Source organism: Plectropomus leopardus, chromosome 2 (assembly GCF_008729295.1).
Source record: "Plectropomus leopardus isolate mb chromosome 2, YSFRI_Pleo_2.0, whole genome shotgun sequence".
NCBI lineage: Eukaryota > Metazoa > Chordata > Actinopteri > Perciformes > Serranidae > Plectropomus > Plectropomus leopardus.
The window spans coordinates 20,467,356-20,584,200 of record NC_056464.1 but is presented as its reverse complement, the minus strand read 5'-3'; the positions used below and the strand labels follow the sequence as shown (position 1 = coordinate 20,584,200).

The window sequence follows — 116,845 nt, the reverse complement described above, 5'->3', positions numbered from 1 at the left end:
AAATTCCTGTTAGGGGTCCAGGGGACTGGAGCCTACCCCACTGACTTTGACAAACGCTGGTAAATCTGCAAAATATAGGTGGGCGATTGTATACCCGCTGCCAGTGAATACAACACTAGAGCACACAAGTCTGCCTCTCTGTCAGCTTTTGTGTGTGTGTGGGGTGTGGGGGGGTGTTTTGTTGGTGTGTCCCTGCAATGTCAACATTATGGACAGGCAGAACAGGTAAATAATAGACAGCAGCAGGAACAGAGGCATTTGAAAACTTTTCAGTGGTTTCTTCTCTTTATATAACTCTTACTTATTCAGTCTCTCTTTCAGATTTGGTGCAGATGTACTGGGCTCAGAAAAAAAGTTTTGTAATGAATCCTGGCTTTGCATATCACAGCTGTATTTGCTTAGGATGTGAAATACATCAAAGAGCTCAGATACAAGCACACCAAAGTGTTTTCTAATGCAAATGTACCTATCTCTATGTCCTCACCTTACCTCCATCAACAATGGCAAATTGAATTGTGCAAGGTCGAGTGCTTCCCAGAGTTGAGTGGTTGCCAGCTGGCTTATCCTATCAGCCTGAGTTTCACTTGCTGGTATATCTTGGTCAATCAAACTATTATCTTTCACATTTGGGTTTGTGGGTTTCATGTGTGCCTTTGTCAAGTAGCTGCACCATGCAATACTCTTTCATCACATTTTTACTCATGGACCTCAACTGATGATGCACACTAAAAAGTCAGCATTGTTTGAAGTTTGTGTTGAAGTAGGCCTAGTTCCCTTACTTTCATCCACCCTCACCCTGTTGATATGGGTCTGGAGCCTTCTGCAGTGTGCATCATGCTCCTTTCAGTCAGACTTTTGTAGCCCACAGAAGGTGGCACACCAGATAATGTTCTTGAAGGTCTGCAGAGAGACTTTTGAGGGTCAGAGGATGAGCAGAGATTAAAAAGTCCATTGAGTGACAACTGTGTATGAATTACATTGAAACAAGGGTATTCATCATTCATTAATACAGATGTTGCATCTTATCAATGCAGTGTGTAATTAACTGATTCTTAAATTGCAGATTTGAGGTAGACTAAAACAGAGTAAATAGGCTATAATGATAACTGGGTGTGTCAGACAGGATTGTGTAACAGCTATTATTTTCATATATGTGCAAATGCTAAAACAAAATCTTGTTTACTTCCACAGCCACACCATGGTGTGAGAGTAATAGAGGTTTTTTTTTTTGCAACCTGAAGCGTAAAGGGGAGCATGCGTGGTGAATGAGGTTTCCTGTGAGCTTAATGTTGCATTCAGAACCACTGGGAACTGACTGCTTTGACTGTACCCCTGTCCCAGTCCCAAACCCAACCCCAAACCCAATCAGAACCCAATTTGGAACCCCAAATTTCCTTTCAGTGTACAGTGGACATTACCACTCCAACGGCATAAGCAGTCAATCACTCAGCTTTAGCTGCATTTAGAGACAAATCCTAGTGCAGGGGTTGAGGAGCCTTGTTAGGTGCATTATTATTGTGATCACAGATGCTGGTGCAGTATTTTAGAGTAGGTACAATACACGAAGGCCATGTAGCTTTCCTTCCTCATTTTTGTTAGTGCTATCAGTGTAGACTCTCTTTTCTTTTTCAGTGTGTCTCACCATGCTGCATTGTTTGTCTGTATAGTATAGCTTGTGATTTCAGCTTTGTGTAGCACTGTAGCCCAAAACAAATTTCCCTCAGGGGACAATAAAGTTTATCAAGATCTCAATCCCTTGATATACATTTCCTGTTGGTACAAGGCAGGAAGTACTGTACTGACTGCCAAAACAGCATAATATGCAAATGAGCACAGACTGTACACTTGAAATATTTCCTGTAATGACTGCAAGTGAAAAAAGTTATAACAAAGTTACATTTGTTCAACTGTTTTCATAACTGATCACATTATTCAACAGACAGTGCTAGGTGTGCTAGAGCAAAATATATACAGTATGTATGTATGTATTTATATATGTATAGATATATAGATATACACAGGCACGAATGCTTGCACACACACACATACAAAGCATAATACTTTTTAAATTTTGTATTTCTATATCTTATATTTTTTGGGAAGCTACTGTATACTTAAATACTTACCTATGTAGGCCTATTTACTTGTTATAACGTTAGAGAAGCCACATTAAACAAGAGCCACATTGCACACTACACACTGTCTTTATACATAAGGTATAGCCTAGTTTTTATTGCTTTATCGAATGAGGTGTAGATTGGTATTTATTATCTCTTGTCGTGTGTGATTGTGAATGTAGCTGGCGTATAAAGTAACTTCCCTTAGAATCAATAAAGTTTCTATCTATCTATCTATCTATCTATCTATCTATCTATCGTTTCTAAATGTACATCAGAATGTAATCAGACACTGCATTACGCTGTTGTGATTTATTGCAGTGTCTGTTGTTCCACTGTCAGTGAACGCAGCAGTCTACATGTCACGCCCCCTCAGTCTGTTGTAACCGCCCACAAAGTTACTCAGCCAGGTGACAGCTGAGCCCGCAGAGACCCAACACGGCTGCACACTACGCAACACAACTGACAACATAACGACTTCTGTCAGCGCTGAATCAAAGCGGAAGACGCACATTCAGTCGCTCCGCTGTTGTTTTGACTTTCTCTTGTTACATGTACGTGGTCTGACAGCCTCTCTTCCGGCTCGTTGTTGCAGAGTAGTTAGCTAGCACGCGAGGATATCATTAACGTTAGCCTCTCTGACGTTGGGACTCAACGGTCAACATGTCGGATCCGGTCGGGGAGGCGAAGCTGGAGCTGAAACAGGCGAGTAAGGAGGTGAAGGAGAGCGAAAACGTAGCGGAGAAGTACTCTGCCATGACCGTGAGCAAGAACAGCGAAATGAACATGGGGGAGCTGTCGTCCGCCTTCAGCGCTGTGCCCACCCACAAACCAGTTAAAAAGGTAAGACTGAGCAGCCAAGACACAAGCTGGGAAGTACATACACCGACTTTAGTCTGGCAAAATATCATCAAAGCTAGTGAACCTGATCTGTCTTTGGTCATGATTTGGGATGAAGGGGTCAGCTGGGTTCAGAGAAGTCATGCACTGAAGTTACCTCCCCTCAGACTGCTGAGGAGGGGAGACCGGGGTTGGTTTGCACACTTTTCTCAAGCATAATTTATATTAGATTATTATAAGCAGGGGAAAAGTGACAGGTTAAGGTCTCAGACATAAATATATATGTTTCATTGTATGCAAAGATTTTTTTTTTTGTCATTTAAAAAAAAAATTAATTTAACCTTTCAATTAGACATTCGACACAAAAACTCATGACTTATAAGACAACCAACAAAACAAGAACAGAAAGACAGTCTTCAACAACACAAACACTTGCACATGCATGCACCCATGTTTTTCCAGTTCCTTAAGACAACTGTTGCTGCACCAATGAAGCCATTTGCCATTTATTTATTTATTTTAATTTGTGATATGTAATCAAAATCATGTTGTGCATTTGGCTAACGTTATATATTTGTTGACACAATGTTAAAATGCAGTGTTGGGGGTTACAAAAATTGCAACATAGAATAATATATTATATTTTATTGGTAACAAGGTGTTTACCAACAAGATTTAATTACTTTACTTTTAATAACTTTATTTGTATAGCACCTTTAAAAATAGTTTACAAAATGCTTTGACAGACAAAACAAAGCAGAAATGTGATACACAGGCAGCGATACAACAACAGAAAGCCAAACAATTCAATTGAACACAAACGAGAGGAAACTAGGACAGCGTTAGGATCAAATTAAAACCAGAGCACAAATAATGCAAGATGCAGGATGCATAATGTCAACATAAAATAATACAAAGAAAAACCAAAAACGACAACAATAACAAAAAAACAATAAAACCAATCAAACCAGAAATAAAATGAAATAAAATAGATAAGACATGAATTAAAAGAACCTGGAAATTAATCGTTGATTGTTTCCATGACCGAAGTCAAAATTGCTTCTCAAAGACCTGGTCTTTTTCTCTTTTTTGCTCGTCCTTCACAGGGAAAATTTCACGTAAATTGCTCGACTTCCTTACCACATCCAGCTCAAGGAAGCAACTGAGTGATTTGCTCCATGTAGCACTTACAAAAGAAGAGTGTTAACTGACACTTTTAAGGAACAAGGAAGAGCTGCATCGTGAACTCTTGGACTTTAGAGTGAAAAATATTTGCACACCTCATTTAAATTGGTGAAAACAAGTGAATACCAGTTTTGGACAAACACACACTTTTGTCTTTTTACATTGTGCAAACACGTAACATATAACTCAACTGTGACCAGGAGACTGTCAAATGCAAAGTTTCAACACTTTGGATTTACCAGCCGGGCAGCCTTTTGGAATGAGGATGATTTGTTTCACATCCTCATTCTCTTTCTGCAATCATTAGCTTGCAATTTTGTGGTTTTAAAAATAGAACAGTTTGTGATTTTCTTTAGTTTGCTTGAAGGATGTAAAGCTGTTTAAATCTGGGTAGATGTGTGCTTTTTGGATACACAAGGGGTGAGTTATAAAGGGTATCTTCCAGTGCCGATAGATTGTTAATAGATTTAACATAATTCACATAATATTTGGTGTTATCCTTATAGAATCACAATATTTAACAACTATTTCCCCAAACTTAAATCCTAGACATGATGGAAAAACTAAAAGCAAGCATGTCCACGATGAACATGAGACAGCGACTGTAAATGCTATTTTATTTGTGGCAATGTTTATAAATCTGTCATGTGAGGTCAAAAGTAGCTGCGGCCCATTTTAGAAAAAGGGTAGAGGAGTGTTTGCTGTGCCCATGTTGCGTATGCCCTCGGTGATCCAGGGTCAAAGCCCAGTGGAAAACATTTAGTTTGAAATGGTCAGCTTATGTTTAGAGGGTGTTATGTTACAAGTGTTTAGTTAATGTTTATGCCATGTGGTTAATATTTAGGCTTTGATGGTTCAGTTAAGTTGCAATCTTACAAATTATTATGCATGGAAATGAGGTTTGAGATTAGTCAACTTTCTCTTTCAGCTAAGTGAAACATAAAACGCACACCAACTCAAACATCGGATACATGAAATAAAATACAGTTATATATAGCTTTTAGTAAAAATGTGTGAAACGAATACTTAAATCAGTTCATATAAAGTAATGCACATCAAGTGACAGCATAACATAAAATCTGGAGTACATCCAGCCGATGCATTCGACCCAATCATCACCTCACCACTGTCGCTTGGCAAAAGTCCTGGAGTCTATAAGAAGCACTTTATAATGCAGCAAGTACATTAAAGCTTTAACATGGCCCTTTCTTCAGTAATCACAGCTGAGAGAAGCAGTTAATATCAGTCAGGCTTTTTGGGGCTCTGTAACCCAAACCATCCAGTCCAAGAAATATGTGGTGTCTTGTCACCTTAATCTCAAGAGAACAGCTTCACATTGTTCCTTGTTGCCGCGTTGTTTCCACTGGAATGTGGAGGCTTTTCAGTACCAGGCCTAAACCTAGAAAGTAGCGACTGAGCGCATCAGGATGAAGAACTGACTCTAACTCAGTGAGGAGGAGAGTGAAGCTGGGGTCACTGAAGTCTGTAAGCTGATTTATTAACATTATTTTGCTCCGATCCTTTTTACCTCTCTGCTATTTTTGTTTTTGCTGAGACCAAAAAAAGTGATAACAGTCTCACCTAGCACGCTCAAGTAAAAAAACAAAACATCCCAGAAACTGCTGAGGTGTAGAGATCAGCACATTCACGTCCCCATGCCCTGACTTGAGATAATCTTACAGCCCCTCGAGATTTTTTTCTCACCGTCTCATATTGCTTGGATGCATGGAAACTCCCTGTCAACAAAAAAATCCTGGTCACGGCTGTGAGAAAAAAAACTGAGCTGACCCGGCTTAAAACTACATACACACAACAGAAACCTCCAGTTTCTTCCTCTCTTTCTCTCTCTCACACACACACACATGCACACACATACACTATGCTTGGGTGGTATTATTGAATTGTGTTGTATAAGATAAGATAAGATAGCTTTTATTGATCCACACACAGATGAAATTCATTTGTTACAGAGACTCAGTGCAACATTAAACAGAATTTAAAATATAAAACACAAAAAATATATAGAAAATGAGAATATAGGTTTAAAAATATGGCCTAAATTGGACAACTATTAACATATACAACATAAAGTATTGAAGTATTGCTGAAGGTGCTGATGGTATTGTCAATACCATCCAAAAATACAGACGCTCCTGTTTCTATTGAACTGATACAGAGATGCTGTATGCTGACACAAATGGCAACTGCAAGTGTGGGGATGATGTTACAGGAGTAGTAAAACAGAAAAATGACTCTGCACCTGTTTTTAATGTTTGCCACACATAACTTTATCTTGAGATTATTTTGTCCAGCTACAAACGCAGTGTATTTTACCGGATTTTCATTCAACTCTTCATCTCCGTTCAGACCACTGATATGATTGTATCCTCTGCAGCGTCAAGTTTTATTGGCTCCGCCAGCAAGATGAGCGCTACTTTCATATCCATTCATTATTTTATTTGCCATGAGTATTTAAACCCAGAAAGACTTGTCTATGTAAATATATAAACAGAAAAATGAAGTATAATCAAGTGTAACAAGCTGAGTCTAATTTGGGTTGGGTTAGGCTAGTCTAATAACTGTGGAAATTAAATAGTAGTTATGGTTTATATATGCATGCATGCCAATTTCTGTTATACCGCAACATTATAATAGATCATTATAATACATTTCAAAGGTAATAATAATTTCTAATACCTAATAAAATAAAATGAGTTTAAGCGGCCAGAGTGGAAATACATTACTGTTAATTAACTGACTTCCAAGCCTGAGAGCATTGTCTGTGATTTTATCTGTGTGGAAGTTTTTGGATCACATCAAGGCTATGGTGCATTGAGTGGATGTCCACAATCATTACACAAGCTCGAGTCACATGGGGCACCAGTCTTGATGGTGCAATAAGTGTTGGTCTGCAGCCAGACCAGATCTATTTCTGGCAATACAACAAAATGAGCTTACCGGGATTATCATGTTGGCAAAGTGTTGTTTTTAGCAGAGAACTTCATCTTTCTTAATTCCACTCCATCCACATCTGGTCAAGGCTATAAACAACACCCCAACAAGATAAAAATAAAAACAAAAACAGTCCAACTCCCATTTTTATTCAGATGAGGACTGGTTGTGCTGTGTTTTAAAGTCTACACATCACGCCTGCTGTTGAACCATAATGTAAGGTTTTTAAATAGCTCAAAGCTGGCTATATTTTTATCTGTTTAAAAAAGCTTCAGTTTTTTAACCATCTGTGAAAGTATTGAATGTACAGACTTTGACATGATGTTTTTAAAATTTAAATCAGCAAATCCAGTTTGTGGAGGACAAGCAGGAGTTCAGCAGGTTTCCCACCAAGGCAGGCCGACGCTCCCTGTCCCGCTCCATCTCCCAGTCATCCACAGACAGCTACAGCTCCGGTGAGAGGCACACACAGACAGATAAACGTGGTCAACGTGTCTGCAGTGTTATATTTTGCATGATTTTATAAATGTCTTGAGTAAAAAAAAACTTCTGTGTTATTATATATGTTAACTGAACTTTAGAGGGGTAAAGAGAAATGGTGAATATGGAGATCTAAATTCATTAAACCAGCTTTTCCCCAGGTGACTTTATTATTGTGAGTTATTTGACAACCTTGTTTACTTAACAGCTGCGTCCTATACGGACAGCTCTGACGATGAGACTTCACCACGGGACAAAACTCAGGTCAACTCCAAAGGCAGCAGCGACTTCTGTGTCAAGAGCATCAAACAGGCAGAATTCGGCAGACGTGAGATTGAGATCGCAGAACAAGGTACGACACAGCGGGGACAAAGTCACTTCACCTCTTTTTCTTTCTTGAATGTTGTCTAATTATTCTGTCATTATATGTGCTATTGAAACATTATTCAGATTTTTGAAAATATCTCATTTAAGTCTAATAAAATATAATGCTTTTTTATTGATTAGTAACCACTTTTTTGTAAGTATCCCATTAGATTTTCTGATTTGACTGATTTTATTTAATCTAATTAAAGAAATAGACCTGACTACAAAGTACACTACATTACCACACATTTAGACAAAGGAACAATTTAAGTAAGTGTTTCTAATAAAAAAATAAAAAAAGAATTGTATTTTCTTTTCGTTCTTTTATCCAGATACATTTTCTAAAATTGAGAGTGGGTATAGGATTTGAGTTTTGTGAGATTCTTTTGCATCATCTGCTCTCTTTCGCACTCATCCCTTTTTTTTTTTTTTTTTTTAAATGTTCTCGTTTTTCAGACATGTCGGCACTGATCTCACTCAGGAAGAGAGCGCAGAGTGAGAAACCATTGGCTGGTGCCAAAATTGTGGGCTGCACTCACATCACTGCCCAGACTGCAGTAAGATTTCTCTCTGACTTTGAGCTTCAAGCAGAGGCTGCCATGTGATGGTGCTTCCTAATCTAGATTGGGTTTTAGGTCAATTTCATTCACCGTTTCTGCACCACTTACTGTCTAGAAAATAGGACTTTTTAAGAATCCCCCTGCCAACTCTTATATGACACGAGTCTTGAATGAATAAAGTGCAGTGGAGTTGTCAGCTGGCTGTGTTTCATGGAAAAATCATCAGCCATCAACATCCAGCTGACCCCTCTGAGCCAAATAAAATGTGCAACGGGGCGATCAGAATGTGGCAACCATAATACAGACCTGGCTTATTGTAATATTATTAAGTGTATTGAATAATGCACTTAGAATAATTGATTTGCTGAGTGTTAGTGACAGGTGAATAGCTGAAAACCCTGTAACACCAAAACATCCACTGCTCACATCATAGATTATAATTTTACTGTTCTGAAAGCACCATTTTTATACCATCTGTCAATATTAATCCTAAATGCTTTTCAAACAGTGTGTAGACATGTAAACATATACATACTGTATATAGTAATCCTCTCCATGTGCTCCTCTATTCATTATTTATTTCTTTGTATATTTTATTTTTATTTTTTATTTTATATATATATATGTGTGTGTGTGTGTGTACACTTGAGCTTTTGGTGAAATTCTTGTGTGTATCAGTACTGATCATTTAATACCGCAGTAGTACTGATAAGCATGATGATTTTGGTCATGATATGAAATTTTCGTTACGTTTTATCTCTGGTATACACAGACTTGACCCATAAAGGTGGTTTTCGTGCGCTTCTTTCTGTGTTTTCAGGTACTGATCGAGACTCTGGTGGCTCTCGGAGCTCAGTGCCGCTGGACTGCATGTAACATTTACTCCACACAGAACGAAGTGGCGGCAGCTCTGTCAGAGAGCGGTAAGCAGTAGAGAAGGTGCAGTCAGAGCTGGTGAGGTTGGTACAGTCAATGGACACTGACCTTTGCCAACACTGAGGTGTGGAAATCCTACATGTTTCAATAGCACTTGATTAAAAACCATAAAATGTTTATAACAGATCATATGATTAGCACAACCTGCTTTCTCATGAGCAGAGGTGTTTTTTGCCACGTGAGCATCTCATGTCTTTTCGATCCAGGGATACTGTTTGGAAATGTTTAATAAACTCTTGAAAAATCATCCCTGCAGAGATAATGGGAACACATAAGATTTGCCATTTAGTGAATGAACAGCACTACTTCAGCCTTTTATCTGTGGTTGCTATGTGATGGTTTGAGTATGTACTAAATTTCCACAGTAGACCTTTCACGATCTGACAAGCTCAGGGGGTTACAACAGATTTAGGAGTGGCTCAGTGGAGATCATGCATTTTTGGGGCAGTTGAGTTTGTGTCTACTGCGTAGTAAGTTATTGCTGTGCAAAGTCTACTATACGCTGAGCTGTTTTACGTGGAAGAAGTTACATACGTTATAATAAACTACAGAGCACACAGAAAGTGTCTGCCACTGCAGAGCAGCTTTCCAAATGGCTCTCACACCCAATGATGATATTCACATTCGTCTGTTGGGAGCCGTACTTAATGAAATCACACAAATATGTAAAGAATATGTATGTGAAGAATTTTGAACCAGATTCGTTAGTTTTTCTAAATGCTTTACCAATGCAGTGACAGTTATTTTTTCCTCATTTACTGTCATATGTGCAGCTGGAGAAAGTGTTTGGTTTTTTTTTAATGGCAGTTTATAGGCATGTGTGGGTTTTGGGCCCCTGGACTCAGACATGCATTAGGCCCCAGCACCTTGTCTATACAAGAGCAGCACATGGATGTTATAGTTGTTTAGCATCTTTTTGTTGTTGTTTTGTGTCTCTTTATCATGGTTTTGTGTGTCTTTGTGGTTGCCCCCCATGTGTATTGCATCTATTTGTAGTTGTTTTGTGTCTCCTTTTGTCCATTTTGCAGCTCTTTGTTGCTTTAAGTCACTGTAGTGATTTTTTTTCCTCTTTTAAGGGTGTTTTCCTCCTCATTTTTAGTTGTCATGAGTAGCTTTGTATCTCTTCACTGCTGTTTTGCATCCCTTTGTAGTCATTTTGTGTCTCTTTCTGGTCTTTTGTATTTTTTGTAGTTGTTTAATGTTTCTTTGTGGCCATTTTGAGTCTTTTTCTGGTTGTCACGTCTCATCGAGTGACAATTTACACGTAAAGGCCTGACGGGGCCCCTGGTCCCCGTAGGCCTGTTCAGTAATCCATCCATGGTCATAGGTAAACACAGGATTTTCATTGTAAGATTCTTCAAGACATTGCCAGTCTGTTGTGTTTCAGGTGTAGCAGTGTTTGCCTGGAAAGGGGAGTCAGAGGATGATTTCTGGTGGTGTATCGACCGCTGTGTCAACACTGAGGGTTGGCAGCCAAACATGGTATGTGGAAACGTTTCTATTTCCACCTTAGAGTCGGGCAGTTTGTGAAGACTGTAATATGTGAGAAAGCAATGTATCTAACATCCATTATAAACATCAGAGGAGCAGCCATTTTTTCACATTATTTTACTAAATAACTATTTATACGGATAATATAATAATCTTTCTCTTATCTATTTAGATTCTTGATGATGGGGGAGACTTGACACACTGGATGTACAAGAAATACCCCAATGTATTCAAGAAGATCAGGGGCATTGTAGAGGAGAGTGTCACTGGGGTTCACAGGTGATTTACTGCTGAATAGATATATACTTCATATAAAATACTTGGTGACACACCCACAGCAGCATGCAGCAACATGATGTGAAAGTTTTCTGCTTTACTCTTGTCTCTCTCTAGGTTGTATCAGCTGTCTAAGGCTGGAAAACTGTGTGTACCGGCTATGAATGTAAATGACTCGGTGACAAAGCAGAAGTTTGACAACCTGTACTGCTGCAGAGAGTCGATCCTGGACGGGTGAGTGAGCCTGAGTCGGGGAATTTGGTTGTTGGAAGGCTGAATAAAAACAGTTGAACTGATGTGGAAACACTACACAGTTTGTTTATGGTAAAGCTTTACAGTGACTTCTAAAATTTAAAAGAAATACAACATCCAAAGAAGGTAAAAACAAGCTAGATTATAATACACCTATTCAAGTCGTTGTCGAGAAAATCTCATCATTTCACAGCAATAACTCCATTATGTCATTACAGCAAATTCTTTAAATATGCAAATAATTAAAATTGGTGACTCATAGTCGAGTTCAGCTGCACAAAGAAAAAGTCACATCACTTTTCTTTCACTCCTGAGTATGCCATCCGCTGCCACGTCCAACAGTAAGACCTTTGTTTACCGTAACACTGGAGGGATATAAAAGTCAGGAAACATTGCTGCCATCACAGAACACCTGCTCTATAAAGATCAGGTTCACATATTATCACCTCAGTCGCTTTTTAAAAAGCTGTTGTCCTTGTTATGCTCTTCTGCTGTGCAGCCCAAGAAGACAGCTATTTTATTTATTACACTCCTGTCAAATATCAATATTGCAGCATATAAATAGTCCTGTGCGCTTTAACAATGTCTGCATATCTCTTTATGGAGTCGCAGCTTTCTCACCACTTATGATTTATTGTTGTTCCCTCTGATTAATTATCTGCAAGCTTCACTGATGTCCTGTGTCAGTTGTTCCATTATGAGTTATGACACTAAATGTTGGCATCATCAGACCTTTAGATTTATTGCACCGGGAAATGATTTTTTATGGCTAACTGTTGATTGATAATTTTATTGCAAACCGTTCAAAACTAATACAAACAATACAAGAAATTAGGAAAGCAATAAATTGTATAATCACAAATCAAAAAAGAAAAATGGGTAAATAACTAATAATTAGAATAATAATAATTAACCCATTCCCAATAAACAAAAGAAAAGAAAAGCTTATGCCCTCCATTATTGACCATTTACAAAGTCCATGTGTTTCCTCCATTTTAGAGCACAATTCTTCACCTGGGTATTTAGACTAAAACACTAAATTGGTTGTGCACTATTAAATTATTGTCCAAATACTTTGATAATTGAAAAAAGGAATCGAGAAAATTTTTTAAGAAAAAAAAAAAGTCAAAATTCTCCAGTTCCAGCTTCTTAAATGTGAATACTCTTGGGCTTTGTGAAACACTGATCTACATTTTTCCACTATTTTCTACATTTTATACACCAAACAATTAATCAATTCATTGATAAAATAGTTGACAGATTATTCAACTCTGAAAGTAGTCATTAGTTGCAACCCTAAGTGAGACTGAGGGGCAGTTTCTCGTTGGCAGTTACAGTCCCCAGTTGAATGAGACATGATCACTGGGGGCAAATCAGTGGATTTCGACTCACTACCTAGAATTCCCAGCTCTTATGCTGAGCAGAGTATGAATCCAATCTACATCGGACATTAGGAGATTGTACAGCGGCAGAGGAGCACCCTAAATGTTCAACTGGGATATTAAAGGAAAATAATGATCTGTTTTGTAAAGAACTTTTCTTCAGACAGACTATCCAGAACTGTAGTAATGTACATTGCCACAGAACTTTTACTGTATACCAGTATAAAGTTGCCAGATTTTGGAGTTGCACAGTTACAGACTGGCAGTTTCTCACTTCCACATAAAAGTGCTAATTTTATGCCTCAAACTTTCCAGCTTGAAGAGAACCACAGATGTCATGTTTGGAGGCAAGCAGGTGGTCGTATGTGGGTACGGTGAGGTGAGAAACCTCCTTTAATATTAACATGCCACATCGATCTTCATCATATAGCTGTGAAAACATTCATGATGATACATAGCAATGCTAAAACCCGAGAGGGCCCAGGCCGTAGACTCATAACACACAGCTGTCACCACATTTTATTGGACAACATTAATAGTGACTGACTGAGTGTAGAAGATGATCAGGAATTAAAGTCTGTAGGACACTGAGATTAGTAGACTTTGTTTAATACCTATAGCTGTGATAGTTTTGTTCTGACATAGTTTGTGTTTAAATAATAATAAGTGAGTGTTGTTTCTTTATTAAGGTCACAGTAATAATTGACATGTGTAACTCTGTTGGTCACACAGTACTCCATCGTGTGTTTGCAGGTTGGAAAAGGTTGTTGTGCTGCTCTGAAAGCTCTGGGAGCCATTGTCTATGTTACAGAGATTGATCCCATCTGTGCCCTGCAGGCCTGGTGAGGAAAACATGAACCAGGATGATGATGTGTTAAATGTCAAACATATAAGACTAGGACAGTCTGCAGTATGGATTATATTGCATGGCGGGTTAACTTTGTTAATTATTAAACAAACACACAGAGATGACTAATGTTTAGCTTGACTAAAACACATGACAGTAACACAACAGCTGAAATGAGTTTCTCATCAAAAGATTATGAATGCTGAACCTCTTCTTGCTTTAACAGCATGGACGGATTCAGGGTGGTCAAGCTGAATGAGGTCATTCGCCATGTTGATATCATCATCACATGCACTGGTAATGCCTGCATTTTAAAGCCTGTCACTCTACACCTGTCAGACATAATAAACACCTTTATGTTCCTGGTTCTTTGCACTATTCCAAAGGGCTTTGAGCTAATTACATGTCTGGCAGACGATGTACGCTGATTAAAGGGTGTGTCTTTCTGAAGGGAACAAGAATGTGGTGACCAGAGACCAGCTGGACCGAATGAAAAATGGCTCAATTGTCTGCAACATGGGACACTCCAATACTGAGATTGATGTGGTAAATTGTGCTTGAAGAATCCAAAGTTAAAATCTGTCTTACAGACTGGGCCGATCTAACTAAAATGCAAGGAGTCTCCGTCCATATGTCTTCCTGTCGATTTTCTCGACAACTATTTATCCAATAGACTTCACACTTGTCGCGTGTACAACTTAGTGCCAAGAGAAGTGTAGTGTCAAGTGCAAGCTCTTGAGATCTAAGGGACATAGTATTGCGTTATGTGCAAACTGTGTCACAGCTCGCTCTCGAGAAGTGAAACTAGCAAACTCAAAACATTTCAAGAATCAGTGATGCAACTTTTTGAAGGAAGGCTTTTGTTCCCTGAAATGATATGAAAGTCTTGTCCAAAATAGCAAGCAAATGACTTAAGCGCTTACATCTCCAGCAATGCAAGGGGACGCAACTATGTCTTAGCTAGTATATTGATCAGGACGCAAGCAAGTGCAGTGTTGAGTGTGGAGTTAGATAAGATGAGATGATCCTTTAGTAGTCCCACAGTGGGACGTTTGCACTGTTATAGCAACTATGAGATGCAGGATAAGGAGAAAAAACAATATAATAGTAAAAAACCATTACAAATATAAAAATAAGAATAATAATAAGAAAACAAGGTGCAAAAATAGTAACAGAAAGTTACAAGGTGCCACCAACTCAACAGTCTAGAAATACACACATACACACACACACACACACACACACACACACACAGTATATATACACACACACACACACACACACACACACACATATATATATATATATATATAAACAAATATGTACAACAACTGCACATGGAGGATAAATGCACTTGTGAAATAATTGCCTTTTTGTTGTTTGGATGAGTGGCTTTAAAGAAAGCTGCAAGCAGCAATACCTGAGGTCAAGTGTTCGGCCTGTTTCAAACAAGCAAGTTTTAACGGGCACTGCGCTAGTATATATTTCGACAGTTTTTACAAACCTAAGTGTCCTAAGAGCAAGATCATTTAGAATATTTTGAGCTATCATAAAAAATGTGAGGGTGACTGATATTATCGTCTCTTCCAGGCAAGTCTTCGGACCCCTGAGCTGACCTGGGAGAGAGTGCGCTCTCAGGTGGATCACGTCATTTGGCCTGATGGGAAGAGGGTCATCCTCTTGGCTGAGGTAAGAGAATAGAGAAGTTTTATACTTTAACTTGTTATGTTGGTTGCACAATGTAATGATTTTAGAATAATGACACTAGCTATGTTTAGATTGGTTCCTTATATTCCTTAACCATGCAATTCTGCCACTGGGTACCATCTCCTGGGAAAATGGAGGCTCGAATTATGGTGCAAAAGACTTGTGTCGACCATTGCACAACTAAAACATGAAGAGGATTGCGCTTTTGTTTTCCCCGTTCACTATCAATAGATATCCCCAGTTGACAAGGAGTATCAGTGTAAGTTCTTTGCAGTTACTATCCCCAATAAAGGAAATGTGGACGGCGGAGCAACCGAAGTAACTATGGTAAACAAAATGCGTGGTGTCCTACATTGTTTATTGTTGCTTGGCTCTGAGGAAAATGGAAAGAAATCTGGTTGTCTATTGTCTCCAACAATAATACCACAGTAGTCCGTTTTTACTTTAATTAATTAGATGGCACTGATAAAAAACAGTCAATTTGTAAAAAAAAGTTTTAAGGACCATAACACCCACTACAGACTGATGAAGTCTCTTACACTGAGTGACGGATCACTCTAAAATTTCCGGCTTGTGAAGATCACAGCAAGAATATTCAATAATGCTGGAGCAGCGATGTTTAGCCATGATTGCTTTTTAAAATCCTTTGTCCCTGACAGCATGTTGTTTTCTTCCACAGGGACGTCTCCTTAACCTCAGCTGCTCCACTGTCCCTACCTTTGTCTTGTCCATCACAGCCACCACTCAGGTAATATGTTGATAAAGCCAGATAGTCTGCGTTAAGCTAAACAGCAGCTAAAGACACACAGTGGTTATAGCTGCCGTCCTCTGCAGACTGTAGTGTGTGTAGGTTTTTCAATAAGATAATATAGATTCCTGCATACAATACACTACAGCAACAACATGCTGTTCCTCTACACAGATCTATTATTATTGACTTGTAATCAATAAGCTCATGGTTTCCTGTTTTTGCTCTATATTCAATCCACCACAAACATTTTCAGCAGTATTATGAATTCATGTTTGCTTTCAGGCCCTGGCCCTCATAGAGTTGTACAACGCTCCTGAGGGACGATACAAGCAGGATGTTTACTTGCTTCCCAAGAAGATGGGTGAGGAGGATATATGGATACTTAACCTTGACCTGCAGTGTTTAAGTGTTCAAGGCTTACAAGCATCATTACTCACGGCTGCGCTGTAGCAGTGGACTGAATCAATCTATTCCTCAGTCTGCCTTGCATTTAAATTTTTCCGACTACGTGTTTTTCTTTCTCACTAAACCGTATCTGTGTATTTCAGACGAATATGTCGCCAGTCTGCATCTGACCACGTTCGATGCCCACCTGACAGAGCTTTCTGATGAGCAGGCAAAATATCTGGGCCTGAATAAGAACGGCCCTTTTAAACCCAACTACTACAGGTACAGTTTTTCTAAAAGTATAAAATAAATGTGGCAATTTGCTATTAACATTTTGCATTTGAGTATTTCATGAATATTTTTGTTGTTGGTATTCACAGGTATTAGTCTGCAAGGGAGTCACAACTCAGCACACCTAAATGTGAACGCTACCAAACATCACCCATCCCTCAGACAAAATCAGAATTTATGTATATTGTATTTTATACTCTTCACAGGATGCACAGCTTATATTTAGTTGTATTTTACTGACCACAGCAAGTTTTGCTTCACTTGCTGCTTCCTACAGAACTGCACATGGCACCCAGCTGGCTGTGAAAAGTCAGTGTAACCACAGCACTTATATCTGCTGTTTAGTGAGATTTTTATTCTCTAGTGCATCTGTTTCTATACCTGCTGGCTCCTGGGTTATTTTAGACTTCTGATAGATATTGAATAATGTATCAATATATTGTGCCAAATGGCTGTGACACTGAAGGGTTACAGTTGTTGTGAAATGCTGACGGTTTGTTGTGAAATCAGCTAAAATTGCATCTAGTGATACTTTTGATATAAACGTATTAAATTCCTCCAGTTATTGCTTAAAATTCCAAACCTATAAAACTAAAGCTCACTGAGCTTTTTACCATTTTTGCTCTTTGTTGTGTCTCTCTCATCACCCTCTCGTATGAAACTGCTGGCAGCCATTTACAGAAAAAAAAAGCTTTGACAAGCCTTACATAAAACCAAAAAAAAGCTCATGTAAACTCCCAGCTGTTGAAGAAAGCCAAGCTCCAAATGTTTTTTTCTCAGGAGTAGTTGAACAAAAATCAGCTTAAATTTTTCCGGTCACCCGAAGTTTGACTCCAGCTGGTTGTCGCCGTGTGTCTGCTAGATGTTTAAGTTGGCAATTATTTGCCGACAAATGAGCCATAACATCGTGATAATCATGGTTGTGTTTCCGTGAGTTTGTTTCTGCCCCCAATGATAAAAAAAATCACTTAATGCACCTTTAAAGCTTCCTTCTGCTTCCATGTGACAGTGTTCGCTTACTTCATACATTCCATCCACAACATACAGAAACAATGTTTTCTGCAGTATCGTCTACATTACTAACCTTCATCAAATCTGGACGAAAAAAAGGAACTTAAATACTTTCAGACTACATCAAATTTAAGAATAGACCTTGACATTTATTTTTGTGAAAAGATTTGTCCTTTTATGGGGTTTGGGTGTCTGCAAAGAATAGTATCTGCACCTCAGGGCATTCAAATATATCAAATTATTTGTAAATATCTTTTTATCAGATCAGTGCTGTCTGACCTCAGAGTCCTCGTCCAGTCTCACTGTCATTCTCATGAAATGATTATTTGGTGTAAAACAGGTTTAAAGATTTTGATACTCTATATCACCTGTCCAGAGTTAATTAACTACTGCAGCTATTCTGTGTAAAGCTGACACATGTCACAGACTACATGCGAAACAGTGTTACGTTCAGTATGGTTATGCTGTATATGCGACAGCCTCTGATCAGCCGATCTCATGATGGTATTTCTTGAAATGAAACACTGAGTTTAGTGTTAGTTGTCACGGGACTGTGTTCTTGTGTTGAACGACCTGTATGTAGGATTTAGGGTGATATATTGGCAGAAATTGAATAAAATATTCAGAACCATGTTTTCGCTGGTTTATCATCACCTGAGACTAAGAACTGAGCTAGAATGAGATGTTTATATCGACATATGGAGCAGGTCCTCTTCTACAGAGAAAGCTATGTTGTTTCTACAGCAGCCCAGAATAAACAAACCAAACACTGGCTCTAAATGGGGTCATATGTGTTTTTGTGGTTTTGCATTGGGTACCGTAGTTCTCCTGCATGCTTGGTGCACAGGAGAAATTTTACTTTGTTGCAATTTTCAACCTCACTGTTAGATGCCACTAAATCCTACACACTGGGCCTTTCATTAGAAGATTCCTTTTTTTCTGTTGAAATGCTCTGGGCTCGGATATGTGTGAGCTTTGCTGTTTTCCGAGACACGTGTTAGCTTTACCCTCTGTGGTATCTTGTGGTATTCAGCCATTATTACAGCTATTCTAATAACATCATATTTTGTTTCTTTTCTTGATTCTTTGTATCATTCAAAAAGGCTCCTTAAGCTCAGTTTTGTGAGGCTTGTTAAATGCAAAAAAAAGTTATTATGCCACTTCTACTTCTCTATATTCACTTTTAATATTATTTGAATTAGTGGCTACATTTGATGACTTAGTTGAGAGATTTACTTTTAATTCCTACTATATAGTGCGCATGTAGTAGTTAAAGCTCTTAATCACATTTTAACGTGCTGTAGATCACGCTGTCCTTAGGCCGATCCCGCTCCAAACAGTTGACAGTGTCACTGTCCTTGCTGAGGGTTTGGCACCTTGTAAAGATGTTGCTCCACTTGTATTTACTCAGTATCCTGTTGCGTCACCTTTCACAAAATGTAAAGTCCATCCGCAGTGTTACAGGTAAATGCTGTATTTAACTTTAACAGTAATTTGTTTAATGAGTTGTATAGTAGCCTACAGGATGCTACTATGAAGTGCTTTCATCTTTGCACTAGCAGCTTTAAAGGCATCAGAGCCAAGGACGTCCAGTTGAAACATCATTGTCAGCAAGATGAGCGCTGTAACCATGGTTACTGGTCAGTAGACAGTGCCTTGTGACTCACTTAGTAATTTATATTCACGTGTACGACTGTGTGTTTCTCCCAGGACAGTTAATGTGCGCAACATGGTTGTTACTCTGCAATATACAGTGATAGCTATGCAGCAAAACACACTCAGTTTACTTCTGTCAAAAGTATTTTACTCCTGCTGTTCAATCAGTGTTTCATATTACTCAAAAAAATATGCATTACTGTTAGATGACATGAGTGGGCAACATTTTAAATTCTGTTGTACTTTTTACATGGATTTTGATGTACAGTGTATGTTTCATCCCAGTGTCATTTCTTGTTATAATCAGACATTCAAATGACTTACCGTGGTCTTTTCATAATAGCACTTAAACAATGCCTTTTATAATGAATTCCTGTCATTTAACCCCCGTTTTGACTCGACCATGGAGACAAATGAATGTTATTACTGGTACAGACAGTTTTACTCTTGTCAAATTGAATAAGCATACCACTGTGATTTGACAGTTGCTGGTTTGAAGTTTTTGATGTGGAGACGAAGTTCTGTAAATGATTAGCTATAAAGTAGGCCTATATGTTCAACACTATCTGTAGTTGAGCTTGAAGAACATAATATTGGCACCCCGTGAAATTTCTGTGCACATTTCCCTTTAATAAACTGCTGTTTAAATTTGAAAATGGCTCAGTTGCATTATTTCACAGATACGATTAGGCTTTACCTGTCAAGTAATCAGACATACTTTATTGGTTTCTCAGGGTAAATTAGGATACCTTACACTTGCTCTTATACTCTATACATATTTATATTGTATATTGCACCTTATGTTCTATGGATATATTTGATATTTTTGTATTTTTCTAGCAATTAATGTTTTTTGTATTTTATTGAAGTGTTTTTATAGTTTATTATAATATATTCTTTATATTGTTTATTTTATATTCTGTTCTTACATGATATGCAACGGTTTATTTATCTTTTGAAACATGTTAGCTCTCTTCTAGCGTAACATGTATCTGTATTTACTGTGAATTTTCCAATTTAGGATTTTAAAAGTCTGTCTGTCTATCTATCTATCTAAGAATCCAAGAAATTACAGGAAAAAAAGAAAGAAGTGTGCATGGTGTGACATAATATTACGCATACACATATATGAATATAAAAATATATTAAATAAGAGATTTAGATAAAAGATAAATAGGAGCATCACAAACAAACTGGGAATTACTAACATACGTATAGTAAAAATGTATATAACCACAATAACTGAATAAAATAAAATAGGGGGCATGTATCACGTTTTCACCCCACAGTTTTTACTTAGATGAAATACGAGAATATCCAGTCCAACTCTCGCGCATCAAGTCTCATCTCGCGAGAGGACCCTGTGCCCAACAAATTATGGACGTCGGTGGGAACGGTGTCGGGCTTCCTGTAAACAATAAACAGAGAGCTATGATACCTAACAAAACCAGGGGCGAATTTACCCGCAATCCAAGGAAAGATTCAGAGGTATGTAAACAGAAGTTTGTTAATAATCGTTTGATCAATCACCAACGGACGAGGCCCTTTCTGCTGCTGTAACACTCAGCGTTAGCTAGCCCTGTCAGACTAGCTTATTATCTCTGCTCTGTTATTTTAACTAACGGCAGCAAGTGAGATCCTTCATAGTGTTTAAATAGTCTACTTTAAGTTTTCTAGTGTGTCCTTTCTTGTCCAAAGTTACCTGCCGGGATGTTGAACAGCAGTGTAGCTTAGCTGGGGCTAGCTAGCTGATGTTAGCTCGTCACAGGCCAGACTGGACTGTCAGGAGTCACAGCGGCGACCTGTTGAAAAGTCAATCTAACAACAAAATCTGTCACAAAATGTGGTCTTCTTTCAAGTGTGACGATAGCTATCGATCTTGTGTGTTAATGTGATTCATTACATAGTTATTTGTATGTAATGAAGCCCTCGTATACCTGTGACGAAGGCAAAGTGAGTCAGTGCTGTCGGGCGTTGGAGTGGGAGGTTTCTGCTGAAGTCATATGTAAGAAAATCACTTACAAAAATCATGCTTTTTAAACACATGGGATATTTAGGTATTTTGTTATCTTTCTTTGCACACAAACATAAGACATTAAAATTACAGCTGAAACCAGCGTAAATGTGATTCAGAGGATTTTCGCTATTTGTTATAAAACAATGCAAGATCAACAGTCTGTTCTTATGAATGACACTTTCCTCAAGTGTTGGAAGAAGTAACTCCTTTACTAATTCAAAGCAGAAATACTGCATTGTAAAATACACACTGTTTATTACAAGATTTATTATTTTATGCATTTGCATTAGGGATCGGCAGATGATCAACCTGGCCGATTATTGGGGCCGATATTTGGCATTTTGCAGATTCTCTGTATCAGCGTTTTACTTGTCGATAAAATTAATTAATTTAAAAGTGCAAAAAAAAGTGTCAGCATGGGAGGAACTTTAACTTTATAAAACCTCAGGAAGCTAGTTTTATTTATTTATTTTTATTTTAATTTTCACTTGACGTTATATAAAAAAATGTGGGGAACTTTATGTAAATGATGTTGAAAGTTTCAGTTTTGATGAAATATTTGCCAAAGGCATTTGAACAAAGTTTTATATTGGGTTTTTTTATATTAAAAATTACAAATTTTGATTAATTTTTATTGTAAATTATTATCAGTATTAACTACTAATAATCAGTCCTGGTATTAGCTCTGAGAAACCAATATTAATCGACCCCTAATGTGCATGGATGTGTATAGAAAATACATAAGACGCTGAAAAGCTTGAACATTGTAAAGTTTAGAGGCCAAAAATGGCTTATGGAGATACCTCCCCTGTTAAATAGCTGAAACCATAACGCTACTTGAAAAGGAAAAAGGAAAAATCAAAGACTAATAAGAGTTTCCAGACTAAGTCGTACAACAAAACTGATAGAAATGCACAAGTACCAAAAGTTTTGCATCAAAATGTTACAGAGGTAGAAGTACATACACTTTTATCAGCAAAACAAATATTAAAACTAAAAGCAGTCATTTGTCTGGTCTGTTTCTTCGCGATTTACTCTTATACATATTATTTAGAATCCTCATACCTTAAAGAGCCTATAAGCAGATTATTAATGCTGGAGCTGGTCTCAGTGAATTCGATTTTAACGTGTTTATACTGTCTGATATAGTAACTTGTAATATTGCATTATAATGATCATATATTTATGGTAAAATGGTTTATATATGTGGTAGCTATCTGCCAGATCATTGCAGTTTGTTTGTCAGTTTGATGACTCTAAAGTAATCATTTCGTTAATCAGAAAGGTGTAAAATGTGTCATGTGTTGTGTACAGGGGCTGTCTGAGTCTCCAGACCTCGAGTTTGAATATGCTGATACAGACAAGTGGGCTGCAGAACTGTCAGGTATGTGGTCATCACAGACACTGAGATTTTATGATGCTGTTCCCCTGAACGTAGCGTGTTCAGATTATTCATATATTCTTCTTCATGTATGTTTCAGAGCTGTACAGTTACACTGAAGGACCAGAGTTTGCTCTCAATAGGAAGTGCTTTGAGGTTGAATTCCGAACACATGGTATGTTCAACTTGTATATACTCATCCAAATCTTAATTAATTCATTGTAAACAATGTATTACATCTAATAGGAGGAAGGTTTATGTTTATTATTAAGGTTTATGTGCTTTAGTTTCAGAAAAGAAGTGGACGGAGCTCGATGCAGCTCAGCACAGAGCTCACGCCATGCGCCTGTTGGACGGTCTGGAGGTGATCGCTCGGGAGAAGAGGCTGAAGGTTGCAAGAGCTATTCTTTACATGGCTCAGGGTCAGTCCACATCACTTAAAATCAGTTTAGCATGAATTCATTTTGTAGAGAATGAAATTTTAGGAAAAAAGCAGGTGGAGGGTACACACATACAAAAACCATTAGAGGTGCTAGATAAAAAAAAAAAATCAGGCATCAGGAGATCCACGCATTGTATTGAAATGCGTGGATCTCCTGATGCCTGAGTCTGATTTTTTTTTTTTTTATCTAGCTGGCCTAAATTGCATAAGCCTGATTCTTGCCAGAGAATCAATCTTGGCTCGACAGGAATTTATTTAGGAAGCTTTTTTTTAGTTATTTTATGCATATTTCTCAGTGGTGCATTTTTGTGTCTCTAGGAACCTTTGCAGAGTGCAGCTCTGAGGCCGAGGTGCAGTACTGGATGAGATACAACATCTTTCTGCTGCTGGATGTGGGGACCTTCTCTGCTCTGGTGGAGTTGCTCAACATGGAGATTGAGTATGTTCTTCATCAGTTTTCTAGCCCAACAGAAGCCGGCCTAAATTGCATAAGCTTGATTTTTGCTTCAGGGTGTTAGTCTGAAAGACGTATAGTTAGTTTCAAAAGTGATGCAGCTTGCAGATTAAAAAAATCAAGTGTTTTCAGACCACAGTGAGTAAATCCAAGATGTGTGGGTTGGCTCTGTAAGGCTACAAGTTAATGCATTTTCTTTTGTAAAATTATCTGTCTGGAGAAGTCTATAAAACATTAATATTGTCTATTTCAGTAACAGCGCGGCCTGCAGTAGTGCCGTTAGGAAACCAGCTATCTCTCTCGCTGACAGCACAGATCTCAGAGTGCTGCTGAACATAATGTACCTGATGGTGGAAACGATACAACAGGACGACCCGGCTGACAAGCCTGAGTGGAAAATCATCAGGGAAACATTCAGAGCAGAACTTGGTAAATTTCATCAGCGTCCAAATGCTGCAGTAGTGTCACAGATATATACAAAACTTGAAATGTAAATATTTCCGCTCCTCCTCTTTTATTCAGGATCTCCTCTATTCAACAACGAGCCCATTTCCGTCATGCTCTTCGGGATGGTGACCAAGTTCTGCAGTGGTCATGCCCCTCACTTCCCAATGAAGAAAGTGTTGTTGCTGTTGTGGAAGAGCATCCTGGTGAGACACGTTCAAAGTTCCCACGTGATCTCACGACACAAAAGTTAAGTCTGAAGTTAAAAGACAAATTAAAACTCTCTCTTCTCTTTCAGTTCACACTTGGAGGGTTTGAGCAGCTCCAGAGCATAAAGGTTCATAAGCGTGAGGAGCTGGGTCTCCCGCCTCTCCCAGAGGACAGCATTCGAGTCATTCGCAGTATGAGGGCCGCTTCGCCTCCCGCGTCTGCATCCGACCTCATCGAGCAGCAGCAAAAACGGGCGCGTCGCGAACACAAGGTAGACATCACTGCTGCTTCCTGCTCTCAAATCGAACATATTCTAGCAGAAGGTGAAACATGTACCCCTGCCTTTCATTGAATACAGTTTATTATTGTCATTTTTATTATTATTAAAGGGGCAGTTCAACCCAAAATCAAATACGTCATTTCCGTCTTAGCTGTATTGCTGTTTATCAGTCTAGATTGTTTTGGTGTGAGTTGCAGATTGTTGGAGATATTGTCCGTAGAGATGTCTGACTTCTCTGCAATGTAATAGAACTAGATGACACTTGGCTTGTGGTGCTCAAAGCGCCAAAAAATACATTAGAAAAACTCAACAGCAATGTCTTTTTTTCAGAAATCATGACCCCGTTACTCAAGATAATCCACAGAGGTTGTCGTGAGCAGTTTCATGTAGGAACTGTTTTCTTCAGCTGTCAGATTTTTACAATCATATAATTGCTAAATTTACTACCTGAAGGAATTGTGATTACATTAAGACATTATTTTAAGTAATATAATAATTTGTACATCATGTACATCTTTTACATCTTACCTGATGTTGCTAATTATGTTTTTTAGGGGTTTAACTTGTCTTGTTGTTTTATTTAGACAATAATCCTTCATGCTTCCAGCTCAAGCCTATTTGTGCCATTAAATCCAGTGTTTGTGCATATTGAGCATCTCACTTTTTCACATTCAGTGGCTCCCCTTTATTTCCGTTTGACTCACTTCCTTTTTTGCATGTTAATTTTGCCTTTTCACACTTTTTACTTGTTGCTCCCTCTGCTTCATTCATATTGTGTCTGCGTCTTCACTGTTTCGTTGTTTCTCACCCAGGCGCTGATCAAACAGGACAACCTCGACGCGTTCAACGAAAAGGATCCTTACAAAGCCGATGACTCTCGCGAGGATGAGGACGACAATGATGACAATGACAACTCCATAGAGCCAGAGACATTCCCTCTAGAGAGGGATGAGGTGATGCCTCCACCTATTCCTCACCCTCCATCAGAGAGGGTGTCCTTCCCCAAAGGACTGCCGTGGGCTCCTAAAGTCAGGTACTGCTCAGTCCAACCGGATAATTATTCTGAATATGTGTTGACTTTTGACATTTTGGTTGTAAAATTGTGCATATGTTATCTACCTGCAATGAAATATCAGGAAAGCAGATTCATTGATTCCTTTAACATGAAGATTATCAGATGTTTTGTTTTGACTTGACTGTTTTCGGTCCAACAGGGAAAAGGACATTGAAAATTTCCTGGAGTCAAGTAGAAGTAAATTTATTGGTTACACACTCGGGAGGTAAGTTTTCTTCCTTGTTGGCTTCCAACAGAAAGTGAATGTAGACTGCAGTTTTGTCCCCTAACTGTGTGCTGAGGTTATCCTTGTGTGTGTCTTGCAGCGATACAGATACAGTGGTTGGTTTGCCCCGGCCGATTCATGAGAGCATAAAGACGTTAAAGCTGGTATAGTACTGCCAATTTTTACCAATATGATAAAAAAAATCTCAATAGCAACTACATTTTCACGTCAAATTTTCATCTTTTTCAATTTTTATTTTTATTTTGATACAGCACAAGTACGTCTCCATTGCTGAGATACAGATTGCAAAAGAGGAAGAGTTTCAGAAAACACCTCTGTCTGGGGTAAGTGCAAACAAAAAACACTCACATGAATTATTCTCATGCAGTAAACTGTTGACCTGAACAGAAATATTATTATATTTGAAGATGATGCCTTCCCTGTAGAGACATCTTAATTTGTTCACTCCTCTAGGTACACAGGATCAGTCTGCTCAAGTAATAAAAGAATACAAAAAGGTTAATTTTAATGGAACCATGCACAATTTAAAACATAAATGTTATCATTTGATGCACAGTTCCACATTATATCTTAGAGCTAATTCGCATCTGCAGTCCCTCGGCAATGAAAGCACAACTTTTAAGACCCCGTGTCTGACCAAACTGTCTCTCTTTTTACAATTTTTTTGTCAAGGACAAATGCATAAAACATTGCGTCATATTTAAAATGCAAAGTAGATGCGATAGCCAAGGCTAATATACAAGGTGTCATAGTGACATTTTCTTGTGTTTTATGTCTCTTTCTTTTCTCTCATCTTGTCTTCAGGGGGAAGAGGAGGTGGAGATGTCCGCCACTGAGCTGCTCTATCAGGGAATCCTGCCCAGTTTGCCTCAGTACATGGTCAGTGCTGTTTGGTAATCATCCTGCGTAGAAAAGACACTGAGACACAACTCAAATACTAAATGTTATAGCATTTAGGCAATGAGACAATACACACAGCATCATTACTTTATCTGTGTTAATGATCACTGGTTTTGTTTAGCACAAATATCAACCCTCACTCTTCATGTAGTGTAGCCGAGGTTAGGTTTAACAGTGATGAAAGATAAACAACTATAAACATCCTTGTAATGACAAAATAACATTCAGAAATACAACTCTACATGATTCGGAGACATTATTTCAGCCTTAAAGGTCAAGTTTATTCCTTAATATCTATGTATACAGTATATTCATCATAAATTAAACAGATTAATAAATCCCCTGTCAGGCAGGCAGTATAATATTTGGGGAAACACTGTTGTAGCTGACTTCATGGTGTGTGTCTGTCTGAATGTCAGATCGCTCTGCTGAAGATCCTGCTCGCAGCAGCTCCGACCTCTAAAGCCAAAACGGACTCCATCAACATCCTGGCAGATGTGCTGCCGGAGGAGATGCCGTAAGTGACGCAGTGCCTCTAAAAGGGTTTTAACAGCTTTGCCAGTTCCTTTTGCAGGAAAACATCATGTTCTGAACCAGAAAAAACTAACTTTAGTAGCAAGTTTACAATTAGATTTATGTCTGAAGTGGGAGAGAATTACTGGTGTCTGCTTTACTTTTGAATGAACACAGATAATGTGAATGGAGTTCAAATAGAGTTTTATACAAAGAGGTCTGTTTTGTTGTAACTGAAAATGTTTTATCTTTCACTTAAGAAACTGCAAAAAGAGTGGCTCTATCAGCATATTTTGTCGGTACAGACATGTAACAACATTTGAGAAAAACTGATATATTTAAAATTAAATTTGAATATAATACAAATTAAACGTTGTCTGCTCTGTCTAAACCACATCAAGATTTGTAGATTTCACTCTGGGGTTCATAGGTCAATTTAAATCAGTGCTTAATATGTTTGTGACTTTGCAGGACCACAGTGCTGCAGAGCATGAAACTTGGTGTCGATGTCAATCGACACAAAGAGATCATCGTGAAGGCCATCTCTGCCATCCTGCTGCTGCTTCTAAAACACTTCAAACTGAACCACATCTACCAGGTACAGACGTCACACACTCGATACGTCACAAGTCAGACTTAGGTTTAACTGTATTACACATTTTCCTCAATATCCGAAAAGAATTAAGCAGCTTCTGATCAGGAAACAGTTAAATATTCTTATCATTTTCTCACAGTTTGAGTACATGGCTCAACACTTGGTGTTTGCCAACTGCATCCCCCTCATCCTGAAGTTCTTCAACCAGAACATCATGTCTTACATCACAGCTAAAAACAGGTACTTTCAGAGCCTCTTTAAACAACAAAAATCACAACTTGCTTTTGCAGTAAGTGTCAGTGAAGTGTGCTTAATTTGTCTTCATTTCACTGCTCTCAATTTTCTTCCCTGATAGCATTTCAGTGCTTGACTTTCCTTATTGTGTGGTGCATGAGCTCCCGGAGCTAACCGCAGAGAGTTTGGTGAGTTGTTTTATAGTTGTTGCCATCTGATTCAGCAGAGTGCTGCTTTGACAGCTGAAGTCATTTTTTTAATGTGGGTATTTTCTCTCACAGGAAGCAGGAGACAACAATCAGTTTTGCTGGAGAAATCTGTTCTCTTGTATCAACCTGCTGAGGATCCTCAACAAACTGACTAAGTGGAAACACTCCAGAACAATGGTGAGAGACATTCTCATCCAATAGCTTTCATCGAGATGCATTATAGCGCGTTTCTACAGATCAACGCTGATCTTCTCTCTGTCAGATGCTGGTGGTGTTTAAGTCCGCTCCCATCCTGAAGAGGGCGCTGAAGGTCAAGCAAGCCATGATGCAGCTTTACGTCCTCAAGCTGCTCAAAGTGCAGACCAAATACCTGGGACGCCAGTGGAGGAAGAGCAACATGAAGACCATGTCTGCCATCTACCAGAAAGTCCGACATCGGCTCAACGATGACTGGGCCTACGGGAACGGTGAGTGGAAACACGGATATATACAGTATATATATAAATTTAATGGTCAAAGAAACTTCAGCGTGGAGAAGGAAGAAGAATGAAATAAAAGGTGCTCATTTAGTTTTAGTCAGTTCTTAGGGCTATTGCGCAAAACCTAGATAGCAGATTAAGCCAGGATTTTCCAGGTATCCAGGCTGAATTCAGCCTTGACTCAGCTGCATGAAAGCAGAGGCACGTAAGTTACCATGGAGATTTATTCTGTGCAGCTCGCCTGCTCCTGACCAGGCTAACAGCCAGGCTTGTTTCATCCCGGTGCCTGATTTGTTCAGTCAGCTGTCACTCTGATCAGAAATAAATATGTTCATAATTATCCCGTTATTTTCTTGGCTTCTTTATTCTTATTCATTTGTATTAGCCTGCATTAAAATAGACTTCCACGCTGTAATTCATTAAAGTAGGCCCGCTGTTATCATTTTCAGTGTAAAGTTTGTTTGTTTTTTTTTTAGATTATTTTTCGGGGCGTTTTCCCTTTATTTATAGGACAGCTGAAGTGAGAGAGGAAAGGTGGGAGAGAGGGGGTGACACGCAGCAAACGGCCACAGGCCGGACGTGATCCTGGGCCGCTGTAGAAGCCTCAGGCATATGGGACGCACACTCTACCTGGTGAGGTAGAGGTCGCTGCATTTTCAGTGTAAATTTAAAGGTAATGTGCACACTGAGGAAGATTTAAACCACTTAGAAAATGTGCAACGGATTAAGCCAGGAGGCACAGATGAGACTAGGTCAAGCCTCGCTTTTTCCTTATCCTGGATTTCTAGATTCTACTGTTGTGCAATAGCCCCCTGGTTTTTAATCTCAGTTTGTTTGCTTGTTTTTTTAAAAAAATATTTTGTCAACCTCATCCTGTTTGTTCAGTGAAAGTGTGGTTGTCTGGCCATTTTAGTGTTGTTTTAGTCAATGAAAACTGATAACATTTTCAATCTTTTTTCAGTCATCAGATTATATTAAACATTTAATATGTCAATCTAGATGAGCCAAAACCAATAATTTTACCATTTTAGTCAAATTTTATCTTATAATTATCAGAGGAAAAATATAGGTTGAATGTTAAAGAATGAGGCTTTGGTGAATCTGCTTTAGTGGTCTGATGGTATCAACTTAAGAAACATCACAGACAGTCCTGTTGGTGTTCACTAACTTCAGCGAGTTGTCCGGTCTTCCTGACTGTGCTCACTGTGTGCTGCCAATGTTGTACGGATGTTGCATGCGCAGCACAGGAAACCAAACCGCTGCACTGAAAGAAAACATTGAAAGAAAAAAAAGTTTATTTTGTCTCCCCTATTTCATCAACAAAAATAAAAGTTTAGTCGGATGTTTGTTTCTTAAACTACAGTTTAGTCTTGTCTTTATTCGTCAACTCTTGCATGTTGTTATAGTCACAGTTAACAACTTCTTGTCATTGCCTCATTTTAGTCATGGGAAAAAAAGTTACATATTAACATATTTAGTAATAGTCTTCAGTATTGAAATTGACACCAGATAAGATAAAACAAGCTGTTTGAATTTTTCAGTTTGTGGTTAGGAAATTAGATGGCATATTTCACAATTTTTGAACATTTTATTGATCAAAGAATTTCTAGGAAAAACATTAGTTGAAGCACAAATCAAGTTCAGACCTGTCGGGACTCCCACTGAATTGTATTTCCACTCAGAGCAGACCAAAGTGCACTAAATCTGAAATGTTTCGTTCTCCATGAGCAGATCTGGACGCTCGTCCCTGGGACTTCCAGGCCGAGGAGTGTGCTCTGCGAGCCAACATCGAGCGCTTCAACAGTCGCCGCTATGACAAGACCCACAGCAACCCGGACTTCCTGCCTGTGGACAACTGTCTGCAAAGTGTCCTGGGACAGCGGGTGGACCTTCCCGAGGACTTCCAAATGAACTATGACCTCTGGCTGGAGCGGGAGGTCTTCTCCAAACCTATTTCCTGGGAGGAGCTGCTACAGTGAGAATCAACGACCGTCAACATCCTCATGTTTTTATAAAAAAAAACAAAAAAAAAACAGTTTGAATCAGGAGTTCAGACAAACCACCAACAGTGCTCTCAGCATTGTGTTTCATGTTCTGTACAGACTGACGGTGACAGATGGATTTCCAGGTGTAGACTTTCAATCAACACGTTTTACAGTTTCCTTTATGTGATGAACTGGTGAGACTTTTCCCGACACTAATGCCACCCACAGTTTTTAATGTCGATTAATTCAGAGCTGAATCTTGCTCCACATGTGGACTCAAACCCAACCCCTTCAGCTGAATCCAAATGTTCGCCCTCACAGACTTCAGTCATACACACTCTGACGTGTTCGCTCTCATCACGTAAAGTCTGCGAGGGCAGAGACAGCAGAGAGTCTGTTTCACTCATTGCCATGGAAACGTTTGAGTGACAACTACATTCATGTAAACAGTGATCACTGCTGTCATATTCTATCTGCTCATCTTTCCCAGCAGATGACAAGACATAAATCCCATATTTAGGCTTTTATGGTGACTGAACAAAACGATATTCACATTTTTCTACACATATAGGCTACACATATTTTTCATGGTGTGGTTACATTTTATTTCCGACCGAAATAATTCAAGTAACGTTTTAATATAGCAAAAGTGAGTCTGCAAGTGCGGTGAAGTCTGAAGATTTGGATTCAGCGCTCCTTACAGATATTAGCTCTGTGTGCCTCCGACTTGCCACAGGTCTGAGTTTGACCTTGAAGCACTACATGAAAGATCCTCATTTTAAAGAGATTTATTTGGGTTAAATTTTATTGTAACTGCTAAGACTCAAACAGAGGTGTGTGCCATGTTGAGACAGACGTAACATTCCTGCGTCTTGAGTTTATCTTTACAGCGATGAAAGAAAGGGGATTGGGGCTTTTTAGCCATAATTTCTGTAGGTACAAATAAAAAAGCATTACTTTTTAATAGCTATCATCCGAAGGGGACAAACCTCTGTTCACATGACCTACCCTTTTGTTGTTCAGCCGCATTTGCAAATGATTCAAAGTGTGTTTGCATTATTCTGATTTTCTCACCTGAGTGCTGCCTACACACCTTTACTCTGGGACCACGGAGGCGACCTTCACTGACCACCAGGCTGAATGGACATGATAATACAGCCTTGATTTTTACCTTAATTTGTTAATTTGCTGTGTTGACATGGTTGCTGATGTTTTTTATTTGCGTGAGAGAAATGAGAAACATTTAAGTTTCTGGTTTGAGACGGGTGGTTTCTGAGCTTCATTTATCAGACAGCTGTTGTGACTGAACAGTTATTGAACCATTTTCCTCTGTCTTTTTCTACTTCTCAACTTTGTTTTTTTTTGTTTTGTTATAAAGGTTAAGGAAATGAGATACCTGTAAATTGTGAAAGTTATTTATCATGCGTTTGTCTTTGTTTTACATGGACTTAAATACTGTAATAAAATGATACTGTTATTCGTGCGGCATTTATTTTTTACGAAGGGTCCCCGTGATCACGGAAAACCTGGAAAAGTTGTGGAACTTCACAATCACATTTTCCAGGCCTGGAATTAGTGAAAATCATTAAGAGTTTTGAAAAAGTCACTGATCAGACCTTAAAGATATTCCATTGCTGATTGCAGAAAGGTGACTCAGCCTCAGGTGACCGAGGGACCAGTGAAATACCAGCAGAATATGCAGTAATGGACCTTTTTCATAGCAGACACTTTGACTTGTCCTGGTAGGAAAAACACAGGTGACACTGATAACATTAACCATGGCTCAGTTCCATTTAGTGCACCAGTGAGCCAGCATACATAATACCAGGACCTCCTATAAAAGCAGTGCAGCTACTTTAATGTTATCAGGTACACCTGTGCTTCCCTACTATGACATGTCAAAATGTGTGCCGTGAAAAGGGTCTATTACACAACACGAAACAATAAGAGAGGAGTCAATTTCAGTTTATTATTCTGCACAGACTGCACAGCTAAAGAAACGTAAGTAAAACAGAACTGTTGGCATTTGGTGTAAATGTGTGTCTTCTCCCTCCCTGCTCCTTTTCTTTCTCTCAGGTATGCCTGATTAGAGCAGATGATTAGTGATTGGAGCTATACTACCTGTATACCTAAAGCTCCAGTGTGTGGGATTCAGGCAAATATGTTTGCAGAAATGGATACTGCAGAGGAAGAGACCTCTGCAGAAAGCGTGGCTCCTGGTTAAAGACTCCTGAGTGTCTGGATCAGAGGACAAAGGTGGGCACAAATTGAAGGGTGCTGGACTAATGGCCCATTTCTGATGAGAAAATTAATGGCCTCGAGGCTGGGCTCAGTCCCGCTGTCAGGGGTGGTCAAATGGGAGAGATGACCCCAGCTCTACTGTTCCACAATACCACCAACAATGCCACCGTGTCATTATTCCATAAGAGATACACTGCTCTACTGAGAGCATGGATATATTACTAAACGGGCCAACCAGGCCCAGGGGCTTGAAGTATCAGTGGCCCCCTGGCCTTCACCTGCAAATTGTCATTTAAATTAACATGTACTGACCAACAACGGAGTCAAAATGACCCCAGAGAGACACAAAAAGACCACAAAAATATGCAAAGGCACTGCAAGGTGTTACAAACCTGAATTAGGAATCTGCAACAAATGAGTCTCCACACTGATTAAAGGTTAAAGGTGCCAAAAGGTGTTTATTAACTAAATACAATAACTCAGAACAAAATGTGGAAATGTTAGCTATCTGTGTAAAGCATGTGTGAAGTGTGTGTGTGGTGGAAATTAAGCTACGTAGCACGAACAAATTCATCTATTGTGAAGGCCACGTGGGAGGCATCCTGGCATTTCAGCGGGGAAGATGAGGGAAAGAGAGAGAGACATCCAGGAAGTGAGCCAAGGAGACACAAAATCATCACAAAAGAGAGACACAGTTGTATCTGTTTAAAAAATGTACAAACAGAAAATGACCCCCTACCAGCTAACTGCTGAGAAATATCATCTCTCAAATTACACTCCTACAGCAGTCTTTCTTTGTTCCCTCCCTCTGAAATCTTTTCAAATATTTTAGCCGCACCCATCTCCACTCTGACATCAGCAAACCACACCAACAATACAACTTCAGAGGGAAGTGAAACGAAACTTGTAACAAACGCCTTTCTTCTCTCAGACATGGCAGAGCCTCAGGCCCCTGTGAGGAAGAACCACCTCTGCTGTCGGATCTGCAGCCATGTCCTCAGGAATCCTGCAACTGTCCCCTGTGGACACAACTTCTGCATGCAGTGCATCCAGAGCTGCTGGGACCAAGACCAGAGGAAGAACCGTCTCTGCGGCTGTCCTGAGTGTGGTTCTAAGTTTCCCTCCAGGCCTGAGGTGATCAGGAACACAACTCTGGCTGACTTGGTGAGGGACATAGAGAGGTGTGATGATGACAGCACAGGGAGGAGGAGACACTCAGGACCGTCCAAAAGACCCTGGAGCTGTACAGAAACAGGACCATCATCAGAAAGCTCTTTGTGTGGGAGGCACAACAGCCTGCTGGATATCTACTGCTGCACTGACGAGCAGATCGTCTGTGCAGTGTGTGCTTCAGCTGAGCACAGGGGACACACCATAGGGTCTGTGAAGGAGGAGAGGAGGAGGAAACAGGTATGTTAAACAATTACAAAGAATAGTGCAGTTTATGAATTTTTCATTAAAGTTTTTATCAACTGCAACAACTGGCTTGGTATTGTTTTCACCCTTTGAGTCTCTTGTGTGTTTTATTGCAAAATGTGGTCATGGTGGGAGCTATCACTGAAGTGGTTTTTGATTATTTTGCAACTGCAACAACTGTACAGAACACAGTCAAGAAACTTAACAGGGGTGTGATTGAGATCCCACTGCAGGCCAAGTATGTAAATAGGTGTGGTTCAAATAAGGGGACCTGAAGGAGGGAAGGGCCCATTTCCCCACCTCTTTACACCCCTGGTCTACATTTATTACACCCCTGGTCTACATTTATTTTGTGGCATCTAGTAAAATGTGACTGGCCCTATCTTATGCCAGTGTTTGGTTTGTCAGTTCAAGGCTAGAAACAACATTGGACAACAGCGGATCTGCTCCATGTGTGGTTATAAACAGCTAATTCTAAGGCAACAAAAACACAGAGATTTTTTTTAGTTTTAGGTGATTCTAAACTAATTGAAACATAGTTGTGACATTATTTTCCATTACTGCCAGAATATCTCCCTATATCCTGCATAGGTGTTTGTCTCAATGTAAGACAGTCTCTAGTTTAGTGAGGCCCTATTATGCTAATTTTCAGGTTTTACTACTATAAGTTTACATACTTAAATGTTCAAAAAACACATAGTGTGTCTCGTATTGCCCTCTGCTGCAGCATCTCTGTCTTAGACAGTCTGTCTGAGTTTATGTCCCTCCTCCTGAGAAGCCTAGTCTGCTCTGATTGGTCAGCTGGCTCTCCCTGTGCACATTCTGTTACATTGTGATGTCAAAAGTTACGTAAGTAAACACTAAAACTCAAACGAGCTGTTTCAGGCAGCTGAGGAGCAGTGCCCTTTGAGGGAGAGAGAGTTCCCTTATGCTTGGACTTTGGGCTTTATTACTTAGGAGACATTTTACAAGCACAAAAATGCTACAAAAAAAAAAAAAAAAAACAATAAAGAAAAGGGGTAAAAAACAAAAAGCATAATAGGTCCCCTTTAAGGTAGTAACCCAGCCAAACTTAGCAGGCTGTAGACCTTTTAAATATGGGAGTATATGAGTGCCAAGGACAGCTTTTAATCAGTTGTATCTATGAAAAAGCTGGAGAGCTTGTGTGAATTTCCCCGAGAGGCCATGTCCCAGGTAATTTACCAGATCTCTTGCTGCGTAATTAATCGAAACATTATCAAGATCACAGTGTGGCCAAGTGCAATACCAAAATTATAGTAATTTGCTTTTTTTTGAGGTGTGGTAGATCTAAAACTAGTTTCATAAAGTGTAACACATAATGTGTTCTTCTATCCAAAACCCACTGAAGGAGGAGCTGAAGAACATACAAACAAAATCCAAGCAGTTTCTCCAGAAACAAGAAAAGACATGGAAGAAGATGAGGAAGACACTTGAACAGATTCAGGTGAGGAAATGACATCATACTGTATGTCCTCTGTGTCCAAATGTACAACTGAAGACATTTAACAGATGATCCCATGCACTTGTGTATAAAACAGGAGGAGGCCAAAGAAACACAGGACTACTGTGAAAGCATCTTGGTGAGCGTCATCGACTCCCTCCAGAGACATTATATGTCAGTGAGGGAGCTGATCAGAGGTCAGGGGGAGGCGACAGCAGCTCAGCTTGAGAACTCCCTTCAGACTTTGCAGGAGAAGATGGAGGAAACGAGGAAGAGAGATGCTGAGCTGGATCACCTGGCTCAGTCTGACAGTGATGTCCACTTCTTACAGGTACTGTGATCACATCGCTAGGAACTGGTTTTGGATGATATGATCTCTTCAATATCTGTCTCTTCACAGGAATGGCCCTCTCTGCGGCGCCTCTGTGAAAAAGACCATCTCCAACATTTCTGTGAGGTTTCGGAGGATCCACTCCTCCCCTTTGAGTTTACAAAGAAAGCTGTCGAACAGCTCGGGAGGCGACTGGAGGAATTTTGTGACAAACAATTTGCTTCAATATGTGAAACTGGTACGTATCTGTGTTGACATGTGGAAATCTTTTAACATCAATCATACTTGTCTTACAAAAATATTTTGGGGCATTTTGGCTTTTATTCACTATTTATTATATACAATACAGCTGATGAAGAAGAGCAGGAATCAGGAGAAGAGACAGAGGAAGACGACGTGCAACAAGAATATGAAGCCAGTACCTCACAGTCCCATGGTTTGCCCTTAAAATTATAACACTACCATGATTATTATTTCACATTCAGAGGAGGGTTTTCCACCTCTCCTGTGGATGTTAACAATTTTACCATTATATGATACACTGCCCTTGGTAAAGTGATTGAAAGTAGAGTTAAAACTTCAACTAGCCAAAATGAATTGCAAGCTTGCAGGTGAGCTCCCCTTAATTGGCGGATTAGCTTCAGGTGTGGAGCTCCTCTTTCAAAGACACCCAAACCACAATATTGTAACTTGAATAAAATAGCATCTCTTACACAACACTCCACTCCAAAAATATTAGGAAATTATACTTATTTCAAAGGTTTTATGCATTTTTTTTGTGAAAATAATAATCATGTCAACTTCAGCTACAGTATACAGAATGAATGATAGTTTACCAATGACTTTAACAATATGTGTGCAGAGTTCCTCCACTTCTAACCTCTGGAAAATTATATTTGTTAGTTATCATACAATATTTTGTTTTTTTTTCTTTGCGTTTATTAAGCAGTGCTCCACACATGGTGCCAAATAGTGATGTACAGGAGTTTAGTTTGACCAGCAGAAATTTAAATGTGTCCTAGCAGTTAAAGCAGAGGTGTAACATTTACACAGAAACTTTAATGGTAGGCTGTTAGTAACATCTATGCATATCCTGCTACGACAAAACGTTTTCACTCAGTGACACTCATCTCATCATCTCATAGGTTTCTCTGGAGCTGACAACACAGTCACTGAACAGGATGTGGAGCCTAAAACCAGAGCGGAGTTCCTGCGGTGTGAGTTTACTAGACTAACAACCTACTTACTTGTAGCCCCATACATAAAGCAGCGTCTCATTTCAGAGACTTGTTAGGTGCTCCACCAAGAGTGACTCTAAACTTTTAAAAGTTTTTGAGGCTCAAGGGGGTAAAATCATTTCTGTTTTTCCCCATTCTTAATTAACGACCCCTCAGGTTTATTTTTTGCACCTTGACATCACTGCATCAGTATCAGCAATAAGAATCATGTCATAATCTTATAATATCATATAATGTGTTGCAACTGCTGCACAACAATTTCCCTCAGGATAAATACAATTCTGTGTTATAAATAAATTGGTCACAACTGTCAGGACTCATGCTTTTCATTCTTAAAAGGTTCTGAATGTAATTTTCAGAAAATCCTTATAGGTGACACTGCTGGACGTTGAGTGAAATGCAGCCAGCATCCTTTTTTTTTTCTTGTGCTTGCAATGTATAGCTGCCATGTAGCACCTGGGCATCGGCAAAACAGTGACGTGACATACATAAGACTGAACATGGTCCTATTTAGAATAACGGTCTGTAACGTTCCTATATTTTATTTTTAATCATTGGCTCCATGATAACTAGGTTGCCGTTTGCAAATTACTTTATCAGCTAATGTTACGAAGCAACCAATGGCAGATCCATGCAGCATAGTTGTAGAGCTAGCTAGCCTTAGCTTAGTTTAAGGTTGTCTGGACGACCCCATGAGGTCTACAGGAGGCTATGAAATGTGGTATTAACCTCTGTGGTTTGTAAAGAGGAGAATGGGGCACTACCAGTCTGGGTAATTAATGTAACTAATGACGCTTTAACACTGAAAATGGGTATGAAAGTGGGCATGCTGGTACAGAGATTGATGATGAGGAGTATATTAAGAAGGGAGAAGACAATTGACAGCTGTGGACAGCTGAGTCAATTTGACCATGCATGAAACTGGTGCAGGGGGACGCTAAACCCATTAATTATGAAGGGCCCTCTTCACTGGCAGCAGAAGGTCACAGATAATCTAGATGAACTAGCCCAAACCCAATGACTGACAATGAGCTACGGTGGATTATGGACTGTAAAGGGCAGGAAGAGGAGTGTCACTTGCCAAGTGGCCCTGAACTGCAGAAATATGTCCCTGTTTGGAATCAGGGTCTACATTAGTGAGAACCCTTTCTGCCCATTCTGATGCTGCAGCTCGAATACAGGTGAGCGTGTGGTCCACCTCAACTGGCTTAAGCCTTTTACTTCTCCTTTAGCAGTGAGAAGTGAACCAATGTCCAGAAGGGCTTACCAACACGACTTTCAGCACACCAGACCTTCCAGACGACGGTGTTCAGAAGGTCAATTTGGTGCGTGCTGGGTTCATCTTCACCGCTTAGCCAATCTGGGGTCGATAGCAGGAGAGAGGTTGCCACCGTGGGGCCATGTGGCCCAGGCCCGCGTGTCCTCAGGAGCTGAAACTGAAAGAAGAGCAAAGAGGAATCCTCTACACTGCTCTGAGTCTCTTGCATTGTTGAGCCCTTCTCCTGAAGATGCACCTGCCGCTTGCGTCAGTCAAAAGGAGAGGCCGGTGTCAAGTGATCAGTGTAACCCCAGGGGATACTCCACGAGACATCGGAGGCTACCTGTTTGGTCTCAAGATTACCATGTGTCATTGCAGTGACTCGAGGACAAGTAATAAGTAATGCACTAATGCTTATTTATTTTAATTTAAGTAGGCAGAACTTGCAGTGGAGTTTTTCAACAGTGTTATATTAATAAGTCTAATGCATTAATATATCTGAGTACTTCTTCCACATCTATAAACTCAACTTGATCATTTTATCTTAACTTTTTTTTCTTCATTATCTCAGATGCATGTAGCCTGAGCCTGGACCCCACCACAGCTCATGTAGACCTGGCTATTTCTGCAGGAGAGACAGAGGTGAGGCTGAGCCCTCTCAGGTGTAAGAGTCCTGTTGTTCGTCACCCGCAGAGGTTCATCCACCGACAACAGGTGCTGTGCCGGGAGGGGCTGCAGGCCGATCGCTGCTACTATGAGGTAGAGGTGGAAGGAGACAAGGCTGAGATCGCCCTCGCCTACAAAGGAATAGACAGAAAATCTCGCACTTCGGTGTCAGCATTTGGGGGCAATGCAAATTCCTGGAGTCTTGATCGTTCTACAAAATACTCTGTTAGCCACAAAGGTGATAGCGTGCAGCTCACAGCACAACCCAGTCATCACAGGCTCGGTGTTTATCTGAAGTTCAGAGAGGGAACGCTGTCATTCTACGAGGTGTCAGACAGAATGACGTTTCTTTACAAGGTTGAAGCTGAATTCACAGAGCCGCTGTATCCGGGCTTCTGGCTCGGAGAGAAATGTCGAATCAGGATCTGTGATCTGAGACAAGACAGAACGACCGGAGAGGCTCAGGTCAGTGACTGTATCCCCGCATCTGTAGTCTTTTGATTGTTTTCTGAAATATATTTGTCTTCTGCATGAGGGGTTACAATGTAGATGGATGCATTACAATGTAGATGCCCTGTCAGCCACACATTGACAGATTGTATGAAATGGGACAAAATGAAATATTTGTGAACACTGGAATGAACAGAAATATGTTGGAAAGCCGAAAGTGGAACAAATCAAAAAATCTCATTGTGCTTAAAAAAAAAATTAAAAATAACTTCAAGGACCTCTGCAGGTGCCTGGACCACATTTTGGGAACCACTTTCCTAAGATACCTGAAGAACCATTTTGTTCTTGATAAATCAAACTCAGCTGAACAGATTAAATTATGTGTGTAACACAACATTGTCTTACACGTTGTACATGTTTTTAAATGTGTTTTTTACTTATTATTTTCATGCCTGCTGTTTCTATATTACTGTAATATTCAGCTATATTTAATCCTTAGTAAAAGAATTACACACAGAAGCCACCTGTGCAGGTTTTTTATTCTGAAAACAATCTGCAGAAGATAACATGAGCAACTCATTATCTGTCTTCATCCAGTTCTGTATAATTTTCAGTAAGAAGCCAAAGAATTTAGGTACTTATATAGAAAATGCTTTTAAACAGAAGTCTACAGCATGGACAATCAATGTACTGCGGGTGCCAGATGGCCCGCTGGCCTTTATCTAATTCCCAATGGTAAAAAAGCTTCATTTTAGAATTTTTTTTGTACTTTGAATGTAAATAAGGTGCAAAATTGTATAAAATGCATAAAAATACAGCTTTTTTTATTTGAGAAGAAAAGAAAAAGTGTAAGCCAGGAAGCACTGACTGAAGTTGGTTTATATGTATTAGTTGCTAATGTCAGCATCATAGACTGTTAAAATAATGGACTAAGAGGCACCATGACACCACCCTTTGGCTTGTGAACTCCTGTTTTGAACCCTTGAGTTTGGCATTTCAGCCGCAACCATCTTGTTTTTTTTGGAGCCAGAAGTGACCATATTTGGATGAGAGGGTGGGAGAGGTTTAAGCCTTGATTAAAATCGATTATATTAAGATTCAACCCCCGAAAAGTTGTCATGATGGTGGAAATTAACTGTTTTTTTTTATATCAGGCTGTTTATTTCTGCTGTAAAGTGGGACATTTTAACATGGATGTCTATGGGACTGACTCAATTCTGGAGCCAGCCTCAAGTGGCTGTTTGATTTGCTGCTGTTTTAAGCACTTCATTTTAATCCCCAGAGGTTGCCTCTTGGTCTGCATAATGACAAGTCTTGCATGCTGATGTTTAGCAGGTAAAATCCTCTCTGTTTTATCTAATTAATTAAGGAAGATTCCTGATGACATAATCACATTTGTATAAAAACCTAACTTTTTCTACATGACAGAATTTTTACTCAGTTTTGAACCATGAAAAAAAAATGCAGGAATTCGACAGCAGCTTGTCCACTCTTTATTATTAATATTTTTGTGATGTTCACAATTTATTTTTTACAATAATTTTCAATATCATACAATCATATTATGACTGAGGAAAGAGACAAAGAAACTGTAAAGGGACATTTATAAACGTGTCTCCTGTACAGACAGTGCTTGAAACGTGCGCTCAGTAAGGCCCTGCACCCACAGGTAATAAGAAGGAATCTACACACTTATATATAGTTCACACACTCACACGCACACACATATATTATATATTTACATACGCACACACACTCCAGCACTTGTAAGGAAGAGTCATTAAATCCCTCCGGCTGTAAGGGGCAGTTTCTAATCATTGCTATTAGCTGACACCAATGTGTCAAATTATTCTGCAGTTAAATAACTTGATATTGCTTTTATGCTATGAGGACAACAAAACAAATGCTAACTTTTTTTGAAGTCCTAGTGAAAAAAGTGCATTTATCACATTCATTATCACCTTGCTGCTTTTAACAGCCTACATTTTAAGACATTGATATACTTCACACGGATAAAATCTATCTTCAGAATAGTTTGAATACACAAGATTATTTACAGACATGAACAACAGAGATCTTTACAAGACACACTCTCAGCGGGAAGTGCCTCGCTCACTGACTAAAACGAGACAAGAGATAAAACAAGACTTAGAGCCACACTAGCAATACAGTTATGCTTACAGGAAATAAGCTATTTCATGGATGAAAATAAGCAGACATTTTGCCACTCGAGGGGCAAAAATGCACAGTTTTGAATTTGGAGGCTGTGTGATTGCATACAAAGTACGCCAGTCACAATCACAAGAACGAAAATGTTGAATTTATAACTTCTGTAAACACGTATTTAAATGGCTTTTTGACACATCTACAACCAACAGCCCACAGGCTGACGTCACTTTTTTTTCCCAGCATGCTGATTGATGCGATTGGCTGGAAGGAGATCATGTGAGAAGTGGTGCGTAAACACAGACGAAAGAGCGAGGAAATAAGTTAAAATGAGACGTGTAAACTAAACTGCTTATTGTAAGTGTCACAATGGCAATTTTGGAATTACTGATTGTACGTTGTACAGAGATCAAAATTGTCGTACATATACGACAATTATCGTACATCTTGCAACACTGATGCAGAATTTTAGTGGGAAGCTTGTATTCATCTTAACATGTACAATTGCAACTTTAGGATGTGATAGCACGGTTTATATAACATTTAAAATGTTAGGCTGTTAGTATGCTGATAATGTTTTTATGTCAAAAGGTAGCGTGACAATATGCTAATATCTAGCATATAATTTCGAGCATATTAGTGTGTTTTCATACAAATTACACAACATTAGCATGTCAGCACATTCATCTCAGGTATATCTGATGTAGACTGGAACTATTTTTAGAGATATTCCTTAATGAACTGAAGTGTTGTAGGAGAGTTTGACCTGCTAGACAGCAGTAAACAGAGGTGGTGCTAGTGTGGCTGAAAACAAACAGAACAGTAAAGCTAAAGTGCAGACAGGTGAGTGGACTTCATCTAACACCAGGTGCAGCCAGAGAAACACACAGCTCTCGTGAACACAACAGAAAACCAGCTGCTTCCTACATGAGACAACACTTCACCTCCCAGCAGCATTTTCACATCCCACAACAAGAATTAGCCACACAAACTACAAAATAGATACATTTTAAATATACAATTTAAATAAGCATCACACAAGATGAAAATATACAGTATATATATGTATATATACTGGTCACTTTTAAAAGATAACTCTTTGTTGTTCATCACACCAACACTGCAAATATACAGAAATATAAATATTGTCCATTTAATCCTTAACACCATGGCTTTGAATATTGTGATAAAAAAATAAATAATAGTATCCTCTAACACTGGTCTAACACCAGTTTATCCAGGAAACAAAGATCTTCATCGCAAAGGAACCGTGGTGTCTGTTTCAGCAACACCCTAAATGAGGTCTATTATTCAACAAATATACAGAAATAGTGTGCATTGAGCATATGTGTATGTTTTTTGTGCATTTATGTACAGTATGTCCAAGGCTTACAGAAGTTCATGAGTCAGTTGAGGAGTTTAATATTCCATTATTTGGATTTTTGTTCTTGACTTCCTCAATCTTTTGGTCCATAGCTTATTTTTCCATTTCATATTCATTATGTTTTTGGTCCATAGTGAACATCATTTGTGCTCCAATCTATGTATTGCTTACTCACTGTGTGCTACATATTCAAATGATTTAAATGCAGTCTACAGCAATTATTTTAAAAATCTTCAAAACAATATTTCCACACTTAGGGTTAGCATTTACTTGTGCACAATAATTGTTTAATCTTTTGTGCTTTTGTAGCATCGTGGAAGAAAGTCAAAACTGCATTAGGCAGGGAATTTCTCTCAAATTTACGAGAACAAGCTGTGCTTTCCGTCACTGAAGTATATTGGTGCCTTGTGTGTCAGTCTCAGCTCTTTTTAGTTCACTTTTAGCACAATTTAGTAGGCTATAACTTTTCTATTATACTGTAACATAAATATGTAGATTTCAAGTGTCTACTTTTTACTCTTTGGTGGAGAAACTGTTATAACGTGTTTCACAGATGATGAGACTGAAAACAGAAATATTATCCTATATCATATCCCTATACTGCATACAACTATTCACGCAGAATGAACAATACAGCTACAGACAAAACACAACAGGAACTGGGGATGAAACATAAATGGTTGTCTTTAGAGCAGCAGCAAGCATAGTTTACAACACACAGAGCCCTGTGAGAACAGATCTACACACTGACAAGTGTTTTCTAGCTCAAAAATCCGAACGGAGGTGTTAGTGTCGACGAATCACTGCATAAGAATCAATTAAAAAACAACATAGACTGTATGGCTTTGACACCACTACGGAGAACACCTTAAAATAATACTTCATCTCTCACATGATCATTTGATAATCAGCTGCTCACCGTGTGTTACGCTGAATTTGTGAGGAAAATGTTGCTTCTCTTGCACGCCTTTTTATTAAACAAAGAATCAAAAACATTTTTGATAAACTTAAGTTATAGGCATCTGCAGTTAACAACAGAACAACTATATTAAAAGATCTGTTTACAAACTCAGTAAATCCAAGTCTCATGTATTCAGTCACATGTGTGGTGGTATGGATCTTGTCTGTTTTTTTAGGGTTATTTTATGGATTTTTTGGGCTGTTTTCTGCTGCTGTGTGTGTGCTTTCAGAGGCTGGGCATGGCTTCCTGGTGCTGGAGTCCTGCATGCACTCCTGCCTCCTATTACGCTAATCAACTGCAGCACAAAAGCCCTGGACTCACTCTTCCATGCTGCCAGATTGTTTCTGCATCTCAGGGTGGCACTATCGCCTCCTCTCCAGTGAAGTTTTCTGTGAACAAACTGCCTGAATGATTCTTCAGTGGTTTTCTGGGTTCATGACAGGTTTTTTTTTTTCTGTTACTGGTGCCTCCTTCCTCTGACCTCCTTCACCTCAGCCTCTCACCACCTTTGCCTCCAGCTTTTACCCCATTGTCTACGGGTCTTGCTCTTGGGTCCATTGTAAAACCACAGTAAATTGTTACAACATGCTCAGTGTGTTCTAAACATGCACTGTTGAAACATTACAATTTAAAACTGAACTGAAAATAAAAGTGAACTATTCTCTCTTTAATACCAGATTCCATTCAGAAAAAACAATTTTACCCCGCTGAACTAGCAGCCTGCCATTGCTTTGATAAGTTAGTTTGTTCATGTTATTGTCTGAATTTGGTATTTTAAGGTGTTAGTTCGGATTCACCAAAGTCTCATTACACAGATGACTGATTGAGGCAGTGGTAGACCATCTGCTCCCTTGTTAAACAAGTTAAAATGACTGTTTTTGTCCATAGTTTGGCTTCAAAGAGAGCACAGATAAGTGTCACTTTTTTGTTCAGTTCCCCGTCAGAAAGGGCTGTTTGTTTGGGAGATGTTGATTAATCAACTGGATATAAGAGACTTACATTATTCTGTATGAGCTGAGTGACAGTGTGTAAATGGATGTTTTGCTGCTGTTAAATGCAGACCTCTATGACTTAATCTATCAAGAATTTTCTTCATTTATGGATTCTTTGTTCAACATCGAGGCATGCAAGAAAAATGTTTTCTTCCCAAATTCAAGATTACACGTGGGGAGAAACTGATATACAAATGATCATTTGGGGAGACAGTGGTATCTCCTTAAAATAATTAATCTCACATTCATCTTGGCTCTCTGTGCCAGTGCACTGCATGAAAACCAGTACAACCAGCACACTCACCTGCTCCACTCTACATTCTTTCAGATCCCCTGCACTGTGCAGACGGGGATGTGCATTAATGTGGGTGTGTGTGGGGGTCTGTGTCTGCCGAGGATCCTTATACTAAGGCAAAGAAAAACAGATCACAGAACTTCGTCTGAAGCGCATAAACCCTGTGATGTTATATACAGAATAGATACAGATGTACAGTGTGTCACTGTCAACCTCACCCTGATTTCAGCGTTTCATCTACTGTCAAAAGTGAATTTTGTCTTTTTTTTCTGCTGCTGCAGGGGGTTCCTTGGTGTTATTTCGGGAAGCGTGTGTTCAGATCATACAGTCTATGGTTCAGATAAATTGGGTGGCTACATACAGTTTGGTGGCGGCGGGGATTCTTGGCGCTGCAGTGACCCCTGGTGGAGACTCAAGACTGGAAGGTAAACGGTGCTACAGGACTGGGTGTCTAAGGGGTGTTTGGACAGCAGTCAAGAGTCAGAATCTGGTGTGGCGGGTGTGGTCGGCGTAGTTGGTGTGGTGGGGCTGATGGCAGCATTCTGGTAACTCGTACCGTAGCAGATGTTCGGAGACAGGGAGTTGGGGTCTAAGGTTTTCCCTCCTGGAGTCAGATAGGGCCTGTGTGCCGCTGCTGCTGATGGCGCCTCGCCGGGCTTGGCACCAAGAATGAACCTGGACTCATCCTGCTCCTCCAGGTTGGATATGTCCTTCATCATGGTTTTACGGTAGGAGACGGACAGCTTGTTGGAGCCATCTGACATCAGGTTGAAGCGACGGGCGATGTAGACAACAGGAAGAGGAAGCATGGCCAAGATAATGAGGGAGAAGCACATGGCCAGTGCCCAGGGCGGGTAGCTCTGGAAGCGTTCTTGAGCCTGCAGACACACAGAGGGTTTAGTGATTACGTGCTATCCAAAGATTTCTGTTCTCTAAATGGAAAGGAGCAGAAGGACTAAAATCTGCCTTTAAAAGTCCAGTGTGTAGGATTTATGGTTATCTATTACCAGAAATATAATATTCATGACAATGTTTTTATTGGTTTATAATCACCTTAAAATAATAATCATTGCTTTTTTGGTACCTTAGAATGAGCTGCAGACGGACTGGATTTTTACATGAGACCTTTAAGTACAAAGATGAGCAGGTTGTTAAGCTTTAATGGAGAATGCCAGTGTGGGTTTTTTTTGTTAGCTTTGCTAGCTGCATGGCTCAAGAAGATAGAAGTCCTCCACCAGAAACATTTTATCATCAAACATTTAATTTTCTTCATTCTGGTAAATTTTTATGCACTAATTTGTGCCTTTTCTGTATTAGTTTATGGTCTAAATGTCTTATATTTTGTCAAAATAAAAGACCTATGCTACTTTCTGTTACAGTCTGCTGTGTCTTGATTTCTTTAGACTTTTGGGAAGACTGGTCTAAGTGTAAAAGACTCATTTAATTCACCGTTATTAGCAAGTCTGTCTTTGTTTTTACTTGTTCGGCTTATTCTTAAGATGATTATGTTTTCTTGGTTTTTGGGTTTCAGTTACTGTGTTTTCTCTCCTCTGTTTCTGTGCTGCCTCTCCCTCATTTTTCCTATCTACACACCTGTCCTGCATCAGCCTCGTTAGTTCCCTGCTCCTTTTCTCTCAGCCAATCAGCTCCCTGCCTGTTCCTCCGCCTCATCACCTTTTTCCCCTCACCTGAGCCTCTTTGCCCTTTTTCTCTACCTGCACTTCATCCCCTTGTCAGTCTAGTTTGTATTTAAGTCCTCGTTTTGTGTTCAGTCTCTGTTGGATCCTTGATTTGTTTGTGTGATTTTCAGTTGCTGTTTCCTTGAAATAAGTGATCGTTTGAGTTTGCAAATGCACATGAAATCAAACCAATTTGTCCAGGTTTCAATAGGTTAATGAGAATAAGAACAGCAACCTCAACCAAAATATATCTATCTATATATATACACACACACACACACACACACACACACACACACACACACACACACACACACACACACACACACACAGACTGACCAGATCTTGGACCCAGGCGTTGTACCCGGGTGGGCTGATGGCCATCTCTATGATGGTGGCTGAGATGAGCACAATGAGACACAGAGGGGAGACGTACTTCCACAGGTAGAAATAGATTATACACGGTCGGAAACCCAACATGTCCTCCAGATCCTGCATGAACCTGACAGAGAAAGAGCAACAAAAACATTACACTAATGATTATGCTCCTGTAGGCTATATAATTTAACACTTTGTTAACACGCCTCTGTTCCAGTTTTTGTTCCTATATTTCAAATTAAAACGTGATAAATTGCAGACACATACACAAGAACCTATAGCCGGTTGTACCTTTTTGTGCCATAAATCCAGGTGACGGACACATTCTCCAGGATGACCACCACCGTGAGAGGCAGTCCAGCAGAGTAGTCATCAAACATGGTGACAAAGTAATTCCCTGAGCGTTGAACGAACAACAGGCCACAGAGGAAAGCCACAATGCAGCAACACACTGAAACAAACCCAGAGAAGAAGAAAAATCATTAGTGCTCCTTCAGAGGAAATCAATGAATTTGGTCTAATAGATGAGAAAATGGAAAATAAAATGGTTTTACTGGCAGAAAGCTGTTTTGTTTGCTCCGTTTTCTCGAGTGTTTTGCATTCAGCAATGACACAAAGCCTAACACAGCCGAATCCCAAATCTTTTTTTAATGCAGGGCTTTCAAACAGCGTCTCGTCAGTGGGGGAGGTTCACCTGTGAAAAGCTCCTTCTGGACCTTGTAGGTGTCAAGGACAGGTGTGGTGATTCCAGTCATGGTGCCGATCATGCTGCCCAGACCGAGGTTGATGAGCATGAAGAAGAACATGACCGACCAGAACGGAGACGCCGGGAAATGAGTCATGGCTTCCGTGAAGGCGATGAAGGCCAGGCCGGTGCCCTGGACAGACTGCAGAGAGACGACCAGAGGACTGAAACCCAGTAACAGACTGACAGGTGTAAAGAGAAAGTCAAATACAGAGTATGCTAAAAATTCTTGCCTTGTTGAGCTCGTCCTCTAGGACACAAGGCTCCAGACCCAGCTGGGTGAAGCTGTCCTCCTTCACCGTCTTGATGACTCCGTACATCTCAGTGTAGTCTGATGAGGTCAGATGGGAGAAGTTTACATGCGGTGGGATGAGATCGTGGCTCAGGACATTAGAGTTGAGGTATCCCAGGATCTTCTCTGCATTCCTACAGAAATTAAAAAATCAGCATCAACTTTATTGGTCAAGCATGTTGACATATACGAGTCCAGTTCTCTGTAGCTCTCAACACTGTGCAGAGAACACATCTACAGGACAATACAGATACAGACATACAGCTAAATATAATACGTACATATCACGGTATAATGTCTAAATTACACTGTAATATAAGTATATGATACATACCTACAGAGAGATTATTTCCATAATCTCTTTTCTGTTTATAAAGAGATTTCCTGTATGTTGTGAAAACTCTATATTTTCACTATTATTCTATAATTTTCTTGTTAATCTACAATAGAAGACAAAAAACTAACAACACATTCTCACTTCCCACTTGATATATGTCAGTGGCCCTATACACATCAAACTATGACGCTCCAGGTACTGTGGTGGAAATTCTCTGCTGCTTTTGCTGGTGAAGAATGAAATAGAGACTTCTGTCGGCCGACAAGGTTTTATTTTCTTTGCAAAGAAAAGGTCAATCAACATGTGAGCGGTCAGGATGAAGAAAGACCCCGAGCATGGGGAAAACTGGACATTTTATGCTTGTGGAGAAACACACCCCTCGGCCTCTTATCAAAGGTGTGAGTTAAACTCATCACAGATCAAAATACAAACGAATTTGAATCTTGATGAGGAGACAGAAGGGAAGGATGTCTCACGTGGTTGAAATGCAAAGGAACTGAATTAACGATTACAATCAAAGAGTCTGACATTTTGGTGAGGCGGTGGGAGGTTGTGTGTCTCACAAAGAAGTCAAAATTACAATTACAGTACCCCTCCAGCATCAGTTTTGGACACTCAGGGTCAGTGTGTCAATTCACGTTTGTACATACACTGTGTATTTTCAAAATAAATTTACATTTTCACAGCCAAAAAAACCCCAACATTTTCACAGAAAATGTACAGTTTCTGCTCGTTAAATGCTTGCAGTCTCTTTTCAAAATGAATTTAAAATGTAGGTAAAACATTTTTTAAAAATCCTTTTTAAGTTAACTCCCTTAGGTTTAGTCAACAAAAGCACATGGTTAGGTTTAAGAAAAATCTGATCTGAAGAGACATTGGAGGTGCACAAACGCTGAGTGTTTTTTCAAAAAGAGCAACTCATTGCTGATGCAGGGAGCAGATTAAAACATTTTAACTAGGAAAAGCTGGAGTAATCTGATGGTCGCTTATTTGCCACTATAGGGTGTCTCGGTTTCTGATACTGAGGGCTACTGACCAAGCATTGGTAGTTGATAAATTGGGAGTGAGGCCACAGTAAAATTAACCAATCAGGCGATCAAGTTTTTTTGTGCTCTCTGGACTAAATTTTTTGGCTTAAAGGTTTTAACGTATAGTATGAAAGGTACTTCAGGATAAATGGCTTTTGCAGGTGTGAACTTACTCTACGACACACTTTTCATTCATGATGTTGGCCTTGAAGCCCAGCACGGCAAACACCACCAGCGTTGCCAGAATGGAAGTGACGAAATTGATGAAAGAGACGAGCACGGCATCAAAATGACAGTTGTTGTCGATCTTATTGTAACTGGAGAAAGCTATGACTCCTCCAAACCCCAGACCCAGGGCGAAGAACACCTGGGTGGCTGCCTCCCGCCACACCTGGGGCTCCAACATCTTCTCCAACTGTGAGAGACGGAGACAGAAAGTCAGTTTAATGAGCATTTTTTAGGAAGGGTGATTTAAAATGTTGCATGGAAGAGAGTCTGACCTTGGGGGTGAACATGTGAGCGATGCCATCCACTGACCCCTTCAACATCAAGCCTTTGGCCAGGAAACAGATCAGCACCACATAGGGGAAAAGAGAGCTGAAGTACATCACCTGCGGAAGAATAAATCATATAAAATACATTCAAGAAAGACAAAACCAGTTTTCTCTCATCCTGTCACCAATTCCTGTCTCATCCTCTCAACTACCTTCCCAGAGGAGGCGATCCCTTTGATGACGGCGAGGCAGACGATGATCCAGGCCACCAGCAGTGACAGGGTCATTTTAACGTTGAGGCCGCCGCTCTCTGCGATGGTGCTGGTGGTGTTCAGAGTCTGACGGTACCAGAAGTAGGTTGTGGCCGAGCTTTTGTCGCACTCTGGCTCCACAACTGTGTGTTTTGCAGACAGAAGGAGATGGAGCTTTAGTCTGGGTGATAATGAAGGAAGAGAAATGGGTGTGAAGATGCAACAGGGATGTTTGGATGTTGTGGAGAGGGCAGGAAGAGAAATATAATGAGTGTTTGGTCGGGGTCAATATCAAGATTCTCCGCTGGTTTACACCTCTCAGACGTAAAGCAAGCTAACAAGGTCATCCGTGTGCTTAGTATGCAAAGCATGAACCTCCAATTCACATCACCTGAGATTTTCTACACTGCACATACACAGAGTTTGTCCTCTTGTTCCCTTGGGAAATAAATATATTTACTGTGTGTGAATTACAGTCAGTGGTGTTGTGACTCTCCACTTGATACTTGATATTGCAGGAGGGTGCAGACTCTATGTGGATGCACGTACACACAAACACATACAGGTGCAGAGAAAGCTCTTTGTAGATGTCTGACAATCTAAATCTGTTGAAATCAAGATGAAAAATGATTCACTATCTGTTTCCATAATGATGCTTTGTCTGTCACATAGCGGATACAAATGTACGAGATGCACACATACAGAGAAATGTTTCACACTCTGCTGCTGTCCTTTAGCGTCAGCGTCCTTCAGTCTGAATCTCTGCTCCCCGTCTCTCGGCCAGCAGCCTTGCTGAGTCACACATGCTGAGTGTTTCTTGGCTGCCCCCCGAGGTTATGTTATTATCGCCTCTAATCAAATGAACTCCAGAGGTTTTAAATCTGGATTACGTCCGTGAAGTCATGACAGAAAGTTGTGAAAAAGTTAACACGATTTGTCTGCTTGCTGTAGGTTTGTCGATAGGCCGACGATTTACAAGGCAAAATTAATCCTGGAGCTTGTAGCACTGTGGCCCATTGAGGAATTATAGCGAGAACTGTGTAGAGGCTATTACAAAGATTGAGCATAATAATGACACAAATGGATATTGTTTTGAACATAACATAATTCTGAAAATGTACGCACTCTTGATATTAGACGACAAAGAATTAATCTACTCTTTTGTAATTTGTGTCAACAGGTCGATTTAAAACAAACAAACAAACCTTTCACAGCAGACATTTTGACTTGTTACAGTCTGGAAAGCACAGGTGAAATTGACGTCATTAACGATGGCTCGATTCCATTAAGTGTCCCAGTAAACTATTCCAGTGATCCAGCATGCACAATACAGAGTCTCCTCTAAATAGAGCACAGCTTCCATGAAATGGGTCTGTGAGCATGTGTTAGCATGCAAACATGATAAGCTAAGATGGTAAACATTATAAACATCACCTGCTTTGCATCAGCATGTTAGCATGGTCACTGTAAGCATGTTAGTAGGAATGAGCGAGTACACCATTATCCATCCAGCCAACTAGCAGTATTCGTAAATATAATAATTATTCTGGGTAAATATCATATTCATAAGTGCAAACGGAAACTAACCAACAGCCAGCCGTCCATAAGATGTTTTAAGAATGAAGTCAAAAACCAATTTATCTTCCATAAAGATACTTTTTAAAAAGATAATCACTTCTTGAATGAGTTGTATAATGTCATGTCTAAGCCTCTTGCACTTTAAGTAGTAATTGTCCTTGCTGTCCTATGTTTATATGCTTCTGGCTTGTACTGTTTCATATGCAAGCTGCTGTTCCTAAGTGGATTGTATATTGAATTAAAAAAAAAAATCTGTATTCATACTCACAATGGACAAAGTTTCAATAACAAATGGGCCCTAAATAAAGAAATTGGACCTAAAGCCTGAAATTTATATTTATTACTAATAAAAGACTATTTTCACAACAGCTTTAGGATCAAGCTTTGGGTCATTTTTGATCACAAGTGTAAAAGAACTATTTCGCTACACTAATTTCATCATGGGTGCAGATGCTGACAAATTTTACTTGGATAATGTTTGTGTAAATGACCCTTAAAAAGGTAAAGAATTTATGTAAATAAGGTAAATAAAAAAAAAAGAGAGAAAGAAATCCAAAACAAAACTAAAGTTGAACTTTAGTTTCACTTCCTGTCACCTCTCAATGTGAATGTCCCATTTCCTTTTTAATCTTTCAGGACCTTTATTTTGAAGCGGAAACAGGTTGTTGCGGCACAAACGTCAGAAGGAAAGTGGAGGGAAACGCGGAAATGTCTGTACTAAAGTGTAAACCGTGTAAACCTGTTTCTTACTGAAATAAGCGCCAGGCTGGAGTGGGAACAAGGTATGGTATGGTTTAATACATTTGCTTTGTTTTGGTGTATGTGTTTATAACTGACATCGCGGTAAATTGGTGAAAATTAAAGTGTTTCGGTGTCGCAGCGTTCATGCTAAAAATAGCTGCTGACGTAGCTCGCTGACGTTAACGTCACTGACGCTAATGTAGATCCATGAGGCTAATGTGATTAGCTTGTGTGTGATTATATGCTTTATGGTTATGTTTCACTCAGGTAAGAGCTGATTTTATTAATTAGTGTGTGTGCTTTCAGCTCTCATGGTTTCTAAGTTGTGTTGTGTTTTGGAGACAGCTGTAAACAGGGCTTGAAATTAACTCTTTTGTTCACCTGCCACGGTGGCTAGTGGTTTTCCAAAGTTACAAGCCACTCAGCATTTTCATTAGCCACAATTTTGTTGTTGGGAAATTATGTTTTATATGATGAAAGTTGACTATGGAGAGCTGAAATTGACTTGAACTACATTTAAAACCCTTTTAGATGTATATGACTACTGTACACACCCAAATCAAGACGACATAAAATGTATAACACTACAAGTTGTTATCAAATATTTAGCTAAACATAAAAGAGTAGCTTCTCATTGTATATAGTAAAAGTGGTGCAGGTGTGTAGAAAATTAATTAAAAAGATAAAAACTAAACTGAAAAAAACTAGCAAGAGAAACACTGTCTGTTTAAATATCTATTAATAACAACAGTAAATACTGTTGAAACAGAGTAGGAAAAAAATCTACAATTAAAAATGTATATTATTAAATGCCAAAGTAACTATTTAGAGTGCTTCTGTTACCCGCTGCTGGTGAAATCTACGTGCATTTGGCGGGTCGGGCTCGTGTTAATGTCAAGCCCTGGTTGTAAGTAAAAACTGATACAACGAAAGAAAATAAAGACCTTTTGAAACCGTCAGGTCACTCAACCATTGTCTGGCCTGGGGTTCGCTACAGCTTGTGCTTATAAAAAGTACATTATTCGTACGTGTTTCCTGTGAGGCGTCTCCCTACATGTTAGCTTGCTGACTTTAGCTCAAAGCATGTTGTGTCTAAGAAGCTACAGCCTCAAAGCTAGCAAGGCTGTTTTAAAGCATGTATTTGTGAAATGCAGACCACCTTACAATAAATGTTCTCTGTTTGAAACGTGCCACACATTTTTATCTTTAATATGTAATTTCACTCACTGGCAAGTGTCCCATTTCGTCTGATTGGACATTCGCTCCATGGAAGAGGGTACTGGAAGGACTGGAAGAAATAGAAGATGCTCCAGCCGATGATCACATTATAATAGAGACCCACGAAGCCACACACCTGAATAGATAGATAGATAGATAGATAGATAGATAGATAGATAGACAGACCATTGTTTATGGAAGTATGTGTAAAAATTTCTCTTTTGAAAATCACTAAAGTAAAGGTGAGATTCACTGTCTAGTTGCACTTTTTCCAATATTGTAGATGAGTAAATGTACACAATATAATATTTGTCAAATTTTGTATATCTACTTTAAAACTGGTATATTGCAGCAACCCTAGTTTATTGATATTTTGAAGGACGCCTTCTGCTGCGTGGCGTAGACAGACAGCATACATTTCAGTAACAGAAATGACTGTAAGGTGTCACATTTCCTCTACTAAATTGTATAATCAGATCTGAACAGCATGAGAAAAGGATGCAAATGAAGCCGTATGTCCCATGTTGCTGTCAGTCTTCTGAGCAGTCTTGCCAGCCAGGACATTCACAAGCTAAATAAGGTTGAGGAAAGCATGAATAATTAAAGTGCTCTCTTTTCAACACTGATCTTCTACGAGATATTTATAGCTGCTTCTGTGCCCGCTGTGCAACTCCGAAGAAAGGCTACCTCTCCCTCTCAAACTCGTCAGTACCTCCCATAAACCTAAGAGCCTGAGGCAGTCTGAAGGCTGTTGTGGTGACTCCAGATGTTTTTGAAACTTTACCCTGCTCATTGCCATATCAGTTTCATGGTTGTTACATATGATTAACACACATAAGACACACACACAACCATACTCCATTTATATTAGTTGTAGTATATTTATATTAGTTGTATTTGTTTTTTAAAGCATGGGCTTGTTTCTTATCCTTTTACTGATGCACATTCAGCAGATGTGCTTCTCTTTTAACTCCAGGCTTTGACAGCTGTTCCCCCCTTGCAACCTCCCTGATTCTTACCAGTGGACCCACAATTTCTCATACTTGTGCTTTACTGGTCTGACATAAAGTCTTTGACAGCCACAGTGGAGTTAAGAGAGCTTTATTAAGTATGTTTAAGTTTTACAGCTATAGAGATGGTAAATAATTTTGAAAATAAAACTCCTTTTCCCCTCACCATCAGACTGGACATGCCGATCCCACCCAGACTGGGACAGACGTAGTTCCAGACCCCGATGCTCCCACGTCGGATCTTCTGACCCACAGCCAGCTCCATGAAGAAGAGCGGGATGCCGATGATGAGGAGGAGGATAAAGTAGGGAACCAGGTAGGCACCTGAAAAACAGGCAGGCTTGTTGAGCTTAAGTTGCACATTGTATAGTAGTCGAGCATCCTGGGTTCGCCTAACTGGATAAATACTAAAACAATAAAGGGGATGGAAGACAATGTGACAGCTCAAACAGCAACTGGTGCTCTTTTATTTTTCCTTGACCAAGAACTCCCAAACAAAATAATGGAAGTACCACATTTCTCGTCCCTGCGGCAAATCAACAGGGACCCACAATATAGAACCGTCTGTTACATTAGGAAGCATCGCAGAATGTGGCGCTGTTGTATTACACAATATTCAAGAATTTAATATTCTGTTTTCTTCATTTACGAGAAGACAGATAAGTATTACATTTTCAATATAATGCTACCAAATACAACAGCAACATCACAAACAGCCAGTGTTTTTTGTTTTTTTTAATCACAGGTAAAACTGCTAAAGATAGGCTATAAACTGCTTTCCCACTGAACTGTGTACATGGCTTTTAAATATGGTGCCCCTTCTTCTTGGAATAACTTACTGAAAGACCTGAAATTGTCTGAGCTGATTGCTATGGGGGAATTTATTTTAATTTTAAGAGATCAGGAAAATGGCACTCTTGGTCAGTGTTATTGCTCGTCAAATTATCAATGAAATCGTCTTAGAAAACTGCACACGTGTATGCATTGAACTTGTCTCGGGGTGCATTTTAACTGGAGGTTGTGGTTGGTCTTTGTGGTGTGTTACAGTTCTACTTGTCTATTGTACTTGTTTATTGTTGTAACAATGTTTTATGCACGCTCACCCTGGTGTTGTGTTCCCATCAATGACTATCAGAGCTGCAGGCTATAAATACACTTGATGACTGCAGAGTTATTAGACCCGGGCATGCCCAATGTACATTTTCCCATAGCAATATAAAGCCACATGTTTGCTGGTGTAAGAAGGTTTTTTTGTGCAGTGGGAATGAGGCTTTACAGTGTTTTTTTTTACCCAAGAAGGACAAATAGGCCTAGAATTTGTAAGCTTCCCCTAAACCTTCCCCTAAACCCTAAACATGCTAATATTACTACTATGGACGTTAAATAATGTTATAAATATAAACAAGGTTTCCTGTCATGTTCAGCAACATTTGTACAATAATTCATCAATTTTGCATCAGTTTATCGTGCAAAAATGTGATCCAGTGGGATATATTTAACCTTCCCCTCCTCCCCCACCCAGCTCCTCTCAAACATAAGGTCTGCGACTCCACTGACTAATATTCTTTGAATTTCATTTTAATTTTGATGGAAGTCTAAATTTGTCTCTCTGCGGCATAATCCAGAGAGGCAGAATCAGGATGCAACTGTGTTTTATGTGAAGGGTGACTCATCATCTGGGACTTATAGCAGCGAAACACTATTAATACATCAAAAGTAGGAATTACATTCAGTGGCACACACACTTGATAGTGGGTGGAGTAATGAGGCAGTGAGAGGAGGCGAAAGGCTAAATCAAGAAATAGAGAGAATTGTGAGGGTAAATGTAGTGAGAAGTTTTGCGCCTTTGCCAGGATTTTGTAAATCCACTCCATTACACGTTATATAAACTGCAGCCCGTGATAGAAGTGATATATATTCCAGTCATAACTATAAAGATGTGACAACGGAGGGAGAAATTATAGAGGATGTCATGAAAGACGTGACGTGGAAAGAAATAACATCAGTGACAGAGAGCCCACTCAGCGATTACTCCCAAACAACACAGACCTTTAATGTGTCTGTAATTGGCTGCCAGACAGACAATTACAGAGTGAAAAATGGCCCTCAGGTCACTCAACCTTACTGGTCTTTACTGTGAGTAAATCCTCCCTAACAGCAATAAATCCTGCATATATGCAGTAAATCAGACACGGGCAGTAAAGCAGCAAACACAACAACATTAAAGATTTGGAGCAGTGTGAGCAGCATGTCTGTCAGTGCATGATGACGAGGTGATTTTCCACCTATAGTGAACTCAGGTTTACACCGTGCACGCCTCTGATTACATGCACCAAAATAAAAGCTCATCACTATACAGTGACATTTTTAATCGAGCACTCTTCTGTTCATCAGAGCATCAGTGGAGCCCGGCCTGAACTACCGGCAGTAGTAATCAATAGTGCAGCTATATTTAGACTTGGCTGTTTTCTGCACAATACAGCTGCTCTCTTTGCACTTCTACACTGAATGGAAGCTGCATGTTGTTTGCGATGGTCGAAGGTTACTGAGCTACTGAAGCTCAGTTAGACAGGAAGTCAAGAAGCTGAAGCTGATTTCATGTGTCCTGTAGGACTGGTCAGTATGATAAAGACGTTAATATGAACATTTTTCTTATATCTATATGAAAAAATAAGCATGGATACAAAATTTGCATGTAACATATTTCAACAAGGCCTCATGAAACTAATTTAGTCTGTTTTGATTAGTTTGTTTTGTAAAACTGATTTGGATTTTGGAAACAATGTCACCATCACAATATGATTTCACTCATAAAAAAAGTAATGAATTATTGCTCAGCTTTTGTGCCAAAGGCTACAAATGACTTTAATGGTGGAAAGATTGATATCCAACAGGATGTCTATTGTTATTTTTACTCTGATATGTTCTGCTTACTGCAGACTGGATTGTGGATAAACTGAATAAGACTTAAAGTAGACACTCATGCTCACAATGATGATGCTAAAATATCAATGTTTTGCAGATATATAGTCAAACATATTCACTATTCAAAGCCCCCTTTGCACTGCCTGTTCAAGGCACGAATGTTGCGCCATTCTTCTGCCTCGCCGTTCTCGATAAACAGAAAGATTGCAGGATGGACAGAGTTGCAGAGATCCAGAGTTAGTGTGCTAACATTTGCACATGGGACCAAAACACGACAAACAGACGGGGGCTGACGGGAATGGCATACGTTTTGCAGGTGTTTGGTTGTAAATCAACGTGCTGATGATGGCACTAGACAGAAAACTCAAAGGACCAAAGTAGACTCCAAATAGACCAACCCCGCAACATAAAAAATGAAAAGAAAGAGCAGAGTAACGCCAGATTACACTTATTTGTTGCTTAATCGTTTTTTTACCGATTACTGATTGACTTTTTTAGTGATTGACCTCATGATTGTCTCTCCTCCTATGATCACAGAGAGCTGTCAAAATATGTTTTCTATATGGATGTGATTTTAAATGTGTAAATATCGCATTCATTACTCGTTTCAATTCATGAAAAACATACCAAAAGTTACTAGGTTTCAAACTTTTATGTGATCATATCATCTTTTAAATGTTAAGATGCCTTTAGTGCTGCATTAGTGTAGCGCCTCTCCAGTCCTCTGACCACTCAAAACAGAACCAATAGCATCGACAAGGCGGTATCCAAGGCTACCATATAAGGTGCCGCCTGCTCACATAAACATTCACATGCGCTCACACACCTTGTACTTTGCGAGCAGTTTGAGGTTCAATGTGTTGCCGAAGGATATCTTCGACGTGAACTGAAGGAACCAGGAATTGAACTGCCGATTTTTAGGATTAGTAGATGACTCACTCTACCTCCTGAACCATAGCCGGCCTGGTATTAAGTACTGGTATGCTGGCACGTTAGCTGGTGCGCTTACTGCGATATAGCCAAAGCCAAGGACAGTGACAGATTGGCATTTTACTATTTGCTCCGCTAAGAAGGTGACTGGCTGCAATCTGCCATCCTGGACAAAAACTCTCAGCACAAGAACAGTGACTTTCCGACTGCAGCTGGCCTCATCAGCAAGGCCCAGGACCCCCACAGACACTGCAAGGGCCACTTGATCCCATTTTTATACTTTTAAAAATGTTTGTTTTGGTACATAGGTTCTGATATTATTTGGGTCATTACAACAGTTTCTGTATGTTTTGAATATTGTATAGTAGTGAACTGAGCTAAGGCTATGTTTATATTCAAATTATTTATTATATAACTTCTGTTAGAATACAGGTAAAAGTTATTTACGACCGGTATGGTATAGAGAGGGTGATGACATTGTACGTTAAGATGACTAAAGAGCTGCGTAGGTGTGGATCGACATCATTTTTTGACCGTTTTTTGCTGTGTGATAATTGATGATACATGAGATTAGGAATAGGACATCAAGTAGGTAGTGGACCAGACAAGATGTGACTTTGCTTGCTGTATTTTTTTGTATTCTAAAAATATACCTCGTTCACATTTTCCCTGCTTCACGTAAGTACTTGTATTTCACAAAAAGGAGCTAGAACACGAGTGAAAACCGAGACACCGTGTAGACTAAGTGACATTGGAACTTTGGTATACTGAAACGGTCACAATAGACACTACACATTACGTTATTGTCTCCACACCTCTCTGTATGTGTTACATTAATGCACACCTCTGAGAGTATATCTCTATCCATTCTGTTTATAACTCCTACTGTGAACAGTTTTGCACATAGCTACTCAAACTAGCACTTCTCAAAACTGCAGGGATCTTTCACTTATCTGCTGATTCTAAAAGTCTCTGAAAAGTTATTGCGTTTGCTTATTGGTGCCTTGTGCGTCACTGCAGCTCACACTGATGCAAGTAACTCACCTCCTCCATTCTTCTGGCACAGGTAAGGGAAGCGCCACACATTCCCCAGGCCCACAGAGAAGCCCACCTGGGCCAGGATGTACTGCAGTTTGCTGTTCCAGGCAGGGCGTCCATCATTTTCGGGCACCTCTAACTGTGGGATTTTCTTCCCGGTGGCCCCTCCGACGTTCAGCGAGCTGCTCTTGTAGTCCAGCGGCTCCTCGTGTGCGAGCAGGTCAGCCACTGACTCTGTGACGTGCTCATGGCTCTGCTCGCGCTGCGTAACCTTGCTGTTCTTAGGCATCAGGGAGGCTGAGGGTCGGGAAGGGGGCGGGGGTGGAGAGCGAAAGAGAGAGCGAGACGGGGGTCTGGTGGGGACAGAGAGAGGTGATGCAGGCAGAGAGTGGAGAAGAGATGGATGGATGTAGCTGTGAGGGAGATGCTGAGGAGTGATGGGTGGTTTTCAGGTCTGGGCCTCAGTCCTGCATCAGAGAAACAGAAAGGTCAAATCGAAAATTGTTTTTCAAGGACGTCATCAAAAATAAAAATGTAATAATGTTCTATTATTGGACAAAAATCCTGCAAATAGTCTCCATTTTAAATAAAATACTGTCAGGTTTGTGCCCTTGTCAAGGCTCATTTAATGTACAGTAATTCTAAGCTTCCTCTTCCTGGCTGTGATCCTTAAATAACACTTCACACAGCCGCTGACACAATTATTCCCCCATTTAGTGCGTGGTTAGGCTCGTAATAAGACACATGGATTGTAACATCAGAGTGATGAAGGATGTCAACATAAAGAGACCATTGGTCACACCTGTGTGTGATAACTTAACCCAAATCTTTCAACAACAACAACAAAAAAATCAGCAGGGACTTGAAGAGACAGTTTTAAAATATAACACCACAGCTCTTTGCATCTCATGCAATGTTTTTGCTTCAGAAAAAATTCCCAATCCTGCAAATTGTTCTATTTAATTTCCCTGTTCCGCAAAGCTTAACTTTAGTGAAGCTTTTTTTCTCCCTCAGTAAATCCTCTAATCCCCTGAAGCCTCACTGCAACATCCAGCCTCACCCCTCTTCCAGGGAGTGGTTGGTTCGACCCAAACGTAATGGAGGAAGTGAACATGATGCCTTGGATGAAGTGCCGTCATGTGTTCTCCTGATCCACATCACGAGCTCCTGTGCAGGCTCATTACTTATTGAGTAAGTCAGTTCTCTATCATAAAAATCTTGAATCAAAACTGTTGAGCTTGTAGGTTTCACACACAGAGGGAAAGACTATATGTTTGATTGTCTGTGTCGTAAGGACAGATCAAATCACCAAGTCCTGTTAAAGCAGAGGGAACATGTGTGGCTAAAGGGAACAGTAGGCGCTAAATGAAGAGGCTGCACCTCATGGGTGATGCAACAGCAGTGATGCACACCAGCCTTCAGCGTCACAACACTCGCTGCTTACATCAGCCTCAAGCAAACTCAAACGTCCTGCATGAGTCTCCAAAAAAAGAGCATAAACTCCACACAAATACTCCAGAAAGTCCTTAATTTGTGCTCATAATGTCCATTCGCTCTCCTTGTTTATATATTTTTCATCCCACAACAGATTTCCTCCTCTGTGCATGTCAAGATGAGCCTATGATGCAATAATCCACAGCCATTCACAAGTCTGTATAATCCTGTGTGCATTAACTATAAAGCCCCCGGCGCTGCCTTTCTGTCTTGTCATTCAATCCCATCCTACAGTATACAAGACACGTAATATCAATCAGGGGCTGCATCATCCAGCCAACGCTGAGAAATGAAAATATCCGACAACTAATCCCGCTGGAAAAAAACCCACCAACACACAGTTTAGATGACCCCAGCCGATGCTAAGAGTCTTGCTCTGTGGAATAATTTCATACGGCATGTTTTCCGTGGCAGGAAAAAACCCTTTGGGTGGGCAACAGTGTTATCCCTCTCCCGGGTCAGTCAGGGTTTCGTCCATGAGAAGAAGATACATTTTCAGTACTGAGTTCAAAAATAAAGAAATGTATTACGGTTATATAACCTTCATAAGTATCTGCCTCATCTTTGTATATCGATACTTTTGCGTGCTTCATAATAAAAAGGGAAGGCGTGCACATATGCAGGGTATTTCTTCACTACCACACACTGCATCTCTTCTACTACGTGGCTTTGATTCACGCTTTTTCTGTAGAAATCTCACCAGAAGGTGCAATATAGAGTCAGTTTCTCTGCAACAATGATATCGTTACATTTAAGGGTCCTAAGTGTAGGATTTAGTGTTATCAAGCTGTGAGGTTGCAACACTGGAACTGTGCCAAGTGTGTAGGAAATGTGAAAATATGAATGGCTCTATCTAGGGCCGGAGTTTGATTCGTCTGTTGTTGGCTACTGTAGAAACAACATGGTCTTATTTTAAGGTGATAAGCACGAATGAATACAGTTCTAATATATATAACTGTATATATAATATACTATTTCTGTAAATCCTACATACTGGACCTTTAATATTGGCTGTAACGTGTGGTGTGTGTGTACGCAGCTGTCTTCTGTTGTGACTCCACGTGATTCTTGGACTCAAAATGGATGTAGAGAGACTAGAGCTAAAACAATTATTTTCATTGTTGATCAAAATGCAATATTTTCTCGATATATGTATAAATTGTTAGAAAAAAAAGTAAAAAATATCTGCCACAAATTCCTGAAGCCACAGTCCAAACCCCAAACATATCCTGTCACATATAACAAAGAAAAGCAGCAATGAAATAGGGATGTGTTTGGTATTTCTGCACGAAAAATCACTGAAATTACGATTGAATCATCAAAATGAATATACTGTCAATCAAATAATCAACAACTTGATTAATCTCCTCAGCTTTAACTAGGACAACACTATTCAGAAATCATTACAGTGGTTTAAAAGCAACATACCTGAATTCCTATAAAGTCAGGCTGGTTGATGTGGACAAAATTAAATATCACAATATTTATAACCAAATACCTAAATACTATTGATATTGCAACAGTACTGTAGGTTTTACTATTTTTGCTTTCACAGAATATTTACACAGTGAGATTGTTGAAAAATAATTATCAGTAATGTGGATATAATGACTAAGTGGCTAAAGGCAAAAAATATAACAGCTTGAACTGTCTGATGAGATCAGAAAATTATAATGCAGCCCTTAAAACCAGCATTTATGATAGTATGATATCCAAAATCTAAGACCATGTCTAGCTTCATATCATGATATCGATACAATAGGAATATATTGTCCAGCTCTACCATGAAAAACACTAAGGACCTTTTAAATCATGTAATGATCGCTGTGCAATCTTGTATTTGCTTTGAAATTCCTGTTAAGAAATCCTACAAACTGGTAACTTTCCATCAACAAGCCCTGACCACTCTTGACTGTGAACACGTGCTCTCACGCATCACTGTTTTCACTGTCAGATAAGTTATATTTAAATGGCCAGTGATGAAGTTTGCTGCCACTTACAGTGACACAGTGTAACATGAAGCAGACAGGATGTAAAACGGCAGACCTGCAGGGATCAGCATCAGTAATCACTTCTAACACTTGTTCAGTGATTGATTACTGATCCTGTGATTACCAGCAGCCTCTTTTACAAGTCTGGACCACAGTTCCTGTTAATCAGCTGTTTCACACTGGAAATTACAAAGCAGGATGGAGCTCATTCCTGCTTTACTGGTGACAGCCCATTAAATCCAAGTACTTTAAGAAGTAACTAACCAGGATCTGTGTAAATTTAAAGCGGCATCCGAATTTTTGTTAATAAATATAATAAAAACCAACAGCTGTAAAGCACAGCTGAACAGAGCAGCCAGCTGCAGGTCGTGTAAACCTCGGTGAATGCCCTCACTAATCAACACCAGAGCACAGATCAGTCATTGTGTACACCAGGTGAGACATCTGGTGCTGATGCTGATCGCTCAGTGTTTTCCCCTCTGATTTCACTGCTCATCACGAGTCATGCGGCGACTTTTAAACACGCGCAATCAAGGTCAAAGACGATTACTCGCTGACCTCTGTGGAAACTGGAGCACATTTAAATCACCATGCAAATTGTAAACGAACTTCACGCGAATCGAAACAAGCTGACAACACAAGACAAAGCGACTGAAACTCTTTTGCAGCTGCCCGTGAACTTTCTGCAGAAATAAACATCTTTTTTTTTAATCCAGAAGAAGAAAAAAGATGCACAGCGGAGGAAAAAAAAAATCTCACCTTGTGTCGTAACTGGTCAGTATCCAGGGTTTATAATGAACGCAGAAGATGTGTAGAGAGGCATGAATACATCCGCCGGACAGCGCTTGTGTGTCGGTATGTGACTGACTGAGCGCTCGCGGGACTGCTGGAGGACGGAGTATCACATGCTGCTCTGCCTGCAATTAACATGCAGGGTGGAGAGTGCGGGGCGCACCGTGACGCACAAAGTGCTGCTCATTATCAACAGTGGCAAATTATCAGCCGACACTCAGTTGTCGTTTAAGCCCGTCACAGCGTCTGTGCACGCGGGAAGGTGATGCTGAGAGAGAAAAAGAGGGATTTGTCAAGGTTATCCACTCCTACCTGAGGAAGTGATGGTCTGACGCAGCTTTCGTCATTTCAATTGATAAAAAAAATTAAGCCACTCAACACTGGCAGGAAACGGAAAAACACACACATCGTACTAAAGGTAACAAAAATAGTGTTAGGTTTGGTTAGCATCCCAAAATACAGCTGTAGCCAGAAACATTGATGCAGGTAATTGAGATACACGAGCAAACCTCTTTCACTGCTCAATGAATGAGCATTAATAAATGAATAAAAACTCATAATAAATATATGAGTAATAAATGAATAATACGGTGAAATGAAGAAAAGAAGTACTTTTGCACATAAATGAGAGCAAATGTGTTATTACCATCAGTAATGTAGGACTTATAAAGGTAAATCTTATACTTAATGCTTAACTTACACTCATGATGACTGAATAAATTAATGAATGCGGGATGTGTCCTTAATGCTTACCATTAGGTAATTTTGGCTTAATGTGATTAGTATACACAGATTATGAGTTAATGGCTGTTAATTCACAGTTACTTCATGCATTAATTGATAGTTAAAGGTCAGTTAAAAGTTGATTTCAGTTGTATTTGCCAAGCCTCTCTGAAAGCAGAACAACTTATTCACATCGAAATTTTAAGCATTAGTTGAGCATTACTTCAGTAATGCTTTGTATCCTTACAAAATAACAATAATTATTACAGTAGAAGTGACAATAGTGTAAAAAAAACCTCAAGGACAAGGAAAATATATGTTGTTAAAGTGCAGGGGGTGCCTAGTGTCTCACCTGGTGAAGTGGGCGCCCCATGTGCAGAGGCTATGTTCTGTACAGTGACAGCTTGACTCCAACCTGCAACACTTTGCTGCATGTCATTCCCTCTCTCTTCCTCTGGCATGCTTACTAACCTGTCCTATCTAATAAAGGCAAAGAAAGCCAAAAAAAGGTGAAAATGCAGGAGTGTTGATAGCAAAATTAGCCTACTTAAAGGGACAGTTCACCGTAAAATGAAAATACATATTTTTCTTCTTACCTGTAGTGCTATTTATCAGTCTAGATTGTTTTGATGTGAGTTGTCGAGTGTTGGAGATATCAGCCATAGACATGTCGGCTCTCTCTTCAATATAATGGAGCTAGTCAGCTTGTGGTGCTCAAAGTGCCAAAAAAGTTCATTTGGAAAACTCAACCGCAATGTCTCTTTACAGAAATCATGACCTGGGTTACTCAGGATAATCTTCAGACCTTGTTGAGAGCAGTTTTATGTAGGACCTATTTTCTCTCTACTAAACTACATCCAGTAACGGCATTCATCCGCTCATGGATGAGAGGCTTGTGCTCCTGACAGTGCAAGATGTAAACATCAGTGGTGTCCTCTACTGAGCTGTAATGTGAACTAGCTCAGTGTTGCTAGATGAGTTAGGTGTACGCTTCCCTCTGTGCGGTTATATGGCTGGGGAGTGTAGTTCAGTGGAAACAAAAATAGTTTTTACATCTAATTGCTCACAAGAAGGTCTGTGGATTATCTTGAGTAACTGAGTCATGAATTTTGGAAAGAGACATTGCTGTTGAGTTTTTCAAATGTACGTCTTTGGTTCTTTGAGTGATGGAGATATCAGCGTCTCTACGGCCGATTTCTCCAACACTCTGGACTCATACCAAAACAATCTATATTAATAGCACTACAGATAAGAGGAAAGATATGTGGTTTTGATTTTGGGGTGAACTGTCCCTCTAGTGTCAAAATGATGCTTCCTGTTAGTTTAGTTATTATGTTATTGGATTGTTAGAACTGAAGCATTAACATGTATGCAGGACTTTAATGTTCTACATGTAATGTGCCAAAATGGGGCTCATTTAAGCAGCTTTATTTCCATAATTCAATATATATGATTGCACCATGTTCCATAAATTGATCATGCAGTATGTGTTGCTTGTAGTCTTATCTTAAAAGTAGCAGGACATGCCAAATAAATGTAGCAGAGAAAATGCAAAGTAAAGTACAAGTACTTCAAACTTGGGCTGAGGTGCAGGACTTGCAAACAAATGCATAGTTAGCCTTCTTTTTTCTCATCACTGTCTATTAGGACAAGAATTACATTAATATCAGTATTTACTTTTACTGAAATCCTGATAGACATGCAATTCTCTTCACCACACTCTAATAATCTCTGACAAACAGCTTTATCTCCTTGTTCCACCTCTGGACTTACACTGGGTGGTCATCTATCTATTAAACATTGACCGTGCGACACGACTGCAGCAGACACAGTCGCCCAGGGGACCATAAATCATGCACCATCCGCCAGAATTTTCTCTAATACCAACGAGACTGGGCAGGAAGATGTTATCAGGGACCGTTTTTCATCCCAACCCCTATGGATTTATTTTGTCCTCCGTTCCCACATGTCAGCCTCCTTGGTCGTCTTAATCAGATGTGTTTTTCTTCACTTTCTTCTTGATGTTTCTCTTTATCTGCATTACTATCAAAAACATGTATCATAATGGAGTTTGGTCTTGATGATGATAGAGAAGATAAGGCAGTAAACATGTGGCTTTAAACTTCTTAAATCCTTAAAATCCTGTTTTAAAAGCATGAGTACAGTTTGACCTGTCTCTAAATAAGACATGACCTCTACAGTTCATTTGAATCCCATCTCTCTACTGCCAAAACCAGAGTGGAGCATCTAAGATGAGCTCAGGTTCTGATCTGTTTTCTGTATTTCTACGGCTGGACCTCGCTTGGTGACAATTTTGACGCACCTTCTTTGAGCTGGCTGCTGGGAGCAGTTGCCACAGCAACCTCAAGATCATATGACAGACTTTGCCTCATCTCTGCACTCCCCTTTCTGCAATCCTCCTCCCAGTAATTGATTTAGTTGGAGAACAACAAAATGCATTTCACACAAGTGACCCAAACTTAACCCTTTAAAACCTGAGCAAATTGACTTGACAGCTTTAGAATTACGGGGATAAGGCAATGACAGGAGAAATGACCCCCAAAATTGCAAGAAATTAGTGATAAGAACAAAAAAAAAAAATACTAAAAAAAAGAACAAAAAGAAAAGGAAAGTTTAAAAAATGTTAATAAATTGTCTAAAAATTCTGTAACCTAATTTCAAAATATAAATATGATCATTATAAATATTATTTTTCCCTAGCATTTTAAAAATAATTTTCTAAATCTACTAATTTATTGCAATTCCTTGAACATTTCTTATCAAGTTGCTCATTGCCTTTTCTCCCATGTTTTTGGAAGACGTTGCAACAATTTTCTCAGGATTCAAAGGTTTAAATACTTGTAAAAGGCATCTGAAAGCAGCACAAGAAAAATGATATTGCTCCAGGTTTTAAAAGGTTAAACTATGGAGACCAAAGTTTCTGTGGGGTTCTGTAGATGACAGATGGAGATGAATATATATTATATACAATCCAAATATTTGTAGTTTTAACAGTATGATATGACACCCTCCCACTGCGTTTCCGGTCTTTCCTCAGCTCTACTTTCTTCTTGTTTTAGAAAGTTTTAGAGGTGTACATCGGATTAAAGATGATCATCTGCAATGTTTTCTCACCCCACTTTTTCTTCTACACATTTTTGGCACCTGCTCTCATTGGATAATAGTTTGATAAATCAGATAAGTGCATAATTCACGCTCTCTTCCACAAGCACACATGCTGAGTTGCTTCTGATCAGGGCGGTGCAACCTCAACTGCTGCAGGGCATCTGCTAAGTGGACAGCATTGTGTCACTCAGTGATACTCACATGATTTTTCAGGGTGTTTATTAAGTCCGCATCAGCAGCCTTGCAGGCCTGTGGGACTTTCAGCACAGCAGCACTGCTGCCCTCTCTGGTTAGCAAATGACCGAACAGTCCCATCTGGGTTTGAGGAGCTGCAGCTTTGTTCTGCCTTCACTTACCCCGTGTCCTCTTATTCATACCCGCATTTCCTGTGCATACGTATGAAAGCTTTTTTTCAACTTTACTCCCACAGTAAAGTGTGTGTGTAGTTTGTGAGGGACTGTATCTATATTCCAGGGTCCTATGTTGCTGCATGTCCTCTTAATGTTAATGTGAGTGGATAATGAGACAAAGGGTCCCTGGGCACTGACATGCAAAAGGCCCCACCACAGTCTTACACAGGAGCAAGGCACACAAACTTGTGTTGGTTTTGCCTCCTTTTTTTCATTGTTTTGCATATTTTTGTGTCTTCTATGGTGGATTTGCCCATTTTTGCTGTTATTTTGTTTCTCTTTGCAGTTCATTTGCAACTCTCTGTGGTCTTTTTGTATTTCTTTGTGGTCATTTTAAGTCTCTTCCTGGTCAGAGCATGGCGTTAGCTGAAATGTAAGAGAATCACCAAAGATTTTATAGTTTGGGGGGGTATGATAAAAATATAGCTATCCAACAGTTGAGATATTTCACTCATAACAAGCCAGGGGATCATCAGAGTCAGAGGGCCAGGTCTACCTTGAAAAAATAGATTCTTAATCTCAATAGGACCATCCTGGTTAAATAAAGGTTAAATAAAAAAAAATAAAAAAATAGAAAAAAAGAGCAGTTTATCTTCTGGGAATCATGAATGTCTGTGCAAAATTTAATGGCAATCCATCCAGTACTTATTGAGATATTTAAGCTGGGATCAAAGTGGTGGCACAGACTGACATTTAATGAACACTGCATCTAAATCAAAACTAAACACCAGAAAAAGCTTTATTTCCTGTCAGAATTGAATCTACAGTCTTTAACATTCATTTTTTGGCAAGATTTCCAGGCTGGAAGTTACTGAAGTCATCTGTTTCTCTTAGATTTTATTCTAATAATTTTATAGAGATCAGCTCACATTTTTATCATCAGCATCCTTTTCTCTGCTTCCTGTCACAGTCCCTCTGCACACTGTCCTTCCTCCTCTTACAAAGCAGGATGTCTTTACTTCAAACATCCTCTATGATTTTTGTTGTATCTCATGGTCCTTAGTTTCTGACGTCAGCACCCTGTCACGGCACATTTTCACTCCTCTCTGCTGTTCACCTTCAGCCGCCTCCAACTTCACATTGTCTCCCCACCGCTTTGCAGCACCCGCCTTCTTTTGTGCTCCCCCACGCCCAGTTTCACTCACGTGCGCTCATGCATTCTGCATCTGCACCACCACATCCGTCCAGTACTTTTCCTTCACTCCAGTCTCATTTATATTCCTCCCTCCCCATCTCTCTCCTCGGCTCCCCTCCCTCCTGTTTCTTCTCTTGTGTTTTGTGCTGTCTGGGTCACGCTCAGCTCCTAAAAAAAGATTCATGCTGCACTGGGCTCTGTGGTGTCGCTTATCTAGTCCATTATTCTCAGATGAAGCACTTTAACAAACATAATTACATCTGCACTGTAATCACTGCAGAAAGTGAGTGAATGTGAACATTTTTGATGGGTGTGAATGGAGGAGTCAAAGCGATTGATGTCCACCTGCATGACATTGCTCTCTGTGATCAATGGATTGATAGTTCATTGAGGCGTTTTCTCTCACAATATTGCTTCATCGGTATCATGCAAAACCTGAGTGATAATGTGTGAAACAAACACATTAGCTTAAGGAAAGCCAAAAAAAGAACTTTTCATATTTTTTTTTGCTTTCTCTAAGATAAAAAATGAACAAAATGCCATTTAACCCTTTGAAAACTGAGCAAGACCTTGGGAAAATGCAGTGAGCAAACAATACGTGGCCCAAAAAGTAGCAAAAATTTGAAAAAAGTTTCAAAAAATACTTGAAATAGGAAAAAAAAGAAAAAGTAAAAAAAAAAACACATAAGAAAAGAACCCCAAATATTTGCAGAAATTAAAAAAAAAAATTCCCCTAAAATATATTATAATATATAAATATATACTTATAGTGACTATAACTAAGACTTTTTTCCCAAGTTTTCTACAACTAGTTTAAAGGTATTAACTTATTAATTTCATGCAATTTGTGCACAATTTCTTTCCATTGACTGCATTTTCCCCATCTTTTAAGAGAAATCCAACCAATTTGCTCAGGTGTCAAAGGTTTAAATAGCTTGTGAGAGACGACTAAAATGCAGGAAAAAAAACTGATGTCGATCCAGGTTTTAAAGGGATAATTAATGCATAACTTGGTTTTACACTCAACATGTTTGTTTTTTTGGCTTAATCTGTGGATGCATCCTTGCACAGTTGCAGCATCTCCTGCTTTCCCAGAGTGCATCAGTGCATAGGGACATGCTGGTGTTTTGCAGGTGTTCAGACAGTGGAGAAAGTGGGTCATGCCAGGCTCTGAGAGACACACTGCAGTGCTCCGCCACATGGCAACACTCCAAAATGATGTGTTTATCTACACAGGTCTTTCACAATCTTGTCATTAATTGAAGATACAGTGAGAAACAAACAGATAAATACATTAAAAAACCAGATGAGCGCCGTGATACAGGGCAGTGATTAGACACAGAGGGTGGCTCTTGTGTTTCACACACATGATGGGAAATCCATGAAGGATTGTGTGCTTCAGGGGTTCCCAAACAATGGGTCTAAAAGTGGGTCAGCATGTCAAACTTTATAGAATAGTACACTTTATTCTGAAATACAGTACATTTCTGACAAAGCTATTACTTTGAAGTGCCATTTGTGTTTATTCTCGCAATGTGCTTAACTTGTTTGTGTCCTAAGCCAATGTGTTGTTTATATTTTCTTAAATGAAATTGAATATGTGGTAATTTATCTTATGTGTGGACCTTGAACTAATGACTAAGGAGAAATCTAGAGCCTGTGGATGAACCAGTTGGGAACCACTGGCGCACCACTTTTTGGTGAGACAGGTAAGGGACTGGTTGTCTTTTGGTTGTCAGAAATGCGCACACAGATCTGTTACTAAGCATCTGTCTCGCAGGAAAGCCAGGGGTGCAGTGGGTCAGACCATGCTGTTCACCTTAATGCGACGTGCAAAAATAGAAACTCATTAAAAGCTGTTTTTCCCTCACTAATCCTTTGCAGATTTCCCCTTTGACGGCTCATTAACAAAAACCCTTGCATTCCATTCTGTTTTTGACGGTTATTATCTGATGAAACGACTATCTGTTGCAGAATACTCCAGGTTTCATATTTCAGTGAATTCATAGCAGCAGAGCTGGTGGATTTGAGATTAACCCTTCTTTAAATATGTCACTGTTTCTGTGTGCTTCCTGTCTGGGTGAATAAGCGGAGCCACTATATTAAGTTTGACACTATTTTATATGTAAGCACAATTTTGAAACAGCTGACCTCGATCGTGGGAAGAGATTTAAAGCTGGGACAAATTCCCTCCTCATACTTTATAGACACACTTAAACCCATTTTAATACTGGGTGGCAGATTGCCTTACTGGGCCTGCGCGGGGACATGTGACAGTCCATAGCGGAACTTCCAGATGGTCTCTCAAAGAGGGGCCAGTCCAGCTCACGGGGTTGAGGGCAAAGCTTCTGTCCCCATTTTTTTGGTCAACATAATCCTTTTAAAACACACGAGCAGCAGAGCACACTGCATTTTTTTTAGGAAGTATTGTTGGTGCAACAACATTGATGCAACAAATAATAGGGTCAGACTCAGTGAGACAAAAGAGGGATTAGATTAAAAGTTACTAAGATTTTAAATAAATATAAGACCAGAAGGGTGATTATGTCCCTTCTGTTGAAAACAATCAAGATGTGATTATACGTTTTGCAGTGTGCTCTTTGTTTGAAATTAAAATATATATACTAATGTGATAGCCTGGGCAGAGAAAATAACATTTTATTGGGAGGAAGTTTTTAGGTTTTAAGGATCACAGCAAGCCCAGATCAAGCAGTGGTAAGTTTAATACATTTGAATGCACAGCTATGTGTACATTTGCATGTATGTCCCAAAAACTTCTCAATTGTCAGCTTTTCTGTCCATAAAGCAACACAGTCTAATAATTGGTTGACCACCTCTCCCCCTGCTGTCATGCAGGCTGTAATCCTATGCGTGGGAGCGCCCTACATACATGCCTTAGCATTTTATTTCTGTGTATTATCAATAATAATAAAAGTGCCCACACATCCAAAAATACCCCCCTGACTTCACAGATTGGTGCAATGGATGATAGCTCGGGCTGCAACACAATTACGGATGGTGTGGTGTAATTACTGTAAAAAAAAAAAAAAGGGCAAAAGGGTTAATGGAAATGGAAGCAAACTCGCTGCGCTCTAAACTAATTTAACTCAAAATGATGTGATGGTCATCATGTGGCCAAATGTGCAGGCTGTAGGAGGTTTAGTATGATGTTGAACCAATGCTGTGAGGTACAGAGATAAGGACTTTGTACTGATATTATTTTTTCATATATACAGTATATATATATATATATATATATATATATATATATATATATATATATATATATATATTATTATATTTTTTTTAAAATGATATGGGAGGATAGCTGCTATGGTAAGTAAAGCTTTTAGGATTTTTGTACAGGTACAATATGCTCTGTATGATGAATATATTTGATGTGTGTCTTTTCTTTTGCTCTGTATTTCTTTTTTTGATTATAAACAGAATTTCAGTGTTTCTATGTAAAATATGAATTAATTAATGAATATACAGACAATAAAATTTGAAATGTAAAGGTGTAAATGATTCTGTTAAGAGAATGGGTTTAATTTATTATTATTATTAATGTTATTATTATTTACAATTTTCAAACAAATAAGCTTTTTTGAAAAAAATCAAATAAAAGAAGTTAAATCGTGTTCAAGTCTTTTGTGAACAGCAATTAATCACAAAGGATGTTTTATAAATTCAGTAGTGGTTTATTCAGGTTTTCTTCAGATTAGTGATGCGGCAATACTTAATACAAGTCTTTCCAAGCAGACAGACAGGACATAAAGACACTCTGGCTGAGGTTAGGCAAACAGTTTCACTACACTTGCCAGCCAGTGAGAAGACTTCCAGTCAATAAGCAAGATAAGAAAGTTTCTCTTTATTTGTCGGTCTATACAGTCAGTGCTTTTCCTTCCTGTGTGGTTGTTAGGAGGAGCTTCTCTGCCCCCTACAGGTGGTAAAACATGTTAGTTCAGTATCCAGCAGGATGACAAGAGTGCAGCTCAACACACACATAAATGGAACCTGGAGTTTGAATTTGTTTTGTCATGGTAAATAATTAAGTCCGGCCTAAAAAAGTCAGTGGCGATAATGCAGACAATACATTACCTTGCACCAACTACCCCAGTAATCGATTTCTTTTGCATCATTGCAGTACCTTAACACAGGTATAGAATTATATCACTAACAATTTTAACACCTGAAAAAGTTTTGAAAGAACTGTGAAAGCCTGCAGTACACAGTCTGTTTTATTTGCAGTAGTTATCCACCCTATAGTAACTTAAACTGTGTCACTGGCATATATGATACAGGGAGGAGAATAAGTACTGCAAATAAAGTACCCATATAGACTGTATACTGAGAAAGAGTACAGGCCCGCTGTTCACTTTATTGCTGTAGATAAAAGATCTAAAGAGTTCTTCAGCCCTTTTGTTTCATGCATCTTATTTTATCTGGTGCAGACACACTATATATAAATTCATCTTACTAATGCACAGCACAGCTGGTCCCTGACAAGGCCCTGGCCTGCTACAGCTCAAACACAAATGCAAACAGCTTGTTACATATTTTGCTCTACATAGTCAAGACATGACTAAAAAAGGTACTGAGTAACTTGGCAAGAGAACCGCTAGAAATTAGGAAAAGGTGACAAGAAATTGAAATGAAAATTAGTACAAATAAATTAATAGATAAAAAATACAATGAGGAGAGACACAAGGAGAAATAAAATATAAAATTATTAGAAACTAATTATTTAATTAGATATTTAAAGTAAATTACATTTTCATTTTTAGAATTTTTTTCCCCAAGCCATTTCCTTTTTTTTGTGTTTTTATTTCTATTTATTTACCATTGTTATTTTCTTTTGTGTGCTAATCTTCAGGTAATCTCTGTGTAACTCTTATCAAGTCCTTGCTAATTTGGGTTAATTTCTTGTGACGTTGTTCATTGCATTATATGTTTTTGAAAGAGATTAAGCCAGTATGGTCAGGTTCTTAAGGGATTAATAGTGTGAGAGCTGTACATATTTATGCAGGATGTGCAAAAATCATGTTTCGGGGATGTGCAAAAGTTCAAGAAAATATGTGCAATGTGCATTGATAGCCTTATAGTCCAAGATGTGCATAAACGTAACCTGAAATGAAGTGTTGTTTTCCTGCTATGTATTACTCAATACACTTTCAGTGTCCTTACTCCAAGGTCACTGTGCAGCCTGTACAAATACTGTACTTGAACTATTTATGCTATTCCCACCCTTTTATGTTGTGCTTTCATGTAAGCAAAATCAACTGCATTTGTATGCATTCATTCAAGACGAAGATTAGACTAATCTCAAACCCAAACTTCCGTTTTTTTCGTCTTCTCCTGTTGCTCTAGTTTGTTACAACCATTATCTTTCTGACATTTTCAAATCAAGTCCTGCCTGCAGGGTTGTACTCTGACCCTCCAGCAGAGCCGCACCCTTGTTTATAATAGGCGAGCAGACTTCCTGCTCACGTGATTGTCAGCCCGCTCAGCCAATCAGCTTCTTCTACTGGCGCGTAGGCGGGATTTCCTGAACAGTTGTGCAAAGTAGTCCAACATGGCGGCAGAATCGCTCGCTCGGGAGTGAAGTGGAAACCGCGGAGAAGTTCAGATAGTTACGGTGCTTTTCAGTGGCAGAGAGTGAATTTAAATCGATTAGTGTTTGTAGACTTCATATCGGTCTTGGGAGATGAAGGGGAAAGAGCGGTCGCCGGTAAAGAAACGCTCCCGGGCGCCGGATGATAGCAGGGACCGAGGAGGAAGCAAGAAGACCGGAGCGCTGTCGGCGGTTGGCAGCAACAACGGCAACGGCTCTGCTCATGGCGGCGCCTCATCCAGGAGAAGTTTAAACAGCGAGAAAAGGGACATGAGGGATTTAGACGGACACAATGCATCCAGTCGGGGTGGTAGCGGTTACGACTACGCAGTGGTTTCAGGGAACAAGCCGTACGGCGGCGCTGACATGGACGCGGAAACATCCAGGTCTGGTTCCCGCAGCGACCCGCGGCCTCCGTCAACCCCCGAAAACGAGTACAAGACTCTCAAAATAAGCGGACTGGGCAACCAGCTGAACGACGGGGAGATCGAGGACGGCCTGTTTCACGAGTTTAAGAGGTTTGGGGACGTGAGTGTGAAAATGAGTCGAGAAAACGACGAAAGGGTGGCGTATGTGAACTTCAGGAGGCCTGATGACGCCCGGTCGGCCAAACACGCCCGCGGCAAGCTAGTGCTGTACGACCGGCCCCTGAAAATAGAGACGGTGTACACGAACAGACTCAGGAGCCGCTCCCCTGTTTCAAAAGACAATTTCTCCCCAGGACACAGGCACCTCCACTCTCAGAGACCTTTATCTCCCACCGGCATGGGGTACAGAGACTACCGGTTACAGCAGCTGGCTCTGGGCCGTCTTCCCGCTCCTCACCCACCACCTCACATAAGAGACCTGGAAAGAGACAGAGATTTTTCAGTGTATGATGCCAGGACTAGACCCCCGTTCATCCCTGAATGTGCTGTTTTCCGTGAGGAGGACACGATGACCCCTGAGGATGACCAGAGGGCAAACAGGACTTTGTTTCTGGGAAATCTGGACGTCAGTGTGACAGAGAGTGACCTGAGGAGGGCGTTTGACAGGTTTGGAGCCATAACAGAGGTGGACATAAAGCGGGCAGTGAGAGGTCAGAGCAACACCTATGGGTTCATCAAGTTTGAGAATCTTGACATGGCTCACCGTGCCAAAGTAGCCATGTCAGGGAAAGTGGTGGGCCATAACCCAATTAAAATTGGCTATGGGAAACCCACACCCACGACCAGGCTGTGGGTGGGGGGCCTTGGACCCTGGGTTCCACTAGCTGCACTGGCTAAGGAGTTTGATCGCTTTGGTACCATCAGGACTATAGACTACAGGAAAGGGGAGGTGTGGGCGTACATCCAGTATGAAAGCTTGGATGCTGCTCAGGCTGCATGCACTCACATGAGAGGCTTCCCTCTCGGCGGCCCTGACAGGAGACTCAGAGTGGACTTTGCAGACACAGAGCACCGCTACCAGCACCAGCAGTATGTGCAGCTCCCCCTCCCGCTGCCACACTACGACTTTGTCCCTGAGCCGTTTGCCCACCGCCTTACAGACTCTGTGAGAGTGAGGGAGAGGTCCCCTCCAGTTCCTGCTCGCTTCAGAGAAAGAGACCTGTACCCCAGTGCTGAATGGTCTGGTGTCCACGACAGGGTGCGAGGAGCAGGCTTTGAGCCCATAGATCGCCTGGAGAGACGTCCCCATGATAGCTGGTCATTAGAGCGTGAGCGTGAGTTACAAGGCCGAGATCTAAGCCGCAAAAGGAGACATTTGGATGATGGCGGCCGGCCGGATCATTCACCCGAAAGCAGTGACTTTGGTCTGCATCGTCATGGCAGCTCATTAGAGCGCAGCCCTGGAGGGAGCAGCCGAGATGGAGGACGCTACAGTGACTCTGAACGCCTGCCTCGCTCTGGCAGAGCCTCCCCTGTCAGAGAGCGCCAGAACACTGGCTTTGGAGACAAGAGAAGAAGAACTCTTAGCCCGGCTGCTCCGGGCTTCAGCTCTGAAAAGGACCGCAAACAGAGAACTAGTGACTCATCGAAGAGCCCAGCTAAGAAGGAGGATCGCTTTGAGCCTCCTTGCTCCTCTTCCTCCAAGTCTGGCCAGCAGTCTAAGCCAGCAGCTGGGGGACAGAAGCTGAGTCAGGTGTGGCAGGGCGTCCTCTTGTTGAAGAACAGCAGCTTTCCCACATCACTGCACATGCTGGAGGGGGACGTGGAGGTGGCTAACAGTCTGCTGCTGCAGGGCGCCGTGGGGAGTCAAGCGTCCCAGCTGAAGATCAGCCAGCGCCTGCGTCTGGACCAGCCCAAGCTGGAGGAAGTCTCTCGTCGCATCAAGGCCGCCGGCTCCAGCGGATACTCCATCCTCCTGGCTGTGCCCGGGAAATCTGAAAACGGAGGGACCCAGGACGCCAGCAGCTCCGCTGAGAGACCACTGAAGAACCTGGTGTCCTACCTGAAGCAGAAGGAGGCAGCCGGCATCATCAGCCTCCCGGTGGGGGGCAGCCGTGACAAGGAGCACGGAGGAGTCCTTCACGCTTTCCCCCCATGTGAGTTTTCACAGCAGTTTGTGGATGCCTCAGCCAAAGCCTTTGCCAAATCAGAGGACGACTACATGGTGATGGTCATTATCAAAGGAGCGTCATGAAAAAAAAAGAAAAATCTAAATGTCTCTTTTTACACTCGTGAATTGTTAAACTGTGAGATGTAAAAACAAGGAGAAGTAAAGATAACAAAAGAGAATATCAGAAACAAGTTGGGGGTCTGATTTTTAAGTTCCCTAACCTGCATGGTAGCTTGTTTCTCCTCCTGTTGAAGGTTTATAGAAATGAAAGTCACAATGAATTGAAAACATTTTGATAAACTGATGCATTTGATGATTAACACAGGTGACACACAGCTTCCTGCTATTTAGTTATCAGATAAATGTGCATTACTTGAAGGGTACTCTGCTTAAAGTAATTCGAAGCAAGCTACAGTTCTGTGAATCGATATGTTGCCTTATCTCATTAAAAAAAAAAAAAATCCTTTATATCATTTCATACAATGCCTGCCTACATCAAAAAAGAATTTACGAATCCTAAACAGTATTTTGCTTTCATTTTATCTATACTCAGCATAGATTTGACCGGCCAGTGTCTACGTGTTTGTAGTGCTATAATGTTTGTACAGCCAGCCTGTGAAAGAATTAAATCAGTCTCATGTACATATGATTTAGGAAATATATCTATTTGCTCTAAAGCTTTATCCAGTGCTCATTAATAGGCATATTCCAGATGTGCGTCTGTATTAGTTTTTGCTCACCGAGTAAACATTTTGATGCAATGCTTCATTATAACGACTTTTCTATTTTTGTCAGTTTTGGCCAGTCCTAAAGACAGTTGTGTAAAAATACAGAAGGGCATTAAGGGATAAAGTACAAAAGATTATGTTCATTTCAACGCTCTTTTTTGAGCCACATCTGGAGGTGTATGTGACATTACAAGGTTAAATTAATGCAGTTTTTCCTATCTGTCTTGCGATTTTCACTAAGCACTGGTATGTGTTTGTAGGGGTGGTAACAAGCAGCAATCACATGTGCTTCATAATACAGTTCAATACAGTAACTGTGCAAAGAATCCTGCCTTTATAAAGCTTATTATGTTTATTTTTGTTGAAACTATGTGAAAGAGGAGATTTTATGTTCTTTGCTTATTTCTGTATTGAACTGCATTATGCAATAAGGTAATATTTAGGGCTCAAATGTGATTATTTTCATCTTCTGTGAAAAAAAAAAAAAATATTGTAAAACATCCATATCCCTAAGGTGCTGCTTTCATGTATTTGAATACTTTTATGGTCCTACCAACAGTCCACAGCCCAAAGGTACTCAGTTTACTATGATGTGAGATAAGAAAAATCTTCACGTTTGAAAAGCTGGAACCATAGTATGTTTGGCTATTTTGCTTTAAAATTGACATCGGTCGGTCAACAATCATCAAAATTGTTGCAGATCAATTATCTGTTGGTCTGTTGAGTCATAATTTCAGCTCTAAATATTACCATGAAGTGTCTCAACAAAACTGAATGTTACAAGCTGTGCAGAGCCAGTGGACGTCGTAGGTCTGTTGATTTGAGTGTCATTATATTGTACACGGCTGCTTTTGTGTCCACCCCTTTTATATTGTCCTTTTATTGACATTGTATTTAATTTGGCTGAACAATAATTGGTTGATTCAGTTCTTCACTTTTCTTCGTAAACAACTACCCCAGCAAAGCATATACTGTTAAAAGAAAGATGTAACCTATGAATTAAGAGCTCTATGTACACCGTGCACATCCCTAATGACTGATCAGGAGTCTAGAAGTAGAAAATATTGCTTTGAGAGGACTTCTGAATGAAAGAGAGGAGAGAAGGCCCATCTCCAGTGGCCTTACATGCCTTCCTCTGAAAAGACTGTTAATGATTTTCTATGCTTTGATTTGTGTTTCAAATGGAAAAAAAGAAAATGATTTGTGCTGTATACTCAGGATATCTGGAGAGAGAAATGGAGAACGTCAGTGCTCATGGGCCTAAGAAGTATACCTAACTGTCACAGTGCAGACATGCACTTGATAGATTTTGTCTCAATAAATTTACTCTTTCGTGGGAAACACGAGTGCCTCGGAAGACAACTTTTGTGACCTTTTCTGTTCTTGGAGTTGTCTATCAAACTCTAAAGGCTTTATCACTTTGACAGCAGGAGCCTCCGCAGCAGAAAGGAGAGGAAGTGTGAGAATCGATGAGAGGTCAGCCTCTCGGTTCTGTGTTTACATTCTGTTGATCGTCATTTGTGAGTGGCCTCTTTGTGAAGAGCTTCATACAAGTTGAAATTTGGCCATACTAGAATACTTTAGTCACTGTATCTCTTCAGATATGTGGCTTATTCCGCAGTCGCATCAGATGGTCCTCAGACCGTCACCAAGTTTTGCCAAAATCACCGGGGTCTTCTCCACCTCTCAGCGGAAGCACAGCAGCGTTCAAAGGCCCCCGCTCTTCCCTCTCATCCGGCACCAGCAGCAGTATTGTTTCAGCATGTGCAGCAGCTCGAGACGGAGCAGAGTTCATGTGTGTAGTTGCTTATTGTTCTTTCACTGGAGCACTGAAGAAGATCTCTGTGCTGTAGGGCCAGACTTCCAACGTGTCTCATCCATGTCGGAGAGGAGGTTGAGACAGTGACACAGCATCTGCTTTATTTGCCTTAAAATGGAGAGGAAGCTCAACAGAGGAGGGAAGATTGACAAAGTCCTGTGCAGGGAATCATAATATTTAGCTGATGTGTTGATCTGATTTACACACTTTTTAAACTGCATATGAAAGTGAAGAGGTCCCTGCGATCAGTGAGTCGGGACGTGAATCATGAAGACGCAGCTGTTCCTGCTCATCGCTGCTTCATCTCCGAACTAAAGGAACCCAGGAAGCTTCGAGTGTCCACATGGTGCCCTGGCTGGATTCAAGGTTTCGTGGAGCCGTGAAAGGTTTGAGTCTCCTCCTGGCTGTTCCTGCTCCTGCTCCACAGGTAAAGTATCAAGATGGCCTCAACTACTGACTGGGGTATGTATTAAAATGTGTTAGACTGTTAAAAACACACAAGGCTCTATTTAAAAGCTGGTTGGAGGGTGAAAGGATAACAAAAAATACTAAAAATGTAATGACTCTGAGGTCAATACCAAATTGATGCCCACAATGCCACGTGAAGCAAATATCCCGTCAGAGTCTTTCAGTCTGTGCTGGTGTCTTTACTTGGACCTATTTAACTTTTTGCATAAAGGGCTTTGTTTGTTATATTTTGCCAAGGCTTTTGAAACGTATTTTTCTCAAATTACATGTAATTTTGCAGTGTTGGTCACAAATGCACCAACTGCTTCAGCTGCACAAGTGAGTCATAGTGGTGGTAGAAATATTCAGATCCTTCACTTAAGTAATCACAGCAATATGTTTTATTAGTCAGTAGAAGTAATTAGATGTGTAACCTGATAATGCAAGATAATCAACAACTGTGTAAAATGAGTTAACTTCCACCACTGGTCATACCTGAAATTCACTAAGTTGTAACATTAGGAAACTTACAGACACAAGAAGCCAAAAATTAGTCTTTGCTTGACTTACTGACAATTTAACTTCTACAAAACAATCTAATGTTAAGTATAAACAAAAGACTTTATATGCCAAACAAGCCAAAACTGCATCAGTAAACAAGGAAACTATCATCTATATATTAAAAATATTTAATGATACTATATATGTTAAGATGTATGTTAAAATATACATGTTCTTGCCAGTAAACAGGAAGAAAAAGATGTTAAAGGAATATTTAATAAAACATTCTTCAAGTTTTTATTTTATCCAACCTATATAGGTTACTTTAAATAAGCTATATCAACGTATGAAAAAGAATGATCAAGAAATACCTCCCATCAGTTATCAGTAGGCGCACACAATGAGAACAAGCTGAGTTATTACTGGTTATGATGGGTGTTCAAACCTTCTCTGGGAAAATGATATTCATCATACAGTGTGCTGATAGCATTGGTACATCAGATATATAAACTTACTGCTATAAGTTTAGTTTTTTGTTAATGCAAATATTGAATGACATAAATAATAAGGATGAGTTTACTGTATGTAAGGGTTTCACAGTAAATGTGCATTACCTCTGTCTGAAGCAAAAAACTAGAAACTGGAGAACTAATACTTGAGTCAGGGTGAGATAAAAGGCAAATCCGGCAGCTATAGACAACCTGTGCTGTATTTGCTGTGTATTATTAGCGTGAGTTGTGTAGTCAAAATTAGTTTTATGGAATTTGAGCAAAAGAAAAAAAAGATTGTCTTTCACAAAATCCTCTAGAAATATACTGTGTGCAGTGGTGGAATGTAATGTGCACTTACTCAAGTACTCTATTTTAGTGCATATTTATTTATAATTTATGTATTAGTATTTAAAGTAATGAAAAATTAGCCCACTGTTTACCAGCTGCAACATTAGAAAGATGTACAATTCATTCATCAACAATTGTAATCCAATTACTGTTATTACTATCATTCTGAAACAGACAAATCTGCAAAATGGAAAATATTACGCTTATTACTCCACTACATTTATGTAATACATTGGATATCTTCCAAAAACAGATTAATAATACAAAAAATATGTCAAAAAAGAAATGATGATATTATTATGTATGAAGAGGCCCTGCGATAGTCAGTCTGGCGACCTGTCCAGGGTGTACCCCGCCTACACCCGCAACCCTTGCGAGGACAAGCGGTTACGGAAAATGAATGAATGAATATGTATAAAGATGAGACTATTGATCGCTCAGTAAAATTAATTTGCTATCCACCAGTGAAAAAAGAATAAAAAACGAGCCCCACTTTTACCAGCTGCAGCATTAGAGTGATGTAAAAGTTCACGCATCAATAATTATCATGCAACAATATTATATAGACTATTCTGAAGTTGGCCTCTCTGCATAATTAGTACTTTTACATTTGGTACTTTGATTACATTTTCATGGTACTACTTTTGTATTATAACTTTTGTAAAAAAAATTAATGCATGAGTTTTGCTTGTGAGTTTTTCTAAGCAGTAGATTACTACTTTTACTGGAGTTTAAGATCTGAAAACTTCTTCCACCAGTGACTGTGTGTCATTTACAGCCGTGCATTTTCCCTAAATGTGACAAAGAATACAGTTTGCTGTCACTTATTTTCTCCTTCACTGTTTTTGCTCTTTAAGTGTTTTTAATAACTCTTTGGACTAAACAGTGCCTGAACTTTTTTTTGAACCTGAGCTGATGATAATTAAAACGTTAAATGTGAGTGTTTCAGGATCTCACCTCAGAATGGAGGCAAGAAAGGATGAACTCTTCTGTCTGTCCTCTTTGAAAAGACTCATATTAACCTGCACTGTGACTGAATGAGCTTCATAAAGCTTCAGTAAACTGAAAAGTTTGTGCACATTGAAGGAATTCATCAGACAAGAGAAACTTATCGCCTGGTGAGTACAATTTAAATTTGCTTAAAAATTGGCACCTCTTGGTATTTAACACGAATGATGTAAATGGTACTTAATTTGTGCTTAAATAAAAACTGCTACACCTGATACACATTCTGATGTTACGTTTCTTTTTTTCATGATATCTACCCTGTTCAGTAAAAGTGTGTGTGAGATTATTTGGAGATTTTGAAATGACAGGAAGTATTTGCACGGTCTCCGTCCTCTAGAGGGCAGAGTTGGACGGCCAATATTAATCTATAGAGCACATGAGCAGAAGACGTGCCTAGAGAGGGAAATGATACAGTATCAGTGTTTGTTATTTATTTTCTATTTTATTTGTAATGCGATAAGCTTATCTAGATGATTTATGGTTGACAGGTGAGAAATGACTGTGAGATGTTCAACTTCTTTAACACTAATGTCAATAGCATTTGGTCTGCAGGCATTTACTCTTAATCTTTTAAAAGCCATTAAAATAGCAAGATTTATTTTTCCAGCTGTGCTTTAAGAATGCATACTAAAAGTGAATTTTTGTTCATGTCAGCAACAGACAGCAGGACCTTCAAAGTCACTGTATTCAATAATACTAAATTTCTTTCTGTAAGTACACGCTGTAGATTAGAAAAGTCAACAGAAATGCTGCCTGGGAAAGGTCAAACCTTACTGTGCCTCCATTTTTCCAAACTCATACTTGTGACTGCGATGGGAGAAGGTGCTGAAGTTTAGGCAGATTTCTTTGAGCTGACCGTATCAAATGAAAGGAACAATTTCGCCCCCTAATTGTCTGTAAATTTAATGTTTTCAATGGCAACTTCAAAGCCTGACACAGTGAGAGCGTATTTTGTTCAATATGATATATCTGTAGAGTATTGGAAAACCGTGCTCACAAGAAATCTTTCTCCCACCACCTAAAACAGAAGTTCCCCCTTTAAAATAATTTCATCTCTCTTAAGTCACAAAAACCAACACAAAGGCGACTAAATCGAACAGTTTAACCTGTAAAAAGTGTAATCAGTGAGTGTAATAAATATTGGTGAAAATCAGGTATATTAATGCACAACAGATATTTTCATGTATAAATCTTTACTGTATGCCAATGCATCTAAACATTGTATAGACAATAATGGCATGTATTCTGAACAAAAACGCAACACACTTACTGCCAAATTAATGGAAACAACATATTACTGCTGTGAAGGCAAAAGTTCTGGTGGACATTTGTGTCGTGTGATCAAACTGCACATTTTACGGTGACTGTTTACTGTGGCCACCCCAAGGCTCCCCTGTGTAGAAATCATGTTATTAAATGAGCATCTTGATATGTCACACCTGTTGGTGGATGTGTTATCTTGGAAAATGTGCTCACGAACACAGATTTTAACAAATTTGTGTCCAGCATTTTACAGAAATATATCCACTGAGTGCACAAATTGGCTTAAATCTTTAAAAGCTGTGAAAAATGGAAACAAAAACACACAGTGTTGCGTTTAGATGTGCGTTCAGGATATATAGCCTATTTATTGGGATCATTTATCGCCTTATGTTTTGAAATCTTTTTGTGTTTTTTAAAATGTTATTGCAGTTTGTGGTTTAAGAAATTATTTTATATTATTCAGTTCATTTGGATAAACTATTCACAGAAACAGCCAAAAGAAAAGGTGAAACTCATTATTTAGCAATTAATTTTCAGCGCACTGTAAACACATCACAGTTTTATCTCAGCTGGGTGGTGTGTTGACTTTTAATGCTGATTTTTGGTCCAAGTTTACCTTGAATAAAGTGCTGAGTACATTGTGTTGTTGATTGACATTAGATTGAAGGACAACATTGGGAAAAACGTAGTCTGTTCTAATTGTTTTCTTAATCTGAATTCACTTGTATGGCGCTCTGTAAAGTGGTTTCTTATCAGTTAAGCCGTTGTACTGTAAGTGTTGATGTGAAAAGGAGGAGTTGAGATTTGTTTCGACCTCTATATAAAAACACCAGCTGTCCTTATGTGAGATCATTATGAGGTCACTTTAGAAAAAATGAAGTCTGCTTTTGTACTGCTGGCCTTTTTGGCTGTCTCACAGGGACTTGTCAGGTAAGATAAACATCAACATTAACTTGTGATAAAATGAAAATATGCTATTTAACATGTTTTTGAGTGTAGTTGCTGAGGGTGTTTTTCCCAGTGTCAACATCTGTAACCTTTCCAAGAGTTAGAGTGAGAATAGAGTCAAGATGCTATTTCAAAAACATATGAAAATGTGTTTAAAATAATAACATCTTGGTAAAATCTTGGTAGAATTGAAGACAACCTGGAAATTATAATAAAATTACACATTGAGCACATTGAGCTTTGTGTGCTATCATCTCGATCAGAAATTTGTCTTCAGTTTAAATCTGATTATGAAAAGACACAAACATTCATAGGATGCATTAAACACATTTCCATAAAAACACAATAAACAAAAATACACAACAGAAGCTATATTAAAAAAGATTACCTGGTACTCGACGATGATGACTGAATCAAGGTTGAAAAACAGATATAAAGTGCAAAGAGAGCAAGCTGTCATCAAAAAGTGGCATTTCTTATGGATTAAGATATTTTATGGCAACAGGGACAAAGGATTTTGGGCGAGAAAGAGAACATCAGAAAAATTCACCTTTTAGCAGCATTTACATTGTGGTATTTAAATTATTTTGGACACAGAACAAACAGCAGCGTCAAGCGTTTAATCGATTTTTTTTTTTCATCACGTGACGCTGAGTTGATCCATAGATGCTGAATTAGTGACTGAATTAGCAGCTACGTACATGCTGCCCTCAGTATGTGTGAGTTAAATTGTAAAGTGCTTTGGATGAGAGCATCATTTAAATCCAGCCATTCTTGACCTTTTCAAAACACTTCAGCTTATTTTCCTGTTCTGCTTCTCTCAATCACTCCCCGACTGAATGTCCTTTTTAGGTTAAGTTATGAGGTCCGACATATTTTTTAAAAAATGTTTGTGAGTCTGTGTGCAGATAATTGTGAAACTGCGTGTTCAGGGTTCCCCTGATGAGAGGGAAGTCAGCCAGGCAGCAGCTGGAGGAGAGTGGCCTGTTTGAGGAGTACAGGAGGAAGTTTCCATACAACCCTGCAGCAAAGTTTCTCCCCAAAAATGAGCAGACTGTGGTGCCCTTGACCTTCGACCCATATGTGAGTAGCATGTAATCACTCTCCACTCTGTTCTGTTCGGTCATGAACTACATTAACTAACTGAATAATTTTTTTTTTGGGCAAAGACGACATACTTTGGATTGATCAGCATCGGGACTCCGCCTCAGGTCTTTAGGGTCCTCTTTGACACCGGCTCCTCAGACCTGTGGGTTCCCTCTGTGAAGTGCACCAGCTCTGCTTGTGGTGAGTGTAGTGATGAAAATTCATGATCAGCATTAACATAATGATGATCCTGTGTTTTGTAACAGGTCACCAATTATGTCTTAGTCATTTTTAAGCCAAAAATGCCAAACATTTGCAGGTTCTCTTCTCTCAGATTTGAGGATTTGGATTTGTCAAATATGACAGTAAGCTGAACATCCTCTGGTTTTGTCTGCTCAGATAAAAGCAATTATGTCACCCTGTGCTCATTTGCATTTTGTCTATTTTTGGGACTATTTTTGGGACCATTTTTTAGACGATTGTCAATGATGAAAACAAATGCTTGTTGCGGCCCTTGTGTAGTGAGAATGTGCATATTCTTAAGTCTATGTAACAGATGTTGACTTTGTGTATGAAAAAAGAAGTAATGTAATGTGCTTTCTGTCACCTGTTTGTCTCTGTGTCACTAGTCAACCACGTGAGGTTCAGAAGTTCACAGTCCTCCACTTTTCAGGCCGGCACAAAGCCTTTCTACATCTCGTACAACAGTGGATATGCAGCAGGGAGTACTGGATATGACATCATCCATGTGAGGAAAACATTCACGTTACATTTATCACCAACTGCTGATCAGAAGTGAAAAGTGAATTTTAGTTACTACTTTACTTACATTTCTAAGAGGAATATTGTACTTTTTACACAACCAAATATCTTTATTTGACTGCTATTTTAAAGATTAAGATTTTAAATGAAAAACTGTATGATCCACCTATATAGTACAGCTTAAGGTTAAGGATTAAATCCTTTTTGGCTTGTTATCCTTCACCAAAAAACAGTGTATACTTTGGGCTCCCTGTTGTGTTTCAGATGTCCGTGAGTTTCTTTGAGTTGCTCTAAAGTTCTTGCATGGTTTCATTAAAGGTCTGGTGTAAAGGATTTAGTGACATCTAGCAGTGAGGTTGCAGATTGCTAAGCGAGTAGGACGTTTCCCAAACCTCTCGTTGAGTAGCACTTGTCCTTCATGTTTTAGATCTCTCCCTGCTGCAACACAGCTGAATTTAATGATCAGCTTGCCATTAAGCAGCTTCAGGTGTTCATGACGAGTTGATCATTTGAATCAGCTGGAGCAGGGCGAATACGCAAATACACAAGAATTACAACATAATTGTGAATATCATGTTCTAGTTCTGCCCATATATCCCCCTAAATCCTACACATTGGCCATCCAGTTTATTTTGTTGATTATACTTTGGTACTTTTTTACAATGTGTGCTACCAAAAAGCCATAAAAAATTATGTCAAATTTTCTCAGATAAGCAACCTGTTTGTGGAGCACCAGATCTTTGGCCTCACAGAGAACGAGGCAGATTTCCTGGCCTTTGTGCCCTGGGATGGGATTCTTGGTCTGGCCTTCCCTGGCTTGTCAGTCGAGGGAGGCACAACTATTATTAACAACATGTGGAACCAGGGCAAAATCCCCCAGAACATGTTCTCCATGTACCTGAGCAGGTAAGGTCTTATTTGATTTAAAAACAGAGAAATATGCTGTGAATCTACCAACTTTCTCATGATGAGTGTTTTATGAATCATGCTGTGTTTATTTTATTAAAAAAAACATGTCTGTGCCTCCAGGTCTGGAGAGGGCAGTATGTTAATTCTGGGAGGAACAGATTCGTCATATTACACTGGAAGCATTAAGTGGATCCCTGTGTATAAGGCCACTAACTTTTGGAACATCCAAATACAAAGGTACGGTTTCCTCTTCAATTTGTGTTTTAAATAATGTAACCACTTCATAACTGACCATTTATTCTTCCTTTATGTTGCAGCATCACTGTGAATGGAAACACTGTTGCGTGCTCTGGCAGTTGTGAAGCAGTAGTGGACTCTGGTACGTCTTACATCATTGGCCCCGGCAAAGATATTAACAACATGAACGGCTGGTTGGGAGCCTTCTCGGATCAGTCCGGTGAGGTGAGTGTTTTGGATGTTTTGTATAATTGTTATATGTTTAGTAAACTGTTTTCGTTGTAACATTTTGTTTATGTACAATTCCTCCATTTGTGCTGTTTCTGTTCTATTTTTTCATTTTCTACTTTTATATTGGTTCTATATATTTTTTTAGCGTATATCTTATTCTATTTAAAGTTACTATTTTTATTCTTCCTCCAGGTTACTTTGCACTAAAACACCAAGCAGAATTTCTTGTATGTGTAAATGCACTTGGTAATAAAACCAGACTCTGATTCTGATTCTGACGTGTCTCTCAGTTTACTGTGAGCTGCAGTAACACCGATCTCATGCCGGACATTGTGTTCAACATAAACGGCTACAGCTTCGCTCTTCCTCCATCAGCTTACGTCATAAAGGTTTGTGTGCTAAGCACGGAAGAATATATCGTACCACTTTTTAAGGTATAATTAAAGAGATGGTAGTTGTAACGGATGGCTTTGTCAATGCTAATAATTAATTGAATAAGTCATGAATAATTTAGGCCATTGTTAGTCATGATGTTTGCTTTATGGAGTATTGATAATAATTGAATGTGGACAACTTTTGGGTTGCCAGGTTTTAAGAAACTCTTTAAGGAAATGTGTGTTGTGCACCAGTATAGCTTGTCTTTTTAGCTATTTAATTAATCAGGATGACCAGGGCCGGACATTGTACACATTCAACTTTGACTCAAACATAAATTTTTACCCAAGAAGGAAATGATTAGATTTTGGTGGTCGAAGGTCAAAGGTCAAGATCACTGTGACCTCACAAAACATATTTTTGGCCAAATTAGAGAATTCATGAGCTCAAATTTCACACAAATAATGTATCTAACATGATATAATTATGAAGTTCTGATGTTTTGTATCCAAGAGGTCAAAGGTCCCATCATAATCTTCTGCAAAAACACTTTTCCGGCCATTACTCAATGTCATATTTCAGGAACATACGGGGAAACATTTGGTCGGATGCTGAATTGGTGACACTAATCTTGGGTTTTTCACAGACATGGATGTAAATTGTAACACTGTAACTGTTTTGTCCATTTGCATCAATGAGGGTAGGCTGGAAACAGCTCCATGTATAATGCAATACAGTTCAAGAGCACCACAAACCACATCCTTCAAAATGCATTAGTTTCATTATATAACTACTTTATGTATGCAATATTAGGAAGTGGCACCAGGTTTCAATAAAGTCCAGTTCAAAAGAAGCCTGGCCCTGAGCCTTTTTTCTATGTTTTAGTATTTGTATAATCTGAGGTCATGCTCTCTGTCCTCTCTCCTCAGTCAAAGTCTGGGTGCAGAACAGGTTTTTCATCCGGCGCCTGGATCCTGGGTGAAGTCTTCATGCGGCAGTTCTACACCGTCTTCGACATCAGCAACAACAGGGTGGGCTTTGCTCAGGCTGTGTGAATACAGCCAGTTTAAAAATTATTGTGGCCATTTCGTTAGAGGCTCAAAGTCTGAGAGGTGAATGTAACTGACTATGCGTTTATGACCACAGTCTTGTAAAAGCATTCATATTTGTGAATGAAGCTAATAAAATACAATCGATGCAGACCTTAAAGTCAGCATGTGTTTGTTGTAAATGAGGAATTCAAGGATCCAAATGCCTGAAAGTTAATCTAGAATATTCTGCAAAGGGGAACAGTCAGCCTAAATGTTTCACTCTATTATGGATCTGTGTGTTGGTGGCCACAAGATGGCAGAGGACTCAGTGAGCTGCACATTCAGCCACTTCACCATTCATGTGATTCATGTTGTCCTCCTGGGAGGGGCCTGAGGAGAGGATGAGTCATCTTACTTAGAATTCAGTCTCTAAAACACAGAACCGGCCGCCAGTCATTCATTGTCAACAGGCGCCGGCTCACATTCATGCCATCTGTTTCTGTGATGTTCAGTGATCAGAGATTTTCTTTAGGCTGCTGCTTTTGTTCTAATTATAATATGTGATTTAGGGGGGATGCGTCATTCAGTTCTTTTCCATTGCAACACGTGCAGCAACACACTGATCATTAACTCTCTCATGCCTCCTATGAGCAATTTTATTTATGCAGTCATTTCCATTTTTATAATGAAATGCTTGCAGACTGAACTGCATTTTCCTGATGGTTTAATCAACACACACCCTGCTGGTGCTGCATGTGTTGTTTGTGAATGTGGTAATATGAGACAGCAGCTACTGAGACAGTGAGCATGGACATCCCTGCAGACCTTTTCAATCATTTATCCTGCAGAGGGGCTGCACGGCAGCAAGTGAAGTTTCACACTGTAATGGCAGCTGTCAGAAAAATGGACTGTCTTCACTAAAAATTAACCCCGAGTAATAATTCTGCACACATTTTCTGCACTGTCCCATGAAGAGATGTAATGTAGCAGCTCCACATAAAGATTATGCCTCTTACAACACATAAAGACGACATTTTTAAGCTGAAAACTGAGACCTAAATTTGATGTCAAACATCAGGTTGTCTGAGGTCAATATAATACTGATCCAGCTGACTGTTATGTCTTGACAGAGGAGAGTGAATACACACCAGAGTGCTCGCTCTGCTCAGGGAGATCCTGTGGTCAACAATCCAAATAAGGGTGAAAAGCCAGCAACACTGAAGGTTGCCAGAAGAAAGTAAGTCTGAGGGACAGGTGCAATAAAATAAGACTCCTTGGGTGAGCAGTTTTTGCTCCAGCGAGCTGTGCTGTCTCCTGTTTCACCCTCAAGTGAACAAGGCTGTGTCATTAGTGTAACACAGAAACTGAATCCAGCTAACTTGGCCTACTGGAGCCTGATCTTTGAGCCTAAACAGACGTTAGGATCAGGTCATAATCATGCACTATCTTCTGTTACATATGGAGCATTTGTGAGTTTAAGGAATAGTTTGACATTTGGGGAAATATGCTTAGTCACCATCTTACAGACAGTTAAATGAGAAGCTTGAAATCACTAATAATCATAATAGTTGCATCAATCTTCTCATCACCCCAGAAGCTAGAGGTTTGAAAGCTGGAAAGTACTGACTGAATTCCAGTACAAGACGGAAAACAAAGATGTTGTTAGCTGTACCAGTTCTAGACAGGTTATCTATTGTTAACAACACCAGTTGATAACAACACACTATGCTGTATTTTATTATAAACACTGTAGCAAAATGTCCATAGACAGAAGTTATGCACATACGACTGATTTAGTGAGAGACAAATAAGACAAAAGTGCTAACTAACAGTAATAACTACATCTACATCTTTCACCACTGTTGTTGCAAATTCAGAAATTCTTCCCAGTGCAAATGGAACGCACTATAACTCTAAACAAGAAAGCAAATATTTCCCAATATGTTGAATTATTCCTTTTAATTTGATTTTTTTAAAGTTCTGTGACTGCAGCTCCATTTGGCACCTTACTCAGGGGCGATGCAGTGGGGAGAAAAGTGAGACTGATTACCCAGGACCCCAAAAGGGAGAGGGACCCTCGAAAAGCCTGGAATAAAAAGTTTGTTGTAGTTTGCAATGTTCAAAGAAGTTAGTGTTAGAAACCAATTTAAAATTGGGTGAGAAAATCAGCTACAAGACTGAAGTTTGTATGAAAAAACAGTGGAAGCTTTCTGAGGGCCTTTTCACTCCCAAAAGTTGCAAAATGTCTTAGTCCCACCTGCATCAGGGCCGAGTGATGCCGTACCAACGTACACTGATTGACTATTTCCACAAAAAAGGCAAATTGGGGTTTCAGAAAAAAAAAGCAGGAAAGAGAAAAAACTCAAACTGACTTTGTCAAAAGGTGCATTAGAGAGACCTTACAGGAATATAACAGACATAATTCACTCTTTGTTGCTATATTTTTGCAGTTTATGAAATACAGGAACAATACAATTGTAGACAAGATATAATACAGCAAATAATAAAATACAATAAGTCCATAAACAGGATTGCATATAATAAGTTTGTGGCTTAACACAGAAATACAGAAGATAACCTTAACAATGACAAAATGACTGTTTTGACTGTAAACATTGAACATGTAGGTTTATAATTATCAGCATTTTGTCTTTGGTTATAATATGTAGTACATACAGTAGATATGTGTCCCCTCTGAGAGAGATAAGTCAGTGAAGTTCCTCATGATACATTCTAACACTATTAGACAATGCTGACAAAAAAATCCAGTGCTGTAATTATCACAGAGACATTCAATGAAAATTTTCTTTAGAAGCACCATGAGAAGTGACAGATTTATAGTTATTACCGTACATTGCTACTTCTATCATCTGGGATTGATGTGTTTCGGTCTGTTTACTCTAATGTTACTTTTATTAGTATGAATTGCTATGTTTATGTTATTAGTAGCAGTGTAACTTTTAACTGTGTTCTATGACTAATTGGCAACAGAGCCAGAGGGACTCTAAGTCCTTTTGTGCATATACAATGAACAGCAGCATTTGTGAGCCTCTAAAATCAACAATCAGAAGGTATTTCAGCCATGTAGCCTAAATTAATTTGTGTTTGAAACCTGCTTCTTCTATATTTACATTTTATCAGCGTCAGGCAGCCTGTGTGCTGGCTGCTCTACTGGCTGCTATTTCTGACTGTGTTTATGAGACTGCTGGCTGGCATTTGCTGAATTGTTGAGGGTTGGGCACTAATGCCCAGAAGCATTCAGTGGATGGTACTCGCTCTCAGTTGTTTCCCTCGTGGCGATGCTTCCTGGCTGCTATTAACTGCCCAGTGTGACAGGATGTACATTTACATTAGTCTGAATCTGACACTGAACACATTGTTTCAGCTGCATAAAGCAGGGTTATTTTTTTGAGTTTAAACGCGTTGTCATGGATGGAGTCTGAACTAGAACGATAGTGTTTTTGAACATGATTACCCCTTTCTACATAGTTCAAACTAGAAAAAATGAGGCTGAAATCAGCAACAGTTACTCTTACAGTAGAGAGTTATCACCTGTGAGATCTCTGCAGACTCCACAGGTAAAGTTTCTTTAACCCTTTGAAACCTGAGCCTGGTGCAAAAACACGGTTTAGTCTCTATAGCTAATTTATTTTATTGTTTTGGTTTTTTTTTTTAACCTTTTTTCGTAACATTCATGACAACTGTACTGGGTTGCATTTTTTTATTTTCATTTTTTATAACTAACCTGTTTTATTTTATTATAATTTTATTAAGGCTTAAAGTTAGTTATTAAGCATAATTAAGGGCAGACTGCTTTGAGTGGCAGGCTGTCTGTGGATTCGCCCTTGTCTTCTCAATCAGATCAACCTCTCACTCCTTAACAGCTCCACCCACACGGGTGGATGATGATATCATGGTATCTACATCCACCCTTGTTGTCTTTCTTTTCTATTTTTTTTTTTTTTTTTTTAAAGTTTCTTAGGAAAATCCTGCATAGTATACCTTCAATAATTGCCACATCACTGGATGGTCTGGTTTATGTGAACACCTTTTGTTATCATATTGTTATGAAAAAAACTATTTAAACTAAATTTAATGGAAATTATAATTTCTGAATAAGGTGATTTACAGTAAAAGTACCAGTATCACAAAAGGCTGCATTAATGATTCTGTAATTATGCTGGAGCAAAAATGACTTAAAACAGACTTGCATACAAAGCAGTATTTTAAAAACACTTCAACAGAAGGTCAGTTACTGCAAACACTCATATAATTAATTGAGCATAAATAGCACTCCAATCTAAAGTAACAAATAGATAAAACTGCATAAGAGGAGTCCTTACAGTACCGTGTCCTGTGAAGGCCAACAAACCAAACAGGAATGTAAAACATGGCATAAATATTAACATCTTGCAGTGGTAATGAGGTGAGCTCTGCAGGCTCTGCATAAACATTAGCTTCCCTTTCAAGCAGCTACTTTTTGTCCAAAATTTTTCAAGCTTAATCTTAGAGGTGTCCTGATGCTGAGTGCATAAAAAGCAGGATAACTTTAATTTAAAGCACAGCCTCAGGATATTCAGAAGCAAGCTGCTTTCATGCTCTTTGTTGTCTCTGAGTAATTAGAGCTAAGAGTTTGTATTTCTTTATGTTTTTCGAGGGACTTTCATCAAAGAAATGCAAAAGAAGTATACGAAACCCTTATGTTCATACTTGCATAGCAATTTCTTGCAGGACTAGCTAATAATGTGCAGTAAAAGTGACACTATTGAGCTAATAGGAGCATTAATTGCATTTTAACCACATTATTCTGTGCCATCAGAATGTTTTGGGGTGTTAAAATTGTTTTTATCAAGACTTTGCTCTCATGTTATATTGTCAGCAGTACATGCTACTGTAACGGTGCCAACAGCTGTGAGAGCAACCTAAAGCTTTGACTTTTGAATCTTGCACCATTCAAAGGATCTAAATCTCTGTGGAGCAGCCACATGAGCCGAGCCGTCGCTGCAGGCTGTGCCTCTGCCTTTTACACCACCATGGGGGTGTCCGAGCACATGGAGCTGACAGACTCTGCGTCAGACCTCCTTCTCTCCTTGTTGTCCCCCTGCCACTCCTCGTCTTCCTCGCCTATAGGGTTCAACCTCCCGTTCTGCTCCAGCTGGTCCTTGGGTTGCAGGAAGGCCACATGTCTGTAGGCGAAGCCTCCCCCTTCCACTTCTTCTTGCCCCGTCTCTTCGTGTGTCTGAGAGATGCTAACAGTTGAAGAGTGGAGGCTGTCCCCGGGGTCGCTTTTCTTCAGGCCCTGACCTGGACAGCAGGCGCAGTGGCAGGGTGTGAGATAGAGGTAGACAAGAATCATAACAACACTGACCAGACATGCTATGAGGGTGGTGTAGGCTGTTTTTAGGTTCTCCAGGCCACCGCTCTTGGTGGTATTAAACACTGTTACAGTTATGTACAGAGTCTCATTGAGGGTGTCACTAGTAGCATAGCAAGTGTAGACCCCTGAGTCCTCTGCCTTCAGGGGCCCAATCTGGAGGCTGTCGCCAGGACGCACCACAGCAGTCCTGTCTGCTTGAGACACTGAGGTGTTTTCAGGCAGCTCCCAACTCCTCGTCATGTCTCTCTCCTTGGTGTCACAGTCCAGGACCAGAAACTGCCCCAGATACGCTTCTTTGTCCACAATTCTGACCTCACTGCAGTTCAAATAGGTCTTGTCCAGATCCAGTATGGCCATCCTCTCTTTCTGCTGGCCTGGTACCACACAAGTGTGGCTGTCCTTGAAATCCATGACAGAGCTGAGCTCCTTGAGGTGCCAGCGTGCCACCAATTCATGCACCTCACAGCTGCAGGGCAGCAAGTTGTTGTGGAAGTACAGGCCATTCTTGATCCAGGCGGGTAGAGCCTGCAGCTCATGGAGGGGCAAGGATTTGATCCGGTTGGAGGACACATCCAGCAGTTTGAGAGTTTCCAGCCGGCTTCGCTCCTTCACCAGCTCCAAGGGGAAGCGTGTGATCATGTTCTGGCTCAGGTAAAGCCGCTGCAGGTGTACGAGGCTAGAGAAGGCAGAGCGGTCTATCTGAGAGATGCGGTTGTTAAAAAGAAGCAGCACCTCCAGGTGCTCCAGTGGCTCAAAAATGAACTCATCCAGCAGTCGGAGACCATTAGAGGAAAGGTCCAGGTAATGCAGCTTTGTCACATACACAAATGCCTCAGAGGAGAGGAAGGTGAGGCCGTTGTTGCTGAGCATCAGACTGTGTAGTCTGCTGAGCGGGACGGGGGTCCATTCAGCACGTAGCCTGGTGATGGCGTTGAAGCTGAGGTCCAGAACAGCTGTATAGTCTGGAAGAGCGATGGGGACGTTGGTTAGATTCATCTTGGAACAGCTCACAATATTGCTGGCGCATACACAAGTCTTCTGGCAGACCGGGGAGCCTCCTGTTGACTGTGCAGTGACTCTCACTGTCGGCAACAATAAAGCCAGAGGTAGGACTGTGAAGAAGCTCCTTTTTCTGGACACCACTTCAGCGGCACCATAGGAAATCCAGGGTGACCCCCCCATCACATCAAACACTACAGCAGTCTGGATGTCTTCTAGTCTTCTCAATAGAGACTCGTGGAGCTGCATGGACAATGACATCAATAAATCACCACTGTTTTATTAATGAGGATAGATGTTATGTCATTATAGCATCTCATGTATTGCACCCAGAGGTGCACTGCAGCAGCCAGGTCATTACAGAGGGTTGTGAAGTTATGGGTGATGGATGGTCAGCAAAAAATGTCGTCATAATACAATTTAGGAGTTAAAGATTAATTTCGGCATCATATTAAATAAAAACACATTTATACACTAAAGTATTAACGCACAGTTTTTCTTTCTATCATCAGATATCCTCCCTGTGTCACAGATATTTGTCCCAGCAGGCTGAAGTGTCCCGCCCGCCAGTGCCTTTACCTTTTGCCGGTTTCTTAAGATCCGAGGAGAAAAGAGGGGAGTCCTCAGCAGTCCGGTGTGGGAGACGGTGCGCTACAGGACAGTCTCATCCTCTTCATCACAGCTCCGGCGATCACGGAATGACCGGAAAAGCCTGTCTGCGGTCTGCACCGATGAGGAAATGCGACCAGCTGATAGTTGATCTGAGGGGCGCAAACAGCAGAGCAGGGGGTGTGTCACATTTCATCTCTCTCTCTCTCTCTCTCTCTCTCTCTCTCTCTCTCTCTCACACACACACACACACACACACACACTTCCTTCTCAGAGGGTAAAGTGCAATACTATTGAGCTGACAGCCATACAGTCTTAATGTTTATATAAACAAGTTGAATGTTAATTTCTATGCAGTTGACATCTGAAGAAATGAACGGTCTTTGTGATGAGCTTCACATTGTCCCGTTAGTCTTTTTTTCCCCCAGAGCTCATTACATCATCATTGTCCATTATCATGATGCATTTTTCCCTTAAACATACGAATATCCTCAGGGAAGGTGTAATTTTTCCTTCCCTTTCAGGACGCATTAGCTGCAGTTCAATAATGAAGTCTTTCCTCTGGTTCATCTTATTACTCTGGTGAAGGACAGGGCAAATGCACTTGTGTGTGTGTGTGTGTGTGTGTGTGTGTGTGAACTGCAGCAGTCTTTAGTGCAGGACGTGATGTGCATGCAACAGCAGTTTGTGAGGGATCAATACCATCATGCGGTATAAACAGCTTATTAGTCCTGTCCTGTTAGTAGTGTGTACTATTTATTTCAGTGATAGACTCTTTTACACATCCAGCAGTTACGGAGAAAATGTGTTTGTGTCCATTCTGTTTCCCGAAAAGCTCTGGTTTGGTCCTCAACAACTCCTAATGAAATGATATTTTTTGTTGCTAAAAGCTCCACTATGTTCTCTAAATCTATCTATCTGGTGCTGAGCAGATCATGTACTGTGGGTTCCTCCTTGACACAATTGTTCCTGGAAATGAATGAATATACCGTTGGGGGAAATAAGATGTGAAGAAGCAGGTATGATCAGTTCATTAAGATATGGCAACCCTGTGTTAATTATATGGACTCCCTCAGCTGGAAATTTATTAACACACTCTATTGTCATAGTATGCACGATTTAGCTCCTCTGTCTCATTTCAACACCTTTAAATCTACCACAAAGAGCGTTGAAAGAGGTGCAGTTAGGGAGCACTGCACAACCCCAGTGTGGAAAACTGCCTTTAACAAGGCTGTCTTTTTCTTCTCATCAGTGGATCACAGTACCACAATCAATACGGGAGTCCCCATCATTTCATTGATTGAAGTGTAATGTTAAGAAATTATTTATTGAGAATCAACAATGTCAGCACTGATTCTAGGCTAATTTTAACTAATTTTAAATTGACTGTACTCACACTGTACCTGCATCATCTGTTATTTGGATTTTATCTGCTCATATTGTAAAATTGTGTTGTATATTTTTAACTTGTACATGTTTAATTCTATTACGTCTTAACCATTGTGCATACTGCATCTTCATATTGTATTTTGTTTAAATTTCTTTTTAGGATGCCTCCTAACATCAGGTAGTGGACTACTGATGACAATTAGCTCCCCAGCTAACTCAGGTGCGTTTACATTTGTTTAAATGTGGATTAATGTACATTGTCTCTTCTTAATCGAATAAATTACAAAAAAATGATGCTTAACACACATGCACACACGCATACACGCACTAGTGCACGCACACACACACACTCACACACACACACACACACACACTCACACACTGTGGGGCTATAATTGTGTCAAAAGCTGAAGAAGGTGAACAGAGTGACCATGGCGACATTAATATGACAGATGAGCGTCCAGCTCAAATGCAGCTCTACATTTAATACCTTGTTATCAATCTTCAGAGCACAAGGTCACCTCACAGAGACACCCTCACATAAAAAGTGATGTCAACATGAAATGGTTTAGTTGCTATGGGTGCCGAGGGTAGGAGGTGATGGTGGGGAAAGCAATCACTGTGAGCACTGTGCATTGTAAAATCATTGTCATGTTATCGGTGCACAGAGTGAACACAGGAGAGAAGTCATGATGTCAGCTGGGAGCAGAGGGTTGAGATGCAGCAGTCGACACTGACCTGCAGGTCTTTAATTAAAAGGTTTAAATGGTGACAAGGAATCCGGGCACGAGTTCAATGAGGACTGAGTCACGCTGTGAGGTCTCACTTACAGGACAATGTTTCACTGAACAGATAGTTTACACACCGGAGACTTTAAATAAAACTAAATAATGCAGGCTAGTTCAAGTCTGGCAAAAGAAATCCTCAACATTTACATGTTGTATAATAACTGACCCACTTTTTTGATGTACAGTCTACAAAATTGACAGAAATAGTTCAGTTTTGGCTTGATCAATGCATACAGAAATTTTCAAAATAAACTTACAACATAAGTTTTGGCCACAAAAGAATTTGGTTAGGTTAGGATATTGAGAAAAAAATATCATGTTTTGGCTTAAAATAAGTAAGTTTGTTACTAAAGTAATGTAACGTCATGTGAAATACATCTATAGTGGATAATGTGACACATACTAGCGCACTACATTGGTATTAAAATAACTCGTGATTTTTAGGCTCACACAGACATGAACTGCAATCTCCCAAATGAAAGTCCAGGGTTTGTTTGACCCACGATTGTCTGCCCGCACCCCTATGCGGACTTTCTCTCTCTGTAATCAGTGGTAGTCGCCTGTAGCATCAAATCATGTAGCTGCCCGATGCATCTCACTTTGTCGCTAACAGTGCCTTTGTGCAATAGTGTCTGACACTGAGGGCCACCGACCAAGTGTCAGTATTTGACAAGTTGGGAGTGAGAATGGGTTGTGGTCGTGCATGACAAATTCACATTCAACTGAAAAAAATCTAAGTGGAATCTCTTCATAAGCGCTATATGCTCAGTAAATGTAGCCTGTACTTCCTCCTTCCATCTGACACATCCTTTTTATTCCACAATGGAAAATGACTAAAGCTTTCAGAGATGTGATGGATGTGTCAAAATTTAGATAATGATAAAAGCTCAATCAAATGTTTTCTCAAGCAAACCTCTACAAATGAGAAATCAACTAAAACCTTTTTAATGTCCCTGTGGAGGATGCTGTGTATGGATCAGCTCATACAGAATGCTGTAACGTGAGAAATATTATCTGATGTTATCATCATTGATCTTTTTGTCTGTGGGGATCCATTCTCATACATCAAGTTGGTTTGTATAACATTATGTACTTATGAGTGGGGTTATAGGAGATGCAGAGGACACCTTTTCATTTTGAGCTTTTAATCCTAAATACTGCTGCAGTATGCGCTCCCATTAATGCATGCGTCATCATGTGCCCCACTTTCAGGGTCAGAAACCAGCTATTCTTGTGCTGGAGCTGCTGAGCATTATGGGGAAGTGCTAAGCATGCTGTATTGTGCTGTCTGTTGAAAAGAAAAATGATGATTCATCTAAGAGTTATCTTTTGAAGCGTGAAACATCAAACTTTCACTCCACTCTGCAGAACCATGTAACCACTTCACAATGAAAAGCATGGATCTACAAACTTATTCATGAAATAAAAACAGCCTTGTTTTATAAGTAATTAATTTCTAGAGCACACAATAAAAGTACAGTGGCCCTGAGGGTAAAAAACAACAAAATCTCAGAAAACACTAAAACATCTTGCAAAACAAAAAAACATTTCACAAGACAACATTTCACAAAAGTTCACTGGAATACAAAATCATATGTCATTATTACTTAAGCTCCAGTGAGACATGGGGGTGTGTTGATGAGACCAGGCAGCAGGCACAATACGTCTGCACCCTCCACTACATTATAATGTGACATGGATCTCAGTAGCAGTAATTATCCATCATTACTAGAGGGCTTTTTGTGTTAGGACACACAGATACACATACAAGAAATACACACTGACATGACAACAAGCGCATTATTCTGCCGTACAAATGTACAGAATTGCTGCTATGATGCGCAAAAGGTAGAGCAGTTGTTTACCAATGGCCCCTTGCACCCTACATGTCAAAGCATCCTAAAACCGTACGTTGTGAGAGCATGTAAATGTTTATCTGATGAGCAGGTGGCACCTTGTATGGTAGGCTCAACCACCACTGTGTGAATGGGTGAATGGTGCCTGTAAGTCCTTGGAAAGGTTGCTAAGAACAGAAAAGCACTATTTAAATGCAGCCTGTTCTTTGCTATATTACACTCAGGCTCAAATCCCAACAAATAGTAAACAAATCTCATGAAAAGATCAAAACCAAAAGTAAATTGATCCTGCAAGCATTATTGAATGTGTAGCTACAGCCAGATATATCTTATTCCTCTGAGCCACAGACTTCCATTGTTGTCCAAAATCTTTTAAGCACATGTCAATGACCCACACTGGCTGACATGATCCTTCTTTTATTATACACATGGGCACTGTAGTTTATTTTCAGTCAATTCCACATATAATACATAAAATCCTGCCTCTATAAATACACATTAGCTCACCAAATGTGTATGAATCTATAGCTGAATATAGTACCCAACAAATACAGTATTTATCCCAGCTTACGTAATGTTTGCAAAAAGCTCCCCTGCCCCGCTGTTTTAGGCAAAAATTGAGCCATAAAACCAAAATCCAAAAAAGATATACAGCATTTGTGAGCTGTTTTTAATCATTGAAAGCTCTAGTGTGTAGGATTTAGGATGCTGTATTGGCAGAGATATAAATGATATTCATAACTTTGTTAGTTAGTTCAGGAAGCATAGATTCTGCAATGTTCTCAAGTTACATCCGCCAGGACTGAAAAACAAAGCCAAAACCAAAGTGCCAAAAACTGTAGTTCCTCTAATGGCCACTTGAGGGTCGTTCCTGAAGTGAACATATCACGCCTGCTCTTATTGTGTTTTCTGGATTTCTGGTTTTTCCCCTCCTGTGTTACTATGCTGTCTCTACACACCTGTCCTGCATCAGCCGCGTTAGTTCCCTGCTCCTCAGTTTCTCTCAGCCAATCAGCTCGCTGCCTGTTCCTGTGCCTCATCACTTTATTCCCCTCACCTGAGCTTCTCCACTCTTTTTCTCCACCCACTTCATCCCCTCATCAGTCTAGTTTGTATTTAAGTCCTGGTTTTCAGTTCAGTCTCTGTTGGATCCTTGAATTGCTGTTTCCGTGAAATAAGAAGTGATCTTTTGAATTCATGTTAACTGCTGTCTGCTGCATTGGATCCACCTGCTCTGGATTACACGACGTCTACGGTATATTTAAACATTCATGACAACTGTACTGGGGGCACTTTTTATATAACTCGATAATTGGAATTTCATTAAGGTGTAAAGTTATGCATAAGTGATTGACCGACAGACTGTCTGCCAGTAGTGTCCTTGGCCTCTCAATCAGATCCACCCCTCTCTCCTCCACAGATCCAAGGCTGTTCAAAAGAGGCTGAGACACGCTCCTTGACCCCATGGGAGCCTTGGGTATGCCATATACACATTTTACCCCAAGCTGCGACGTTGGAGGGTTACACCAGACTGCGTTGGAAATAAAGGTATGATTTCCACTGGTGCTCTTTTGGTGCATCTTTTTAGCCTCCTTAAGTGTGCTTGTCCTGACCGAACTCTTGAATACACTCACACTGATGGTGCCTGATATACAGTAGAGCATTTGTATATAAAAGTATTTGTTCATGGTCTTATATTACAGACTTTTTGATTCTAAGATAGTGCACCACCTACTGAGCCATTCAGCAACTGCAGACCAAATTTCACTGCGCATGGTTGTGACATAATTTGAAATTGTGACTTCTCTTCTTTTTTGACCGTCCAGCATCTCACTCAAATATGGTCACTTCTGGCTCCAAAAAACAAGATGCCTGAAATGCTAAACTTGAGGCTTCAAGGCCCCACAAACCAATTGGAGGTGTCATGGTAGGTACATCCATTATTTGTACGGTCTATAGTTATTCTACCATACCCCAAAATGGACCAATCGGATGCTGACTCTTTTGTGTTTTTGCATGTTTTTCATTTTTGCATTGGCCATCGTAGTTCATTTGTTTGCAATCTGCAAACCCGCCCTTAGATACCACTAAGTTGGAACCAATAAGCTTGAGTCAAAATCCTAAGAGATGCATTAGTGTGCTGTTGGTTTAAGTTATTTCACAGGATTCGTTGATGACAACAAAAAAATGGTGCATACCACCGTCCTTATCCTTTAAATTCATGAAGACAATCTTTACAAAGGACACAAGTGATGCCACCTTTCCTTTAACAAAATCACCATGACTCATTCTGCAGTTGTAGACTCTCTCTGATGAAAGTAGTATTTTTTCAAAAAAAATTTTTTTGCCTCATGGCAGTTATGTTTTATTTGTCCCAAAGCACATCATGTAAACTCACCTCTCGCTGTCACAACACACTGTTTGCAAAGCTGATTCAAGCTGATGTGCGTTCGCTCGGCCTGTATCAGATGGCAGGATTGATTTCTGCAGCGGCCTGGTGGACGAGCGTGCTGCTCTCAGGAGATTTACAGTTCTCTTGTGAATTATAAATGAAGTACAGCTCTGGGGCAGACACAGCATGTTATGGCAGTATTCATCCCAGCCCATCAGCTAAATGAGATCGGGCTTTTTTCCCAAGAAGAACGGCTTGCTGCTCACAGCTGGAAAAATTATGGATGTCATGGTTTTATGAGAACTGATACTGAGGATGTTACTGTAACTGACATGTCATTGTGATGATCAGAAATAATATATTTTCATCATGATATAAGCTGATGTGTCATGATGCTTTAATATCTATCATATAATACGCATAGGTGGATATACAGTGGCATAAAATAATACAATCTGATGATTGTTTTATGAAGTTGGGTTTTGTCATTCTCCTTTTAATGCAACTCGCAGACTAATACTGCAGAATACAATGACAATATATTGCCATAACATGCCTGGGTGAATGTTATATGAAAATGAAAAACAAAGATAATGAAAAACAAAACAAAATAAAATGAAGACTATTTCTTTTTTTGGACATTATTGAGAGCATTCAGGTAAATTTTTTTTACTTTTACGCTGAGCTGAAATAATTATATTAGAGCTCACAGAGCATGCATCTTTTGTGCTTGTGATAGATAGGGTTTAAGTAGCTTATATTGTCATCAATTATTTTTCTTAACCCTTTGAAACCTAGATTAACATAACTTTCCTTGTACTGCATTTGAACACCTTTTGCAGGTATTTAAACCTTTGAACCCTGAGCACATTGATTTGATTTCTTTGGTAAAAAGGCAATGAGCAACTTGACAAGAAATGTCCCACAAATTGCAAGAAATTAGTAGATAAGCAAAAGTATTATTTAAAAATGATCATATAATCCTAATAATGTATTTAAATGATTAGACATCTCCTTGTTTTTATTTAACCTTTTTTAAAATGCTAATTTCTTTTTAAGTTACTCATTGCTTTCTTCTCATGTTTTTGAAATAAATAAATAAATCAATCCAATTTGCCCAGGTTTCAAAAGGTTAATAGTATCTTCTTCATCGCAGATATCCAAAATTCAGGGTCATTTACCTCTATGAAGGATCAACAGTAATTCTATTAATGTTTCAGATGTAATTTATTTAAAGTCACAGAGAGAATCGATAACCAAGTGCATGTGACAAATAATGCAGTACCAAAACAGTTCTGAGAGATATTACTGTACTCTCTGTTGCAGTGGGTGAAACCGGCAGCTACTGTACCTCCTGCACAATATAGTGAACACACTGCCACCATCTGGCACAATCGACATGTTCAAGAGGCAGGTTTGCTAAGTTATCTGGAAAACTTTGCTGAGTAAAATCTCGGAACACTACATTTTAAACATGGACTAAAGTAAAATTATCTGAATAACTCAGTAAACCTGCTTCTTGAAAGATTCTCCATGCCAGCTGTGAATGACAGACTGAGAGAAGAATGTCAAATGAGATTTCTTTATTTTAAAAAAAGACATAATAGTTTTATTTAAGGTTCACCCCAAACATTGCTGCAATTATCTTGCTCTCCAGAAACTTTGTAGTGTATTCAGGTTAATAAACTCTGACTGTCAAAGAACCAAAATGCCCTGCACATCATCAGTCTGTCTCTACTCATGTGAACCACACCTCCACCAACAAGCAAACATCTTAACCTGCCTGCAGCCCCGCAGATTTCAAATGAATCTTCACTGACTATTTTCAATAACTGGATCAGTCCGCAAAGGTCGACAGACCATTTTGTTGCCAATTTTACTAATAGATTGTAAGCAGGCTGTGGCTTGATGATTGGACTGCACAGTGAGCGCACATGAAATGTGAGCTCTGTCTTTACATCACAGACAATTGTGGGTGTTGGATTTGAACAACATGTCTAAAATAGGCTCAAATCATACAGTGTATGCTCATCTTACCAGTATCCAACTATTGTATGTTAGGCAAATTAACCAAAAAAAAAAAATAAACCAAAAACAAAAAACAGGCCTCTTTTTCTGTATATTTTTCGGGAGGGCTCAAACATTTGCCTAGTTGCCTCTCCTGACAGTGCGCCCCTGACAGCAGCACACTAACTCAGAATGACTCACAATGTCTGATATGACCCACTATCATATTATCCAACATGATGTAAAATTACAGATACCAAACAAAATATGAATCTCAGGAACGATAAATAACCAAACTGGTGGATGTTCATAACAAGAATAACCTGAACATGATATTATTCCTCAGATACATGCAGTCCCTTTGTTTCAGTTGTTACTCTGTCTCCTGCTTGACTGTCTGCTGCAATCTAAACCTTCCTCTGATCTGTCTCTAAGGCGCCATTCATCACTTTTTCCCTTTATCTCCTCCAACATCACTCCAACACATTTATACAATATCTGAAAACATGATGTGACAGATGCTTGTTAGTTTGGTATGTTAGACATTTGTAAAGAATCTGTCCTTCAGTCATGTCAGGTGTTGTGGAGCTCCACTGAACAACCTCTTTGTGCTTTTGATGTTATTAAACACAGAGCTGGTTAATGCTCTCCCATGCTTCGGTACACCCGTGCTAGATATGGGTTTGAATTTGAGCTGAATGTTTGTGTAGGTTGTATGTTTTGGTTAATGTAATAGCATGATTTTTATTCCTGAGTGTGGCTGATATTTGCGAGTCTTAATCTATGGGTAGTTATTATTGGCAGTGGGGGCTCTCTGGGGTTAGTGCAGCGTCCTTCGCTATTTCTGAGTGCGAATGTAGAGTCTATTTTCAAGGTTGCCATGGAAACCATTGTATTTGTGGTGGCAGCGATTGGTGCTGCCGCCCGAGCAAGACTCTGCTATTTTTGTCATGAGTCAACACCTGACACAAACACACACACACTCACTCACTCACACACACACACACACACACACACACACACACACACACACACACACACACACACACACACACACACACACACACACAGGTGTGCATGCCTGAATACAGATGAAAACAGACAGATACAGACTTACAAAGTACACAAAACCACACCACATACTTGCATGGTTGTTTGAGTCATATATACTGTTGGAGAGGCAGTATGTGTTACACAAACATGTTTCCCATCTCTTCTTAGTGCTGCCAGACATCCTGATACATCCTTGCCATGACAACTGTAGTAATTGCTGTCTATTCTATCTCTCCACTCGACTACTGAATTGTGTTTTCTTATGTTCTGCTGTCCAGGCATGTTGAACATTGGAAGTATTGACAGGAAGAGACAGATGACATTAGCTTGTAATCAGTCAGGCAAACATTAGAGATCACAGGTCTCTGTAGGCTTATATACAATTTTAAAAGTGATGATGTTTGTCCTGTACTGTGATGTTTTGTATTTAAGAGTAAAGGGTCTTTTGAATGTGAGCATGTGGACAAAAATGCCATTTTACATTGTCTGATAAAATGGTTTACATTAGTGAAGGGCAACATAGCAATATGCATTGGGGCTGCCACTGACATCATTATGTTATTGTTCATCAAACAAATAAAACACAGACATTTTTTGGCATTGTGGCTTGAAAAATGACGCGACCACTTCATCATATTTTAAAAATAGTTGCAGATTAATTTCTGTTTGATAGATGAATCAATAATCACTGCCGCTCCAGTGTTGTGATATACATAGAGTGGTATTTCATGTCAAATGAAAGCCTAAATAACACATATAAGAGAGGCTTTGGGAGTCTTCCACAAGAAAATTCTGAGCATCAGTCACAGTTTGTGCCCTTCATGTGTCAATTTATGGTTTAAATGTATTAAACTGTTTCAAAATAAAAGCCCTCTGCTATTTTCATGTATTTGTGCTTTTTACCTTGCTGTGCAGCACTTGGAAACCTTGTGTTTGTTTTAAATCATGCTAAATAAAGTGGATTGGATTGGATGTATTTATTCATCTGTAACCGCATGTATCTTTCCTGATGCAGCAAGTTCACTGTTTTATGCAATGAAAGCAACAAACTGTGTAATATTTCAACCAGAAGCCCTCAGTTATCATAGTGACTTAACCAGTGCCATTATTATAATGAGGCTGCTAGTGAACTAATCAATCAGTTCATGAGAGGTGCTGCAAATTAAAACATGCTTATTAATGCTGAAAGAGGTGCAAACTGTGATTTCCATGAAATGCAGATGTTTTATGTGTGTTATCATTAACCTTACAAATGCAAATGAAAAACACTTACAGTTCCATGCTTGCTCTTTCAGAAGAAGAGAAGCCGTACCCATAATGGTCCACATTTCATTATTCTCCGCTGACAGACCAATGAGATGGACTGTATATGAAAAAGATCACCGTGGCAACAAGGAGCCCCAGTTTGAGAAGCTGGGACGGTGGAGGCTGTGGCCTGGCCTAATCACTGCCTCACTGTGTCAGTAAATCTTCTACTGGAGGGCACCTGAATCCATGAAATTATTACCTGAATCATTACTGAGTAACAAACATAAATAACCCGGGAAAGGAGGAGGAAATGCGGGATTAAATGTAAGAGTGAGGTGTCATGCATTCCTCACATTCCTATTTATGAATAAAGAGGTCGCTTTGAAGTCACCTGTTAAACATTTAATCACTCTCAAGCATGTGTAAAGCAGCCCATTTCAACAGGCTGTAATGCTCATTACACACCAGAAGACAATTTGTTGGATTGATTCAAAATGGAGAGATAACTGCTTTTTTTATTTCAATAACTTTGACACTAGAGGGTAAAAAATGTATTATTTGTCCTGCATATTATTACCCCCATCACAAATCCTCTAAGGCTATAAGATCAAAAAAAAATCCTACATGGAGGGAAATTGACTGGAAAATTACAGTTCGGTATTAAAAGAATCCTTAATTGAGATCTGGGTTTGTTGGAGGGTCCTAATCATCATGCTTTAGAAACCGTGGAATAATTGGGGATCACTTATGTTTGGAATTGTCCAAAACTGTCCTCACTATTTAGCAGAGAGATAAAATCTTTCAGGCTCTCATTCACATTTTGCAAAGTCATCCAGGGGGCTGGATTGGACCCTTTGAAGTCATATCTTTGACACCCCTGCTCTATAGGGATCATTTGTACATCTTGAGGGGATTGTTGTAAATTGCAAGGAAAATCATGACGATTTTTTTGCTGTAAAATATACACATTCTAACTTTGACTGGTAATTGAAAATGTTGAATACGCTTTGTTGTCAAGAAACATCCATTACTGTTTGTGAATAATGTATTGTGTTGATACTAAATCAAAAACCTGTCACATACGCATGAAACATGTCAGGATGCCATCAGAGTGAAACACTGCCTGTACAACATAATATAAGGAGTGAAGGTGGGGAGGTGGTTAGATTAAACAAACCCAGACTTTGATGCAGGAGTCCGCTGTTCGCCTCCCGTCTGAATGTGATGTTTTTTTTCTACACCAACCCCTGTATCCCCTTCCCCTAACCCTAATCATACATGACTTTGTCGCCTAAACCTAACAATCCGTGCCAGCATGTGCATTTGTTGACATCTCGGCATCGGCTGTCATGTGTTGTTGTTGCCTAAACAAAACCACATGCAGCGTCATCCTGCCATGTGCTTGTGTTGACATCACGGTAGCAGCATCCCAGAGCGTAAGGAGTAGACGCTGAAGGATACCCAAAATGGGATATTTAGATGTGGAAGTCCACTGGCAAAGCTGCAATACATCATGACTTGGGATGATGTGTTGGCATTTGTGTAACAGGCCAGCCTTAAGTTTTTTTTGTGTAATATCATTTTCTAAAAATATTAGCCAAAGCTTTAATTAATTAGCAACATTAAATGCTGTGCAAGTAGAAATTTTGAACTGGTGGTGACTGAAGGAAATAAAAAAATTACATGGCAATCTGATAGCTTTTAAGATATATCATAATATTACAGTAACTTTTGAGAAATCTTTGAAAATAATTTTACAATGCTAATAATTTCAGCAAAAACATAACATTTCTCTACCATCATATTCAGCTCCTAATTTTTGAAGGTAAATTTATCAATGCAGCACTAGGACCCTGTGGAGACGGCAGCTCTGGTCCTGTTTCTCGCTGCCTCCTGCTCTATCTCTGCAGTCACTGTGTGTGAGTGGAGGGGAAAGCAGGGAGTGAGCTGGTGCCTTTGCATGCATTTACATCAGCATCATTTCAGGAAAAAAGCCTCCGCTGCCTCAGCTCAAGTCATCCAGGGAGGAGGATGCACAAGGCAGACTGAGGGATGAGAAGAGAAACGGGCTTGTGTGGTGAGGAGTACCTACACAGCATTCACAAGGTGCAGTGATTGATGTCCACTGTGTACCTCAGCAGTGGGAGCTACACCAGGTTTTCATCCCCCGAGACCAAAAGCAGCAGACAGCTGCATCAGGAAATACTCTGATTCAGGTACATGATGCTCTCTCTCTGCTTCCTCCCCTCACGCTCCCTGATTCTCACCACATTTTCTCGCTTGCTCTTCTTCTAATCTGCTCTTAACATATTGCTCAGTGCAACGATAAATCAAATTGTGATGTGACATATAGAATGTGGGCTTTGCTTTATGCAGTGGGTGTAATGTATTAATGATTAATGTACAAATGAGTAGGCGGTAAGACATGACTAAACCAGGCAGGAGGGTTAACTGAATTGGGAGTACCCCTATGTGTGATTTAGAGACGTTGCTCACTGAGGGCAATCATTCATGGGTGATGAAGGTGGTTAGGGCTCAATTCTTACCCTGATTTGTGGTGTTACCACCGCAGATAGGAAGCAGAACATCCCTGGCTTTTGTTACATCTGTGGCAGAGAGCATTCATGGCAGTGAGCAACTGGATTTCCTTGATCTGACACACACTTATAGCAGCAGCCACACTGTTTATAGGCACAGTTAATATGCAGACAGCCTCTGCAACCCATGAATACCCTCAAGTTTTCTATCTAAAGCATTAAATTCACTAAGTGGGAGACATGCTATGGTAGTACATGTTCACAAACAAAATCATTGCATGTTGGAGCTACATAATGAGGTATGCCCTTCCAGAAAACCACAGGGTTTGTTTTTAGCCATACAAAATCACTTTTGACTCAGGGTGTACATTTTCTACAAGAGTTCACACAGCAGGTACAGATGTGATAAAAAACGGCTGTCACCTATTTGTTGATAGGATTGGTTTGAAGAAATGGGCATGCATTTGTGCACTGGCAGGATGTGTGCTTGAAAAGTATTCATCACCTGCTGCTCTCCAGTACAGGAGCAGACTAAAATAATCTATGGTCCAAAATCCTTTAATTATTTATTCATTTTTGGAGGATCAGCATGATTACACATATGTTTTTTGGCCTCTTGATTTGGTTGTAGATTTATTAATTATAATCAGTGCAAATAACAACAACAGCATCAACAACACTATTATTATTATTATTATTATTATTATTATTATTATTATTATTAATAATAATAATCTTTATTATTATTGCTCCTCTCACACAAGAAATGCAGCACAAAGTGCTTTACAATAAGGGCATTATAAGTGCAGAGTGCTTCACGACAGCAGACAGAATAAACATAAAACAGGCCAGCAATTCACCATCAAAAGTCATTTAAAAAAGTTTCAAACAAAAATTAAGAGCTTAAAATAATAAAATCCTTACATAAAACCATAAATCATAAAATCAATTAAGATATGACATCTGAAAAGAACTGCAGCTGTGTGTAAAGCTGGAGCAAAAGTGAAACTGAACATGAGAAATGAATTGGAAGGATTAGTTAGTGTAAATAAGGGGCTGGCCATTGTACGATTACAGATGCAGGTGAACAAACACAATTTATTTTCATCTGTCTTTCTGATTTTAGGGTGGGCTGTGACCGATGGCAGACATGAAGACTCTCTAAATGGACAGGAATCATATAATCTAAACCTCCTGACGATGACAGCTTCATCCTCCTGAGCTTCAGACCTCATTTTCAAGCCGCTGTTTTCTGGCCGCACTTCCTGGCTTTGAAGGATGGGTGATGGGCCTGTGACTGCTCCTGCCTGCCTGCCTCATCCCAACCTTCAATGGAGCCGATGTGGAACTCCTCCCACCCACCTCCACAGCTCATATCCAACATGTCTGCCTCCTATCTGCCCGAGGGTTGGGCTCTGTCCCAGTCACTAGCCCTGCTGGCCATGCTGCTCATGGATCTGCTGGCAGTGGTGGGTAACGTGGCTGTCATGGCAGTCATTGCTAAGGCCCCGCAGCTCCACAAGTTTGCTTTTGTCTTCCACCTGTGTGTGGTGGACCTGCTGGCAGCCCTGGTGCTGATGCCCCTTGGCATGCTCTCAAGCCGAGCCTTCTTCGGGGAGGCCCTGTGTCGGAGCTACCTCTTTCTCAGTGTGTGCCTGGTTAGCGCTGCCATCCTCTCTATCTCCGTCATCAACGTGGAGCGGTATTACTACATCATCCACCCAATGCGTTATGAAGTAAAGATGACTGTTGGCTTAGTAACGTCAGTGCTGGTGGGGATATGGGTCAAAGCCTTGGCCATGTCTGCCCTGCCGCTGCTCGCTTGGTTCCTGCAAGGTGGAAGAACTCCTCTTCTGGAAAGCAGTGCTGTTGGGGGAGGAGGTGGGGCTGTCCCATCTCCACCTGCTCAGGGTCACAGGCGCTGCTCACTACATTGGACAGGTGGAGGGTCAAACCGGTTGGCCTTCATGGCCTTGTTTACTCTGGTGTATTTCCTGTGTCCCTTACTGGTTATTCTTGTTGTTTACTGCAATATGTTCAAAGTGGCTCGGGTAGCAGCCATGCACCACGGGCCTCTTCCCACCTGGATGGACACGCCTCGTCGCCAGCGGTCAGAATCACTCAGCAGCCGCTCCACGATGGTTACCAGCTCTGGGACGGGGACCGGGACAGGCAGAGCCACTCCGCAGCGTCCCTTTGGGGGAGGAAAGGCTGCAGCAGTGTTGGCAGCAGTAGGTGGGCAGTTCCTTTGCTGCTGGCTGCCCTACTTTACTTTCCACCTGTATTCAGCACTGGCTGCCAGCCCTCCAGCCACACTTGCCTCTCTGGAGGAGGTGGTCACCTGGATTGGCTACTTCTGTTTCACGTCCAATCCCTTTTTCTATGGCTGTCTCAATAGACAGATCCGGGAGGAGCTAGGCAAGCACCTGCCCTGTCTGTTTCGCCGAGCGGGGGCTGAGTTGGAGGACAGACTGCCCAGCCGTGAAGGATCCATAGAGGAGAATTTCCTTCAGTTTCTTCAGGGCACCGGCTGCAACTTGGATCCTCAAAACTCTCACAGCACCTCCAGCCCTAAAGGGGAGGCCTGCTGTCCCGTGGCTCAATCTCAACCACAAGAGCCAGCACAGTCCATACCAATTGATTTCCGTATCCCTGGACAAATTGCGGAGGAGACTTCAGAGTTTATTGAGACTGAACAGGCAAAAAACAACCACATATATACAGACAATTAAGTTTTTAATGTCATTATTTCCTGAAAATAAGACTTATTTTGATCATTCTGATATGAACTGCTTCAGGAGGTATTTCAGTGAAAACATGTTTCTCTAATTCTACTGAAAGCTGTTCAGGTATCTCAGTTAAATGACTTTAAATTATATCTTTGAATCATTGCACTTTGCTTCACCAGATTTCATCCTTAAGGCCCAGACACACCAAGCCGACTTCAAAAAACTAGCAGCGACAAAGACTGACTATTGCATTGCCTCAAGTCGCCTGTGTCTCGGCTAAAATGTTGCACATGAACAAATTGCAAAGACTACAACCAACCAAATATTCTGCCGCTGCGGGACAGGAAATAATTATCCATACCAGCAGGCAGCAGTAGTCTGCAATCTTTATTCAAAAACGTGGACGACCGTCATAAAGCTAGTTATCCTGTTAACACATTAACAAACCAATCCAGTGTTGTCAGAGCAAAGATTTTTTACCAAGCGCCACTGAACAAAACACAAACCGTAAGGAAACATCTCTGCTAAACAGCTTAATGGAAACAATTTTACCTGATATAACAAGTTTGTTTTTTATCTCACTCCCTCTTGCCTTTAGCCTTTTGTTTACTTTTCTCTCTTTTGTGCACTAAGCTCAAATGCCGTATCATTAACTGACAGACTCTGCTGTCTCCAAAAGAACTGACAAGGGCCGATGAGTGCCAACAGTGTGGGACACACCGCAGCGACAAGGGCGACAGGCGCTCACTGAAGGCTGACTGTCAGCTTGGTGTGTCAGGGCCTTTAAACAATCACAGTTAAATGCAGTCATTTGAAATGCATTCCTTTTTTTTGAACAGGGAAATTACAGCTAGATTTTAAAAATGGCAAAAATGGCCTTCCATGCAAATGCTCAGCTCTGTACCATAAATGACTTTTATGACTACTATTGGTGTAACTTGTTAAGGCCTTTTTAAAGAAAAAATATAATTCTACATATATTTGATTCTGCAAAGCTAAGTGAAAAGTCTTTGGAGCAAATTTTTTTCATAATATTACTTTTGATCTTAAATTAAGAAAAACTTGCTGAAATACACCGGCTCTCTCTCATTTAATGACTTTACTGCTGTGTGGTGAAGCTCTGCTATCAGACAAATCCCTTTTGGGATTCAGAAATGAAAATTAAACAGCTCCACACATAAAAAAAACTGATACTGTATTTGCAACTGCCAAATCAATCATTTTAAGACTCTGGTATGCTATTATTTTTGAGTAAGTAATGTCAAGGAAGACAGCAATAAAATACACAAAATTACGACTGCAATCACTTGTAGTAAGTGACTGTGCTTTCATCGGTGATAACACCACTCTTAACCCTCATGCCAGTCTGATTATAATCGATTAGGAGGCATAGATACATACAGCTGTTTACAGATAACCACCAGAATTTTAATTTCTTTGGTGCTTGTCCAAACATCTTCTTTTTTTTTTTTTTTTTTTTTTAAATTTCCTAAAGATAAGATCTGTCTTGACTCATTTTAGGATGCAGGTTGACTTTCATCTTAAAGGTCACCCAGCTTTCTGCCATGTGATGTATTTATCAGTGGATATAGATCTTAAAAATCAGTATTCTCTTCATGCACTGCACTACATTCAGATAAAATTCTATTTCTTACATTTGTTAAATGTACTAAATTGTATGTTATGTTTAGTAAAACTGCATATAAGTTTGGGTTGTGTGTTTCACCCAGCACACCCATTTTCCTTTCAATTGATGAGTGTAAATTAGTTATGAATTTCAATACAAGAAGGATGATGTATTTTAAAACGTATGCAGTAAATGCCTTCTCTGTTTGTGTTTCGGCTGTGGAGATTTTTTTATCCTGAAAAGAAAATAAATTTAGTTTTAGTTTGACTACCCTGCTCATCAGGGTTTTTACAGTACCTCACATGCAGGAAGAAAACAAAACAAAGCATTATTTTACTTTCCTGCACAGCTCCATGACTCCTGCACATGTTATTCTGATCTTGTAAGGAGACTAAAGCAAGTTTGACTTGCTCATTTATAGGAAATGAGGGTGCAGACTTTGCTAATCTTTTGATGATGAGATGAATAGGTATTTTATAGCAAACTGTTAGGGATAGATATGGTAAATGTGATTAAAATGACTTTTTTATGTAATGTGGATACAGGGTTTTTAAGATATTTTTGAGTGACAATGCCAATCCAAAATCAAAAGCTTATTGAGCTTAATATCCTCTTTTCATTATGTCTAAATGTCCCAAACTGTGAATGATGTTTGTGTTAGGATTTTCCCTTGTTCAGAGGTTGTTTTTTATGCTGTGATTAAAATAAAAGAATGACTTCCACTGTACTGCAATGACATGAAAGTGTTTTAGAAAAATACACGGCCAGAGTGAGAGAAGCTGTTGTAATAAAGAGTTTCTATGTTTGTAAAAGATTTTGGACACATTCTCATAATTTCGCCAACGTTACCAAAATACACGTAGCTTATGTTACTCCACATCTCAGTGTGTGTGGCTTAATCCCTCTGCTTTGCTTTGATATTTCATTGCAAAGAGGGGGTGGGAGGATACAGTTCAAACACTTTGACCTTAAAGTAACATTTAAACTTCAAAAGACCAAAGCCACTGGTGGGACCTTCATCAAAAAGAAAAGATAAAATATCAATAGATGGATAGATAGATAGATAGATAGATGCTGTGTTTTAGTTGGAAGATGCTGGTGTGCGACAGGCCTCACACCTCAACGATGGACCTCAGTCAAAACGCCCCCAGCTTCGCCAGGCTCTGCTATCCCCATGGCAATTATTACCTAGTGACATTTCTCAGTGCTGTAGTGGGCGGGAGGAGGAGCATGCTCTATTGGGAATCCAACAAGACACCCTTATCTGAGACTTCTTAAAATACATTCTCCAGACTAAACCACAGCTGACATTTTTTGTTGGTGTTATTTTTTTTTGCCCACAATCTTGGGATTGCTTGTGTGAATATCTCGTACTGTAAACTGAAATAACTCTCTGCTCTCTGCTCTGCTGCTTAGAACGAGATTTGATTATTTCTTTATAAATCTTGGATTGCTTTACCTTAATATCTTCAGTTTTTTAAATGTAAATGTAAGACTTTTGTCCATGCATTAAGATTACCTTTTTTGTTGTTGCAAAAGTAGCAGCAAATTGTTTCTTGTGCTTTTTTAAAAAGTAAAATGTATGGGTGTACGGTAGTTACAACAGACCTCCTTACAAGCTATTTGTGTCAAAACTGTGTATCTTAACCTTTTGTCACATGATCAGATAGTTTTGACATTGAATAACATACATACATCTTACCGTTATTCATCATTGCATATCTGTATATGACAAAATACCAAAAGAATATAAGAAAATCTTGAATGAAAAGTTTTTTTTTAAAATGTATTT

At 39.8% G+C, this 116,845-nt stretch overlaps 8 protein-coding genes and 2 long non-coding RNA genes across 11 annotated transcripts; 8 read left to right on the top strand and 2 right to left on the bottom strand.

Moving 5' to 3' along the window:
- The first annotated feature begins 2,526 nt into the window (after nucleotides 1–2,526).
- On the top strand, nucleotides 2,527–20,143 carry LOC121956352 (S-adenosylhomocysteine hydrolase-like protein 1). The gene is made up of 17 exons (XM_042504523.1): nucleotides 2,527–2,960; nucleotides 7,438–7,549; nucleotides 7,783–7,926; nucleotides 8,397–8,497; nucleotides 9,321–9,423; nucleotides 10,824–10,918; nucleotides 11,100–11,206; nucleotides 11,321–11,437; nucleotides 13,153–13,216; nucleotides 13,591–13,679; nucleotides 13,911–13,981; nucleotides 14,136–14,230; nucleotides 15,275–15,373; nucleotides 16,071–16,139; nucleotides 16,425–16,503; nucleotides 16,691–16,811; nucleotides 16,910–20,143. Exons 1-17 carry the CDS (start codon nucleotides 2,781–2,783, stop codon nucleotides 16,914–16,916), a joined length of 1,653 nt encoding a protein of 550 aa, XP_042360457.1. The 5' UTR covers nucleotides 2,527–2,780; the 3' UTR covers nucleotides 16,917–20,143.
- A 711-nt stretch (nucleotides 20,144–20,854) lies between these two features.
- strip1 (striatin interacting protein 1) lies at nucleotides 20,855–32,408 on the top strand. The gene is made up of 20 exons (XM_042504511.1): nucleotides 20,855–20,975; nucleotides 22,819–22,888; nucleotides 22,986–23,060; nucleotides 23,173–23,307; nucleotides 23,646–23,766; nucleotides 24,035–24,210; nucleotides 24,304–24,431; nucleotides 24,524–24,706; nucleotides 25,528–25,748; nucleotides 25,930–25,995; nucleotides 26,096–26,159; nucleotides 26,268–26,339; nucleotides 26,821–26,895; nucleotides 27,336–27,433; nucleotides 27,901–28,027; nucleotides 28,164–28,264; nucleotides 28,380–28,446; nucleotides 28,540–28,644; nucleotides 28,730–28,934; nucleotides 30,678–32,408. Exons 1-20 carry the CDS (start codon nucleotides 20,865–20,867, stop codon nucleotides 30,923–30,925), a joined length of 2,448 nt encoding a protein of 815 aa, XP_042360445.1. The 5' UTR covers nucleotides 20,855–20,864; the 3' UTR covers nucleotides 30,926–32,408.
- A 1,696-nt stretch (nucleotides 32,409–34,104) lies between these two features.
- On the top strand, nucleotides 34,105–40,514 carry LOC121950212 (tripartite motif-containing protein 16-like). 2 transcript variants are annotated; one of them, XM_042496151.1, is made up of 8 exons: nucleotides 34,105–34,582; nucleotides 35,958–36,053; nucleotides 36,148–36,381; nucleotides 36,451–36,619; nucleotides 36,731–36,817; nucleotides 37,527–37,598; nucleotides 38,852–39,276; nucleotides 39,449–39,530. In XM_042496151.1, the coding sequence occupies exons 1-7, from the start codon at nucleotides 34,106–34,108 to the stop codon at nucleotides 39,256–39,258; spliced, it is 1,542 nt and encodes a 513-aa protein (XP_042352085.1). In that variant the 5' UTR covers nucleotide 34,105; the 3' UTR covers nucleotides 39,259–39,276; nucleotides 39,449–39,530. The 2 variants fall into 2 exon arrangements, with proteins under 2 accessions (XP_042352085.1, XP_042352076.1); XM_042496142.1 differs by lacking the exon at nucleotides 38,852–39,276 and having other exon boundaries at nucleotides 39,449–40,514.
- A 5,241-nt stretch (nucleotides 40,515–45,755) lies between these two features.
- LOC121949554 (sodium-dependent neutral amino acid transporter SLC6A17-like) lies at nucleotides 45,756–60,901 on the bottom strand. The gene is made up of 11 exons (XM_042495277.1): nucleotides 60,442–60,901; nucleotides 55,709–55,866; nucleotides 54,542–54,668; nucleotides 50,957–51,138; nucleotides 50,751–50,861; nucleotides 50,424–50,665; nucleotides 48,827–49,019; nucleotides 48,543–48,735; nucleotides 48,140–48,299; nucleotides 47,810–47,972; nucleotides 45,756–46,669 (listed from the first exon to the last, which is right to left on the bottom strand). The coding sequence occupies exons 1-11, from the start codon at nucleotides 60,722–60,724 to the stop codon at nucleotides 46,265–46,267; spliced, it is 2,217 nt and encodes a 738-aa protein (XP_042351211.1). The 5' UTR covers nucleotides 60,725–60,901; the 3' UTR covers nucleotides 45,756–46,264.
- Nucleotides 53,284–60,507, top strand: LOC121949562. The gene is made up of 3 exons (XR_006106247.1): nucleotides 53,284–53,355; nucleotides 55,715–55,858; nucleotides 60,464–60,507. It is a non-coding gene; the product is annotated as an uncharacterized LOC121949562 (long non-coding RNA).
- Nucleotides 60,902–75,680: 14,779 nt separating the features above from the next.
- On the top strand, nucleotides 75,681–80,343 carry LOC121956338 (RNA-binding protein 15-like). Its single transcript, XM_042504498.1, has one exon. The coding sequence runs from the start codon at nucleotides 75,814–75,816 to the stop codon at nucleotides 78,340–78,342; it is 2,529 nt and encodes an 842-aa protein (XP_042360432.1). The 5' UTR covers nucleotides 75,681–75,813; the 3' UTR covers nucleotides 78,343–80,343.
- Nucleotides 80,344–85,737: 5,394 nt separating this feature from the next.
- On the top strand, nucleotides 85,738–90,612 carry LOC121955886 (pepsin A-like). Its single transcript, XM_042503973.1, has 9 exons — nucleotides 85,738–85,793; nucleotides 86,744–86,894; nucleotides 86,981–87,098; nucleotides 87,527–87,645; nucleotides 88,369–88,565; nucleotides 88,689–88,805; nucleotides 88,886–89,030; nucleotides 89,327–89,425; nucleotides 90,341–90,612. Exons 1-9 carry the CDS (start codon nucleotides 85,738–85,740, stop codon nucleotides 90,464–90,466), a joined length of 1,128 nt encoding a protein of 375 aa, XP_042359907.1. The 3' UTR covers nucleotides 90,467–90,612.
- Nucleotides 90,613–95,275: 4,663 nt separating this feature from the next.
- On the bottom strand, nucleotides 95,276–97,001 carry LOC121951991 (amphoterin-induced protein 1-like). The gene has a single exon (XM_042498496.1). It carries the CDS (start codon nucleotides 96,999–97,001, stop codon nucleotides 95,466–95,468), a length of 1,536 nt encoding a protein of 511 aa, XP_042354430.1. The 3' UTR covers nucleotides 95,276–95,465.
- Nucleotides 97,002–102,599: 5,598 nt separating this feature from the next.
- Nucleotides 102,600–103,317, top strand: LOC121949033. Its single transcript, XR_006106210.1, has 3 exons — nucleotides 102,600–102,715; nucleotides 102,881–103,008; nucleotides 103,287–103,317. It is a non-coding gene; the product is annotated as an uncharacterized LOC121949033 (long non-coding RNA).
- Nucleotides 103,318–110,307: 6,990 nt separating this feature from the next.
- On the top strand, nucleotides 110,308–113,832 carry LOC121955909 (G-protein coupled receptor 61-like). Its single transcript, XM_042503995.1, has 2 exons — nucleotides 110,308–110,376; nucleotides 111,824–113,832. The coding sequence occupies exon 2, from the start codon at nucleotides 112,029–112,031 to the stop codon at nucleotides 113,427–113,429; it is 1,401 nt and encodes a 466-aa protein (XP_042359929.1). The 5' UTR covers nucleotides 110,308–110,376; nucleotides 111,824–112,028; the 3' UTR covers nucleotides 113,430–113,832.
- Nucleotides 113,833–116,845: the final 3,013 nt, after the last annotated feature.

Coding starts and splice junctions, on each gene's coding strand:
- LOC121951991 (XM_042498496.1), bottom strand. CDS start 97,001: ATGGGGGGGTCACCCTGGATTTCCTATGGTGCCGCTGAAGTGGTGTCC.
- LOC121955909 (XM_042503995.1), top strand. CDS start 112,029: ATGGAGCCGATGTGGAACTCCTCCCACCCACCTCCACAGCTCATATCC.
- LOC121956352 (XM_042504523.1), top strand. CDS start 2,781: ATGTCGGATCCGGTCGGGGAGGCGAAGCTGGAGCTGAAACAGGCGAGT. Junction 13,217..13,590: donor TCGTATGTGGGTACGGTGAG/GTGAGAAACCTC, acceptor GTGTGTTTGCAG/GTTGGAAAAGGTTGTTGTGC. Junction 15,374..16,070: donor GGGTCATCCTCTTGGCTGAG/GTAAGAGAATAG, acceptor TTTCTTCCACAG/GGACGTCTCCTTAACCTCAG.
- LOC121950212 (XM_042496142.1), top strand. CDS start 34,106: ATGGCAGAGCCTCAGGCCCCTGTGAGGAAGAACCACCTCTGCTGTCGG. Junction 34,583..35,957: donor AGGAGAGGAGGAGGAAACAG/GTATGTTAAACA, acceptor AACCCACTGAAG/GAGGAGCTGAAGAACATACA. Junction 36,818..37,526: donor CAGTACCTCACAGTCCCATG/GTTTGCCCTTAA, acceptor ATCATCTCATAG/GTTTCTCTGGAGCTGACAAC.
- LOC121949554 (XM_042495277.1), bottom strand. CDS start 60,724: ATGCCTAAGAACAGCAAGGTTACGCAGCGCGAGCAGAGCCATGAGCAC. Junction 55,867..60,441: donor GTGCCAGAAGAATGGAGGAG/GTGAGTTACTTG, acceptor CCTGTTTTTCAG/GTGCCTACCTGGTTCCCTAC. Junction 46,670..47,809: donor ACGCCTGGGTCCAAGATCTG/GTCAGTCTGTGT, acceptor GTGTGTCTGCAG/GCTCAAGAACGCTTCCAGAG.
- strip1 (XM_042504511.1), top strand. CDS start 20,865: ATGGACGTCGGTGGGAACGGTGTCGGGCTTCCTGTAAACAATAAACAG. Junction 20,976..22,818: donor ATCCAAGGAAAGATTCAGAG/GTATGTAAACAG, acceptor TGTTGTGTACAG/GGGCTGTCTGAGTCTCCAGA. Junction 26,340..26,820: donor AGAAAACACCTCTGTCTGGG/GTAAGTGCAAAC, acceptor TCTTGTCTTCAG/GGGGAAGAGGAGGTGGAGAT.
- LOC121956338 (XM_042504498.1), top strand. CDS start 75,814: ATGAAGGGGAAAGAGCGGTCGCCGGTAAAGAAACGCTCCCGGGCGCCG.
- LOC121955886 (XM_042503973.1), top strand. CDS start 85,738: ATGAAGTCTGCTTTTGTACTGCTGGCCTTTTTGGCTGTCTCACAGGGA. Junction 88,566..88,688: donor TTCTCCATGTACCTGAGCAG/GTAAGGTCTTAT, acceptor CTGTGCCTCCAG/GTCTGGAGAGGGCAGTATGT. Junction 89,031..89,326: donor TCTCGGATCAGTCCGGTGAG/GTGAGTGTTTTG, acceptor CGTGTCTCTCAG/TTTACTGTGAGCTGCAGTAA.